The following is a 104,365-nucleotide window of genomic DNA, read 5'->3' on the forward strand; positions in this document are numbered from 1 at the left end:
TTTCACTCATGTCTCTTCAATATGTATATACAAAAAATTACAATAAAACGTAGTGAAATCCCCAAATTCTCAAGCAGGACGTTGAGGCTTCTAATGGTGCTTTAAATCAAGATTAAATCTTTATTGTTTTATGATCATATTAAATTTAAGAGGTGTGAGAGAAGTAAGAGTAAAAAGAGAGAGAATTCTGTACTAGAATTGGGGAAGAGATTGAAATGAAGGATATTTGGATTATGATTATGAGATGGAGGAGTTCAGAGAAAGAATAATATTCCAGTGTTAGTCAGCAAAGGATTAACTGTGATAAAGATAGCAGAGATATTAGAGGAAACATTTGTCAAGACGTACAGCAATGACAATAGCCGGGTTTCCAGCACCCTGCATTTATGAGCATTATGAAGTTTCTCATCGGAAGCAAGTGATGGAAACGGCAAATATCAAAATAAAAATTCTTGAAAACGTTTTTACGTCGCTTGAGGTAGTTTTTCTTCTTTGCGAAAAACAGTTAATGTGAATAATGTGAGAAGGAAACACATTCCACAAATAAATTCTGACTTACCAAACAATAAACCCACGAGGCTAAGTGTCTTTTACCGTTGATAACGTCTTTCTGGTTTCCAGATCTTTTTTATTTACTGTTGGTTACCAAAACCACCGTGATCTGCTCGAGGACCTTGATGGAAACGCACCAATTTCCCATGAGTCTTTCCTCCTGTTATTGCCAACTTTGAAAAGATTCATATCACGTTTGGATGGAAACTTGTCTCGTGTTTCAGAGAATATGAGTAAATAGAGATCAGACAGTGAAGGAGAACATAAACACACATTATATGGTGAAAAGAACCCAACAGACTCAGAAGTGACTTTAGATGAGTTAAAGAAACACTTGCAGGGGTCAAACTTCTCCTGGCGAGGATGATGTTTGTTATCAGATGATTAAACAATTGTCTGATTTATCATAGAGTTTGATTTGAAAACGTTATAACAGAACACAGGAATTATGAAGTTGACCAGTGGATTGGAATCATAGTACAGATTGCTAAACCAGTAAAAGATCATTCTCAGCTCAGTTCTTACACACCTCTTGCATTGACATGTAATATCTGCAAACTAATAGAACGGATGGTAATGAACAGGCTGAATTATGGGATTGAAAGTAGAAACATTATGTCAGCATGTCAGAGCGGATTTAGAAAAGGAAGAAAAACTCAAGTAATTTGCTTTTCAAATAAATAAATAATCTTGTTTTAAATATTAAATTGTATAGAAAAGATTGAGATGATACAAAATCAGGCTTTGCTTATTTGCTGTGAGCATTTCCATCTTTCCCGGTAGTGTCATTACAAGTAAAAGTGGCAGAAAAACGCTTGAAATATGTGGATTCAGCTGAGGATGAGGTACTGGTCTGGTGTAACAGGACATCTAGAAAAACATCCTGTTACCTCATTTCTGAAAGATTGTTGGGAATAGTACAACTGTAAAGAAATATCAAGTTTTGGTTGGACAGTAAGAAAAAAGGTGAGCAGTTTGAGACTGAAAGACCTTGTGATAGTCCCTTCTGTTCCTGCTCCAGTCATTCCTCCTGGATGTTCCCTTTGCCACTGATGGATTAAAAAAGACATGAAATAATAAATAATCAGAAACACTCATACCACCTGAGATATTAGTTCAGCAATATAAGAGTATTATTCTGTATTACAGGTATTTACAGATGGGTCAAAAGAGGCGGAATCTGGTAGAACAGTATACTGCACCTTTAACATGAATAAGTCTCTTTAGAACAAGACAGGTATGAATTGTGCTAAAGTTCCTGTGGGTGTCGGAGGTAACGGGTAACTGTGATAAATGCAGAGACCCTGAAACAGTGCAGAATATTCTTCTGGACTGTATTTCACATGACTGGAGAGGCAATAGATCATCCAAGAATTAAGACGCATAGAAATTAATAACATTTCACTTCAAGTATTATTAAGAAATGGGTCGCGACAGTCAATCATTCATGGAATACTAGTAAAATATATAAAAGACACAGAAATAATGGATCTATCTTTACGCCAAAGATTATAGATGTTTTTGATTATTATTATTTTTATCTTTCCCAGTCAACGGGTCTGTTCTTCATACCTCTCTAATTCAATAACTGGATTTGATTATTGATCATTTCACATGATCTTGGATTGTTTGGTTCTTTGATGCTCATCATGGACTAGTTTTCTCAGCAACAGGTCTGTTAAATTAAACCTGGGAGCAGTCTTACTTCATGTAAACAGGATTAGATCACGGCCCTGACGCAGTCAAGTCATATTTATTCATATAAAAACAAATGTCAAGCAATGTACAGGATTAATAGAAAGAGCATTGCAAATTTAACAACGCAATGTTTTGATTTTAGAATGATATTTATTTTTATTTACTGTGAAAAGTCTTCGGTGAGGACCGAAATAAATTTATGAAAAAATAATTAAAACATAGTTTTTATCTTGCTAAGGAGATATTTGCCAAATTAGTTTGTTGAACCTTCATAAAAGCAAAATACAGTCTGTCCTGATATTTGAAAATTTGTGGTTTTAGACCCCATAGCTTGTAACACTGTTTCTTTATAACAAAAAATATGATTTAAGGGAAATAAAGATTCTTCAGTCATGATCATGTCAATGAGTTTGTGTCTCTATTGATGTCATATACTGCATCATAAGCCTCTACGGCCTCCGGTTATTTCTTGAAAAGAAATGATAATATTTGCAGGTAATATTCATGTAACAGCAGTAATAGTATTAAGCAAGAAGGAATTGAGTCAATAAGGAAGCTGACTGATGAAATCTCTTAGATGGTGTGTGACCTAATGTGCACCTACAGTATCATCAAAATCAGTCAACAATCTTCAGTCACTTTTATGATGATTCTGTGTTTAAAGACACCATTCCTTGACCCAAACCTGTCACACCGCAGCTCTGGTCAGGACGGGATCATGAAATGACCTTTGGGCAACTGAGAGGAATGAAGGATTTCAGTGTATGAAGTCTGAGGGATGAACCTGACATTCATGAGCTACACGACACACATCATCAGACAAGAGAAGAGACCTGTGATGAAGAAGATCTCTAAACTGAGCTTCATGAGATATAACACTTGCTATAGAATTTCTTGACTGTTCTTAAATAAACAAACAACACAAACATGCCCACCTGCATTTTATTTTTAATCTCCATGGATGACAGACAGATATCAGTGTCATCTTTACCTGCAATAAGAGACGTTAGGTCAGTAAACAAGATAGAAATAATTCATAGGATCATGATAGTGTTTAATACCCATTAGTGTTCACTTTATAGGATACTGAGGAACGTGTCTGAAGACGTGTCCATTTCAATCATTTTGACAAATGTCAGATAGAAACTTATAATTTCATGGTGAAATGTGCTTGTGCGTGATTCAATTCTAAAGCTTTTGTAGAATCACAAGACACTCGATTCATTACTGGAAATAACACAAGTTTTAGTTTTCATCCCCTCAGACTAAAGTGAAATCAAACAGTAAATCTGATGGAAAGCAGCCGTTGCAGTTATGTACATCATCAATGAAAGATGACAAGACTCATTCAACTCTTGATAGCAGTACAGACCAAAGCCTAATAAAAAAAAACACTATCCGCACACAGAAATAACACAATCATATCATTTAAAAGAACCAAAAACAGAGCGACTAAATACACAAACAATATCAAATATACAGAAACACAATCTCTCTCACCAATACACAAAAAATATCTTCAGCATCAGTCAGGCAGTGAAAGATCTACATGATATTCTCTACAAAGCTAAAAGAAAAGATGAATTGGATTTGAATTCAAAATAAACATCAAAATAAAATAAGTAGACAATCTGGAAAGGTCAATGAACAATTAAATCTGAAAACTGCGCATCCTGAAACTCTTTATTGATGTTCTGTTGTTTTTCTCCCTGAGATCTGGAATCAGAACCTCATCAGAAGCATTTATAAGAACAGAGATAAATTACACCCTCAGACTCATCATTATTCTTCAAAAAACTTTCCGGATCTGAGGAATAAAAAACAATCACACAGAACCATCAAAACCCCAAAATCTCTTTATTCTCAGTCAAAAAGCTGCAAAATTCGTAGCATCTTGGCGACTCTTGAACGACATTAACATTCAATAAATATAACCACCATTACACATTATAATTTATATTCCAGCTTATTTATATATATGCAGATATTTATTTTTGAGTTCAGTACATTTGTTAAAGTAAATTTGATACATGTTTTCTGTCACAATAAGTTCTATGTTTAGGTTTATTATTTTAATATATTAATTGAGTCAAATGCTAATGGATCAGTCGTTGTAAACTTTATTTCTATAAACAGTAATTTTAATGAACGTTTGTCATGTGAATAAAGAGATCTGACTTTGAATTTGAGACGCTCTACTGCCCCCTGCAGACTGCGTTGAGATCTGCACTTGTGTAGAAGTAACGTGAAGATGTTTTGTCTGTTGTGTTGATGTTTATGAACGTTTCATATTTAAAAGGAGGACAAGGTCCCTTTAACCAGAAAAAACACCATGAAAGTGTGTTTATTGTTTAAAGTCACACAGGAATATATGTGTGCTTTATAAAAGTTTTCTGTTACTAAAATCATTTGATCAGTGTGAGTGTTTTAAGACCTTCGTAAACCCGTTTAATCCCACTCGTCATCTGTGATCAAAGTTTGAGTTGTTTTTAAGAATGTTCATGTATTTTAAAGAATTTTCTACAAAACGAAAGCAAAACCGGCAGCGCAATGGATCACGTGACATTCTCTGAGTTCATTCCTAAGGGCTGATCCCTGTGCCCTGTTCCCTTTGAAGTGTAGTGAGCTCTTGATGTATAAACTCTAGAGAGAATAACGCTGTTGTGTCTCTTGTTGTGTCCGTTTAAAATTCATTTGGACAAATGAGCAATAAAAACAAACTTTATTTGGAGAGACGTTTTGTGTGGTGTCCCGTTCCCGAAGTGCCCTTCAGAGGGCAACAAGTTATATCCTGTTTGGAAGTTGAAACACTGTCGGTATTTTACACCCAACGCACTTCTGTAAAACAGACATCTTTTGTATTGAAGTGACCCGTTATAACGTTTAAAGTTGTTCATGTGGAACTTGATGTTAGTAAACTTTTGAGTATACGGTCATATTTTAATCGAGATAAGTGTCGAGTTAATCGTCTTTTAATGAAAATAAAATAAAATGTTGTTCAGGGTTTGATCTTTTCATCATGAAAGGCTATTTGAGGCTACAGACGACATTTGTTAAATCGTCTTCAGTACAAAATGCCGCATAGAGTTTTTGACTGTATTCAAATTGTGCTTCAATATTTCTTAGTATTTTCAGGTGAAGTTTGACTTAATCGTGATCAGTCAAAAACAACTTATTTCTATTTTTGTCATATTTTAAAATAAAAATGTGGTTTTGACATTGATCAGTCAATTCATCATTTTGTACAAATATGCAGTTTGTCAAATCTGTCAAATCAGCATTTTATGTCTCTTATATCAGGAATGTTTGTGTGCAGCGTTTTGTGAGTTTCCAGTAATTAATACGCAAGTTTTCATATTTAGGGCAATTTTTTATGTTAAAGAAAAAGCAAAACACTTTAAGGGAAATATTTTGTGTAATTACTCACTCAATTAAAACAAACTTCTTTTGGTTCTGTTTTTTGGTCAAAATGGATATAGAAAGATCAGAAGACACACATATTATAGTTCTTCATTTTATGATGTTTTCTCATATTTTTTAAGGAAGCTTTATAACCACATTTCTTCTGTATTGTGCATCTCTGGCGTCAGCTGTCAGCTCACGTGACTCTCGTCTGAAAGAGCTGAACAACACAAATACACTTCATGATTCACAAATGAAGCAGCTCTCTCTGGACCGGAGAATCCTCACTGTACACTAGAGAAACTGAAGTAAGATCTCTTTAAGATTGACATATTTACTGTTGTATGAATAACACTTTAAAATAAATAGTAATATTTTAATTATATTAAGAGTGGCACATTTCCTTAAAAAGATTTTTCATTTTATAATACTGTTCATATTAAAGAATAGGATGTTCATGTAAAGTTTACTGTGGCATGTTTTAAATACAGTATATGTCACAGATATTTTTCTAAATACATACATTTGTGAGTCATATATATCTAAAGAAGACAAAAATAAATCATATTTATCTTCACCATCAAGGTGATCAGTGTGTCACGGTCCTGTCCTTCCTGTCCTGAGTATTCGGGCCTTGTGGACAGAGCCGTGACAATATCATGTCTTGTGTGTGTGTGTGTTTTGTCTTGTGTGGACACATGGCGGTTTGTTTTGACATTTCGCAGCGTGTCTTCCGTGTAGCTCCGCCCCCTCGTCACTCTGTCAGCGTCCCATTAGTGTTTCATCCCTCACCTGTCCTTGACTCTTCCCGCTAGTTGCACTCATTGTTAAGTCTTGTCACCTGCCCGTCCCGTCCCCCTTTGTCACCTCTCCTCATTAGTTTCCCCTTAATTAATGTCCCTCATTCCCTTACAGTTCGTCAGTTCATTGTCTATTATTCATTGTTACTTCGTGTTGCTGTTTCGTATCTGGATTACCTTTTTCCTGTTTCTCTTCGTGTTTGGATTTATTATTAAGATTATCCTGAACTTTGTTTTGCCCCCTCATGTGAAGTATTCTGTTTGTAAGTCTTTAGTTTCTTGTTTGCCCCATCGTGGGTTTATTATTTTGGTGTCTTAATAAATATTGTTCACAACTGCCTGCGTTTGGGTTCTGTCTGACCAACCGTGACACAGTGTTTCTTTAGTTGGGCTGTTGACCCTTGACTTTGACTTGTCTTTCTTTCATCGCTGTGGTGTTTTATAATGTAAAGTACAAGTGTGACTGTCCATTTAACCTGTGACCAGTGTGACCCCCTAAATAACCTGTAGAGCCCTGATCTACATCATCTATAATGTGCATGGAGCACCAGGTTTGGGTCCAAGAGCTGTTTTAGGGTGTTGACTGCACTTCATTTTAAATGCTTGAATGAAAAAAGTCATGTAGAGGAATGTCACCTCTTTAATCCACATCAGATTTCAAGATTTGTTTAATCTAAATGAAGTGTGTGTCCATTCATCTGGATTGAGCATTATATTCTATTTATATTAACATTACAACCAAACAGATGCTATTATTACAATGTTATTTTATTGATACTTAAAGTAAGTAGCTTACATGTGTAGCAGGTTTTATAGCAGACCACACATTTTCGACATGTTGACCCCTGGCTTGGCATGTCTATCAGAGAGAGAGAGGCAGTTGATCACAATTTATAAAAAATATTGACATTTAGATAGTTGAAAAATAAACTTTACCACATGTCCCATGACCGCAAACATTTAGAAAGCAAACTTCTAATGAATTTATGTTATTAATATTTATTATATTAAGAATTTATATAAACTATAATTTACAATAATGTCACACCATAGGACATGACTGGTAGGACATATTTGACAACTACCCATAAAAGAACAGAAGTAATCTGGACACAGAGAAAGGATCCCATAGCATCATCATACAGGGATACACGTCAGTGGTGGGCATGAGCTACCAAAGCTTAAAATCCTAAAATGTAAATGTTAACATTGCTTCTCAAGTCTAATATAAAATAATTCTATTTTTATTTAAAAAGAGCATTAAAGTAAACATCCGTTGTGTTTTTTTATCTGTTTATTCAATACAAAAAATTACTGTATTTGAGTGTATATTAATTGTAATTGAAACTGTGATTCTTTGTGGAGGTCTAAATAATATGAAACCGCCTATATAATAGGCCTACTATTTTATGTATATAAAGCACAATGAGACTGTTATTAGTTGTTTTTATAGTTATATTTAACAGTCCCGTCTCTTCACATGCACAATACCACCATCATTTGTCTTGTAAGGAAACCTGTGGATACGATGAACTGACGGCTGGAGTTTGTGCAACCAGCAAAAACACAATAATTACCATGACGACGATAAATCAAAATACAATAACTAGCTAAAACACACCAACTCACAAGCGCTCCTACTGAATAGCAACATACTCTGTATTGAGTCAAGACAAAGCTCGACTATCTTCTCCCTCTCGTGACGTTAAATGACACGATGTTGAAAAAAGACTGTCAAAGAATATGTCACTTCTTCTACTAACTTTTTGCCCTCATGTTTTGGAAAACATCCGGCATTAACTTGTCATGTGATATTTTTTATACAAGGTTATATATTCATTTTATATAGATACACTTTAAAGGAATAGTTCACCCAAACTTTTGTCATTATTTGCTCACTCTCCAGTTGTTATAAACCTCTTTACATTTCTTTGTTATGCTGAACACAAATGAAGACATTTTAATATGAGTTTGTAACCAAGCCATTTTGGGTCACCATTGACTCCCATAGTAGGAAAAAAGATTACTATGGCAATAAATGGTAGAAGTTAGTTTATATTTTGTAAAAAAAATCCTTAAAGAGCATTTTATAAGTTAACTACTTGTGTGTCACGATCTGTTCTGTGTTCTCCTGTATTTTTTTTCTGGGGAATTAGTTCCCTGAGTGTTTCTTGTTTCCTTGTTTTCCTGGTGTGTTACCCCTTGTGTTTCACTTGTCATTGGTCAATCCTTGTTGGAATTTGTTTTCTTGTTTGGATTATCTGGGTCCCTGCTCTTTGTTCTTGTCGTCATTTGATTTGATTTGATTTGATTGTGACTACAGAAAAAACTGCAAAGGACTACAAAACACATTTCAAACAGGAAGTTCCAAAACAACTTTTATGACCCTGATACCTAACTGTTTACCACAGATATTAAAATAAAAATTCATGTGGGCCTAAACATGTTTGTGTTGTTTTTATTAAAGAAGAATAAAGTAATGATATTCCCAAACTTTATATCTCATGAAGGTCAGTGTAGCTGTCAAAGTGAAGTGTCTGGAGATCATCATCAGCTGCTTCTTTATCAAAGGTCTCTTCTCTTTTATGATGATGTGTCGTGTAGCACATGACTCAGTAACAGTCTCTGTCAGGTTCATCCCTCAGACTTTATACACTGAAATCCTTCCTATCAGATGTCTAAAGGTCATTTCACAACATGATCTTGTTCTACAGTTTTAGAGTCTAAAAAACCTTCAGCCATGAACTAACAAACATTAAACCCTATACATTACTGTTAATAAATAAATGTGAAGTTAGTAATAAAACAGTATTCATATTGATAATGTGCACAGCAAAATGATACAAACAAATAGAAAAGAATTAGACGGAACACTTGCCAAGTGAACCTTGATCACAGGAGTGACTTTTGATTATTTTACAGCTGAGTGAAGTTCAGTTCTTGAAAACAAAAATCTAATCCTAACATTTCAAACAAGAGTGTGTAGCCTACTTGGTGTTAACTTTAACTTACTAGAAACATTTTTAAGGAGGTAAGTGTTCTGCATCGTCGTGTTCACTAAAGATGTTGTAATTATATTTCTATGAAAATAATATTTTATAATGTTTATATTGAAACCGTTTTTATGATTTTCTTTTGATCTTCTATTTGGCTCTGGGTATAATTTGATCTCTTTGTGCAATGTTTTAGTGTTAACGCATGTAAAGTATTTAAAGCTCAATGACAGAGTGAATTTTTTCAGAAGCGGTACAGAGATTGTTTACAGATTTTTGATATACAGACAATTTCTTATCAACCCAGAATGATAATAATGTGTTGATCTGTCAATCAGTTTCATTAGTGGATATCAGACTGATTGTATTTATGGATGATTCACAAACACTCAGAGATGGAATTGTTATAAATGTTTTATGTATAATTAGAGTTTTAAATGTCATTTCATATTGTATAATGATGTTTACTTATATATTATCCTATATTTAAAGTTAAATAAAACATTAATATAAAATGATTTGATCATCAAATGTTTTATTGCACATCAGAACAGAAGAGATCAGACTCATCTGAGATCAGTTGTGTGTCTATGAACAGTGACTGTTCTATGGAGATACCAACGACATTTAAAGATGGAGACACGTCACCTGATCAGAGGTACAACTATTGTCACAATATGCAATAAAAGTAGTTTGAAATTCCTTTAACTGTCTTTTAAACTACCTAAAGGATGATTGTGGGAATTCTAAACTTGTCTTTATATAAATAGGACTAATAAGATTAAACACATGTGCAGCTATGACATGTCAGAGGGGATCTGGCCCTCCCGGCTGAGTCTGGTTTCTCGCAAGGTTTTTTTTTCTCCATTAATCAAACATTGGAGTTTGGGTTCCTCGCCACAGCAGGGCACTGTTGGCTTGCTCACCAGGAGACTGCATTCATTTATTTATTAAATAGATATTATTTATTAGAATGATCTTACTCGTTGTATAATACCATGCACTGTGCTGTGTTTTAACTTTTCTGTTTTTCCTGTTTGCTCCTGTAAAGCTGCTTTGAAACAATACACATTGTGAAAAGCGCTATATAAATAAACTTGAATTGAATTGACACATATGATTGGTTGGGAGTTTGTTGGTAATCACACATCTACTGTTCATCGTTACAGATCAGTTAAGCAGAAGAGATCAGACTCACCTGAGATCAGTTGTGTGTCTATGAAGAGTGATGCGTCCATGATGGAACCACTGACATTTAAAGACACGTCACCTGATCACAGGTACAACAGATGTGTATAGATATGTGCTATAAATTCAATCAAATGCATTAACATTATACAGTGACTGATTGCCTTTATTCTCTGTTAAAGGTCATTAATGTTGTCTGGATCAGACTCATCAGATCAGATCAGAGTTTCTGTGAGTGATCAGACTATAAGTGATCTACAGTCAGATGAAAGAGACTCTCATAGTTCCAGGTAAAATGAAAGTGTTTCTCATTTTTCACTTCATGAGAATACATTTCTTTAGAGTTCTGAACTGAATATATACACTTCAGTCATTATAAACTGAAACTGACTGTATTAATGCATGGATTTATTAAGATCATTATAGATCTACACTTCTTTAATATCCGTGATCATCTGTGTGCAGTTATTGTCGTCATCTTCCTGAAGTCCTCAACACATTCAGATCAAACCTGAGGAAGAAGTTTGAGTGTTTGTGTGAAGGAACATCAGATGAGAGAAACCCAACACTGCTGAATGAGATCTACACAGAGCTCTACATCACAGAGAGTGAAAGTGGAGAGATCAGTAATGAACATGAGGTGAGACAGATTGAGACACAATCCAGGAGAACAGCAACAGAGGACACACCAATCAAATGCAATGACATCTTTAAAGCTTTACCTGCACAAGACAAACCCATCAGAAGTGTGCTGACAAAGGGAGTCGCTGGCATTGGAAAAACAGTCTCTGTGCAGAAGTTCATTCTGGACTGGGCTGAAGGGAAAGAGAATCAGGACGTCCACCTCATATTTCCACTTCCTTTCAGAGAGATCAATCTGATGAAGAACCAAACACTCAGTCTTTTACATCTTCTTCATCTTTTCTTCCCAGAGACAAAAGAAATGGAAATCTCCAGCGGTGAATATAAAGTGTTGTTCATCTTTGATGGTTTGGATGAGTGTCGTGTGTCTCTGGATTTTCACAGCAGTGTGAGGTTGTGTGATGTCAGTGAATCAGCCTCAGTGGACGTGATGCTGACAAACCTCATGAAGGGGAATCTGCTTCCCTCTGCTCTCATCTGGATCACCTCCAGACCAGCAGCAGCTGATCTCATCCCCTCTGAGTGTGTTGATCGAGTCACAGAGGTACGAGGCTTCACTGACAAACAGAAGGAGGAATACTTCAGCAAGAGAATCAGTGATGAGAGTCTGAACAACAGAATCATCTCACACCTGAAGTCATCCAGGAGCCTCTACATCATGTGTCACATCCCAGTGTTCTGCTGGATTTCAGCCACTGTTCTAGAGAGAATGTTGAGTGAAGCAGAGAGTGAAGGAGAGATCCCCAAGACTCTCACTCAAATGTACACACACTTCCTGATCATTCAGACAAACATCAAACATCAGAAGGACTATGAGAAGAAAGTGAAGAATGATGAAGACATGATCTTCAAACTGGCCAAACTGTCTTTTGAGCAGCTTGTGAAAGGGAACCTGATCTTCTATGATGAGGACCTGAGAGAGTGTGGCATTGATGTAGCAGAAGCATCAGTGTACTCAGGATTGTGCACTCAGATCTTCAGAGAGGAGTTTGGCTTGTATCAGGGGAAAGTTTACTGCTTTGTTCATCTGAGCGTTCAGGAACATCTCGCAGCTCTTTATGCTCACATCTCCATCACAAACAACAAGAGAAATGTGTTTAATAAATCTAGAAAATCACCTCAAGTAGAGACGTCAATATTTGAGCTGCATCAGAGAGCTGTAGATGAGTCTCTACGGAGTAAAAATGGATATCTGGATCTTTTTCTTCGTTTTCTTCTGGGTTTGTCTCTGGAGTCTAATCAGAATCTTCTAGGAGGTTTGATGACACAGACAGTAAGAAGCTCTCACAGCAATGAGAAAACAGTCGAGTATATCAAGAAGAAGATCAGCAGCACTCGCTCTCCAGAGAAATCCATCAATCTGATTCACTGTCTGAATGAACTGGATGATGATTCACTGCTGCAGGAGATTCAACATCATGTGAAATCTGAATCAGTCGGACGCTCCAAACTCTCCTCTTCACAGTGGTCAGCTTTAGTTTTTGTGTTGTTGATGTCTGAACAGCATTTGGATGAACTTGATCTGAAGAAATTTATTGGAGGTGAAAATAAAGCAAAGAAAGTTCTTGTGAAACTGAAGCCTGTGATTAAAGAATCCAGAAATCTTCAGTAAGTAACACTAACAACAATCACTTCACTGTTACAGTTTTATTCCTTGTAACCATCACTCACTTTCTAGACCCGAAATCAAATAAAGCTTTCATATTAAACACACAGCCAGTGTATATATAGGCTGTAGATTATCCCTTACTTATTTAATGATATTATTTTAAATTGTAAATTGTATTTTGTTATCCTGACCCAGAGAGTATCAAGGGTTTAATGTCCCAGATGTAGATGTTAAACAGCAGGTGTCGTCAGCATCAGATCTTTTCATCAGAGAGTTGATGTGTATTATTCAGTTTATATGATGTGTGAATTATAATCAGATAAGTGTTAAGATGTCACATCACAGTTTGATGGTGTTGATCTAGTGTTTGTGTTATCAAAGGTTTTGTTTTGTTTGTGTGGAGTTTCTCTAAAGCACTGTGATGTTCTTCAACAAGAACTCAAAACTCTTCAGTGTTCTTCATCAGTCTGATGTTCATGAGCTTCAACATCAAACATCTGCGTTTAACAACAAACACAACAACAATATTACACTTATGACACTCACATGTGTTTATATGAGTAAAGACACAATGAGAAACTGATTTGTCTGTTTTATTATTGTTTAATTTCCTCTTCTTTTATTTCATGTTTAGCTCAATGTTTGTCATTTATCTCTAAAGGTTGAGTCACTGTAAGATCACAGATGAAGGTTGTGTTGCTCTGACTTCAGCTCTGAGATCAAACCCCTCACACCTGAGACATCTGGATCTGTCTGATAATAATGTAGGAGATTCAGGAGTGAAGCTGATCTCTACTGTACTGGAGAATCCTCACTGTAAACTGAAGACACTGACGTAAGATCATCTCTCTGATAGTCACACATGTACTGATTCTTACAGTAGCAGAAAACATCAAGTGTTTTTAAAACAAAGCAGAATTTATGGGACATAAAAGTTATGAAGTGATCTGATCAGACACAAGCTCCTCTTTGCTGATTTTGTGTATGAACAGGTTTTCTCCTCTATTCATTATTAAAAACATTGTGTCAGGTACTCTTGTGTGTTTCAATGTTTATTTAATGATGACATAACTGAGGAACATTTATCAAACCTGACAATCACACTCGGTCACGCAGCAAAAAAACACCTAAATAAAGTGTCTCGTCATTCTTGATCATGAACTCTGGAGCAGTTGACTTGTGATAAAAACACAATCTGACCCAACAGACCAACAAAACAGACTGTGTGAGAGTGTTTGTGTTTATCTTTAAAGATTCTGACCACAACTTTAACATTCAAGCCGATGTATTATTGTACATTAATGTGACAGTAAGAAGTTCATCATACAACACATATGTTCTGAAAAAATCATCTGAACAAGTAATAAATTCTGACACTTTATTCTGACCAAATGAAAATGTAAATCTTAGTGATGTCATTTTATAAAACATTATTTTATATAGTCATTATTTTTATTTAATAATGACATTCTGCTGAAGTGAGAGACTGAAGTGTGTGTTATTGTTCTCTACAGGTTGAGTCAGTGTAATATCACAAATGAAGGTTGTGTTGCTCTGACTTCAGCTCTGAGATCAAACCCCTCACACCTGAGACATCTGGATCTGTCTGGTAATAATGTAGAAGATTCAGGAGTGAAGCTGATCTCTACTGTACTGGAGAATCCTCACTGTAAACTGAAGACACTGAAGTAAGATCATCTCTCTGATAGTCACACATGTACTGATTCTTAGTTCATCATCTTCTATATTCATGTTCATGGGTTGGTTGTGTATTGGAATACAGTATTGGAGTATTAGAGATGCAGGAATGTCATAAAAACACAAACACAAAACCTTACTGTTACGACCCTCCTATGACTCGTACCCGTCTAAGGTTTTTAGGAGGGGAACATATGTAACCACATCCGACACACAACATGTAACACTGAGTGAAGTGAGAAAACAAAAGGGACCACTGAATAAAGTGAATATGAGTTTAATAAATATAATAAAAATATATATCATGCAAAAACCCAATCACAAAGGAAGGATAAAGGGGAAAAGCGGATTGTGCCAAACAAACAAAATTAATATAAGCAAAAAGTTATCTAAAACATTTTACCTCTAATACTAAAATACAGTTGAAAGAAAAAGTATGTGAACCCTTTGGGCTTACTTGGATTTCTTCATAAATTGGTCATAAAATATGTTCTGATCTTCATTCAAGTCACAACAAAAGAGAAACACAGTCTGCTTAAACTAATACCGCACAAACATTATACGTTTTCATGTTTTTATTGAACACAACATGTAAACATTCATAGTGCAGGGTGGAAAAAGTATGTGAAACCCTAGACTAATGACTTCTCCAAGAGCTAATTGGAGCCAGGAGTCAGCCAACCTGGGGTCCAATCAATGTGATGAGATTGGATGTGTTGATTAAAGCTGGCCTGTCCAATAAAAAACACACACCAGTTTTGAGTTTGCTGTTCTGAAGAAGCGTTGTCTGATGTGAACCATGCCTTGCACAAAAGAGCTCTCAGAAGACCTACGATCAAGAATTGTTGACTTACATAAAGCTGGAAAGGGCTACAAAAGTATATCTAAAAGCCTTGATGTCCATGTGTCCACGGTAAGACAGATTGTCTACAAATGGAGAAAGTTCAGCACTGTTGCTACACTCCCTAGGCGTGGTCGTCCTGTAAAGATGACTGCAAGAGCACAGCGCTGAATGCTCAATGAGGTGAAGAAGAATCCTAGAGTGTCAGCTAAACACTTACAGAAATCTCTGGCACATGCTAACATTTTTGTTGACAAATCTACAATAAGGAAAACATTAAACAACAATGGACTTCATGGGAGGACACCACGGAGGAAGCCACTGCTGTCCAAAAAAAACATTGCAGCACGTTTGAAGTTTGCAAAAGAGCACCTGGATGTTCCACAGCACTACTGGCAAAACATTCTGTGGACAGATGAAACCAAAATTGAGTTGTTTGGAAAGAACACACAACGCTATGTGTGGAGAACAAAAGGCACAGCACACCAACATCAAAACCTCATCCCAACTGTGAAATATGGTGGAGGGGGCATCATGGTTTGGGGCTGCTTTGCTGCCTCAGACCCTGGACGGATTACTGTCATCGATGGAAAAATTAATTCCAAAGTTTATCAAGACATTTTGCAGAAAAACTTAAGACCATCTATCCGCCAACTGAAGCTTAACAGTGGATGGACGATGCAACAGGACAACGACCCAAAGCATAGAAGTAAATCAACAACAGAATGGCTTCAACAGAAGAAAATACGCCTTCTGGAGTGGCCCAGTCAGAGTCCTGACCTCAACCGGATTGAGATGCTGTGGCATGACCTCAAGAGAGCGATTCACACCAGACATCCCAAGAAAATTGCTGAACTGAAACACTTTTGTTAAGAGGAATGGTCCAAGATTTCTCCTGACCGTTGTGCAGGTCTGATCTGCAACTATAGGAAACGTTTGGTTGAGGTTATTGCTGCCATAGGAGGGTCAACCAGTTATTAAACCCAAAGGTTCACATACTTTTTCCACCCTGCACTATGAATGTTTACATGTTGTGTTCAATAAAAACATGAAAACGTATAATGTTTGTGCGGTATTAGTTTAAGCAGACTGTGTTTCTCTATTGTTGTGACTTCGATGAAGATCAGAACACATTTTATGACCAATTTATGAAGAAATCCAAGTAAGCCCAAAGGGTTCACATACTTTTTCTTTCAACTGTATTAAAAATATTTATCATACCAAAACCCAACCACAAAGGAAGGAAAAAGGGGAAAAGCGGATTGTGCCAAACAAACAAAATTATTATAAGCAAAAAAGTTATCTAAAACATTTTACCTCTAATACTAAACTAAAAAGAAAAGATCATAGGAAAAGACGTCAACGTCTGTGACGTCGTGACTAAACATTCCCCAACTAATAAACATAATTACAGCGGGTGGCAAATTTCCCTAACTAGTGTTTTAATACAATAAATTTACTACATGTGTACAATGTACGTCACCTGACATCATACCTATCCCCTTCTCCTTTGTGGACCGCAACATTCACAAGTGAAAATGGTTTGGACCCAGCCGAAGCAAGGAACGATAATCACACATGAGAACAACATAATAAAAAATACAAACATTTGTGTCTATTTCTCTCTCTCTCTATATATATATTTATCTATTTTATTTTAATAGATTAAACACAACCAATAAACAAACTTTAAACACCACACAGTTTACTGGGACTTTGTAAAATGCTTAATGTGAAAAGCACTTAACATACCCAAACAACCACCAGAAAAAAACTCAATTTCTGTCAAATCTTACTTGTAATAAACACAAGCTGCTGTCAACAGAAGGAGTTGTTATTCCACAGATAAAGTGAATAATGTCACGTTAAGTGTTTTCTCCTCCATAGAAGTCCATTATAAGGAAACAGTTTAATGTGGGACATTCACACACGCTTAACATGAAACTTTACTTGTTGTGTTTATATTCTGAGCTCATCAGATCATCTGCACATGAAAAACTTTATTTACAGAAGCGCTCGGCTCTGTCAACACTAACTCTCGTCTTCTTTCATTTTATTGGTCACCTCACTTATTTTGACATTGAGGAGCGCTGTTAGACCACTGAGACGTTATCAAATGTTTGAGCATTAAATACACTTCAGCTTTTACACAATTATTACACACATTTGATGACACACTATAGAAACAATGGTGCGTACGGTCCTGTGTAAGAAAACAGATGTGTGGTGTGAGAGCGTGAGAACAGCATTTTAATGATGAGGTGAAGATTTAACATGATGATGAATGTTATTCAGTGTAATATGTGTTTCATTCATGACATTCTGCTGAAGTGAGAGACTGAAGTGTGTGTTATTGTTCTCTACAGGTTGAGTCAGTGTGATATTACAGATGAAGGTTGTGTTGCTCTGACTTCAGCTCTGAGATCAAACCCCTCACACCTGAGACATCTGGATCTGTCTTATAATAATCTAGGAGATTCAGGAGTGAAGCTTCTCTGTGAGCTGAGAGATGATCCACATTATAAACTAGAGACAGTGATGTGAGTAGAGCTCATTTAAATAAATGTTTCAACAGTTAAACAACTATAAAAACTTACTCAAATAAATGTAAATGACTCTGGTGCTGTTATAAGATCAGTGTTTCTGTTTTAAGACATTTCTCATTATTATTTCCTTATCATTTGTTTGTTAAAATCTTTCTACCCATCTCTACCCCTCTGACTAGTTTAAGTTCTGGTCAAAATACAAATATTTCTTAGTTTAATCAAACTCCATGTGAGACTTTAGCCCAACTGAAAACAAAAACTATATTTTTAAAACAGTTTGTGGAGCACATATGAGTTGTGAATAATAAAACACAAGAGTAAATGTGAAGTGTACAGATGAACACACTTGATGTTTTATAAGTGCAGCACAATAAGAATTCAATTCAATGAGTGTGATGAAGAGTCTGTTCACTTCAGGATTTAATACTGTCATCTTACTCTTCTTAAACATATGATTATTATTGATGTGGAGCTTTATTCTTTTATTTCCTGCTGTTTGTTTGATGGATGTTCACCTCAGTGTTTGTGCACACATGGGTAGATGTTTTTATTTGATGCTCTTGATCATTATTATTCATCAAATCATCATCATCATCATCACACGTGTGCAGTGAGTGAAAGTCTTGAGTGCTTCAGACACTGCAGAATACTGACAGACCTTAGAAATAACAACACACAATATATACACAAAACATCTACACAATAAAGTGACAGATGACACATATACTACAGGTTATAAGTTCAACAGAGGAAGATTAAAGTGAGTTTATTATTGTTGATATGTGTAGTAATGATACATTACTTCTGTCTTTGTGTTTCTCTTTTAGGACTGAATGGTGATGTCAGTAATGTGTGTGTTTAAAGGTGTGTGTGTGTAATCTTCATTATCATCTGATGGACAATAAGAAGACGACACTATAGTGACATCACAGACACACAATCAACACAGACTGAAGACACAATAACACCTCACACTGATGACACTGTTTGAAAACAATCATTCACACATTCAGTTTCATAATCCTGTGATAGTCTTGATGAAGTGACTGAAAAACTTCTTCAACAAAAGAAAATGATGTTACACAATATTGTCAGGAAAGTAAACACACACAAATGTTGTGTAAACTCCAGTAGATTTGAATCAAATAGAGCAAATCTAGTGTGTGTGTTCAGAGATGTACAGTAAAGATCATCATGTGTGTGACTCACTTTATCAACCAATAAAACAAATGAATTTAAACGTCACAACATCTGTATAAATATATAAATTGTTTCATGTAAAATCTCTGTGACATCTTTAGTGTGATAAAGTGTTGGCAAAATATACCAAAATCTTTCTTTGAAAAGTCAACATCGCCCTCTGTTGGTCATAATGTGGAACACTTTAACCTCAGAAAAACATTTAGTCATTTAACCACATTGTTCAGGAGTCAGTCGTTTTATTTGAAGCTTTCTAGTTTACAGATGTCATCAATATGATGAATGAGCTCAGATAGATTCTTTCTGATAAATTAATGAACCATTAAATTCATGTTAAAATTCATAAATTCTTAGTGTTCGATAAGCAGCACTTGTCATGTTGTGAACATAAATGTATAAAGCTTGAATATAAGTATTATTATATTAATGATAATAGAAAACTGAAATTTGACGTAATGTGACGTTTTAATGTTATAACTGCATGAACAAAAAGAGGAATTCTAATGAAATACATGCTCAATAGTGAGTAATTTCTCACATGTTATAAACGCCTAAAAAAATTATTTATTCTTCATTAATTTGACTCGAAAGCAGAATTATTGTTATCTTGATTTTGATCAGACTGGACACTTTTGTTGTGTTTCTTATATCTGCTCACTATTTGGCAGGTATTTCGTTAAAATCCCTTTTTAGTCATGTGGTTATAACTGCTTCATAATGCATTTGTAAATTACTTATTAATCATTAATGAAATGATACCAAAATATCTTTAGAAAAGTCATGTGAAAATGGTGCATAAATAATGTAGGGAAACACTTATTATCCTTGTAACAATAATAAATGTCTTTAATTAGAATTAAACAACAGAAACACTGTTGTGTTGTATGTTATTATCACACATGATGTGGATTAGATATTTGGTCTCAAATGTGGTGTTCTCCGAGGAAAATGATCCAATTCACACCAAAATTTGTCGATATGATGCCAAGATACTGATGATAAACTGCAAATGGATTATGAATAACAGTGCTGCCATGGCGATTAATTAAAAATATAAACTAATTTTCTTATATGTTTAAAGTTCATTATCCAAAGACTTCAACACTTTTTAAAACACTGTTTCTCTTACATAGTTTGTCTAAAGGTTTAATAAAACGTGTTGTTATTTGACAAGTGTTTTCAGGGAAAATATCAAAGAACTTGAATTGAATTGAATTTAGTCTAAAATCAAGACATTATAAGAGTTTTAAAGGGTCAATGATTCAGAAAGACCAAAGATCATTTTTTACAATATAATATGTATTATTTTAGTAGCTTTCAGTATCATTGTTTATTTTAGTATTATATCTACACTGTAAAAATTGCTGTTAAAAAACAGCCTAATTCTGACAGTAACATACTGTTTTTTATTAAAACAGTAATATACTGTAGAAAACAATGCATCCTGGGCAATATTTTGCAATTTAAGAAACTACTGTTAAAAATCATCTGTCAACAGTAATCTACTGTTTTTATGCAATACAGTTTTGTACTGTAGTACTGTATGCAATCCATTGTGGTCTGTGTTAACCCCTTCATACCCTGCTTCAATGAGAATGGACATTACAAAACTGCATGTTTCTATCATTTTAATAATACCTCACAGATTGTTAACCAAGTAAATGGTAACCTCATTGTCTTGCCCCTGTTATATTTTATTTGATTATGTTATGTTTTTCAAAAAAATCTGAAGATATTTTAGAGTTGTACAAAACAGGATTTTATTTATTTATCTCTCTTTCTGTCGCCGTCCCGAATACGGGATGCCTGTGTTTACTTCAATATTGTCCATGTTAATTCTAATCAAATCGTGACAAACTATATACCGTCTGAAAGGTCTAAGAGTCTAGATTACAGATATAAGCAGAGTTTGACAAATTAAATTATGAAGAAGGAGTCATTTATTTGTTTATGAAAAAAGGGCACATAAAAACTGTATTTTTATATTTTTGTTTTCATTCACGTTTCAATTTAAATTTGCATCAAAAAGTGAAAACATTTTTAAATATTATATATTTTTTTATATAATATAAAGTTTGGAAAAAGTAAAAAAAAATGTGTATGTGTTTTTGTTTGGTCTGTGGTGTCAGATTTCATGCACGCACAGAATACGAAATAAGTATCACCTTGCTATATAGGTTGTTGAAGTACAATGATTCTGTAAATCTAAATTCAAAAACGGTACTGTCTTTAAGTCTCATAGAAAAAAAATATTAAAATAATTTCACAGCATGGATACCGTAAAATTACAGTAAATTACTGGCGTCTCTGCTGCCAGTATTTTACCGTTATTTTACAGAACAATTGTTTACAGTGTAATAGATTACAAGATTAAGTTAGAAAATACGATATTTAATTTACATTTAGGCATTTGGCAGACGCATTTATCCAAAGCGACTTACATTGCTTTATCCTATACATTTTACATAGGTATTTGCAATCCCCTGGGATCGAACCCAAAACATTGCGTTGTTAACACAATGCTCTTACCACTGAGCTACAGGAATGCTCCAAAATTTACTAAATAATAGTACATACTGTTGCAATACAAGAAAAACAAAACCTTTTGTATTAAAAACCTCCAAATCTGAGGCCATGGTTCTCAGTCGGAAAAGGCTGGCTTGCTCACTTCAGGTGGATGGAGAGATCCTGCCTCAAGTGGAGGAGTTCAAGTATCTGGGGGTCTTGTTCACGAGTGAGGGAAGGATGGAACGGGAGATTGACAGAAGGATCGGGGCAGCTTCTGCAGTAATGCAGTCGCTGTACCGGTCTGTCGTGGTGAAGAAGGAGCTGAGCCGGAAGGCGAAGCTCTCCATTTACCGGTCAATCTACATTCCTACTCTCACCTGTGGTCATGAGCTGTGGGTCATAACCGAAAGGACAAGATCCTGGATACAGGCGGCAGAAATGAGCTTTCTCCGTAGGGTGGCTGGGCGATCCCTTAGAGATAGGGTGAGAAGCTCGGTCACTCGGGAGGAGCTCAGAGTAGATCCGCTGCTCCTCCACATCGAGAGGGGCCAGCTGAGGTGGCTCGGGCATCTTTTCCGGATGCCCCCTGGACGCCTTCCCGGGAAGGTGTTCCGGGCATGTCCCACCGGGAGAAGACCCCGGGGAAGACCTAGTACACGCTGGAGGGACTATGTCTCCCGGCTGGCCTGGGAACGCCTCGGTGTCCCCCCGGAAGAGCTGGAGGAAGTGTCTAGGGAGACGGAAGTCTGTGCATCCCTGCTTAGACTGCTGCCCCCGCGACCCGGCCCCGGATAAGCGGAAGAAGATGGATGGATGGATGGAAACCCAATTACAGCACACACCTCTTATTCCAATCTTATTTAGTTCCATTCATGACCCTTCACTCCACTCTAATGCCTAGAAACTCCTCCGCAGTCTTCATTCTATCACTTTTTCTTTTTTCATAACTTTGCACATTAATAACTTTGCTCATAAAAGCTATAAAACTTTTCTTTTAAACAATCAAGGTATTCTCCTCAACTTTACACTTATGATCACACGGCTGCTGTGGAGATGCTGGTCGTCCTGTCTGAGATCTCCTTGTGTAGGTTACTGCATACCTTGCATTGTCATTCAAACTGTCCAGATATTCTTTTGGTCTATTTTGTTGGTTTTCATAAATATCAATCCCATCCATCCATCCATTTTCTTCCCCTTATCCGGGGCCGGGTCGCGGGAGCAGCAGTCTAAGCAGGGATGCCCAGACTTCCCTCTCCCTAGACACTTCCTCCAGCTCTTCCGGGGTAAGGTGGCAGTTCAAGGAGGGGGAAAAAATATCAATCCCCTGTAATGTATCTCTATGTGTCACCTTATTCATAACTTTGTGTCTTTGTACTTCTTCAGCTTGTTTCTGAACCACACATCCAGCATATGCAGCACATGCTCACCTCCACAATTGCAACATTTTAGTTTCGCATAGTTTTTACATTTGCCATAGTCATGTTCTCCTCCACATGTCGCACATCTTTGTCTCTTGTTAGTCCCATTCTCTGACACTTGAAGCACATTATCTGTTGTGGAATGGATTCAAGTGAGCTTCAGTAGGTCTTCTCTTTTCAAACACTAGCAGTACAGACAGACTATCTTCTTTAAAAAACACATTTATTCATTTGGAGTCTTTTGGCTTCTGTTGCATTCCCACCATGTGTCTCATTCTTTACATCCTTCATGGACATTTTCAGACACACATTTGATACCACTCCTCGTAACTCATTCCTGGTACATGCACTTCAATCTTTCCACCACCAAGGCTTCTCATTTTCAGAATCATCTCCTACTGTGTCTTATTTACTGATGAATTTACAATTCTTCTGTTATTCAGCAATTTAGCATATTAATGTTCCCTGTTTCCTTCTCAATAGCTTTAGTTACCTGAACTGGATGAAAAGGACCTTTATCATTACTAAAGCCTGGCTCAGACTACAGGAGTTTTAAATCCTTACAGATTTTTAATTCTGGTGGCAGCACACACATAAGGGGAATCTTGCCAGATTATCTTCTGTAAAATCTTAAACCTGGCATCACATCTTCATCTGAATCTCTTGTTCAAGTACTACAAAAATAGGTTTGCCCTTGTAAACGTGCATTTATGAAAGTGAAATGTCCAATGTCCAGAGAAGAAGAAGTTGTGTTTATAAATAAGACTAAAGGTAACAAGTGCAAACAACTAATTTAGAAAGTTTACTTGGAAGTATTTCATAATTGTGCACCGAAAGACATTTTAAGACACCCAAACTACAAGATAATATTAAGGTTTTCATACCAGAGGACGTCTCTTAATGACGTCATCTCACCGGGAAACAGAAGTAAACAAAGAGACATCTCAAAGTTGATCTCACGTGATCTCACCTGGCAACGGATGTGTAATAATGGACATCAGGAAGCGGTTGCTGTCGCTATTCTTAGAAAATCAAACATGTTACTGTAGCAAATAGTATCAAGACATTTATATGTTACTGTATCAAAACAGGCATGTAAAGGAAACTGTAGCAAACTGTGTAACATTCAATCCTGTAATGCTGTGTCTCTGTCACTCTATGATTCTCTGTCTGTCTAAAGCCTCGGGAACGTATTTTGGTGCTATAATGCTTTTCTGTTAGTGCTGAAGTTATCATGGTGCTTTGGTCGAGCAGCTTAAGTTTAATGTTAATAAATAACGGAAGAAAAAAAGTGTCCCTGCCGAGAATAAAGATGAATACTAATGTGTTTATAAAATACAGCATAAAAACAATCACATAAACTCATGTTATATGTGTCCCTATATGCAGGGGCACCGGCAGGAATTTTGGGCCCCATGACAAAAAATCAAATTGGGCCCCCTCTGCGCAGCTGTTGTCATTACATCTCTAGGACCAAACAGTCCCATCAAAAGCGTTACATAACTCTAAATAAAGAAATGACACTTGCTTCTTGCTTCTTGTAGTTCAATACTAGTACTAGCACAATATTTACTGCTGGTGGTTTGTACATGCATGCAAGTCTAGTAAGCAGTTCACTATTTGATGAAAGATTAAAACAGACCATAAAAATGTGCCGATGCTGGCTTTTTCAGTCACAATGTATTTGTATTGTAAAATTTGACAAAATGGAAAATCCTCTTAACAAAATTATAATTAATTATTATTATAATTATTAATGAAAGATTTAGAAAAAGAATAACAAACAAACTTAAAAATTGACATCATCCCTCAAAACAATGAAAACAGCAGATTTCTTTACTTAGCTGCACATATATGCCAACAAGAAAATAAAGTGGATAGTAAAATGGAATTTCCAAACCAGGGTTATTATAGTGATAAACATTTCCCTGCACTGATTAAATGGTGATGTAGGCTAACATTAGTCTGTTGCAAGCAAGCTTATTTCACTATCGACATTAAGTCAACAGGTTAATACCACTCACACACTATAGGCCGGTGGTTCTCAACTCTGGCCCGCGAGATCCATTTTCCTACAGAGGTTATCCCAAACTCGGATATAAAACACCTGAACAAGCAAATTAGCGTCTTTACGATAGATGCGTTCAACTTCATGCAGCGCTGCGCAAATCTATCGTCGTATAACGTTAAGTACCGCAAAAGAGATTTAAGTGCAGATTGCGCGGTACGCATTTGAATCGCTCTCACGGTACTTTAATGCGACATACCAAACAATCTGCGCAGACCAACAATAAGTAGAACGCGTCTTTTCTATAAGTCACTGATTGGAGTCTTCAGGTGTTTCATAAGAGTTGGTGCTAAAACTCGGCAGGAAAGTGGATCTCGCGGGCCAGAGTTGAGAACCACATTTATAGGCTACCCTTTCTTGGTGAAAAACTTGGTTACAGTTTGACACCATTTCCCCTCTCTTTTCGCTCTTTCATTCTTTATTCTCGTAACATTTCGACTTTATTTTCGAAATCTTTTTTTTCTTTTTTTTACGTGGCACTAAAACGCCGTCGTAATATATTGCATGCTCATTTATTGTAAAAAAAATAGTTAATGATAAATTAGAACGATGGTAAATTTATCAAATTATATTGGGCTTGTTTTGGGCTTGTTTTTAAAGCTGAGGTTGCTTATTTGTCTCACGAGAGTTGGCAACTATGGAACCACACCTGCTCCAGGCGGGCTTCGAACTGCACGGGAGTCGGGCGCTCTAGCGAGGAAGCTAAAGACCGCAGTCCCTAGCGTCTGTCGCTAGAGAGTCCTTGAGGCAGAGGAGTGAGGTTTACATACTTGCTCAGCACTTCACTGGCTTGACTCTGTTACATATAGACAAATAACAATCTGTTGAACGAAACCACAAGCTGCGTGTTATCAGTTAATTTACACGATACATTTAAAACCGACGCGACTTCTGCAGCTCTTTTCCTCATCTGTGCGGTTGTGGTGTGTTTTTAAGATACATTATAAAGACGATCATGTTGTGGCCACATGTTGTTCCTCCATCCCCGCTGTACATTGTACCCTTGCAGGAGCTTTTGAGGTCGACATTTTTAAAGGTCTGTCAGTAATCTGCGTCAATTTGCAGATGTTTCTCATTGTCTGTAGCGAAAGTTACGTCATCACCCTGATTTAAATCCTAAATATTAAACATGTTTGACATGATCGGGTCGGCTAAGATTTCTCTCTGAGCAGATCGGGAGGTGTAAATTTGGATCTGTGAACGCCTCACATTACGTGATAATCTGGGCTGAACCGATCGAGGTTCTGGACCCGATTTTTTCAAAGATTCTCGGGAGGGGAAATCGTGGTAAACTCTGTCCGAGAATCCTGTAATCTGATTCAGGCTTTAAAGCGCAATAATAACTTTCCACTCTTCCTGTTTGTCATCATCAAACCTGCTGCAGGTTTAGCTCTGATCTTTCTGCTAGTTTGTCTTAGATTACTCTCTCCTCCACTACTCAGATTGTGCTTTTTTCTTGCCTTTTTCATTTGGTTAACCTCCATATCTGAAGGCCGAACTCGAACTCCCCACCTGAGTGTGTCACAGCTGTTGTTAATCTGTTTCATCAAAGCATTACTAAAAATAAACAAATACTTCTTCAGCTTGTTCGTGAACCACACATCCAGCATATGCAGCACTATGCTCAACTGTGCTCAATATTCTGTGAATACCTGACAGACAAATAGAGGAAAAACTCTCTAACCCTTTCTCTCAACAGGTAGTGGTCTAGCTTTTGTTGAAACCTGTAACTTTCTATTGACACCTAATGTATTATGGCTCCTGTTTGACATATCGCTTGTTGCCAACTAACTATTTGTAAGTCGCTTTGGATAAAAACATCTGCTAAATGACTAAATGTAAATGTTAATGTAAATACATGTTGCATGTAACAGAAACCATATTGAGCTGAGCAATGGCCATAATAACCCTGTGGAAGATTTTAGATGTTATACTAAAAGGTAATAAGAATGTGATTTGAGTAAATTTGCAACAAAACATTAGCGTTTCTATAATATAGATAATTGTGGAGAAAAACAAACGCAGCAGTGCAAACAGAGACTCTTCAGAATGTGTTCAGCACTTCAGTCACAATAGAGACGCTTATATGAGGTTTTACAGTTAACAGGTTTAGTCATAAGTCTTTTAATACTTTTATTGGTTAAATATCAGACCTGAGAGATGACTGAGAGTAATTATTTATTATTAAAAACATGATTTATTCACAGCAGCAAAATTAAGTTAATTCAGACTCAAGTGTTGTCTCAATCTGTTGTGAGGATGTTTGTGATCTGATGTCTACAGTGTTTCACCAGCAGAGGGCGACATAGACCGTGTGATGATGAGAGCGTTTGATAAAAGACATTAATCACACAAATAGATTCAGTGAAGTATTAACTATAGGATTTAAATCTGTATCTGATCACAATATATAAGATAAACTTAACACTTCTGTTGTAATAGTTGATAAGTGTGTAAGTTTTCAGTATTATTTTTCAGACCGCTGAACTCGATTGAAAACACCGGAAAGAGCGTTTTGTTAAAGTGAAAGTGAAAACACATTTCCGGATGCGCTTGTTTCATGAACTGTTAAGAGAAGTAAGTATAATAATTCATCATTTATTATCTATAAAGACATGAGCGAAGTTTATATTTCATAAACAAACATCATTTGTGTTGAAAAGAAGAGTTGTGTTTGAAATCTGCGTTCAGAATTGTTTCATAGTTTTGTTATCGGCCACGTGTCGAGATAACGGTCTCATTAGACTGAATGTATTTAGTTTTGGATGTTTAATAATGTATTTAATAATAAATGTATTTAATAATGCATAATGTTTAATCATGCATTTGTTGAATACTTTTTGCGACATTCTAACGAAATTTTTCGTTTAATGTTATAATTCTGTCAGCTTCCGGCCTGAATTTACATTACGCTGCGTTCATTTCTATTCAAGACCACAGGCCTGAAATTACATTAGTATAGATTTTGTAAAGCTGCTTCTGAGTGTTTTTATTTATACTTCACTTTTTTATTACATTGTGTTTTTTCTCTTATTTATTTATTTGTCTATTTTATTGTCGTTTCATTTATCAACTCAATTATTTACTCACTCTCATGTCATTCTAAACGTAGAAGTCTAGTTGTTTAAGCGACACTTTGTGACATGTTTTCTTGTGATACTCTGACGATGACGGTAAAGTTATAAAGAATATTGTTTGAATGGATTATAATTGACTTTTTCTGCCGGGGAGACGATCGAATTCTTGGTCTTGTAAACGTTATTTAAAGGGACGCAAAGCAAACAAACATGTTGATCTTGTGCAGACTGACCTCAAGTTATCCTCATGAAATATTCAAATGTGAAATATGTGCTAAACTACTCACTTATACTCATATTTATTTATTATACATATGTGACTGATTTAATATATCATACAGCTATCACATTCCCTTACACAGTCTGTAAATAGCACATTATAACTTGTACAGTATATATATATCACATGCACACAATATATCATCAGCTGCTCATATTTATTTTGTCTGTTGTGTTGTGTCTTGTCTCTTGTCACTTTCAGCTGTACGTGCACGGATTTTGATGTATGTTCCCTGCGTTATTATGGGAAACTTTATATCAGCTGTTCATTTGCAGTGATTACTTAGTAACGCGTTAGTCTAATTTGACCACATTTTTCAGTAACGAGTAATCTAACGCGTTACTTTTTCCAAAGCATTAATCAGATTAAAGTTATTTATCCAAGTCACTGTGCGTTACTATTTTTGTCATTTTCCTTAGTAAAAATATATATTTTTTGGCGTCTCAGGGAGTGTATTCACGTAGCATTATGCGACAAGTCGCGTTTTCAGCATGATGACAATTCACGTGTAATAGCCCATACCACACAGCGACACAAACGTAAACAATAATGGAGGGAGGAGAGAGATGCGCGTTTCTAGCTGGAAATACAGTCACGAGTTTGTGTCCGCTAGATGACAATATAAAGGTTCGTTGTACTCTAGCACAAAGTGCTATCTAGTGTTGTGAATTTTCTTTGCGTGTTCTGAAGAATTATTCTGTTTGAGTTTTGATACAAAAACCACTTTATTAATGGAGTAGGATTGCAATGTCACTCCTTCTCCCTTTTTGGAGAAGCCCTTATATAGTGTGCTTAACACACACACACATTCTCACACACACATCCTCTGAGACCCCCAATATAATGTAAAACAGATGTGCTTTCCTCCCCCAGCTTACCTAGTGTCCTTTGTGTCAACTAGCATTCGGCCCCCAAGATAAGAAACTCTTAAAATGATTTTATAATAGTAAACAATTGTAGAGATTATTCTTCTATATTTTAGCCAAAAATATCTTCTACATTTTCCCCTTTGGTACGTTATTTACGTACCATTTCCCAGAATACTGTTTCATGATACAAATCACAATGTCTATCTAATGACTAAGTAGTCAGAATTTTCTATTACCAATAACCAATCATGCCACAGCATTCTGGAGTATCAGGAGACCCTAACCCTTCATTTACAGAGTTGTTACTGTGTTTCGCTGAGGACTGAATAGTTAATGATAGGGAAGTATGGTTGTAAGTTATAGGATATGGAGTTGTCATGTTGTCTGTAGCTTGAACTTGTGACAAGCATATGATGATCAGGCATATTGTCAGAATTTTCATTTTTTACTGATTTGTTCATTTGCTTCTGCCACACTTTGCACTTCATTGTTGTCAACCACAGGAATTTCTTGCTCATTGACTTCCGGTATTATTCTTCTTGTTCTTTCTTTAGGAACTCTCGTGCAATGGTTCAGGTCATACCAAGTAGTTTTCCTTCCACTTGGACAGCGGTTGGAGTAGCTGCGGCTACTTTATAAGGTCCTTCCCTTCTCGGTTCGTTCCATTTCCTCCTGAACACCCTTAGATAGACTTCATCCCCTGGGGCTATTGGACAGGTTGTCTCCTTCTCCTTACACGACTCCTTTCTCTTTTCCTGCACACAAATAGCTTTATGGATAGAAGTTAGTTTTTTCATAAAGGCTCTTAATTCCATTTGCAATTGCTCTAATGGGGGTCCTTCGTATGGGCCTCTGCTGCATGGCACCGGCATAGGTCGACCTGTAAGCATTTCATGCGGTGTTAAATGAGTAATTCTGTTAGTCTGCATGAGGTAATGCATCAACCCAATTTAGTTTAGTACTTGCACATATTTTGTTAAGCTTGGACTTGAGAATCCCATTACATTTCTCCACGTTAGATTGGCTTTGTGGATTGTAGATGCAGCCTAATCGTTTTTTTATTCGTAAATGTTGTAATACTGTTTTTAATGTCTTTTGTATAAAAGAAGAGCCATTATCCGACGATAAAATAGACGGAATTCCAAAACGAGGAAAAACTTCTCTTGTCAAAAACTTAATTACTGTTCCTGCCCCTTCATCTGCTGACGGCACTGCTTCTACCCAACGGCTAAACCAATCAACAATCACAAGCATGTATCTTTTTCCCTGCACCCGTTTTATCATATCCACATAGTCCATCACCAAGTGTTTAAAAGGTCTTTCAGGTACAGGTATATGACCTATTGGTGTTGTTATTCCCTTTCTGACATTATACTTAGCACAGATCTCACATGTAGACAAAAATTTCGCTACCATAGCGTACAAGTATAGAGACCAATAACCTTGTAATTTAATTTTCCTTATTACTTCCCCCTTTGCACAATGGTCAAAACTATGTGCATCTACGATAAGGCTGTGAGTAATTCCTAGCAAAGAAGTCCCACACATAACTTTTATGTAATTCTTGTTAATAGAATGATAAATGAATGTATTTATTGTAGCCTCCCATTCGTTTTCTTCTGCTTTTTTCATCATTAGTCTCAAATCTTTTGCTTCCCAATTTTTTCCAATATATAGAGATATATGTGGAATCGAATCATTTACATTGAACCATTTCTTTGTAAATTCATTTTCTGTTATTTTATTTTTAATATTTCAGGAAGCTGTGCCTCAATGGATTTAATCAACTCAACTCAACTTTATTTATATAGCACTTTTTACAATTTTCATTGTTACAAAGCAGCTGTACATGAGACACATTGAATACAAGTATGAATTCTAAAGCAGCCCCCCCCCCCGGCCAGGCAGATAGTGCAAAACAATATGCAAACGGTGGTGAGGAACCCAAAACTCCCATCGAGAAAAAAAACCTCAGGGGAACCCAGGCCCAACCAGGGGATTCCAGTTCCCCTCTGGCAAAAGTTGCTGCCTCTGCACAAGCTCACAGTGCTTGCACGGCAAGGCTTAATAAAAATATAAAAATTAAGGATTTAAGATTATCTTTAACAATCTAATAGCATTTGAAATGTTGTAGGAAAAACAAAGTTGTCGCGTCCTTTATCCAGCTCTATCCTCTTAGCTCTTGTCACGTCACCGCTTCCCATTCTCAGCTCTGCCATCAGGTCTGGGCATGAACTGCATCCTGCGGTAACCTTGGAACAAAGAGACAAGACTGGCTGAGAGTAGAGTACTGTTCTGCACACTTTGATGCAACAAGTACATCATTTGTTGTTGGATGTGTTGCAGGTTCCGGTTGATCTAAATAATGCAGCCTAAATCCTCTGAGGATTAATATTATGGAGGTGTAGTGAATGCAAGATTAAAAAGATGAGTCTTTAGTCTATCTCACGTCCTCCTCTATTTGTCCTATCCAGTATACATTAGCTTTCGGCTCTGATATCATCATTTGAGTACCCTTCTGATCTACATATACTCCATCTAAACAACACCAAATATTAACACCCAATTTACACAATGCATCTCTTCCTAACAGATTAATAGGAGTCTGATCTGATATTAAGACTGGTATTGTCACACTTTTGTTTTTTGTTTGCAAACAAACTGGAGCAGTCATTGGTATTAGTTGTATTTGTCCCGAGAATCCTACTGTCTTTACAAATTTTCCAGACATGGGGAGGTGTGAGGCATAATTTGATTTTACACATGAATAAACTGCTCCTGTTATGAACTCTGTGAGCAGAACCCAAGTGCAGGCAGGCAGATGGCAGACACAGAAGGTTGAGGGGTTAACACTGATTTATTAACAAATAACGAGACTATAAAATGACCAAAACAAAAACCCACGAGGGGGCAAACAGGACAGGAATATATATGTATAAATGAAGACAAGAACAAAGACTGACTAAACTACAAAAGCAAACACTAGGAACAAACACTAAACCTCAACTTACAAGACAAGAGGAACACGAACCAGGAACAAGGAACAAGGAACAAGGAACAAGGAACAAGGAACAAGGAACAAGGAACAAGGAACAAGGAACAAGGAACAAGGAACATCCAGACAGCAAAATGCATACAGGGCAAGGTAAACGTATAGCAAACAGACAAGGTACAGTTTACAATGAACGCGCACAGGACAACGAAACAAGAGGACTCTTTATAGGGAGCAAACTAAGAGGGAACAGGTGCAGGGGATAAACACTCAAGGGAGCCTAATTAACACAAACTAGGAAACAGGAGGGTAGGAACGATGACGTAACTCGGGGAGAGTATGGAAGCCCAAAAGGTAAAAAAACATCTCTCCCCACAAGAAACAAAGGATTCTGTTTCGGTTCCGCCTCAAGACCAGGAATAAAACAACCAAGATAGGCAGAACCGTGACAGCTCCTGTGTCTATCATCATTGGTATGGTTTTCCCCTCTACTTCAATTTGCAAAATCGGTTCTTGTTTTGCATTAGATGTTAAAATTGGTAGTTGACACACCCCCATAGGATTCTCTGGGCATCCCTAGTATCCCTGATTTGTACCTCCCCAATGGTTCACTGGACCTCGAAAAAGTGCTTGCCAACCCATCCCCCTTTCACTCCCAAGGGCCTGAGGCCATGGATTGAATGGACATTTCTGCTTGTTATGTCCGAGCTGACCACATCCCCAGCACATTCCAGGAGGACCATTTCCTCCCCCTCTCCCCCTTTAATCAATATTGGAAGTTGTTCAGCTACTGGCCTAAGCCGTCCGGTATCTTTATCATGTGACCACAGTCTTTCATCAGATAAGGACTTCTCTTGTTCTTCTTAATAATATCTTGGTATCCTCCACAAATCTATCGGCTTCTTCAATCCTTCTATCTATCTCTTCCTCTATTTTCCTTGCTTCATCACTTTCCTCTTCTTTTCTTTCAGTCTGCTCAGATGTTTTCTGTTCACTTGGTATGTTTTGTTCATACTGTGCTTTACCTGTAATATAGCTTCCCTGGCATTCCTGTAACAATCTAAATATGGGCTTTGATGTTTCTATATGGCATGACTTTTGATCTTACCACTGGCTCCATCTGTTTTTCTTCATATACCTTTAAATCTACCTCTACTTGCATTTGCCTATCACCCCTAAAATTCCTTTGACCAATGGAAATTGACCTTCAGAGGTCACATATGGGGGAGGGTTTGCACAAACCCTTCCTGAGACACATAAATCCTCTTTCTTTTCATTTCCTTCCTGGAGTATTTTTCTTGCCTGTTCAAGTAATAATTGTCCTTCTTTCATAAACAATGATAAAACTTCTTGTTCTTTTCTCTCGTTTTTCCTGTCTTTTCTTATGTTTTTTACCCATGTTTTTAATTTTGTGATTTTTTACCAATGTGTCCATTTGTCCTAACAAAGATAAATCAAAGTTGGCCAATTTGTATACATGTTTTTTGTTATTTTTTGCCATTTTTTAGAAAGTTTAATGATCATTTGTTGGCACAAGGGATATTTCAGGCCTATAAGTTCTACAGGCGTTGCAGCCATAATTAGTCAATATAGGCAAAACCTTTTTACTTTGAATCTCTTATCCCTCAGAATATTATCAGCTATACAAAATTCCTTTGTATTACTTTTTCCCAAAGCTTTCAATTACAAACAGATTCTCAAAGTGATGTAAAAAACTTCTGATGATCTAATACCATACAGCAATATCTGCCACTTATTCCTATTTGCCAATGTTACATATTATTATCCAATCACTCCTTTAGATAAAATTGTTCACATCAACAATAGAGATACATTTTATTCAAAATGTAAGACTTTCAATCTCTCTAACCTATACAGGTAAGACTTCAAGCAATTATTATTCAACATTCATAACAGTTCCTTTATTTGTTTTGGGAACATTTATTGTATACATACATCCATGTCCCTTTATCATTCAGGGCTCAAACTTTCATACTGTATTCCTTTTCTATAGGATTAATATTATGCCTTATCCCTTTATTTACAGGGTTATATGTAAATCTCACAAATGAACCAACAACTACGCTCCTTCTATGAGACACAGGAGGAGTACGCAGTCACCGCTCTGAGATTAAAAAATCAATGTCACACTCATACTGCAGTCATGCACGCACAGACAATACACAATTTTACACACCGAACCGGTTAAATACCAAAAACACCCCCTCAAGTTTGCCTAAGTTTCCACTTGGATCAACACTAGGCCTCGCTTGAACTAAATTTTGCACTCGTTTTTACGTCTGGATCAACAAGGCAACCTAAAAATAAATACCATCAATGTCCCTAAGTTTCCACCTGGATCAACAATAGGGCACACTTGAATTGAATACAATTTTGCTCTCGTTTCCACCTGGACCAACAAGGCAACCTTTTTGATGCAAAAGCAGTAAGTGGGGGGAGTTGAAGAAGTTGGTCGGGCAGCAGTGTCATCAGGAGCTAAATTGCAGCGTTAGATTACTCGTTACTGGAAAATGTGGTCAGATTAGAGTAACGCGTTGTAGGGTTGCGGGCGAACATTGCAATGTTGTAAATGTTTGTGTAAATGCAATAAAAACACATACCTGTTCACAAAAGGAGCTCTTTCCCCCTTACCCAGCTAATGCTGCGTTCCTTGCCCTGCCACGGTGCAGCGCGAAGCCGCAGTTAATCCTGGCTATAACCAGCCTTCCCTCGTCTACGGTCTTTCCTAATCGGTCCGCTGACGGTAACGCCCGAAGAGATTCGGCCATTATGTCTGTTTCTGGACGCGTGGAAAGCCATTCCGGGCATTTCTCATTGGCTACTAAATGTGGTAGAACACGGGTACACCCTGCAGTTCAGACGCAGACCTCCCCGCTTCAGCGGTGTGGTTCCGTCGTTTACGTCAGTGCAAAATGCGCCTGTGTTGAGACAGGAAATTTGCAGCCTGCTCGCGAAAGGAGTGATCGAGCGCGTCCCTCCGAACGAGCGAGAAAGCGGGTTTTAGAGCCGGTATTTTGTAGTGCCCAAGAGAGATGGTGGTTTGCGTCCGATTCTGGACTTGAGACCCGTCAACCGAGCCCTTCACTAGAGCGGACGGAGTCCATCTCTTCAGCTCTACATTTGCTCAGGCCGGGTCGGTCTGTTCCCCTGAGTTTCAGAGGCTTTTGGGTCTCATGGCCACCTGGGTCTTCTGCACATGCGACCACTACAGTTTTGGCTGAAGGCTCGGGTTCCATGGAAAGCATGGTCCTCTGGTCGAGTGCGAGTCCAGGTTACACTCAGTTGCCTCAGTGCCCTGAGCCCGTGGCGCGACCCGAGCATGTTCAGTCGGGGAGTTCCCCTGGGGCTGTTTACGAGACGCATAGTCGTTACGACAGATGCGTCGTCCTCCGGATGGGGCGCGGTGTGCGATGGCATGCCGGCATCCGGCTTTTGGACACAATCACTGAGAAAATGGCATATAAATCGTTTGGAGCTGAAGGCGGTGTCTCTAGCTCTCCATACTTTCCAGTCGAGGCTGGAGAAGAAACATGTCCTGATTCGCACCGACAACATGTCCATGGTTTCGTACATAAATCGCCAGGGAGGAGTCCACTCAGGAACTGTTTTCAAACAGGCTGCAAGTCTCCTACTGTGGGCAGATCGACATCTACTCTCTGTTAGGGCAGCGCATATCCCTGGTCGTCTGAACTGCGGAGCGGACATGCTTTCGAGGGAAGGTCTTCCGCACGGGGAATGGAGGCTTCATCCCGACTCAGTGCGGTCTCTTTGGGAGCGCTTTGGGAAGGCGGAAGTGGATCTATTCGCGACGAGCGAGAACGCGCACTGCCCACTGTATTTCTCGCTGACCCACTCCCCCATGGGGAGCGACGCTCTGACGGTGCGTTGGCCAGACGTTTGACTTTAGGCATTTCCTCCGGTGAAGATCTTGCCCCTGGTGCTGTGCAAAATCATAGAGGAGACGGCGACGGTGATCCTCGTCGCTCCATTTTGGCCGAATCAACCGTGGTTTCCGGACCTGAGCGAATTGTTAATGGCACCGCGGTGACGATTTCCCCTCAGGAGAGACCTGTTGTCTCAAGCGAACGGCACGATATTTCACCCCAGCCCGCAGCTGTGGAGCCTTCATGCCTGGCCTCTTCGGGGGTTTTAAATGCACTTCCTCAGCGTGTACTTGACACTATTTCGGAGTGTCGTGCGCCTTCCACCAGGCGTTTATACGCTCTCAAATGGGGGGGGGTTTGTTAAATGGTGCAGTAGTAACAATATCGACCCGATGTCCTGCCCTATGTCAGATATTTAATGCTTCCTGCAGCACAGGCTGGACAACGGCGGACTTCCGTCAACACTGAAGGTTTATGTGGCTGCTATCGTCTTGTTTCGTTCCCCGGTTGATGGGCAATCGATTGGAAGGCACAGGCTGGTGGTCAGATTCCTCAGCGGAGCGAGGAGACTTTTTCCCACGCGATCCCCTTCGGTGCCACCTTGGGACTTAGCGCTGGTGTTGAAGGCTCTCTCTTCTCCCCCATTCGAGCCTTTGGACGCGGCTTCCATAAGAGAGCTCACTCTAAAAACTGTTCTCCTTCTTGCCCTTGCTTCGGCCAAGCGCATAGGGGATCTGCAAGCGCTCTCAGTCGGCGCTGATTTCATTCGTTTTGGAACCGGCGACTGCAACGTCACTCTCCGGCCGAAATCAGGTTATGTGCCAAAGTCTATGTCTACCCCATTTAGAGCACAGGTCATTTCTTTGCCCGCTTTGTTTTCCGAGTCGTCAGACTCGCAGTATGCTAATGCTCAGAGAGGGGACTGCCCGGTAAGGGTTTTACGGGCTTACATTGATCGCACGGCGGGCTTTCGGCAGTCTGAACACCTCTTCGTATGTTTTGATGGGGGAACTAAAGGTCGGGCAGTATCAAAGCAGAGGCTTTCTCACTGGGTGGTGGACGCTATTACCTTAGCGTATGAGAGTCAGGGACAGAACTGCCCCTTCGGTATCAGAGCTCATTCGACTAGGGCTATCGCCTCTTCGTGGGCTTGGTCTGAGGGCACATCTATTCAGGACATATGCTGTGCGGCTGGCTGGTCTTCAAGGAACACTTTCGCCAGGTTCTACAGATTGGACGTGTCCTCTTTGTCGTCTCAAGTCCTCTCGTTGAGTGCTGATCACTCTTTATCTTCTACCTTATTATCGCTTATGTTACACAGTTGTTGCCGCGTTGCTGTTTACGCTGTGCTTGGTGTACTTTTATGATCTCTGTTATATCCGCCCGGGAATCCGTGCTGGCTATTACTGTTGTGGTTTCTGCCCTGTTTCAGCGCAGCCCACTGCATTTGTTGGGTTTGGATATGCAAATTTGGCAGGAGCCCGATCTAGCAGTTCATTGGCCTGTTCAGTCATTTAGCAGTTCATTGGCCTGTTCAGTCATTTAGCAGTTCATTGGCCGATTTAAGCCAATCAGCTGTTGACGCTAAGGGCGACCTCGCGAATGGTTAAAATTGTATGCTTCCCATGCTTGTGTGTTTTAACCCAGTTTTTCTGGCTGATTTTGCTAGCTCTCACGGCGGGATTGTACTACCGTTCCATATGCGGTTCTCCGCAATGTCGAAATGACCGCTCTCGAAAGGGAATGTCTCCGGTTACTTTTGTAACCTCAGTTCCCTGAGAAGCGGGAACGAGACACTGCGTAGATCGCTGTGTTCGCCGCTCATCACCGTGCAGGCGTTCTCTCGTAGATTCTGAGGATTGTCGTCACATGCACTGTATTTATACTGTCTGGATTCGTCAGTATTTGCATACTATTGCATTCTTGCGACAATTGGCCAGTTTTTTACTGGCGTTATCCAATAAGACTTCAGGAAAAGTGTAAACGGGGAGGAGTTTCATATGCGGTTCTCCGCAATGTCTCGTTCCCGCTTCTCAGGGAACCGAGGTTACGAAAGTAACCGGAGACGTTCACCTCCCAAATCTTCGGGTTCGAGTTGTCAGTCTTTTGTCATGTGATGTGACAGCTTTGGACAAAGAAATTAGCTAATTTACAACCTTCCTAACAACGGGTGCATAGCCTAGCCCTAGAGTTTGTTTATTGATAGACAAAGACAGTAAAATGACAAATTAATCAATATTGTATTGTTTTATTTGTTGTAAATTAACACAGAATCTTTATGAAAACCGTAACAAAAAATGACAAAAATGATCATACTATTCTTGTTACACATATTTTGATAATTTTATGATAATTCTTAAATATGATCCAACATTAAAAAAATACAGTTTTACTTTATTGTGTTGTATACCAGCGGTTCCCAATCCTGGTCCTCGCGACCCACCGCTCTGCATATTTTGTGTATCTCTCTTGTTTAACACACCTGATTTAAATCTCTAGCTCATTAGAAGAGAGCTTAATGAATGAACCGCGTTCCGATTGACGTGTTCCCTGAACTGTGTTCATTGCTCACTACTCCCTGCACACATGAAATCGGCTGACATTAATTTAAGAACACGAAGAACAAAACTTACTACGGAAGACTGAAGGGTAATTTAACCGTAATTTTGAGATTTGCGCAACATTATCCACATTTCGAACGGGATTTATGGCAGAATATCTAGTGATGTTTACTTCGCAGGGCTCTTATGGGCGTATTAAACAAACCTCCGAAGCGGTAGGAGAAGCATACAAAATATGCAGAGCAGGGGGTCGCGAGGACCAGGATTTAGAACCGCTGTTGTATACTGATCCGGCAAGTGGTCACGTGACAAAAGAACGAACGACTCGAACCCGAAGACTCGAGAGGTGAACTAATCAATTCTCTTTCCGGCTCTGACTGCATTTGTTAAACGTGCACGAACGAGTCAAATCCGAAGACTTGTCAGATAAGAGGTGAGGTGAGCTAATCATAGACTAAAGACCCAGGTTAAGAATAAATCTTTTCTGTTTATTATAGCATTATAGTTATGTATTGGTTGTAATGTGATCAACGTTTGCATAAGTTGTAGATTTGTTAGGAAAGTGACTCGTAACATTTTAATTAAAATTTGCTAAAATGAAAGGAAGGAACGATATGACTCAAAAAAAGATTCGTTCATTTTACTGAACGAGACTCAAAGGTCCGAGTCAATGAAATGATCCGAACTTCCCATCACTCTTGAGCTCCCTGAACCTTAGTGCAGAGCAAAACGTGATTGGCTGAAATTTGAGCGCGCCCTATTGGACAACGAAAGTTACCTGATTGGCTTGCGTAGATAGTGGGCGGAGTCCACCTATTTGTGAATTGTGCGCATGTCTTGATATTAGAAATATTTGAAAATCCACAAATTCACAGAGAGCCATCCACAAATGTGCAGAAAGCGATCTACAAATAAATGCCATTAAATTAAATTTGTAACTTTTTGTGCACATGTGGATTCAAAAGATGTTTGTGAAACTCTCTATATTTATATGCGGGATGTAGTTTATTTATTCAGAATAATGAAACAATTCTGATCCCACACTTGTAGGTCTGAGTCAGACTTTTCTCATCTTGTGTGAGACTTTGAGCTTTGTAACGTAAAGATTTGTACACATGCACCAACAGCTATATGACACACTGAAGAGAAAGAAAAACATGAAACTCTATCAGATGACCCTTTAAATGTGTTGTTACAGAGAGAAATTTACAATGAAGAGGAGATCAGACACGCCAGAGTTCAGCTGTGTGTCCATGAAGAGTGACACGTCTATGGATCCTACGATAGATTTTAAAGGCGCAGACATGAAACCTCTCTTCAGGTAATCAGTTTCTGTATAAATATATTAATAATGTTACATTCTGTTCTTTATGATATTAATTTATTTATTTCAAGGATTTTTAATGTCCTCCACTTCCTCTCGGGTGGTTCTTTGTCTCGTATTAAAATCACTTGACTAAAAGTGTGGCTTGAATTGCTCTGATGGTGGAAAAGTTCCTTCTTTTGTCACGACCCTCATCAGTCCCTCCAGGGTTTTTCAATTTTGTTGTTTTAGGATCTAACACAAAATCAGGGAAATTCTGCAATATTTGTGGCAGTTTCAGAAATTCTCTCAGTTTTCCACAGAGTTTAATTTTCACTAAGACTTGTTATATGATTTCAAACTCAGATCAGTGATGCTCAAAATGGCAGAACTGATCCGCTTTGAGTGTCTGGAGAGATTGTGTATCTGTGTTGCACACAGAAACACTTTAATACGCTTTCATTGACCCAGTCTGTCAAATCTCATTGAATTTGACTCATTTGATGCCCCTTTTCTCAAAAGAACCCTTTGCAGAAACTATAAGAACTCATCAGTGATGGAAAGAGTCCTGGAAATATAGACTTAAGAACAAATTCTGTTACATGTTCAGTAAAGTATTGGTGTTAAAGTAAAAAGTACTCTGAGAATATCAGGTGATATTTAAAGTGACACTTCACACAAACATTTTTTATTCTGTCATCATTTACTCACGCTGGAGTTGTTACACATCTGTATACATTTCATTGTTCTGATGAACACAGAGAAATATATTTGGAAGAACGCTTATAACCAGACAGATTTTGACCTCCTTTGACTCCCATAGTAGGAAATAAATACTTGATCATTTTTTTGTTCTGTTGAATGTTGGACAGCAAACAGTTCTGGGCCACTTTTGACCATCATTGTCATTTCTCCTACTATGGGAGTCAATGGAGTCCAAGAGCATTCTTCCAAATATCTTTCTCTGTGTTCAGCCAAAAAAAAGACATTTCTACAGGTTTGAAACAACTGGAGAGTGAGTCATTCATGACAGAATCTTCTTATTTGGGTGAACTGTCCCTTTAATGAATGATCAATTATCATGAAATCAATATAAAGATTTATATAGAAAATACTTTCATCAAAACATGTTTTATCTTATGATTTCCCAGAAAGAATATCTTAGATTTGGAAAGAACTTTTTCTTCAACACTGTTAGTCCTCACCCCAATACTTCATATTTTTATTGATTCACTTTATTACGCACTACTATGTATGTTGCTAGGATGACAAGTTGTAAGTTGCATTTTAGGGTGATCTGCTCATCAATGTTAAAAATAATTGAGATGGCCAATCAACAAAATGAAGGCGTGGGGTACTGTCCAATCAAATCAAAGAAGGCGTGAGGTACAGTCCAATCAAATCAAAGAAGGCGTGAGGTACTGTCCAATCAAATCAAAGAAGGCGTGAGGTACTGTCCAATCAAATCAAAGAAGGTGTGAGGTATTGTCCAATCAAATCAAAGAAGGCGTGAGGTACTGTCCAATCAAATCAAAGAAGGCGTGAGCTACTGTCCAATCAAATCAAAGAAGGCGTGAAGTACTGTCCAATCAAATCAAAGAAGGCGGGCTTTACTGTTAACAGAAGAGCTTTTAGGTAACACACAAGTTCCCTTTCTGTCGGTCTCTCGACGTTGTGTCGAGAACGACAGATGGGGGTTCGCCCTTGAGAACCTATCAACTCTGACTACTATAGAAAAGGCCAATGAAACTTGGCGAATTAAATTTGCATGCCGGGCTCCGCCCCCGGATATCCGGTATAAAAGGAAGCCGGCGTGCAGCATTCATTACCTTTTGTTCTTCAGAGCCATCGACTCATGAGAACAAAGCTGAAAGATCTCATCTTCCACAAGCTACAAGCTACAACTACACTGCCGGATCTACGACCTATTCCAGCGGATCGTCCCTCCTGCAGCGACCTTCCCCTGGGTGTCTCGGCGGTTCCAGTGGTGTCAGAGCGATTTCTACAACAGTCCTTTTCAGGACTTACTTCTCTACAGCGCGGCATGTCCCGCTGTTCTCTTGGGTGCGGTACCCTCATCGAGGAGGGGGATGGACACGAGCGCTGTGTTAGGTGTCTGGGCGTCCAGCACGCCGAAGCAGCGTTAGTGGACACATCTTGCCCGCACTGCGGGCAGATTGTCATGCAAAAGTTGCGGTCACGGTTCCTACAGGAACCAGCCGACATTTCGTCTGCTACCCGGGCTGTGACATCTGTGGCTAAGGCCCGGATTTCCGACCCGGTTAGCAACGTTAGTGATCTGGGGATTTCTGCGGACGTAAACCCGCCAGCCAAGCGCTCACGGGCCGCCCGCACCCCAGCACGCTCTTTTGACCATTCCCCGTCCGGCCGTGGCACACCGTCCGGATCCTCCTCTGCGCATTCGGAAACGGAGCGCAAAGCTGATGAGATGTCTATCGCAGCATTGGAGGGAGAGATGCTGACATCCGACTATGAAGACTCGGGGCTTCCCACCCGGGGGGCAGAGCCCAGGAGGAAGCAGAAGTCGAGATGTCGGCCATGCTAACCCGGGCTGCCGCGAGCATTGGGCTGAAATGTACGCCATTGCCCCTCCCCCAACGCTCGCGGTTGGACACGTGGTTCCTGGGGTCGGAACGCGGTGCCAAACCGCGCCCACCTCCGGTTCCATTTTTCCCGGAGGTGCATGAGGAGCTGTGTCGGACCTGGAGCGCCCCTCTCACGGCTCGCTCCTCGCAGACCAGCTCCGCCTCCCTCACCTCCCTCGATGGTGGGGCAGCCAGGGGCTATGTCGAAGTCCCCCAGGTGGAGCGTGCCGTTGCGGTGCACCTATGCCCGCAGACGGCTGCCACCTGGAGGACCCGACCTTGTCTCCCGTCCAAAGCCTGTAAGACTTCTGCTTCCCTAATAGCGATGGCTTACAGTGCTGCAGGCCAGGCTGCCTCCTCTCTCCACGCCATGGCCATCCTGCAGGTCCACCAGGCGAAGGCGTTGAGAGAGCTCCATGAGGGTAGGGCCGACCCGGGTGTCATGCAGGATCTCCGCGCCGCCACTGACCTCGCTCTAAGGGCGACTAAAGTGACGGCGCAGGCCCTGGGTCGGACGATGTCCACTCTGGGGAGAGACACCTCTGGCTGAACCTTGCGAGTATGAGTGACGCCGACAAAGTACGCTTTCTCGACGCACCCATCTCGCAGACTGTTCGGTGACACCGTCGAGAGCTTCGCACTGCAGTTCTCAGCGGTGAAGGAGCAGACGGAGGCGATAAGCCACATTCTTCCGCGCCGTGAATCGACGGCCCCCCGGCCATCGACTTCCCGCGCACCGCCTGCTCCCCGACAGCCCAGGGCCTCTTCGAACCCGACACCGGTTAAGGGGCACCCCCAGGCTGCACCCCGGAAGAGGACTCCGAAGGCAAGGCCCCCTCCTCGCCAGCATTCTTCTAGGAAGCGACCCTGACGAGAAGACGCCGGGGAAAACAACATCTGGCCCGACCGTCACAGTTCCATCTCTGACAGGTCGGTATGGGACGAATCCTGCCTCGTTTCCAAAGCCGGGCCCTTATCAGGGCCTGGCGCCCACTTGCTCAAAAAGAGAGTTGTTTCCCCCGCACGTTCATTCCAGCCGTTCGCACACTCCCCCGGACTGTGCTCGGCGAACCGACCTCACACCCTGGCGAGGTGTGAGGCCGCACACATACGACAGCTGTCACCACTCTCGAACCGACAGTGCGTGCCGTTGTCCCGCCAGGCAGGCAAAAAGGTGACACCCGGTTGGCTCCACCCGCCAACGAACCACCCTCCGTGGGAATAGTGAAACAGGCCGTCCCCTTGGTCCCCCTGTCACAGTCCCTGGGAGCTTGGCTGAAGTTGCCCACACTGTCTCGGTGGCTAATGCGGACGGTCCGCCTCGGTTACTCAATCCATTTCGCCAGGGCCCCTCCCAAGTTTCGGGGCATCATCTCCCCCTCTCTCAGAGGCAGAGACGCCTCCGTGCTTCGGGCAGAGGTCTCCACCCTCCTGGCGAAACAGGCGATCGAGCCCATCCCACAAGCCGAGATGTTCAGCGGGTTCTACAGCCCGGTCTTCATCGTTCCAAAGAATGACGGAGGGTTGTGCCCCATTCTGGACTTACGTACCCTGAACAGGCACCTCCACAAGCTGCCTTTCAAGATGCTAACCCAGAGGCGCATCCTGACATCTATCAGGTGTCAGGATTGATTCGTGGCAATCGACCTGAAGGACGCTTACTTTCATGTCTCGATTCTTCCTCGACACCGACCATTCCTACGCTTCGTTTTCGAGGGTCGGGCATATCAGTACAGTGTCCTCCCCTTCGGCCTGTCCCTGTCTCCACGAGTCTTCACCAAGATCGTGGAGACCGCCCTCTCTACTTTCCGGGAGAGAGGTGTGCGAATACTCAACTATCTTGACGACTGGCTTATCTTGGCACACTCGCGAGATCTGTTGTGTACACAGAGGGACATGGTGCTCCGGCACCTAGATCGATTGGGTCTTCAGGTCAACCGAGAAAAGAGCAAACTCTCCCCAGTGCAGAGAATCCTCTTTCTCGGTATGGAACTCAACTCTGTCACCATGATGGCGCAGCTGTCCGCAGCACGCGCTCAGTCAGTATTGGATTGCCTGGACCATTTCAAGCAGTCTGCGGTCCCCCTGAAACTATTTCAGAGGCTCCTGGGACACATGGCATCTTCCGCGGCTATATCACCCCTCGGATTGATGCACATGAGACCGCTTCAACACTGGCTACAGAGTCGAGTTCCGAGGACGGTGTGGCACACCGGCAGCAGGCGTATGGTGGTAACTCCTGTTTGCCGATGCACCCTAACCCCTTGGTCTTCCAAGACCTTTCTCCGAGCGGGAGTTCCCCTCGGAAAAGCTACGAGGCACGTCGTGGTGACAACGGACGCTTCGCTGCAAGGGTGGGGCGCAGTGCGCAACGGGCACGCAGTAGCGGGGCGCTGGACGGGCCCCCGGCTGCGCTGGCACATCAATTGCCTAGAGTTGTGGACTGTACTGCTTGCACTGAGAAGGCTCCGGCCTCTAGTGCAAGGTCAGCACGTACTGGTTAGCACGTACTGGTTAGGTGGACAGTACCACGGCCGTAGCGTACATCAATCGCCAGGGTGGTGTGCGCTCACGACAACTATCACAACTTGCCCGACGCCTCCTCCTGTGGAGTCAGCAGGTGATCCTTTCCCTGCGGACCACCTACATCCCAGGCATATTGAACGAGACAGCCGACGCGCTCTCTCGCCAGTACACACCCTGCGGAGAGTGGCGACTCCACCCTCGTGCAGTCCAGCTTATTTGGGTGCGGTTCGGACAAGCACAGATAGACCTCTTTGCCTCCCGCGACACCACCCATTGCCCGCTTTGGTACGCCCTGACCGAGGCCCCCCTCGGCATGGATGCCCTGGCGCACAGCTGGCCACGAGACAAGCGGAAGTACGCCTTCCCCCCAGTGAGCCTCCTTGCACAGACTCTGTGCAAGGTCAGGGAAGAGGAGTAACAGGTGTTACTGGGTGCACCCTACTGGCCCAACCGCACTTGGTTCTCGGAGCTGATGCTCTTGACAACAACTCCCCCCTGGCCCATTCCCCTGACAGAGGACCTGCTCTCTCAGGGGATGGGCACGTTCTGGCATCCCAGGCCAGACCTCTGGAACCTCCATGTCTGGTCTCTGGACGGGACGAGGAGATCCTGAGTAGATAAAAAAACCCGGTTTGGCTGAAACCATCATACAGGCCAGGGCGCCATCCACTAGGCGGTTATACGCCTATAAATGGCGCCTCTTCTCATCCTGGTGTCTCTCCCAAGGAGAAGACCCACAGAGATGCTCGGTCGGGATCGTGCTGTCCTTTCTACAACAGAAACTGGAGACCAACATCTCCCCTTCCACACTGAAAGTGTATGTAGCCGCTATTGCCTCTCATCACGACTCAGTGGACGGAAGGTCTCTAGGGCAGCTCGACCTGGTCACTAGGTTTCTAAGGGGCGCGAGAGGACGCAACCCGCCTCGTCTCTGCTCCATACCCTCATGGGACCTGAACGTGGTCCTGACGGGCCTATCCGAGCCCCCCTTTGAGCCCCTGGAAGCTTCCGATCTTCCTCACCTAACGAGTAAGACGGTTCTTCTTATGGCGCTCGCATCCTTCAAGAGGATAGGGGATCTCCATGCATTTTCTGTGTCCCCGGACTGCCTTGACTTCGGCCCTGGCTACTCTCACATTCGCCTGAGACCCAGGCCCGGATACGTGCCCAAAGTTCCCACTACTCCCTTTCGGGACCAAGTGGTGAACTTGCAGGCGCTCCCCACCGGGGAGGAAGACCCAACCCGGTCCGTGTTGTGTCGAGTACGCGCACTGCGCCTCTACTTAGACCGCACACAGAGCTTCCGCAGTTCTGATCAGCTCTTTGTCTGTTTCGGAGGACAGCAGAAGGGGAAGGCTGTCTCCAAACAGAGATTAGCGCACCGGGTCGTGGATGCCGTTACTACGGCATACCGATCTCAGAGTCTGCCATGTCCATTGGCGGTCACGGCTCACTCCACTCGGGGTATAGCCACCTCATGGGCACTGGCCAGAGGCGCGTCTCTTACAATCTTCCCGTAAACCCTGTGTCAGCCCACGTCCTACGTGGTGACATGTAGGATTGGCATCCGGGTGGGCGTATGCCTGCGAAAGCACCTTCCCACCCTCACTGAGGTTGGGTCAGTGTGCTATCTACAGCCTTCCCCCTTAGGCCGGGATACCTTATGACCTATCTCACATAGTTCTAACCGGACCTGTGCTATCAGACGCCGTAACACCCCCACCGAGGGCTGTTCCGTCTGCCATACCCTCATGTCAATGGTTCCCACACATGGTAACCCATGAGCTTCCCCAGGTGGACCTCCACCTCGCGGTTAACTATCCAGTCCGCACGTTCCATGTGTTCTCCTCCAAGGACGAGACCATACTTATTCCCCACCATATTCCTCCCCACGGGTAGGAGGTGGCCTCTGCAGCGCTTCTCTGATTAAGAGTTGCGCTTTCCCGGTGTAAACCGAGCCAGACGGCCTCTCGCCTGTAGAGAGCTAAGTTGAAGTGACTGAGAAAATAAGGGATTCCTTCTGGTGTTCAGATATCACTTGTACACGCAATGTTCCGCACAATTAAAAAGAATTTACAACGTTACAATAATGAACTTCTTCAGTACATATCTGTAGGTAAAGGGGGGAACAATAAGTAAAGTTTGGGTTATAAAGGGGTAAGAGTAAGTTAAATAAAAACAATATTTATGAGGGAACTGAATGCCATATAAACATCCAAATCAAACTGCTCTTGAAATACTTGATTATAGTCTCGAAATATCAACATTGATTTTGCACATTTTACACATAAAAACAAAGTCATAATAAAAACTGATTTGTGACCAACAACCTTAAAATCAATCAAATAAAATGAATCCTTAAGTCACACCTCTGTCAAATTTCCAGTTGACAGTCTGCATGTTTCATTCCAGCTGTTTTGCTTGCGCATCATTTCCCATTATTTCATATTTGCTATGATAATAAAAAAAGAAACCGTACTTAATAAATATCCACAGTAGATTATTTTTGGGTACAATGTGATCACAAAAATGTAGTTTATGTTCATGCTAAGATTGTCGTACAGCATACTGCAGGTCATACACACCATTCCATTTTCTACCGCTTATCCGAACTACCTCGGGTCACAGGGAGCCTGCGCCTATCTCAGGAGTCATCGGGCATCAAGGCAGGATACACCCTGGATGGAGTGCCAACCCATCGCAGGTCACACACACTCACTCATTCACTCATGCACTCACACCCTACGGACAATTTTTTCGAGAGATGCCAATCAACCTACCATGCATGTCTTTGGACCAGGGGAGGAAACCGGAGTACCCGGATGCAAACTCCACACACACAAGTCGGAAGCCGGAATGGAACCCCCAACCCTGGAGGTGTGAGGCGAACGTGCTAACCACTAAGCCACCGTGCCCCCCCGTACACACCATGTTATATTCAGTTATCTAAAGCGTTACCAACAGCTTTTTGTTAATATTGTGTTAGTGTGAGTAATGTAATGTGTGGTCGAGGCGACGCAGATGTTTCATGAGTTTATTGTGTAACACTCAGGTTTCAATCTGAATTATAATGGAAGTTTATTCACTTTGTGTTGAGCTTGTGTTGTGTCTGTGTGTCATTTTCATTCAGTTAATGAGATCAGATTGATCGGATTCACCTTTACAGCTCATCATCACACTAATATTAAATATTTAATAAATATAAATGTTTATTAAAGTGTGCAACGTATCCTTATTTTGTAACCAATGCCTCTGACTTTTGTTGAAGACATTTAATGAGAAGTTTATCAGATTATAATTAAAATAAATATCTAATGTGTTGTGTGTTATAGATCACTTGATCACAAGAGATCAGATCCAGAGTTCAGCTGTGTGTCTATGAAGAGTGATGCGTCTGATGTTATGGAGCCGACATTCAACTTTAGGTGTGAAGAGACACGGCCTGATCTCAGGTATAATATATTAAAAAAACATGATAATATCTTGACATATTTGATGATTTTTTTGGGGGAAATGTTATTTTTATGATTATAAATACATGCTTACACAGAAAAACAATGAGTGCTTTATAATTTACTCAGTGAGACAAATACATCAAAACACAGTCTATTTTTTATATAAACAATATAAATAGATACGATATTGTATATGTGAACTTGTTTAATACAGTAATTCAGTTCATGATTAACAGTAATGTGTTGTGTGTTATAGATCAGTTGATCAGAAGAGATCAGATCCAGAGTTCAGCTGTGTGTCTATGAAGAGTGATGCGTCTATGGGTCGGCCATTCAACTTTAAGAGTGGAGATACAAGACCTGATCTCAGGTATAAACTATAAATTAAAAATGATTATACCTTAACATATTATTAGATGATTTATCTTGTAAATGAGATTGATGAGACCTAATCCTGGGTATAAAAATATCTCTTTAGAAGATTATTTGACATTTTATTTAATTAGAGATTGTTTCTTGTGAGTGTTTGTTTACATTTACATTACATTTAGTCCTTAAGCAGACGCTTTTGTTAAAAGTGTCACACAAAATGAGGAAGAATGAAAGCAATCATGACAGCAACAGAACAAAATGTACAAGTGCATTTAAAAACATGACAAAATTTGCTAAAACACAGTATATTATTTTCTTACATTTTAAAGAATGGACAGAGCAGAAAGTAAGTGCTCATGTTACTGAGTCAGTTGTTGATGAAACAGGAAAGTCTTCAGATATTTCTTGAAAACGGTGGATCTGGATTCAGCTGCTCTTGTAGGGGTGGGCAGGTCGTTCCACCAGCGGGGAAGAGTCCAGAGAAATGAGCATGAGAGGCACCACTAGCTGTTGTTTATTAGCAGAATGTAAACATCTGGATGGCACGTATGTTAAGGTAAACTGGGGCTGTGACTGTAGTTGTTCTGTAGACGAGAGGAAGTTGAGTTTTGAATTGGATGCAGGCTGCGACTGGAAAAAGTGCAGATGGATGAAGAGGGGTTTATGTGTTTCTTCTTCAGTTTGTCTCCAGAAAATGTGGATGTCTGATCACCTTAGTGTAAATGAAAATATCATGATTAAGCCTTAGGTGTATTTTACTTTCACAGCAGTGTAAAAACTGAAGTCAACGAAGTAAACAAATATTTCATTCATTTTCAAGTTTCTGATTCTTGCTTTTCAATTGTGTCATTAAGACGAGTCATAACAGAACCCGTCTGTAAGAGTGGGAAGATTGATCAGTCGAAGAATCAACCACAAAACTTCAATGAAAACATGGATTCTGGTTTCAGGTAAATCATATTAATCATCACTCACCACATTACTTCATGCTAAAAATACATATTCTGTCATTTATTCATCCTCATGCTTTTCCATTCATTTTGAATTAAACTTTATAAAGAAATATCTGTCTCTTCATATGTCCCAACAACGGCATTTAGTTTTACGATAAAAAGAGACTATTGTAATATTTTGAGAATAAAGTCAAAACATTGAGTGCCAATACATGATCTTATTGTTTCTCACAATACATCAATCTGATGAAGAACCAAACACTCAGTCTTTTACATCTTCTTCATCTTTTCTTCCCAGAGACAAAAGAACTTGAAATCTCCAGCGGTGAATATAAAGTGTTGTTCATCTTTGATGGTTTGGATGAGTGTCGTGTGTCTCTGGATTTTCACAGCAGTGTGAGGTTGTGTGATGTCAGTGAATCAGCCTCAGTGGACGTGATGCTGACAAACCTCATGAAGGGGAATCTGCTTCCCTCTGCTCTCATCTGGATCACCTCCAGACCAGCAGCAGCTGATCTCATCCCCTCTGAGTGTGTTGATCGAGTCACAGAGGTACGAGGCTTCACTGACAAACAGAAGGAGGAATACTTCAGCAAGAGAATCAGTGATGAGAGTCTGAACAACAGAATCATTTCACACCTGAAGTCTTCCAGGAGCCTCTACATCATGTGTCACATCCCAGTGTTCTGCTGGATTTCAGCCACTGTTCTAGAGAGAATGTTGAGTGAAGCAGAGCGTGAAGGAGAGATCCCCAAGACTCTCACTCAAATGTACACACACTTCCTGATCATTCAGACAAACATCAAACATCAGAAGGACTATGAGAAGAAAGTGAAGAATGATGAAGACATGATCTTCAAACTGGCCAAACTGTCTTTTGAGCAGCTTGTGAAAGGGAACCTGATCTTCTATGATGAGGACCTGAGAGAGTGTGGCATTGATGTAGCAGAAGCATCAGTGTACTCAGGATTGTGCACTCAGATCTTCAGAGAGGAGTTTGGCTTGTATCAGGGGAAAGTTTACTGCTTCGTTCATCTGAGCATTCAGGAACATCTCGCAGCTCTTTATGCTCACATCTCCATCACAAACAACAAGAGAAATGTGTTTAATAAAGCTAGAAAATCACGTCAAGTAGAGACGTCAATATTTGAGCTGCATCAGAGAGCCGTAGACGAGTCTCTATGGAGTAAAAATGGACATCTGGATCTTTTTCTTCGTTTTCTTCTGGGTTTGTCTCAGGAGTCTAATCAGAATCTTCTAGGAGGTTTGATGACACAGACAGTAAGAAGCTCTCACAGCAATGAGAAAACAGTCGAGTATATCAAAGAGAAGATCAGCAGCACTCGCTCTCCAGAGAAATACATCAATCTGTTTCACTGTCTGAATGAACTGGGTGATGGTTCACTAGTGGAGGAAATCCAACATCATCTGAAATCTGGAACATTAAGTCAAACCAAACTGTCTACATCTCAGTGGTCAGCTGTAGCTTTTGTGTTGTTGACATCAGAACACGAGCTGAAGGAGTTTAAACTGAGTGATTTTGTTAGAGGGGAAAACAAAGCTGAACAACTGAAAGTTCTTAGAAATCTGCTGCCTGTGATTCGTGAATCCAGATCGATTCAGTAAGTGTGAACAGTCTCTTCACTCTTTAAACATTATTCATGAAGTCTCATAAACTTGCAGCAATCTGCACAATCTTGTGAGGGGACAACAAACCGTTTGACATGTGATGTAAACGTATCATCACTGTTCAACTAAAAAAAGGTTAAACTATCAAAGCATGACTGTGTTTATTAACAGTAATAAGGAGTCAGTCCAAATGGAAAAAACATACTTTATCATTTATTATAGTGAACTGTTCTAGAACAGTTTACTAGTGTAAAAACAAAAAATGTACTAGAGTCAGGGCTCTAGTGTTGGACTTTAAAAAAATGTCCTGCATGTCCAAAAATTGGAGAGAGGCGATTTCTAATCAAACTGAGGTTTATTAATCAGATTAACAAAAATACAGTGCGCTGGGTTGCTGGACAACTCTCCTCTGTCCTTCCCAGGAACAACAACCCCCACAGCACATATTCACAGCATTTATTGTTATTTCACGCCGATCTCTCTTCTGCCGGGGGCCAGGATCTTCCTTGTTTCCACCAATCACCAACTTCTGCCTTATCTGGGTTCTGCAAAACACTTCTGAAACAACATTCCAAATACCTCCCCCAACCCCCTAAACAACTGCAGCCGAAGATGCCCCTTCTCCCCCACAAACTCACATTCCTCTGTTGAAAGCACTTCATTATCAGCACATAGCTTGGGAATCAAATGTATGTATTAAAACACTCACAATACTATGACTTCACCTCTATATAAGACAAAACTAATTAAATGATTTAAATTAATTATGTAACTAATTAAATGATTAAATCCTTCAATCCCTCTCTTGACCTCTGAAAGAGGTCACCTTTTAATCTTCATCATCTTCCTCGTCATCACCATCCATCAATTGGCTAGCCAACAGGGGCACACTGTAAGGGGGTGGGATCTTTCTTTTTTATTGCTGCAATTATCAGTCGGTTACACAATGATCTGAAACATGGGATACAGCAACAACCACAAGTTAATAAGATTGCCAAAAACACTGCAATTGAGACTATTATTGACATGACCAGCGCTTTTCATTTGCCTAATGCTTTATCCAGCCAGTCACCTATGGGGTTATTTACACCTGAATTTTCTTTCATTTCTAAGGTAAGTGTTCTCAATCCTTCTAAAGCTTTTGTTACAGTGCCATCGGGGGCATTGTTGTTGGGAATGAAAGTGCAACACAAATCACCAAACATGTGACATACTCCACCCCTCTCTGCTAACAGCATATATAATGCCATTCTGTTCTGCACTGCGATAAGAGATGTTGGGGCTAATTGTTCTGACAGGCCTTCAACTGCGGCCCTAGTCATGTTAGTCAATCTCATCACATTGTAATGGACGTAATTTATTCTATCAACATTTTTGTTTGGGGCTACTGGGAATAACCCTGCTAAAATAGGAATGTTCTCAAAGACTATTGCTATCTGATCAGCCAATTTAAACTCATCTGGGACACCTCTAGGTACTCCAATAGCATCAATATAGGTTGGGCTATTTAATGACAAATCAATGGAAGTTGCTGACCTTTTGCTAATGACATGTCGCCGTCTGCGGCGGGTCAGTGAGCCCGTACCTGTTGTTTGTGGCCCTACTTTTACTTTTTCACCAATCAAAGTCAATGGCGCTCCTAATCTAACCATTGCACATAGGCCCTTTGTATTTTTTGGCACTCTAGTGAACAGCCGTCTATCACCACAATAGTAATATAGTCCTGCTCTTGCCCATGGCCCTATCAATGTTCCATTGTCAGGTATGACGACGTTACACCATTCCTCATTATTTTTGTCCATAATTAATAGTTGGTGATTGTGACGTAAAGTTAAAACAGGTGTAATTATCTTTTCTGGGGGTAAATGGGCCTGTTTTTGATTCATTAGATATTGGGGGAAATATAGATGCTAGAGTAGTACAATTGGTGGAGCCCAGGGTTCTGGTCAGTGACAACATACAGTCATACCCCCATGTATAATTAGGATACAGTGGGGCCGGTTCAATGTGGAGTCTTGGTCTAGCACCTGCACAGGCAACACAGTCATCTAATTTTTGCTCTCTTGCAGTGTTTACTAACCATTTTAACCATAAATTGCTTTCACCATAGCCTGTGGCTTTTTCAATCACATCTTCGGGTTTTAATTTAGTATAATCTATTTCTATTATGTCAACACTCGATTGTTTCACCGGAGGTGATGGCTGTGATTGTGAGTTATTTATCACAACAGGGGGTTGCACTATATTTATCTTAATCAGTCCTATGGGATCCTTACCCGTCACATCCACTCCAGGGGAATATACATTACAGTTTTGTTTCTACTGTATACATTTTTTTGTTAAGTGACCTATGGACAATGTTATGGGATTTTGGGTGATGCTGTAATCACGCTGAATGGAAACCTTTTTCCATCCTTCTTTATCAGCACCATAGAATTTGCTCCAGGGGACCCATGGCCCTGTATACTTTACCACCCAACCCCATGAGGGACAATATTCCATTAGGTTATTTCCTTTCTCACATCCTGTCTTTCTTGTGTACGATCTGTAAAAGGTTTTCTTTTTTACCGTCTGTTCCAGAGACCTGGTGGGTGAATCACATGAAACACAAGAAGACAAATGATACCAGGTGTCGCCTTTTCCTTCTAGGCGGACACAGTGAGATGTTCGTGAGATGACACGCAGTGGTTTGGACCACCTGGGCTCGTGCCACTTTGTGCGAAAGGTCTTCAGGCGCACCCACTCAGTTGGTGATGGGATAGGTTTTGGGGGTTTTTTTCGGTGTGACCTGCTGGGAAAAGTGTTGGATAAGACCAGTTAATTTGTCAAAATAGGTACAATGTGACAGGGGTTTAATGGTGTCCGTCTGCAGAGGTGTTGTTGGTCCAGGAAATGATCGACCTGTAAGCAATTCAAATGGTGTAAAGCCAGAAATCCTGTTAACAGAGGAACGTACAGACATTAATGCAAGAGGCAATATAGATAACCAGGTCAAATTTGTCTGTGCACAGAATATAGCTAATTTCAAAATAAGGGTCAGGGTTATGGTCTCTAGCTTTTAGAGATCATATAATTATTATTGTTGAATAGCCTTGGCCGTTGATAGATGACACTTCCACGGGTATCAACAGAGCCTCTAAACGGTCTCTGCAGCACATGCATGTGTAATAGGTAGACCCGACTCGATAAGGAAATCACACGGCCTGTTTGATGGGGTGGCGCACCAGTTACATATGAGACTACCTATTGAAAATCAGAAAAGATGTTAACTTTGTTTTCCATAAACATTTTAGAGATTCTGTGAAAAGTGCCATGTCTGCTCGCTGAGCTGATTGTCCTTCTACCAATGGACTTACTTTTCACGTGCTGAAATCCCTCTCTTTGTCCAAACCACCCTCTGATCGGAAGCAACACCCATCGATAAAGATTGACATCACCTGGTGAGGACTGGTTAGAGACTTACAGACAGATATGGTGTAATACAAGAAGGACATTCAATAGTATAAGTAAGGCAAGGTACCGCTAAGGGTTTGGCCAATTTGACTTATTTCAAAGAGAAAACGGTAAAAGATGTGTTAGTTAACAAATTGTATAGTTTGACGATTGATGGTAATGATATACAATGTTTTACAATATTGGGAAAAACATTGCTAGCTTGCAGCGAGAAAAATAAATCTTTTCTTAATTAAATGAGCATGAAAGGGGGACAATAATGGGTATGGCAAGCTCCGATTTGCAAAATGCCCTGTTAAGTCCTTTGTCACTGGCCATTTTCCAACCCCCCAGAGAGGGCCATTACTCCCACTGTCATATCACTTCTGTCATTTTTAGTGATTGTGCCTCTTGTGACAGTGGAGTATGTTGCTCCGGTATCCACCAGAGCTGTTAGTGGTCTGTTGTTAACCACTATGTCCATGAGGGGCCAAGCCATTCCCCTCATGTTGGGTCTCTGTGGGCCCCCGCGCCTCCATCCTGGCCCCATGTTGGCTGCATGGGCGCCTGAAAACTTGGTGGAGACGGGTGTTGTTGCCCCGGGTATTGTGAGGTTTGTGGTCCCCTGCCACGACCACTGGGTCGACCTCTACAAGGATCCCATCCCCCTGCAGGTGGTCCTGTAACTTGGCCTTCCCTGGGCTGTAAGGGCAATCTCTTTTCCAATGATCAGGAGCACCACACCCATTGCAAGCACCCCTCCCATGCCCCCCACCCCTTTTTCCTCTTCCCCCATTACCTCTATACCCTCCCCATTGTCTTCTTTGGGCTGCATACCACTGGGGTTGAGATGGATACCTCTGTTTCATACTACTAAAATTACTAGGGGCCACCGGGGCACTTTGTTGGGTCATTCGTTTGGTTTTCATTTGGCCGTCAGACTTTGATAACTGTAATTGTAGTTTTAACAATTTATTTTTAGTTTTCTCTAGTTCCCGCCTTACTTCTTTAATTCACTGGTGGCCTCAGTTAGCCCAACAGCCACGTCTCCTTCACGTCTCCTTCACGTACTTTAACCATATTATGCCTCAAGTTTGAGTCTTTGGGCGTAATTATAGCGAACCGTTTCAATTCCGGATATAATTTGGAGAAAGGGTTTGTGCCTTCCGCTCAGAGGACTCTCTGAGACTTCCTGACTTTTCTGCACTGTCCTTATCTATGTCCCTCCCTGCTGTGCTTGGCCGTACATGTGTCTTTTTAGGTTTTTCCTCACCATTTTCTATACTTATCTGACTCCATTTACTCTCCCACATTTTCCTATCTTTCTTATGATTTTTAGGCTCTGCTTGAGCTATCAACATATCTACTACTCTTCCCCATTGTACCTCAACGGGTAGACATACATATTCATCACATTCCTTCTGAAACTCCGCCATTATATTGTTTTTATATTACTACACTCACAATTTTGAGCTAATTATCACACCTACGTTCAAGATATTTTATTAATAAACACACACGAAACAGATAAACAGAATTTACGGTCATTCAGACCGAGGGCCTCTTACCCAGTAGAATTTACAGTCGTTAAGAGTGAGGGCCTCTAACCCAGTAGAATTTACAGTTGTTAAGACTGAGGGCCTCTAACCCAGTAGAATTTACAGTCGTTAAGACTGAGGGCCTCTAACCCAGTAGAATTTACAGTTGTTAAGACTGAGGGCCTCTAACCCAGTAGAATTTACAGTTGTTAAGACTGAGGGCCTCTAACCCAGTAGAATTTACAGTTGTTAAGACTGAGGGCCTCTAACCCAGTAGAATTTACAGTCGTTAAGACTGAGGGCCTTTAACCCAGTAGAATTTACAGTCGTTAAGACTGAGGGCCTCTAACCCAGTAGAATTTACAGTCGTTAAGACTGAGGGCCTCTAATCCAGTAGAATTTACAGTCGTTAAGACTGAGGGCCTCTAACCCAGTAGAATTTACAGTCATTAAGACTGAGGGCCTCTAACCCAGTAGAATTTACAGTCGTTAAGACTGAGGGCCTCTAACCCAGTAGAATTTACAGTCGTTAAGACTGAGGGCCTCTAACCCAGTAGAATTTACAGTCGTTAAGACTGAGGGCCTCTAACCCAGTAGAATTTACAGTCGTTAAGACTGAGGGCCTCTAACCCAGTAGAATTTACAGTCGTTAAGACTGAGGGCATCTAACCCAGTAGATTTTACAGTTGTTAAGACTGAGGGCCTCTAACCCAGTAGAATTTACAGTCGTTAAGACTGAGGGCCTTTAACCCAGTAGAATTTACAGTTGTTAAGACTGAGGGCCTCTAACCCAGTAGAATTTACAGTCGTTAAGACTGAGGGCCTCTAACCCACTATTTTACGGTTACCTCAACCGAGGGTTTTTAACCCAATGGAATTTACAGTTACCTCAACTGAGGGCCTCCAACCCAATATTTCACGGTTACCACAACCGGGGTTACCTCAACCCACACTTAATCAAATCAAAAAACCTCAGAAATCGTTATTTTACTTACACGAGATGATCATCAAATTCAACACATAAATTTAGTTTTTCCAATTGCAGAATTCGAATAAACAGGATTCTGCTTACCTTTTTTATTTTTTCAGGCGCCTGTTGTGTTAAACATGAATCTGTCTCGTCCGGTCTTTGACTCAAAATGGTCAGAAATATACCCAAAAATCGCCTTTTTCCTCCAAACATGTCGTCGGGGTCACCATTTGTTGGACTTTAAAAAAATGTCCTGCATGTCCAAAAATTGGAGAGAGGCGATTTCTAATCAAACTGAGGTTTATTAATCAGATTAACAAAAATACAGCACGCTGGGTTGCTGGACAACACTCTTCTGTCTTTCCCAGGAACAACAACCCCCACAGCACATATTCACAGCATTTATTGTTATTTCACGCCGATCTCTCTTCTGCCGGGGGCCAGGATCTTCCTTGTTTCCACCAATCCCCAACTTCTGCCTTATCTGGGTTCTGCAAAACACTTCTGAAACAACATTCCAAATACCTCCCCCAACCCCCTAAACAACTGCAGCCGAAGATGCCCCTTCTCCCCCACAAACTCACATTCCTTTGTTGCAAGCACTTCATTATCAGCACATAGCTTGGGTATCAAATGTATGTATTAAAACACTCACAATATTATGACTTCACCTCTATATAAGACAAAACTAATTAAATGATTTAATTTAATTATGTAACTAATTAAATGATTAAATCCTTCACTAGCTTGCGACCTTATTTTTCAATGGTGTGACTATGAATAATCAGAGGTCGCACCGGTGCGACCAGCCGTTCGAGGGAGAAAGAAAGTCTCCGCAACTCTGAAAGTCTTCCTGTGATTCAACAACAGACACGCCTTAGGCCCATATCGTAGTCTAAAACCAATCAGAGATAGTGAAGGGCGGACCCCCCCTTTGATTGGCCGTGGTTCAGATATTTCTTCACGTGTGAGCTATATGGGGAGTCAGAATTTGAGTTTGAACATGTTTGTGGTTGTTGGTGCTCAATTGTTGATTTTTTTATAAAGAAAATTGAATATGTGTGCAGCTAAACTGAAATGGTTTATATATAATATATAATGCAAGTTAACAGGGTCAGAAGAATATTGTAACAACCAGGCAAATGTAAGTCAGAGACCGAACACCACAGGGACAGGTATGAAAGCTTTATTGTGTTAAAACCATAAATACACTTCAGTACGGCACATTACCCCCCTTTAGTCAAGGCTTGCTTCACTCTCCCAGCCACCAACCGATCCCTGAGGACAGGAGACAAAGAGTTCGATCTCACACAGGGTCAGGCAGTAGTCCAGGTGTCAGTGGCCCCAGCACAGGGTATGCAGCAGCATTAGCAGTCACTTAGCTCTAGCACGTAGTCAGGCTATAATCCAGGTTCCAGTGGCACAAGCACAGGGTAGGCAGCAGCATTAGCAGTCACTTAGCTCTAGCACGTAGTCAGGAGTTCTCCTAACCAACAAAGAAGGCCCTCACTAACTAGCTCTATTAACTCCCCCTCTATCTAGCTACCTGTCTTCACCGCCGGAGACACTAGTTATCTCGAGCGGCCGTTTAGCATGTCACCCACACTCGAGCTCCCGAACACCTAGCAGCCTCTTCAACAGTCTTTTTATCAGCCTTCTAATCCGCATCACCTGTACACTTCAATTACCTTAGTCCCCACCCCTCATTAACTCCAAGACACCTCCCCCGTACTCCCTTACATCACATTATCTTACCAGGAAAGGCCATCTTGCATTGACTACAGAGACAAAATGAGAATAAATTATAAAGAAAATAAAAAATGAAAATGAGTAAGAGATATCGAGTGAGCATACACGTGATTAGCTAAGGTTGATCCAGACACAACATTGACCTGGTCGCCAATAAGTATTTATTGTATTGTCTTTGAGTTTAAATAACACACACATATATATATATATATATATATGTTAAGATGTTTAAATTAATTCATAACAATATCAATTAATCGTTAAAAAAATATGCATGTTGGGCCATTTCTTTGTAACAAAAACGATTATTTACCACACCTCTAACTCGCGATAAACAACGAAGTCTTCTGTTAGGTCTGTGCTGTTAGTTCATAATGAACAGCGATCCCCTACTGGAGAAATAAGGAACAACAGGGTCCTAAAACTGCATAGGGCGTAAAACTGCCTGGGGCGTAAAACTGCATGCTCCAGGTCTGCAGACTCCCCCTTCTCCGCGTGAGTCACAGAGGTCGCGTTATAACCATTGACAGATTTTTTTTACCAGTGACGGAAAAAACTGAAGGGCGTCCGTCATTTCTGCGGATTACAATGAGGGCAATTTGTAAATCCCCGTTTCCCTTCAGCGTGATATGCTCGCGAAGCGACCTACGTGTTTTCACCTGTCATTCTCACCGACTGTGATGCGATCTTGGAAATCCCGTCTCATGTCGCGCGGGGACCCGGGCAAGACCAAAGTAAACCACATAACATGAAGAATGAAGGAGTATCAATGACATTTCCCGCCAGTCCTGTGTTAACTATGGCATGCAAAGTTTTTTTATACAATGTTTTCGTGAGATGACAGAGCCGAGAATAATCCCCGGTACGCTGCTCACGCGAGCCGGACCGCTATCGCAAAACATACAAGTGATGATCAAAAGTCCAGACACTATGCACATGATAAACAACTTAAAACTTGATTCACTGCTTATGAGTTGTTGTCCGTAAAGTTTGTTAGTTTAATTGCGAAGTGATAATGGCAGAGCTCTCGTTCTTTAAATGTTCGCTGCACCATTTTCCGTTCTTTCGTTTTATTCAAACGGTTTTGTACAGTATTTTTAAAGATTTTAACACTAGGAAACGTTTTTTTATTAAATTGTTATTAGAGTAAGACTCTTACCACTGTAAAGTGACTTTTGCTTGTGATACTGGACTGTTGTGCTTTTATTTTCATCACTTAACTTTAAACATGTTTTCTCTAAATTCTGTTCTTGAACATCATTGCGGTTCAGTCGACCTCAGCGATAACTTTAGTTACATGCACAAGATATGAGCAAAATAAAAACTGATTTGGAAAGGGCTTAAATATGTGTTGGGTTTTCCCAGATCAAATCACATATTGTGGCGAACAGAACTGTGTGTTTCTGTTGTGTTCTCACTTGCTGTTCAGAGTGGATTTATTAAAGTGGAGCGTCAAGCTGTCTCGACGCATCTTCGTCTCTTGTCTCCTTATTTATTACTCCAAAATTGGTGACCCCGACGCGAGTAGGATACGGCATAATCATGTCACACCAGGACGGTACTGAAAATGCTGCTGCTAGCGGCGGGGCTAATGTCGGCGCTACTTGCGCCACCACCGTCAAACTACCGGACTTTTGGCAGCACAACCCACGGCCGTGGTTTCAGCACATCGAGGCCCAGTTCCAGCTGAGAGGAATAACGCAGGAGGTTACAAAATATTTCCACGTAGTCGCGGCCTTGGATGCCTCGATGACGGCCAGGGCTATGGCGCTGTTAGAAGCTCCTTCGGTTGACGACAAATACAACGCACTCAAAACGTTCTTGTTAAAACTTTTTGAACTGTCGGAGCTGGAGAAAGCAGACCGCCTACTGTCTCTGAACGGCCTTGGCGACGGCAAGCCGTCCGAGTTAATGGAGCGGATGTTAGCTATTCTGGGCGCGGCGGATCCCTCGTTCCTTTACGCGCATGTTTTTCTGCGGCAGCTTCCGGTGCCCGTACGCACCGCACTGGCCAGTTCAACCCTCCCTTCCTCCAGAGACTAAAGGGCGCTGGCTGTGGCAGCGGACAGGATTTTCCTCGCCAACCGACGGCAGTTTGTCCATGCACTGTTGCCTCCCCAGGACAAGTCTGCCCCGCTTGGCTCCCCAGCAGACGACCAGGACACTGCAGCTTCCGTGACGGCCCGCCGACAGCGTGAGGACGGGTGGTGTTATTACCATTCGAGGTTTGGGGCTAAGGCCAAGCAGTGTCGCCAGCCTTGCCATGGGAATGGGAAAAGCCAGGGCCGGCGCTCATTAACCGCTATGGGCGCTGGCCGTGACTGCAAGCTGTTGTTCATCACCGACACCTTGTCCGGCCGTCGGCTGCTGGTTGATTCTGGGGCTCAATGCAGCATCCTGCCTGCGACTGCTGATAACACTATGGCTGGCGGGCTTGGCCCCCCCGATGGACGCTGCCAATGGCACTCCCATTCGTACCTATGGCACGAGGTATGTGGAAGTGTGTTTCGGCGGGTGGCGTTTCAGCTGGGATTTTGTAATGGCCGCTGTATCTACGTCGCTCCTGGCGGCGGATTTCCTCTGCGCTTAAAGACTGCTGGTGGATGTTACGAACTGCCGCCTTATCGATGCCCTGTCTTTTGCTTCGTACCCCTGCACGCTTGCCACCGGGGACTTGTATCAACGCCTGCTTGCTGAGTTCCCTGACATCACCACGCCCATGTTTTAAACGGCGGTGGCTAAGCATGGCGTGGAGCACTACATCACCATGGTTGGCCCCCCAGTCTATGCGCGAGCCTGGCGCCTTGCCAAGCTCGTGATCGCCAGGGAGGAGTTCACTACGATGGAGCACCTCGGCATCGTGCGCCGCTCTAATAGCCAGTGGGCCTCCCCCCTACACATGGTGACCAAGGCTGATGGTAGTTGGCGTCCCTGTGGTGATTTCCGTCGCCTGAACAACGCCACCACCCCGACCGGTACCCAGTGCCGCACATACAGGATTTCTCTGCCCACCTGGCTGGCGCCACCGTCTTTTCAAAGGTGGACCTAGTGCGCGGTTACCACCAGGTGCCTGTCCACCCACGGGATGTCCCCAAGACCACAGTCATCACACCCTTTGGCCTTTTCGAATTTCTGCGGATGCTTTTCGGCCTCAAGGGTGCAGCGCAGACGTTACAGCGCCTTATGGACTCTGTGCTGAAAGACATGCCATTCCTTTTTGTTTACTTGGTCGACATTCTCGTGGCCAGCGCAGACGCCCACCTGACGCATCTCAGGCAGTTATTCGGCCGGCTCAATGAGCATGGTCTCATTCTCATCCCGGCTAAGTGTGAGTTTGGCCGCTCGTCCATTACTTTCCTCGGCCACCACGTCACCCCACAAGGGGCCGTTCCCCACCCTGCCAAGGTGGACACCATCGGCAATTTCCCACGCCCACGGACTGTGAAGTCCTTGCAGGTGTTTCTGGGTATGGTGAATTTCTACAACCGTTTCCTTCCCCATGCGAACCAACTCATGCGACCCTTATACGGCGCCTTGAGGGGTGGGAGGCCGGTGGACGTGTTGGATTGGTCCCCTGAGATGACTGATGCCTTTGATGCTGCCAAAACCGCGCTGGCCAACGCTACTCTGTTGGCGCACCCGTCCCCGATCCGCCCCCGTTGCTCTTACTTCGGACACTTCTGATTACGCAGTGGGGGCTGTGTGTGAACAATGGGTGGGTGGCGCCTGGCAGCCGCTGACCTTTTTCTGCAGGAAGCTTCGTGACAACAGGAGGAAATACAGCGCCTTTGACAGGGAGCTCCTAGGTCTTTTCCTCGCCACCCTTCATTTCTGTTTCTTGTTGGAGGGCCGGCGTTTCACGGCTTTCGTTGACCACAAACCGCTCACGTTTGCAATGGCGAACTCTTCAGAGCCATGGTCTGGTCGACAGCAGCGTCAGCTCTCTGCCATCTCCGAGTTCACTACTGACATTCAGCACGTGGCCGGTAAAGACAATTTCGTCGCAGACTGCCTTTCCCGGGCCATTGCTGGGTCCGTCCACTTAGGCCTCGACTATGCTTCTATGGCTGGGGATATGGCTGGGGACCAGGCCGCGGATGCTGAGCTGCAAGCCTACAGGACAGCCCCTTCGGCGCTGATCATGGAGGATGTGGTTTTTGACACGGCCAACACTACACTCCTCTGCGACGTCTCCACTGGCCAACCGCGCCCAATGGTACCTGCTGACTGGAGGCGTAGAATTTTTGATGCTATCCACGGCCTTTCCCACCCAGGGGTGAAGGCCTCTACCAAGCTGGTGGGGGCGAAGTTCGTCTGGCCAGGCCTGCGGAGGGACGTCAGGGCCTGGGCTGCTGCCTGTGTTGCGTGCCAGCGTGCAAAGGTGACCCGTCATACTAAGGCTCCTCTTGCAATCTTCAAAGTACCAGAGCGACGTTTTGATCATGTGAATGTTGACCTGGTGGGCCCACTTCCTCCCTCCCGTGCTTACACCTACCTCCTCAACATGGTGGACAGGACCACCAGGTGGCCGGAAGTGGTTCCCCTGTCCTCCACTACATCAGCGGAGGTGGCCCGGGCGTTCATTATGGCTTGGGTGGCCCGGTTCGGTACACCGTCCGACCTCTCCTCGGACCGAGGTCCACAGTTCACCTCTGAGCTGTGGACTGCGGTCGCCGAGGTCTGGGGGTTAAGGTCCACCGTACCACAGCCTATAACCCACAGAGCAATGGACTTCATCGTGATATGCGCTAAGGGCCAGCCTTACGAGCTGCGACTGGGCTGACCGCCTCCCATGGGTTATGCTTGGCCTTTCCTCCGCCCCCAAAGAAGATCTTCAGGCCTCATCGGCTGAGTTGATGTACGGCCAGCCTTTGCGCGTTCCGGGGTAGTTTCTTCCAGATGCCACGGCCCAGTGGTCGGTGGACTCGTGCTGTGTCCCGGGACATTGATGATGCTTTTGTTCCCATTCCAACATCTAACCATGGCCTTCCCCAGTCCTACGTGCCTAAGGATTTACCGTCGGCCAAGTACGTTTTCATCCGCCACGATGGCCATCGTACCCGCTGCAGCCCCCCTACGATGGACCCTTCCGCGTCCTGGTGGGGTGGTCTAAGAACTTCATTGTGGGTATGGGCGGCAGGCCTGAGCGGGTGGCGATAGACCGTCTCAAGCCTGCTCATGTAGATATTGGTGAACCACTTCAACTGGCCCAGCCTCCACGACGAGGGCGCCCCCCTGCGGCAGCCTCAGCCCCTGCCCCTGGCTTTTCGTCCTTCTCTTGATAAACAAAGCCTTTATGGCCGCCTGATCCGCCCCCCTGTACGTTGACTTTCCTTACACTGTTAAATCTGTTGGTTTTTTTCAATATTGACTCCTATGTTTAATTACTGGTGAATTCTGGGGGGGCCTGTGTGGCGAACCACAAGTACTGAAGAGACATTCACCAAGGTACTGTACCTTTAAGAGAGGGAGGGGTTTGAGAAGTGTTGTTTTTCCGGTTTCTGTTGCGCGTGTGTTTTTGTTGTGTTCTCACTTGCTGTTCAGAGTGGATTTATTAAAGTGGAGCGTAAAGCTGTCTCGACGCATCTTCGTCTCTTGTCTCGTTATTTATTACTCCACAATATGAACATAAACATTAAAAGATTAAATATATAAATGAATATAAACAACAACGCCTTTATTGGGCATTCGGTTGTATTAAGCTACAACAAATTCCGAGACGCAAATACAGCGTGATGACGTCACGAACATACTTATTACCACCTAACGCCATCTAGCAACATAGTGACGGGTAATAAAATGACCGACAATAAAGAAGTGAAGTTAATAATTTACATGTAAATTTTGCCTATATGGACATTTAAAAAAATGTGAACTGATAAAACCAGTTAAATGCGTTAAATTCGATATTGTCGAAATTGTGGGTGCACCTAACTTTTGTGCTGGTATACCTAAGAAAAAAAATTAGGCGCACCAGTGCAACCAGTGTAAAAGTTAGTCTAGAGCCCTAGAGTCTAGAGACAGTATTATAGAGAAAAATTACATGGATTTCTGACACAGTGCACAGCATCCAATGCAGAACGCATCACTGGTTTTGTTGCATTGCTCGTGTACAGTGTAAACACTTAATACTTTGGCCGAGTAAAGCTCATCCTTTATCATTGTTACAGTATAATTGTAAATGATGTTCATGCAGTCTATAGGTGAACACAACTTCCAGATGAATATAGTGTGAATAAATCTTGTTTATTTCAAAATTATTTTGCAATTAATAATATGTTGAACTCACGTTTAACAGTCTACTTCTCTAGATAACTTGGTGGGGCGACGCCACTGCTCACAAACCTGAAGTACTGCAGATGTCAAACAGATTTTAGTGTTCAGTGGATTCTATGTTAAATCACTAGATGAAGAACATCATGTTACTGTATTTAAGTCTAAATGACTCAAATCCACAATAGTTTTCTTCATTTCTCTACAGGTTGAGCTGGTGTACGATCACAGATGAAGATTGTGTTGCTCTGACTTCAGCTCTGAGATCAAACCCCTCACACCTGAGACATCTGGATCTGTCTCATACTAATGTAGGAGATTCAGGAGTGAAGCTGATCTCTACTGTACTGGAGAATCCTCACTGTAAACTGGAGACACTGAAGTAAGATCATCTCTCTGATAGTCACACATGTACTGATTCTTAGTTCATCATCTTCTATATTCATGTTCATGGGTTGGTTGGGGAGTATTTGAGATGCAGGAATGTCATAAAAACACAAAACGTCTTGGTCACGTATGTAACCTCAGTTCCCTGATGGAGGGAACGAGACGTTGTGTCGAGAACGACAGATGGGGTTCGCCCTTGAGAATACACGAGGATACATGAGGATACATCAGACGGAACAGCCCACGGAGGGGGTGTTACAGACGTCCGGTAGCACTAGGTCCGGTTAGAGCTATCTGTGATAGCTCACATGGTATCCCGGCCTAAGGGGGAAGGCTGCTCTGCCTAGCCAGCCCCCAGGGGGTGCTTGTTTGGTGATGGATGGAATGCCTATTCTTAACCAGTGTTTGGGTAAGAAGGGAGGCTGGTGAGGTACCAGTTTCTTAGCGATGTGTTCGGGTAAGAAGAAAAGGTAAATAGCACACTGACCCAACCTGTTAGAGGGTGGAAAGATGCTTTCGCAGGCGTATGCCCCCCCGGATGCCAGGACGTGGGCTGACACCGGGTTTACGCGAAGGTTGTTAACCCTTGCGAAGGTGTTTGGGCATAGCCCAACCCGCAGCTCTACAGATGTCTGCTAGAGAGGCGCTTCTGCCAGTGTCCAGGAGGTGGCTAAACTCCGTGTGGAGTGAGCCCTCACTGCCAATGGGCATGGGAGATTCTGAGATCGGAATGCCGTCGTAACGGCGTCCACGACCCAGTGCGCCAGCCTCTGTTTGGAGACAGCCTTCCCCTTCTGCTGTCCTCCAACAGACACGGAGCTGGTCAGAGCTTCAGAGCTCTGCGTGCGGTCCAGTACGTACTGGACACAACACTAATCGGGTTGGGTCTTCCTCCCCTATGGGGAGCGCCTGCAAGTTCACCACTTGGCCCCGGAGGGAGTAGTGGGAACTTCTTGGGCACGCATCCGGGCCTGGGTCTCAAGATAACGTGAGAGTTTCCAGGGCCGAGTTTAAGGCAATCCAGGGACACGGAGGATGCTCGGTGGTCCCCTACCCTCTTGAAGGAAGTGAGCGCCGTCAGGAGGGCCGTCTTACTCTATGAGGAAGATCGGAACCTCCGAGGGGCTCTTTGGGGGGCCCTGAGGCTCCCCAGGACCACTTAGGGTCCCAAGAGGGTATGGAGCGGAGATGAGGCGGATTCCGCCCTCTCGCTGCTTAGGAACCTGGTGACCAGGTCGTGTTCCCCTAGAAACTTTCCACCGACTGAGTCGTGATGAATGGCAATAGCGACTACATACACTTTCAGTGTGGAAGGGAGATGTTAGTCTCCAGTCTCGTGAGAAGGGGAACACAATCCTGATCAAGCACCTCAGTGGGTCTTTCTCGTCGAGAAAGACACCAGGACGAGAAGAGGCACCGTCTAGAGGCGTGTAACCGCCTAGTAGATGGGGCCCTAGCCTGGGTGATGGTCTCAGCCGTATAGGGGGAGTAGCCATCTTAGGATCTTCTCGTCCCGTCTAGAGACCAGACATGGGTGTTCCAGAGGTCTGATCTGGGATGCCAGAACGTGTCCTTCCCCTGAGAGAGCAGGTCCTCTGTCAGGGGAATGGTTCAGGGGGAGTCGCTGTCCAGAGCATCGGCTCTGAGGCCAAGTGCGGTTAGACCGGTGTGGTGTAACCAATAACACTTGGTGCTCCTGCTCCCTGACCTTGCACAGAGTCTGTACAAGAAGGCTCCTGGGGGGGGGAAGGTGTGCTTCCGCCCATCCCGCGGCCAGCTGTGCGCAAGGATATCCGTGCCGAGGGCAGGGACTATCAAGCGGGCAAATGGTGGTGTTACGGGAGGTGAACAGGTTTTACCTGGGCTTACCCGAACAGCCTCCAAATGAGCTGGACTGCACGGGGGTGGAGTCGCCACTCTCCACGAGGCATAAACTGGCGAGAAAGCACGTCGGCTGTCTAGTTCAGTTTGCCCGGGGTGTGTGGCCTGCAGGGAACGAGTCACCTGTTGACTCCACCGGAGGAGGCGTCGAGCAAGTTGTGTTTAGCTGCTGTGTGCGAACGCCACCCTGACGATCTGTATTCGCTACAGCTATAGTGCTGTCCTCGGAACAGCACGTGCATGTCTCGCACGAGAGGCCGTAGCCTGCTCAGTGCAAGTAGCATAGCCCACAACTCTTGGCAATTGATATGCCAGCGCAGGCGGGGGTTCGTCCAACACCCCACCTGCGTGCCCGTTGCACACTACACCGCACCCCTGCAGGGAGACTTCAGTCGTCACCACGACCTGCCTCATAACCTGCTCAGAGGGACCTGAGTCCGTCGAAAAAGTCATAAAGACTAGGGGTTATGGTGCGTCGGCAGCAGGGCGGCATCACCATGCGCCTGCTGCCGGTGTGCTACGCTCTCCTCGGAGCTCGACTCTGAAACCAGTGTTGGAGCGGTGTCATGTGCATCAACTCGAGGGGTATTAACCCGCGAGGACGCCATGTGTCCCAGGAGCCTCTGAATTGTTTCAGGGGGACCGCTGTCTGCCTAAAATGTTAACTTCAGACAGTTCAACACTGGTTGGGCACAACTGCGGACAGGTGCGCCGACATGGTGACAGAGTTGAGTTCCATACCGAGAAAGAGGATGCTCTGCACTGGGGAGAGCTTGCCCCTCTCTTGGTTGACCTGGAGTCCCAATCGACCTAGGTGCCGGAGCGCCAGGTCCCTTTGTGTACATAACAGATCTCGCGAGTGTGCCAAGATAGGCCAGTCGCTGAGATAGTTTAGTACCCGCTCGCCTTCCTCCTCTCAGGGAGAAAGGGCGGTCAGGGACAGACCGAAAGGGAGGACTCTGTACTGATATGCCGGCCTCTCGCACGCGAACCGTGGGAACGGCCGGTGTCGAGGAGGATCGAGACATGAAAGTAAGCGTCCTTCAGGTCGATTGCCACGAACCAATCCTGACACCTCATAGATGTCAGGACGCGCCTCTGTGTGAGCACCCTGAATGGCAGCTTGTGAAGGTGCTCTGTTCAGGGTACGCAGCCTTTGGGGGCAACCCGCCGTCTTTCTTGGGAACGATGAAGTGCGGGTGGTGACCCACTGAACATCTTGGTTTTGAGGGACGAACTCGATGCCTGTTTTGCCAGAAGGGTGGTGACCTCTACCCGAAGTACGGAGGCGTCCCTGCCTCTGACAGAGGGAGAGATGATGCCCCGAAACTTGGGTGAGTCTCTGGCGAACTGGATCGAGTAACCAAGACGGACCGCCCTCATTAGCCAGCGAGACAGTGTGGGCAGCTCTCGAGCTCCCAGGGACTGTGACAGGGTGACCAAGGGGACGGTCTGCTTCATCATTCCCACGGGGGGTGGTTCGTCGGCTGGCGGAGCTAACCATGTCGTGGGGAGTCCCCGGAGGGAAGGTTTGCTCCGCCTACTTACCTGCCTGGCGGGACAACGGCACGCACTGTCGGTTTGAGAGTGGTGACGGCTGTCGTATGTGTACGACCTCACGCCTCGCCAGGGTGTGAGGTCGGTTCGCCGAGCACAGTCCAGTGGAGTGTGCGATCGGCTGCAAGTAAACCCGGGGAGAACAGAAAACTCAGTGAGTAAGTGGGCACCAAGCCCTAACAAGGGCCCGGCTTTGGTGACGAGGCAGGAGTCGTCCCGTACCGACCGATCAGAGCCGTGGCTGTGAAGGTTCGGGCCCGATGTTATTCTCCCTGGGGTCTTCCCGTCAGTGTCCCTTCTCGCGAGGAGGTTGCTGACGGGGTGGAGGTTTCCCCTTCGACCTCTGCTTACGGGGTGCCGCCTGTGGAACCGGAAGCCGGTGTCGAAAGGGTCCTGGGTTGCAGGGAAGCAGACGTCACGTGAGATCTCGGAGGCCTGTAGGCGGCCGAGTCGCGGCGTGAAAAAAAAAAATGTGGTTAATTGCCACTGTCTGCTTCGCCGTCAAAAAACTGCTGAGCTCAGTCCTCGACGGTGTTACCAACAACCCACCCTGCGAGATGAGTGCATCAAGAAAGCGGACTTCCTTGCTGTCACTCTTCTGCACAAGGTATAGCCGGGGGTGTCTCTCCTGGACCACTACCGTGGACATCGTCCGACCCAGGGCCCGTGCCGCCGCCTTAGTCGCCCGTAGAGCGCTGTCAGCGGTGGCACGGAGATCCTGCATTATACCCGGGTCGGCCTTACCCTCGTGGAGCCCTCTCAACGCCCTGGCCTGGCGGACCTGCAGGATGGCCAAGGCATAGAGAGAGGAGGCAGCCTGGCCCGCAACATCGCAAGCTTTCGACACCAGTGATGCCGAAGTCTTACGTGCTTTGGACGGTAGGAGTGGTCGATCCCCCCCCAGGTGGTAGCCGTCCGCGGCACAGGTGCACCGCAGGCGGACGTTCCACCCGGGGGATCTCGACGCAGTCCTTGGCTGCCTCACCATCGAGGGAAGTAAGGGAGCCAGAGCTGGTTTCACTGGAACGGTCCGTGAGTGGAGCGTTCCAAGTTTTACACAGCTCCTCATGCACCTCCGGGAAAAACATGGCACCCGGGGTGGGCGCGGTTTGCACCGCGCACCGACCTCGGGAACCACGCATCCCCGGGTTATCACGGATGATATCACTTCTGCTTCCTCCTGAACTCGACCGCTGGGGGTGGAGTTTGGATTCGGCAGAGTCGGATGCCAGTCTCCCTCCGATGCTGCGAGCGACATCTCATCTACGTCACACATCGTTTCCGAGTGTGTGCGTGAGGATCCGGACGGTATGCCACCGCCGGTTGGGGAACGTTCAGAAGAGCGAATCGGGGTGCGATCGGCCCGTGAGCACTTGGCTGGCGGGTTTACGTTCGCAGAGTTCCCCATATCACTAACGCTGCTAACGTGGGTGGTCATCGGGGCCGTAGCCACAGATGTCACAGCCCGGGTAGCAGACGAAATGGTGGCTGGTTCCCGTAGGAAGACAGCCACCCGTGACCGCAACTTCTGAATGACAATCTGCCCGCCGTGCAGGCAGATGTGTCAACGAACGCTGCTTCAGTGTGCTGGACGCCCAGACACCTAATGCAGCGATCGTGTCGCGCTGGAGAATGCTCAGTCAGTCCTGAAAAGGACTTTTAGAAAAAATCTCTAACACCTCCGGAACCGCCGAGACGCCCAGGGGAAGGTCGCTGCAGGAAGGGACGATCCGCTGTAACACGTCGTAGCACCAGCGTGTAGTTGTAGAGGATTGAATCCTGAGTTGTACTCATGAGCGATGGCTCTGAAGAACAAAAGGTAAGTGAATGCTGCACGCCGGCCTCCTTTTATACCGGATTTCCGGGGGCGGAGCCCGGCATGCAAATTGCATTCGCCAAATTTCATTGGCCTTTTCTATAGTAGTCAGAGTCGATTTGTTCTCAAGGGCGAACCCCATCTGTCGTTCTCGACACAACGTCGAGAGACCGACAGAAAGGGAACTTAACATTATAAGTGTATTGTGATTGTCAAACTATTTGATAACTACAATCAACATTATTTTATTACTTTTAATTTTAGGTGAACTGTCCCTTTAAATGTTGAGCACAGATCAGACATGGACTTTTCAAACAATGGTTAAGAGATCTTGTCAAAAAGAATAAATCACTGAAATGAGGTGAAATGATGTATTTAAGTATATATAAGTATATCTTTTTATTTTAATATATTAAACACAACCAATAAAGAAACTTTGAAAGCCTAAAAGTTTACTGGGAGTTTGTAAAATGCTTAATGTGTAAAGCACTGAACGTAACTGTAGTGATAGTGTGATTGTAGATGTTAGTACAGAAACTTACCACTAGGTGTCAGTAGCATTACACTGACCTCTAGGAGTGTTCAGACTTGGAATCAGTGAAGTAAAAGTGTTGATGTTCATGCTTGCAACCTGTGAGATAATAAAAGACAGTTCTGTTATAAAACAGTTTCTTTACTGAGATAAGAAACATTACAGTACCCAAACAACCACCAGAAAAAAAATAATTTCTGTCAAATCTTACTTGTAATAAACACAAGCTGCTGTCAACAGAAGGAGTTTTTATTCCACAGATAAAGTGAATAATGTCACGTTAAGTGTTTTCTCCTCCATAGAAGTCCATTATAAGGAAACGGTTTAATGTGGGACATTCACACACGCTTAACATGAAACTTTACTTGTTGTGTTAATATTCTGATCTCATCAGATCATCTGCACATGAAAAACTTTATTTACAGAAGCGCTCGGCTCTGTCAACACTAACTCTCGTCTTCTTTCATTTGATTGGTCACCTCACTTATTTTGACATTGAGGAGCGCTGTTAGACAACTGAGACGTTATCAAATGTTTGAGCATTAAATACACTTCAGCTTTTACACAATTATTACACACATTTGATAACACACTATAGAAACAATGGTGCGTACGGTCCTGTGTAAGAAAACAGATGTGTGGTGTGAGAGCGTGAGAACAGCATTTTAATGATGAGATGAAGATTTAACATGATGATGAATGTTATTCAGTGTAATATGTGTTTCATTCATGACATTCTGCTGAAGTGAGAGACTGAAGTGTGTGTTATTGTTCTCTACAGGTTGTCTAATTGTAAGATCACAGATGAAGGTTGTGTTGCTCTGACTTCAGCACTGAGATCAAACCCCTCACACCTGAGACATCTGGATCTGTCTGATAATAATGTAGGAGATTCAGGAGTGAAGCTGATCTCTACTGTACTGGAGAATCCTCACTGTAAACTGGAGACACTGCAGTAAGATTTAATTAAACATTTCTTATCTCAGTCCTGAAGGACGTCTAGTTAGTGTTGTCAACTTTCTGACTTTGTTTCTAGATTTTGTGTCTTATTACAAAAGCATGTAGTGATAAATCTGGTGAGTTTGTATAAATGTTAAGCACAAGAGCATGTTTACAAGCCACACACATTGCTTTCTAATAGTGAACGGACAAACGTGTCACAGTGACATTTTATCTACATTCATGTTACCGCAGGTCCCTGGGGTTTAACTTAAAAAATACAGGAACTTACAATGTCTTTATTTGCAGCTTTGACTCGTTCAGTGTGGATGATTTCCATTGAAAACTAAATAAATCCATCGCTCTCTTGTCTCCTGTGAGTCTGGGAACATTGTTCTGTGCAGCAAACAACACAACAGTTCATAAGCTTTGCTACTTTTGTCATCGTGTTTGAACTTCACACATGTGAAAACAACAATGGGCGGAAATATTATAATAAGAACGACTATGTCATGATTCCACTATCATGTCATGTTTATTTCGTGTTATTTGAGTGGAGTCATGGCATAACCTATGGTTTTATGTGAGATGGAATGTTTCTTTCTCGTGTCTCGTCTTTGTTCCCTGCATCACGTTCCTAGTCAGCCTCTCCTTAGTGCTAAACACCAGCACCTGTTGCTCGTTATAATCCTGTGTTTGTTCCCCTATAAAACACCCTCGTGTTCTTTGTCTTGTGCTCGTGCATTGTACTTGTATGCTGTGTGTATACCTGGTCCTCGTCTGAGTTGATCTAAGTGTCCTAAGTGTTCGAAGTAAGTGTCAGTTCAGTTTCTAATCAAGTGTTTGTTTTTGTACCCAGTTTTAGTGAGTCAGTGTTCTTGTTTAAGTTTATTATTTACCCTGTTTTACCCCATCGTGGGTTTTTGTTTTGTGTTTATTGTTTAATAAATATCTTTGTTACCCTTACCCTTACGTCTGTGTCTGCCTGCAATTGGGTTCCCACGCCATGTCCATGAGCGTTCATGACAGACTACTTGCGTCAGTAAGAGCGAGATTTCTGAAGCGCTCGTTTTCTCAAAGGCTTGCAGAGATAGACTCACATAAAAACAGTACATGATTTGTCTTTTTTCACGTTTTCTGAGTTGGCAGGTGCACTAGAGACCCGATTCTAGCATTTAAACATGGAAAAGTCTATTTTTCATGAAATGAGCCCTTTAAAATACAGCTTATGACAGTTGAGAGAGTAGAGAAGAGAAGCACACAGTCATGACTCCTCTATATTGATCTCTTCTTCTTTTGTTAACACACATGAAAAGCACGACTGCCAAAGTGTGATTGATCTTGTGTTTGTTTATAACCTTGTGTTGCAGTCTATGATTCAGTAGGTGTCATCATCATACATGTGCTCCTGAAGTTTATAAGATCCATGTCACACAGTGTGATCTGTCATGATCTTATAAGAGGACTGAAATCACACAGTCTGTATCAGGCTTTAGGATTCAAGAGAAGGATGAAATGAAAAGACACGAGGATGAAGTTTGCTTTAAGTGATGAAGCTTTAAGTGAAATGACACTGATCCTCACTCTGTGTAGAAACTTCATTTTCTATCATCAAATATCAAGTTCATCAAACACTATCAGACATTTTCTCAGACAGAGATTAGATTAAACAAGAGTTAAATAAAGACATTAAAGACGTTTTTACAAACATGTCTTACAAGAAAACAATGACACTGATATATTTATATATTACCCCCCAGAACCCTCTTTACATTAATGATAATCTACTGGACTGTATTACTTACACTACTGTGAGAAACTTGTTTTAGACTGTCTATATTTTTGATTTTTTTACTTAAATTAATCCAAAGTTTGTTTTATAGTTTTTTAGAAAAAAAATGAATCTTAATTTACATTTTTAGTTTTATTCTTTATAATTAAACGCGTTTCTCAACACAAACATCTGTGTGTATGAAGTGAGAGACTGAAGTGTGTGTTATTGTTCTCTACAGGTTGATGAAGTGTAAGATCACAGATGAAGGTTGTGTTGCTCTGACTTCAGCTCTGAGATCAAACCCCTCACACCTGAGACATCTGGATCTATCTGAGAATAATGTAGGAGATTCAGGAGTGAAGCTGATCTCTACTGTACTGGAGAATCCTCACTGTAAACTGGAGACACTGAAGTAAGATCATCTCTCTGATAGTCACACATGTACTGATTCTTAGTTCATCATCTTCTATATTCATGTTCATGGGTTGGTTGGGGAGTATTTGAGATTCAGGAATGTCATAAAAACACAAACACAAAACTTTACATTATAAGTGTATTGTTATTGTCAAACATTTGATAACTAAAATCATATGATGCAATTTCTTGTTTTCCTGTATCTTTGGTATGTTCATGCTTATATTAGACACTTAAAATGGCACAAATGAAAGTCTCAAACCAAAGGAGATGTTTAATTTAAAAGCGGAGGCTCATCTAAACCTTCCTATAACGCCTTGTAGTAGAGTAGAGTAGGCGGGGCGAGACCGTGGTTCGAGTCCGGTGAGTAATTGTGAATTAGCGCCAGCTGTGCGCACACCGGGCTCGAATCACGTAGGAGATAGGGAGCATATAAAATGAACGAGCGACCGGACCGTCGAAGAGAGAGGACCGGGCCCGGACACATGTTAAGTTTATATTTATGTTCTTGTGGTTTGTATTTATGTTTTGTTCGCCGGCGGTCGTCCGTGAGGGGCCACCGGCTGTTATTATTTCTGTTATTAAATGTTTTTATTTTATTTGCCGGTTCCCGCCTCCTTCCTTCCCTTTTATGGAGATTTACACGCCTCTTTTAAACACACCCCCACATGTGTATGTCAGTTTGTGAGAAGCGTTGAAAAAAAACGTCCAAAATGTATACGCACAGAAAGAAGGTGTGTGTTTTCACGCTGTAGTGTTGTTGTTGTTGCTGCGTCATGTGTTTTATTACTAAAGAAAATCTACTTAGTTGGGTCTCTTAAACGAGGACACGATTATAAATTGGTGGTTAAGTTTATTAACAGCACTGTTTCAAAACAACACAAATCCAAAATCTGAGTGTGCAGCACATCAACACCTGGTTGTGCACAGCGACTGTTTCTAAAAAGTGGAGCAAATCCATCTTTGTAAGGACAGTCTGCTGCTTCTCACTCACAGCCCAAATTCCACCGAAGTGTGGGTTGAAGTGAAATCGGATTCTTTGCATCTTAGCATAGGCTTCTCGTAATTCTCGTTCCCCTCCACGGAAGTTTGTTCCTTGATCTGACCAAAATTAGGCAGGCGTTCCTCTTCTTGCAACATACCTTCTGAGAGACATAAGAAAGAGGAGTCAGTACTCATACTGGGAACGAGATCTAAGTGTACAGCCCTTGTTGTGAGGCATTTGAAGAGAATACCCCAGCGTTTCTCTGTTCGTCTTCCGATTTTAACCAGTATTGGTCCGAAGCAATCCACCCCACAGGAATGTAAGGCAGGTTTGTGCAGTTGTAGCCTTGCCATGGGTAGATCAGACATCTTTAGGATAGTCGGCTTGGCTCTCCATCTTTGACACTCCAGACACCTTTGCTGAAACCGCCGAATAGCTTCACGACCTCGTAGAATCCAAGATTGTGTACGTAGATTGTGCGAACAATCGCTCCGAACCAGAGTAGTGCAATTGGTGGTCGTAATGGTGGATGATCAGCCTTGTGACTGGATGATTTGGGTCTAATACCAAAGGATGTATAATGGAGGGGTCCACACCAGCGGCTCTTCTCAAACGTCCTCCAACTCTGTTCAGTCCATATGCGGGGTCGATTTCCGGGGCCAGAGTGAAAAGGCGACTTCCAGACCGTACGGACTTCCCAGCTATTAGCCGTTGGTAATCATCTGGAAAGGATGCCTGCTGTGCTTTCTTAATGATGATGACCTCAGCTTTGTGGTATTCCTCAGCATCTGGGGGAGTGCCTGTAGCAAGGTTGTTGCTAACTTCTAGGGCAATTCTGTTCAATAGCTCTTGCCAGGTTTTGGAATTCCATCCATCAGAGTTGCATGACGAAGGATGTAGGTTAGTGACACCACAAAAGGCTGACTTTCGCAACTCTGCCTTTTCCTCCTTGGTCTCCATGTTGGGAATTTCCGGCCATTCCTGGTAATCCTTAAGTAGGAGAGAAGGTCCATGGGCCCATAGGTTTGGGGCTGTGAGGTAATGAAGTGGTTTCCCTTTTGTAAGGTCATCTGCAGGATTATCCAGTGTGTTGACGTAGCGCCAAGAACCCTTTTCTGTCAGCTCCTGAATTTCAGCGACTCGGTTGCCCACAAAGACTCTGTAGCGACAGGACTCCGAAGTCAACTACATGAGTACCGTAGTAGAATCTGTCCACAGAAACGTAGTCTGAATGGGCAGGGTCAACTCATTTCCAAGGAGTTTGGCTAATTGAGCAGCAACTAGGCTTCCACAGAGTTCAAGTCTCGGTATGGAGTGAGATCGTTTAGGAGTTACTCTGGAACGAGCTAGAATAAAGGAGAGATGATGCTGACCTTTCTGATCGGTTGTCCGGAGGTAAGCTACAGCTCCGTAGGCCTGTTCAGAGGCATCGGAAAAGATGTGTAGCTCATGAGTCGCTGCATCCAACTTAACCTCAGGAGGAACATAAGACCGGGGAAAGGAAATCTGAGGAAGGTTTTGCAATTCATCCTCCCAGGTGTTCCAGGATTGGAGGAGTTCGGGTGGTAGGTTGGAATCATCCCACCCTCTTTGCTTATTCCATAGCTGCTTAATTATAACCTTCGCTCGCGTGGTGTAGGGAAGAAGCCACCCCACGGGGTCGTATTGGGAAGCAAGAATCTTATAAAGATTCCTCAAGGTTGGAGTCTCATAGATCACTGGTTGGTGTTTGTAAGACAAAGTGTCCGCTTGCCAGTTCCAGCTCAGTCCCAATGTTGATTCAGGTACTTCTGACTTCTCCTGTGTTAGCCACAGTTCCACACTAGTTGCTTGGGCCTCATTAGGTAAATGGCTTAGCACAGTCGGATCATTGCACGCCCACTGCCGAATGTCAAAACCAGCTCCAGAGGGGATACTCCGTAGTCGATCAATCAGATGTCGGGCTGCATCCACTGTAGGTAGGCTTTGCAAACAATTATCTCTCTACTGAGAATTGGATTGTTTCGTCGCTCAAAGGGTGTTGTTGTACTAGCCGTAGGAGTGCATAAGTGGCACAACAGGGACTTGAAGTCATACCAAACGGCAGCACCTGCCACTCAAAAATCTTGGGGACCTCAGCCATCTTCAGATCTCGCCATAAGAAATGGAGCAAAGGACGATCTTGAGGAAGAAAACATACCTTATGGAACATTGCCTTTATATCCCCACTTATGGCTATTGGCCGCTCCCTGAAGCGGACAAGGAAACCCAGCAACGAGGCCCCAAGTGTAGGTCCACGCAACAGGTGCTGATTGAGGCTTTGGCCCTGGAACTGATGGAAGCCGTTGAATACAATGCGAAACTTCCTATTATGGCTCACTATGTGGTGGGGAATGTACCAACATTCCTCAGGTTCTGGGGTGTAGCAGCTGACTTCTTGGACTGCTCCAGAATCCAAGAGTTTTCGCATCTCCGCTTTATAAACCTCAGCCTTCACCGGGTCCTTTAGCAAACGCCGCTCTACACTTCGGAGGATAGGTAGAACAGACTCCTTGGGCGCCTTTCGCAGAGGCATCTGACTTCGACGGAGTAAGGGTGTAGCTAGCCGATGGACACCTGCCAGCTTCAGGTTAAGAGTCTTGCGTTCAAGTAGCTGAAGTGCATCTTGATCCTGCTTGGACCTAGTGACCTCTTTGCCAGCCTGCTGGGGAATAGTGTCCAGCTGCCACAATCGTTGTACATTCTGAAAAAGTTCATCCTGAACTGATACAACAGAAGTGAGGAGACATCGTTGTGCAGTGAGGGGCCGCCCCATGAAGGTTGTAGGACCCTTGAGCGTCCATCCTAAATGTGTGTGAACTGCCGCTGGCCCACCTTGGTTTCCCCATCGAACAGGTTCTATTGGGGTGATCAGATGATGATGATCGGATCCGATGAGGAGTAAAGGCTGGATCTCAGTCATGGTCCGAATAGTAAGACCCTGAAGGTGACTTTCGCTGTAACTGTTCTACTGGATAAAACTGACACGACAAGGTAAGTCGGTCGGCCGAAAAGGCATGGTTAATCTGATAAATTGTCTCTGGTTTACAGAGAGGGGAGATCTGAAAGGAGATCGCTGAACCGTGAAGGACTTGAACATCGTCTCGTATAGTTCTCAGTGGAAGATCATCAGGGATACCATGGATGCCTAATGTCTGAACTGCAGGGGGAAGTAGAATAGCCCTCTCTGATCCATCATCAAGGAGAGCAAAGGTGTCAAAGGTGCAACCTCCATAATGCAGATTGACAGGAACCACCTTTAACATAACTCGACCTCCGATTGAGGGTTTATCCAAATAGAATTGACTTGAAGAGGAACTTGTCAGGCAGCTCTTTTCGGCATTTGCTGAAGTCTCAATGGTGGGACTAACATTCACCTCATGAAGGGGGCGAAGGTGAGTTCCCTGACAGAGATTGCATGGCTTCTTCAGGTCACACTGGGCAGCATGATGGGCTCTGGCGCAACGCCAGCAAAGGTTGTTATTACGAATCCATGCCTTGACCTGGTCGGGACTGAGTTGGGCGAAGGAGGCACACTGGCTAAGGTAATGTTCAGTCTTATCACAAAAGGGACAATAACGTCTTCCTTTGGCAGACTTGGCTTGAGAGAGGGAAAATTTCCGAGACACACGAGCATCTTCTACAGGTTCTGCAACTCCATGCAGAATGGTTACCGTTTTCTTTCGGAAATCTGGCTTAGTCGCTGATTTGTCTTGCACACCTGTAAAGGGTGGCTCTGTATCATAACCATGACACCAAGTTTCATAACGCAACCAGTTCGAAAGGTCAACAAGGTTAGGGACAGTTCCAGGCTCTCGGAACATATGCCGGCAAAAGTCAGCTCGCTGCTCAGGGGGAAGCTTGCTCAGTAGGCGAGCAACGATGGATCCACAACTTAGCTCAACTCCACCTTCAAGACCCAGGGTGTTCAACAGACCAACTAACGACTGCACCTGGAGAGCAAATTTCTGGAAGGCGGCATTATCGCCCCTCTTTACATCAGGACTCTCAAGGACCATGGCTATCCTCCTTAAAGCCAGCTGATGCGACTGGCCAAATTTATCATGTAGAGCAGCCATCGTATCCGTAAATGGCCTAGGTGAATTCAAATACGAGTCCGCAATCACTCGAGCTTCCTCCAACTTTAGGTGATCGACTAAGATCTGATATTTGAAGAGTTCCGTACCATCCGGAGGAAGCTGGTTTTCCAGTGCTATCCTCAGTCGCGCAAACTCGCCTGGATCAGGGAGACTGAACCTAGGGATTGTGGGTGTAGGTCCCCTATAAACACTCTCAAACCCAGATGAAGGCCGTATTGGTCGCAGATCTTGCTTTACTTGGGGAACATCGGCTGGAGGAATCGAATAAGGAGGAGTTGGGCGGCGCTGTATAGGAATACCAGCTGTTTGGATTGACGGCCGTGTACCAAATAAGGGTGTGACTACAGGTGTGAACAGCTCTCGAAGCTCTCTAGGCGTAGGCGGGGGAGGAAATTCATATATAACTGGGTCATGGATCCCCACAGAGCATGGTTCCACAGCAGGATAAACTCAAGGATGCTCCCCGGTCTATGACATTACTGGCTGGTGAGTTGTACCACCTCTGCCAGACAGCGTAAGGTTGTCCATGTGAGCAGTCAGGTCGGCATCAGGCCATGGTAGGGATGGTAAATCAGGGAAGATGTCCAGGAAAGATCTTCCGCTAGGGCTGTGGATTTGTGAGGCTTGTCTGGGGCACTGGAACACTGTGATACAAAGGGACGCATTGAGGAATGGTTCTTGATTTGAGTGAGGTCAGCTTTCAAGGAATGAGCAACTTTGATTAACTCTCTGACCTCTGAATGGGCTTCCTTTAGTTCTTTCAGGTCTTCATGATAGGCCTGCTGGTGCATTAAGTGTGCTCGTTCTTTGTGAGAGTACTGTAGTGTACGTGTGTAGCGCTTGGGACGAGCCCCTCTCATAATCTCTTTGTCTGCCATAATGTCAGAAGGAAATACTCATCCGGCTCGAAGGACCATTTGTTGTAGAGGTTAAAGGAATGTTAGGTTCTGATGTCACAAATGGAGTAAACCCTCCTGGGTGCCGGTCAGAGCAAATAAACAAAGAGACAGGTTTGTAGTTTTATGCAGTGTATTGAGGGCAAATGGGATCATCACAGGCAGAGGTATCAGTTTAGTCTAGAAATAAAATACAAGAAAAAATGAATAAACTACTTGGGTCTTAATAAGTCAGTGTCTACATTTACATCAGTTCAGTTGCATTAAATTATACCGCCAAGTGCACAGTTCGATTAACAAAAGTGATCAACAACTTATCTCAGTAATTATATCGCACAGTAGAAATTCACTGACGATATAGTTTCAAATTTATATTGTGATATGCATGGTGTACATAATGAACAGAATACTACCGATTACAACCATCACAGTATTAATCTGTAACATCAAAATAATTTATGCTGAACCTCTTAATAGGTAAATGAATTAACAACGGGTTAAACCGAACAGCACATGTCTGGGCATGTCCACGCGGAACCGAGCATTACAAACACATAATACAAAATACACTTACTTTTTCTTCAATGACTAATTGACCTTAATGATACCATTGCAAACGATTGATTAATCATCAATAAGCATGAAATAGGAACTTTAACTTCTGCCTCAGCCGGCTGCTAGAGTAAAACAGCTCCGCTACAACAACACTGACTACAGGTGATCAGAACTATTGCAACAGCAGCGATTTCAATTAAAAAGTCTGTTTCTGAGGGGGCTTTAGAACACTGAAAGTACATTTTCATTATTAAAGAATTTGCATCTGACTATTCAAATGAAAGCTTTTTGTTGGTCCTAGGATCACAAATGCATATATTGTTTTATATTTACGAGCGTCAAAGTATCGGCCAAATATTCTCCCAATCACAACGCACTGGGTAGCTGGCCAATCAGAGTGCACATCACTTTCACAACGATAAGTTTTGTTAAAAATCGAGTTGTTTCAGAAAGGGGCAAAGAGAAGCAACAGTAATGCACAGCGTGTGTGAAAATAATGTTTTTTTTCATAATAAACCGTGTAAACACACTTTATTCCACCAATTACACAATAATGTTCGTTTTAGTCATCCAATAGAACCACTTTAAATGTTGAGCTCAGATCAGACATGAGTAATCTTGCCATAAATTAAAACACTACAGAAATAAAGAAACAGACAAATAAATAAAAAAGTTTCTCTTATCGATTTTTTGTTAAATGATGTATTTAAGTATTTGTAAATCAGATTTTTATTTTAATACATTAAACACAACCAATAAACACACTTTAAAAGCCACACAGTTTACTGGGACTTTGTAAAATGTTTAATGTGAAAAGCACTTAATGTACCCAAACAACCACCTGAAAGAGAGAGAACGAGAGAGAGAACGAGAGAGAGAGAGAGAGAGAGAGAGAACGAGAGAGAGAACGAGAGAGAGAACGAGAGAGAGAACGAGAGAGAGAACGAGAGAGAGAACGAGAACGAGAACACCAGACCAGATTCTCTTACCCCATCACACATTCATGACATTCTGCTGAAGTGAGAGACTGAAGTGTGTGTTATTTTTCTCTACAGGTTGAGGAGGTGTAATATCACAGATGAAGGTTGTGTTGCTCTGACTTCAGCTCTGAGATCAAACCCCTCACACCTGAGACATCTGGATCTGTCTTATAATAATGTAGGAGATTCAGGAGTGAAGCTTCTCTTTGAGCTGAGAGATGATCCACATTATAAACTAGAGACAGTGTGGTGAGTAGAGCTCATTTAAATAAATGTTTCAACAGCTCAACAACTATAAAAACTTACTCAAATAAATTTAAATGACTCTGGTGCTGTTATAAGATCAGTGTTTCTGTTTTAAGACATTTCTCATTATTATTTCCTTATAATTTGTTTGTTAAAATCTTTCTACCCATCTCTACCCCTCTGACTAGTTTAAGTTTTTGTCAAAATACAAATATTTCTTAGTTTAATCAAACTTCATGTGTTCTTTCTGAGATTTTAGCACAACTGAAAACAAAAACAATATTTTTCAAAACAGTTTGTGGAGCACATATGAGTTGTGAATAATAAAACACAAGAGTAAATGTGAAGTGTACAGATGAACACACTTGATGTTTTATAAGTGCAGCACAATAAGAATTCAATTCAATGAGTGTGATGAAGAGTCTGTTCACTTCAGGATTTAATACTGTCATCTTACTCTTCTTAAACATATGATTATTATTGATGTGGAGCTTTATTCTTTTATTTCCTGCTGTTTGTTTGATGGATGTTCAGCTCAGTGTTTGTGCACACATGGGTAGATGTTTTTATTTGATGCTCTTGATCATTATTATTGATCAAATCATCATCATCATCACACGTGTGCAGTGAGTGAAAGTCTTGAGTGCTTCAGACACTGCAGAATACTGACAGACTGTAGAAATAACAACACACAATATATACACAAAACATCTACACAATAAAGTGACAGATGACACATATAATACAGGTTATAAGTTCAACAGAGGAAGATTAAAGTGAGTTTATTATTGTTGATATGTGTAGTGATGATACATTACTTCTGTCTTTGTGTTTCTCTTTTAGGACTCACAGGTGGTGACAGTAATGTGTGTGTTTAAAGGTGTGTGTGTGTAATCTTCAGTATCATCTGATGGACAATAACAAGACGACACTATAGTGACATCACAGACACACAATCAACACACACTGAAGACACAATAACACCTCACACTGATAACACTGTTTGAAAACAATCATTCACACATTCAGTTTCATAATCCTGTGATAGTCTTGATGAAGTGACTGAAAAACTTCAACAAAAGAAAATGATCATGTTCTGTCATAAATACTCACACTCGGGATATTTAAAACCTGTAAATGTCTTCGTTCTGTTGAACATGAAGATATTTGGAAGAATGTTAACAACTCACCGTTCTTGGGAACCTTTGACTACCATAGTAGGAAAAATTAACATGAACATTTCTTCATTCTGTTGAACACAAAAGAAGATATTTTGAAGAATTTCGGGAAGCAAACAGTTCTGGGACACCTTTGACTATCATTGTCATTTTTCCTACAATAGTAGTCAATGGTGCCCCAGAACTGATAGTTGCTGACATTCTTCCAAATATCTTTCTTTGTGTTCAACAGAAAAAACACATTTATACAGGTTTTGGGGGTGAGTTGATGACAGAATTTGTATTTCTTTGTCAGACTGTCCCTTTATCAGACTTTCTGTTCAAACCATCAAACTGACATTATCAGAGATGGATCATCACTTCAGAACAGAAGTATATTCACAGATCACACAGATGACAGTCTACAGTTAAATTGAACAATTCTGTTCATTGTGTACATTGTGTATGTATAGTCTACTCTATGTGCATCTGTATTTATTATACACTTTTTTTATCATCAGATTATTTTACATACATTTTTCAAAACATGTTGTATGTCATGTATAATGTTATAAGATGTAATAAAACTGTGTCTTTTGTTAATTGAGAGAAATAAGTAAAGTTATGAAGGATAAATATGTTGGAGGGTTTATGGTTAAATATCAATACGTAAGTTAATGATGAATTGTATTGAAAGTATAATGAAGCATTTGAGATCTCACATGAGAGAGAGAGAGAGAGAGAGAGAGAGGGAGAGACAGAGAGAGAGACAGAGAGAGAGAGAGAGGGGGGGGGGGAGGGAGAGAAATGCTGAAGTAGAGGAGCCCAGAGGAGAAGAAGAGCACAGCCAACAGAAAACCCAACGACAAACTCATTCTTCATGTTTGTCTGTGTCTGTGTTTCTCTATATTGTCAGACTGTGATCATTAAATCTGTTTGTGTTGAGGATATGTTTACATTTAGTCATTTAACAGAAGCTTTTATCTAAAGAGACTTACAGAGAGTTCAGTGAGCAATAAAGTCACTTGTCATACAGGAGCAATAATACAATAGGTGATAATAACAAGTTACTAGTTTTCACAAAAGCCAGAACAATATCTGATGAGAGAGAGAGAGAGAGAGAGAGAGAGAGGGCTAGTGATTGTTTTCATTTGTCAAGTATTCACAGAAGAGATGTGCTTCAAGTCAAATAAATACAGCGTCAACAAAAGGAAGTGGAGGTCCAGACTAGATCCAGTCTCAAGTGCGGAGACCTGGTTTCAACTACAAGTACCTGTGAGTACAGTTAGATGATACACTGGACCGGTCCAGACACATGGAAACTGTCTACAAAAAAGGCCAAAGTGTGCTGAACTTTATGAGAAGGTTACGATCATTTAATATTCATCAACCTCTACTGTGCACCTTTGACAAGAGTGTTGTGGTCAGTGTTCTCTCTGTTGATGTGGTGTGTTGTGGTCAGTGCTCTCTCTGTTGATGTGGTGTGTTGTGTTGTGGTCAGTGCTCTCTCTGTTGATGTGGTGTGTTGTGGTCAGTGCTCTCTCTGTTGATGTGTTGTGTTGTGGTCAGTGTTCTCTCTGTTGATGTGGTGTGTTGTGGTCAGTGTTCTCTCTGTTGATGTGGTGTGTTGTGGTCAGTGCTCTCTCTGTTGATGTGGTGTGTTGTAGTCAGTGCTCTCTCTGTTGATGTGGTGTGTTGTGGTCAGTGCTCTCTCTGTTGATGTGGTGTGTTGTAGTCAGTGTTCTCTCTGTTGATGTGTTGTGGTCAGTGCTCTCTCTGTTGATGTGGTGTGTTGTGGTCAGTGCTCTCTCTGTTGATGTGGTGTGTTGCTGTCAGTGTTCTCTCTGTTGATGTGGTGTGTTGTGGTCAGTGCTCTCTCTGTTGATGTGGTGTGTTGTGGTCAGTGCTCTCTCTGTTGATGTGGTGTGTTGTGGTCAGTGTTCTCTCTGTTGATGTGGTGTGTTGTAGTCAGTGCTCTCTCTGTTGATGTGGTGTGTTGAGGTCAGTGCTCTCTCTGTTGATGTGGTGTGTTGTAGTCAGTGCTCTCTCTGTTGATGTGGTGTGTTGAGGTCAGTGTTCTCTCTGTTGATGTGGTGTGTTGTGGTCAGTGTTCTCTCTGTTGATGTGGTGTGTTGAGGTCAGTGTTCTCTCTGTTGATGTGGTGTGTTGTAGTCAGTGCTCTCTCTGTTGATGTGGTGTGTTGTGGTCAGTGCTCTCTCTGTTGATGTGGTGTGTTGAGGTCAGTGTTCTCTCTGTTGATGTGGTGTGTTGAGGTCAGTGTTCTCTCTGTTGATGTGGTGTGTTGTAGTCAGTGCTCTCTCTGTTGATGTGGTGTGTTGTGGTCAGTGCTCTCTCTGTTGATGTGGTGTGTTGTGGTCAGTGTTCTCTCTGTTGATGTGGTGTGTTGTGGTCAGTGTTCTCTCTGTTGATGGGGTGTGTTGAGGTCAGTGCTCTCTCTGTTGATGTGGTGTGTTGTAGTCAGTGCTCTCTCTGTTGATGTGGTGTGTTGTGGTCAGTGCTCTCTCTGTTGATGTGGTGTGTTGTGGTCAGTGCTCTCTCTGTTGATGTGGTGTGTTGTGGTCAGTGCTCTCTCTGTTGATGTGGTGTGTTGTGGTCAGTGCTCTCTCTGTTGATGTGGTGTGTTGTGGTCAGTGCTCTCTCTGTTGATGTGGTGTGTTGTAGTCAGTGCTCTCTCTGTTGATGTGGTGTGTTGAGGTCAGTGCTCTCTCTGTTGATGTGGTGTGTTGTAGTCAGTGCTCTCTCTGTTGATGTGGTGTGTTGTGGTCAGTGCTCTCTCTGTTGATGTGGTGTGTTGTGGTCAGTGCTCTCTCTGTTGATGTGTTGTGGTCAATGCTCTCTCTGTTGATGTGTTGTGTTGTGGTCAGTGTTCTCTCTGTTGATGTGGTGTGTTGTGGTCAGTGCTCTCTCTGTTGATGTGGTGTGTTGTGGTCAGTGCTCTCTCTGTTGATGTGGTGTGTTGTAGTCAGTGCTCTCTCTGTTGATGTGGTGTGTTGAGGTCAGTGTTCTCTCTGTTGATGTGGTGTGTTGTGGTCAGTGCTCTCTCTGTTGATGTGGTGTTTTGTGGTCAGTGCTCTCTCTGTTGATGTGGTGTGTTGTAGTCAGTGCTCTCTCTGTTGATGTGGTGTGTTGTGGTCAGTGCTCTCTCTGTTGATGTGGTGTGTTGTAGTCAGTGCTCTCTCTGTTGATGTGGTGTGTTGAGGTCAATGCTCTCTCTGTTGATGTGGTGTGTTGTGGTCAGTGCTCTCTCTGTTGATGTGGTGTGTTGTGTTCAGTTCTCTCTCTGTTGATGTGGTGTGTTGTGGTCAATGCTCTCTCTGTTGATGTGGTGTGTTGTGGTCAGTGCTCTCTCTGTTGATGTGGTGTGTTGTGGTCAGTGCTCTCTCTGTTGATGTGGTGTGTTGTAGTCAGTGCTCTCTCTGTTGATGTGGTGTGTTGTAGTCAGTGTTCTCTCTGTTGATGTGGTGTGTTGTAGTCAGTGTTCTCTCTGTTGATGTGGTGTGTTGTGGTCAGTGCTCTCTCTGTTGATGTGGTGTGTTGAGGTCAGTGCTCTCTCTGTTGATGTGGTGTGTTGTGGTCAGTGTTCTCTCTGTTGATGTGGTGTGTTGTGGTCAGTGCTCTCTCTGTTGATGTGGTGTGTTGTGGTCAGTGTTCTCTCTGTTGATGTGGTGTGTTGAGGTCAGTGCTCTCTCTGTTGATGTGGTGTGTTGTGGTCAGTGCTCTCTCTGTTGATGTGGTGTGTTGTAGTCAGTGCTCTCTCTGTTGATGTGGTGTGTTGTAGTCAGTGCTCTCTCTGTTGATGTGGTGTGTTGTGGTCAGTGCTCTCTCTGTTGATGTGGTGTGTTGTAGTCAGTGCTCTCTCTGTTGATGTGGTGTGTTGTGGTCAGTGCTCTCTCTGTTGATGTGGTGTGTTGTGGTCAGTGCTCTCTCTGTTGATGTGGTGTGTTGTAGTCAGTGCTCTCTCTGTTGATGTGGTGTGTTGTGGTCAGTGCTCTCTCTGTTGATGTGGTGTGTTGTGGTCAGTGCTCTCTCTGTTGATGTGGTGTGTTGTAGTCAGTGCTCTCTCTGTTGATGTGGTGTGTTGTGGACAGTGTTCTCTCTGTTTATGTGTTGTGTCAGTGCTCTCTCTGTTGATGTGGTGTGTTGTGGTTGATGTGGTGTGTTGTGGTCAGTGCTCTCTCTGTTTATGTGGTGTGTTGTGGTTGATGTGGTGTGTTGTGGTTGATGTGGTGTGTTGTGGTCAGTGCTCTCTCTGTTGATGTGATGTGTTGTGGTCAGTGTTCTCTCTGTTGATGTGGTGTGTTGTGGTCAGTGCTCTCTCTGTTGGTGTGGTGTGTTGTGTCAGTGCTCTCTCTGTTGATGTGGTGTGTTGTGGTTGATGTGGTGTGTTGTGGTCAGTGCTCTCTCTGTTTATGTGGTGTGTTGTGGTTGATGTGGTGTGTTGTGGTTGATGTGGTGTGTTGTGGTCAGTGCTCTCTCTGTTGATGTGATGTGTTGTGTCAGTGCTCTCTCTGTTGATGTGGTGTGTTGTGGTTGATGTGGTGTGTTGTGGTCAGTGTTCTCTCTGTTGATGTGGTGTGTTGTGGTCAGTGCTCTCTCTGTTGGTGTGTTGTGGTCAGTGCTCTCTCTGTTGATGTGGTGTGTTGTGGTTGATGTGGTGTGTTGTGGTCAGTGCTCTCTCTGTTGATGTGATGTGTTGTGGTCAGTGTTCTCTCTGTTGATGTGGTGTGTTGTGGTCAGTGCTCTCTCTGTTGGTGTGGTGTGTTGTGGTCAGTGCTCTCTCTGTTGAGTGGTGTGTTGGTGGTTGATGTGGTGTGTTGTGGTCAGTGCTCTCCTTGTTGATGTGGTGTGTTGTGGTCAGTGTTCTCTCTGTTGATGTGGTGTGTTGTGGTCAGTGCTCTCTCTGTTGATGTGGTGTGTTGTGGTCAGTGTTCTCTCTGTTGATGTGGTGTGTTGTGGTCAGTGCTCTCTCTGTTGGTGTGTTGTGGTGTGGTCAGTGCTCTCTCTGTTGATGTGGTGTGTTGTGGTCAGTGTTCTCTCTGTTGATGTGGTGTGTTGTAGTCAGTGCTCTCTCTGTTGATGTGGTGTGTTGAGGTCAGTGTTCTCTCTGTTTATGTGGTGTGTTGTGGTCAGTGTTCTCTCTGTTTATGTGGTGTGTTGTGGTCAGTGCTCTCTCTGTTGATGTGGTGTGTTGAGGTCAGTGCTCCTCTGTTGATGTGGGTGTGTTGTGGTCAGTGTTCTCTCTGTTGATGTGGTGTGTTGTGTCAGTGTTCTCTCTGTTGATGTGGTGTGTTGTGGTCAGTGCTCTCTCTGTTGATGTGATGTGTTGTGGTCAGTGCTCTCTCTGTTGATGTGGTGTGTTGTGGTCACTGCTCTCTCTGTTGATGTGATGTGTTGTGGTCAGTGCTCTCTCTGTTGATGTGATGTGTTGTGGTCAGTGCTCTCTCTGTTGATGTGATGTGTTGTGGTCAGTGCTCTCTCTGTTGATGTGATGTGTTGTGGTCAGTGCTCTCTCTGTTGATGTGATGTGTTGTGGTCAGTGCTCTCTCTGTTGATGTGATGTGTTGTGGTCAGTGTTCTCTCTGTTGATGTGGTGTGTTGTGGTCAGTGTTCTCTCTGTTGATGTGGTGTGTTGAGGTCAGTGCTCTCTCTGTTGATGTGGTGTGTTGTAGTCAGTGTTCTCTCTGTTGATGTGGTGTGTTGTGGTCAGTGCTCTCTCTGTTGATGTGATGTGTTGTGGTCATTGCTCTCTCTGTTGATGTGGTGTGTTGTGGTCAGTGCTCTCTCTGTTGATGTGTTGTGTTGTGGTCAGTGCTCTCTCTGTTGATGTGTTGTGGTCAGTGCTCTCTCTGTTGATGTGTTGTGTTGTGGTCAGTGCTCTCTCTGTTGATGTGATGTGTTGTGGTCACTGCTCTCTCTGTTGATGTGATGTGTTGTGGTCAGTGCTCTCTCTGTTGATGTGATGTGTTGTGGTCAGTGCTCTCTCTGTTGATGTGATGTGTTGTGGTCAGTGCTCTCTCTGTTGATGTGTTGTGTTGTGGTCAGTGCTCTCTCTGTTGATGGTGTTGTGTTGTGGTCAGTGCTCTCTCTGTTGATGTGGTGTGTTGTGGTCAGTGCTCTATCTGTTGATGTGGTGTGTTGTGGTCAGTGTCTCTCTGTTGATGTGTTGTGGTCAGTGCTCTCTCTGTTGATGTGTTGTGTTGTGGTCAGTGCTCTCTCTGTTGATGTGTTGTGTTGTGGTCAGTGCTCTCTCTGTTGATGTGGTGTGTTGTGGTCAGTGCTCTCTCTGTTGATGTGGTGTGTTGTGGTCAGTGCTCTCTCTGTTGATGTGTTGTGTTGTGGTCAGTGCTCTCTCTGTTGATGTGGTGTGTTGTGGTCAGTGCTCTCTCTGTTGATGTGTTGTGTTGTGGTCAGTGCTCTCTCTGTTGATGTGGTGTGTTGTGGTCAGTGCTCTCTCTCTTGATGTGGTGTGTTGTGGTCAGTGCTCTCTCTGTTGATGTGGTGTGTTGTGTCAGTGTTCTCTCTGTTGATGTGGTGTGTTGTGGTCAGTGTTCTCTCTGTTGATGTGGTGTGTTGTGGTCAGTGCTCTCTCTGTTGATGGGGTGTGTTGTGGTCAGTGCTCTCTCTGTTGATGTGTTGTGTTGTGGTCAGTGCTCTCTCTGTTGATGTGGGTGGTTGTAGTCAGTGCTCTCTCTGTTGATGTGGTGTGTTGTAAGTCAGTGCTCTCTCTGTTAATGTTGTTTGTTGTGGTCAGTGCTCTCTCTGTTGATGTGATTGTGTTGTGGTCAGTGCTCTCTCTGTTGATGTGGTGTGTTGTGGTCAGTGTTCTCTCTGTTGATGTGGTGTGTTGTGGTCAGTGCTTCTCTCTGTTGATGGGTGTGTTGTGTTGTGGTCAGTGCTCTCTCTGATATGTGGTGTTTGTGGTCAGTGTTCTCTCTGTTTATGTGGTTGGTTGTGTGGTCATGCTCTCTCTGTTGATGTGGTGTGTTGAGGTCAGTGCTCTCTCTGATTGATGTGGTGTGTTGTGGTCAGTGCTCTCTCTGTTGATGTGTTGTGTCAGTGCTCTCTCTGTTGATGTGGTGTGCTGTTGGTTCAGTGCTCTCTCTTTGATGTGGTGTGTTGTGGTCAGTGCTCTCTCTGTTGATGTGGTGTGTTGTGGTCAGTGCTCTCTCTGTTGATGTGGTGTGTGAGGTCAGTGCTCTCTCTGTTGATGTGGTGTGTTGTGGTCAGTGCTCTCTCTGTTGATGTGGTGTGTTGTGTCAGTGCTCTCTCTGTTGATGTGGGTGTTGTTAGGCCGTGCTCTCTCTGTTGATGTGGTGTGTTGTAGTCAGTGCTCTCTCTGTTGATGTGGTGTGTTGTGGGTCAGTGTTCTCTCTAGTTGATGTGGTGTGTTGTGGTCAGTGCTCTCTCTGTTGATGTGGTGTGTTGTTGGTCAGTGCTCTCTCTGTTGATGTGGTGTGTTGTGGTCAGTGTTCCTCTCTGTTGATGTGGTGTGTTGTAGTCAGTGCTCTCTCTGTTGATGTGGTGTGTTGAGGTCAGTATTCCTCTCTGTTTATGTGGTGTGTGTGTGTAGTGGTCAGAGTTCTCTCTGTTTATGTGGGTGTGTTGTGGTCAGTGCTCTCTCTGTTGATGGGGTGTGTTGAGGTCAGTGCTATCTCTGTTGATGTGGTGTCTTGTGGTCAGTGTTCGCTCTGTTGATGTGGTGTGTTGTGGTCAGTGTTCTCTCTGTTTGATGTGGTGTGTGTGGTCAGTGTTCTCTTCTGTTGATGTGGTGTGTTGTGGTCAGTGCTCTCTCTGTTGATGTGATGTGTTGTGGTCAGTGCTCTCTCTGTTGATGTGATTGTGTTGTGGTCAGTGCTCTCTCTGTTGCTGTGTTGTGTTGTGGTCAGTGCTCACTCTGTTGATGTGGTGTGTTTGTGGTCAGTGCTCTCTCTGTTGATGTGGTGTGTTGTGGTCAGTGCTCTCTCTGTTGATGTGTTGTGGTCAGTGCTCTCTCTGTTGTTGTGTTGTGTTGTGGTCAAGTGCTCTCTCTGTTGATGTGGTGTGTTGTGGTCAGTGTTCTCTCTGTTTATATGGTGTGTTGTGGTCAGTGCTCTCTCTGTTGTTGTGGTGTTGTTGTAGTCAGTGCTCTCTCTGTTGATGTGGTGTGTTGAGGTCAGTGCTCTCTCTGTTGATGTGGTGTGTTGTGGTCAGTGCTCTCCTCTGTTGATGTGGTGTGCTGTGGTCAGTGCTCTCTCTGTTGATGTGGTGTGTTGTGGTCAGTGTTCTCCTCTGTTTATGTGGTGTGTTGTGGTCAGTGCTCTCTCTGTTGATGGGGTGTGTTGAGGTCAGTGCTCTCTCTGTTGATGTGGTGTGTTGTGGTCAGTGCTCTCTCTGTTGATGTGGTGTGTTGTGGTCAGTGCTCTCTCTGTTGATGTGGTGTGTTGTGGTCAGTGCTCTCTCTGTTGATGTGGTGTGTTGTGGTCAGTGCTCTCTCTGTTGATGTGTTGTGTTGTGGTCAGTGCTCCTCTCTGTTGATGTGGTGTGTTGTGGTCAGTGCTCTCCTCTGTTTATGTGGTGTGTTGTGGTCAGTGTTCTCTCTGTTGATGTGGGTGTGTTGTGGTCAGTGCTCTCTCTGTTGATGGGGTGTGTTGTGGTCAGTGCTCTCTCTGTTGATGTGGTGTGTTGTGGTCAGTGTCTCTCTGTTGATGTGTTGTGTTGTGGTCAGTGCCTCTCTGTTGATGTGTGTGTGTTGTGTCAGTGCTCTCTCTGTTGATGTGGGTGTGTTGTAGTCAGTGCTCTCTCTGTTGATGTTGTTTGTTGTGGTCAGTGCTCTCTCTGTTGATGTGTTGTGTTGTGGTCAATGCTCTCTCGTGTTGATGTAGATGTGTTGTGGTCAGTGCTCTCTCTGTTGATGTGGTGTGTTGTGGGTCAGTGTTCTCTCTGTTGATGTGGGTGTGTTGTGGGTCATCGCTCTCCTGTTGATGTGGTGTGTTGTGTTTGGTCAGTGCTCTCTCTGTTGATGTGGTGTGTTTGTGGTCAGTGTTCTCTCTGTTGATGTGGTTGTGTTGTGGTCAGTGTTCTCTCTGTTGATGTGGTGTGTTGTGGTCAGTGCTCTCTCTGTTGATGTGTGCTGTGTTCGTGGTCAGTGTTCTCTCTGCTTGATGTGGCCTGTGTTGTGGTCAGTGCTCTCTCTGTTGACTGTGGTGTGTTGTGGTCAGTGCTCTCTCTGTTGATGTGTTGTGTAGTGGTCAATGCTCTCTCCTGTTGATGTGATGTGTTGTGGTCAGTTGCTCCTCTCTGTTGATGTGGTGTGTTGTGGGTCAGTGTTCTCTCTGTTGGATGTGGTGTGTTGTGGTCATCGCTCTCTCTGTTGATGTGGTGTGTTGTGTTGTGGTCAGTGCTCTCTCTGTTGATGTGGTGTGTTGTGGTCAGTGTTCTCTCTGTTTATGTGGTGTGTTGTGGTCAGTGCTCTCTCTGTTGATGTGGTGTGTTGCGGTCAGTGCTCTCTCTGTTGATGTGGTGTGTTGTGGTCAGTGTTCTCTCTGTTGATGTGGTGTGTTGTAGTCAGTGCTCTCTCTGTTGATGTGTTGTGTTGTGGTCATTGCTCTCTCTGTTGATGTGGTGTGTTGTAGTCAGTGCTCTCTCTGTTGATGTGATGTGTTGTGGTCATTGCTCTCTCTGTTGATGTGGTGTGTTGTGGTCAGTGCTCTCTCTGTTGATGTGTTGTGTTGTGGTCAGTGCTCTCTCTGTTGATGTGTTGAGGTCAGTGCTCTCTCTGTTGATGTGGTGTGTTGTGGTCAGTGCTCTCTCTGTTGATGTGGTGTGTTGTAGTCAGTGCTCTCTCTGTTGATGTGGTGTGTTGAGGTCAGTGCTCTCTCTGTTGATGTGGTGTGTTGTGGTCAGTGCTCTCTCTGTTGATGTGGTGTGTTGTGGTCAGTGCTCTCTCTGTTGTTGTGTGTGTTGTGGTCAGTGCTCTCTCTGTTGATGTGGTGTGTTGTGGTCAGTGTTCTCTCTGTTTATGTGGTGTGTTGTGGTCAGTGCTCTCTCTGTTGATGTGGTGTGTTGTAGTCAGTGCTCTCTCTGTTGATGTGTGTGTTGTGGTCAGTGCTCTCTCTGTTGATGTGTTGTGTTGTGGTCAGTGTTCTCTCTGTTGATGTGGTGTGTTGTGGTCAGTGCTCTCTCTGTTGATGTGGTGTGTTGTGGTCAGTGCTCTCTCTGTTGATGTGTTGTGTTGTGGTCAGTGATCTCTCTGTTGATGTGGTGTGTTGTGGTCAGTGCTCTCTCTGTTGATGTGGTGTGTTGATGGTCAGTGCTCTCTCTGTTGATGTGGTGTGTTGTGGTCAGTGTTCTCTCTGTTGATGTGGTGTGTTGTAGTCAGTGTTCTCTCTGTTGATGTGCTGTGTTGTGGTCAGTGCTCTCTCTGTTGATGTGGTGTGTTGTGGTCAGTGTTCTCTCTGTTGATGTGTTGTGTTGTGGTCAGTGCTCTCTCGTTGATGATGTGTTGTGTTGTGGTCAATGCTCTCTCTGTTGATGTGTTGTGTTGTGGTCAGTGCTCTCTCTGTTGATGTTGTTTGTTGTGGTCAGTGCTCTCTCTGTTGATGTGGTGTGTTGTGGTCAGTGCTCTCTCTGTTGATGTGGTGTTGTGGTCAGTGCTCTCTCTGTTGATGTGTTGTGTTGTGGTCAGTGCTCTCTCTGTTGATGTGGTGTGTTGTAGTCAGTGCTCTCTCTGTTGATGTGTGTGTTGAGGTCAGTGCTCTCTCTGTTGATGTTTGTGTTGTGGTCAGTGCTCTCTCTGTTGATGTGGTGTGTTGTGGTCAGTGCTCTCTCTGTTGATGTGGTGTGTTGTGGTCAGTGCTCTCTCTGTTGATGTGTTGTGTTGTGGTCAGTGCTCTCTCTGTTGATGTTGTTTGTTGTAGTCAGTGCTCTCTCTGTTGATGTGATGTGTTGTGGTCAGTGCTCTCTCTGTTGATGTGATGTGTTGTGGTCAGTGCTCTCTCTGTTGATGTGGTGTGTTGTGGTCAGTGCTCTCTCTGTTGATGTGTTGTGTCAGTGCTCTCTCTGTTGATGTGGTGTGTTGTGGTCAGTGCTCTCTGTTGATGTGGTGTGTTGTGGTCAGTGCTCTCTCTGTTGATGTGATGTGTTGTGGTCAGTGCTCTCTCTGTTGATGTGTTTTGTGTCAGTGCTCTCTCTGTTGATGTGGTGTTTGTGGTCAGTGCTCTCTCTGTTGATCGTCCTCTTCTGTTGTCAGTGCTCTCTCTGTTGATGTGGTGTGTTGTTGTCAGTGTTCTCTCTGTTGATGTGGTGTGTTGTGTCAGTGTTCTCTCTGTTGATGTGGTGTGTTGTGGTCAGTGCTCTCTCTGTTGATGTGGTGTGTTGTGTCAGTGTCTCTCTCTGTTGATGTGGTGTGTTGTGGTCAGTGCTCTCTCTGTTGATGGGGTGTGTTGTGGTCAGTGCTCTCTCTGTTGATGTGGTGTGTTGGAGTCAGTGTCTCTCTGTTGATGTGGTGTGTTGTGGTCAGTGCTCTCTCTGTTGATGTGGTGTGTTGTGGTCAGTGCTCTCTCTGTTGATGTGGTGTGTTGTGGTCAGTGTCTCTCTCTGTTGATGTGTGTGTTGTGGTCAGTGCTCTCTCTGTTGATGTGGTGTTGTGGTCAGTGCTCTCTCTGTTGATGTGTTGTGTTGTGGTCAGTGCTCTCTCTGTTGATGTGGTGTGTTGTGGTCAGTGCTCTCTCTGTTGATGTGGTGTGTTGTGGTCAGTGCTCTCTCTGTTGATGTGGTGTGTTGTGTCAGTGCTCTCTCTGTTGATGTGTTGTGTTGTGGTCAGTGCTCTCTCTGTTGATGTGGTGTGTTGGTCAGTGCTCTCTCTGTTGATGTGGTGTGTTGTGGTCAGTGCTCTCTCTGTTGATGTGTTGTGTTGTGGTCAGTGCTCTCTCTGTTGATGTGGTGTGTTGTGGTCAGTGTTCTCTCTGTTGATGTGTTGTGGTCAGTGTTCTCTCTGTTGATGTGTTGTGGTCAGTGCTCTCTCTGTTGATGTGTTGTGGTCAGTGTTCTCTCTGTTGATGTGGTGTGTTGTGGTCAGTGCTCTCTCTGTTGATGTGGTGTGTTGTGGTCAGTGCTCTCTCTGTTGATGTGGTGTTGTAGTCAGTGCTCTCTCTGTTGATGTGGTGTGTTGTGGTCAGTGTTCTCTCTGTTGATGTGTTGTGTTGTGGTCAGTGCTCTCTCTGTTGATGTGTTGTGTTGTGGTCAATGCTCTCTCTGTTGATGTGTTGTGTTGTGGTCAGTGCTCTCTCTGTTGATGATGTTTGTTGTGGTCAGTGCTCTCTCTGTTGATGTGTTGTGTCAGTGCTCTCTCTGTTGATGTGGTGTGTTGTGGTCAGTGCTCTCTCTGTTGATGTGGTGTGTGTGGTCAGTGCTCTCTCTGTTGATGTGTTGTGTTGTGGTCAGTGCTCTCTCTGTTGATGTTGTTTGTTGTAGTCAGTGTTCTCTCTGTTGATGTGTTGTGTCAGTGCTCTCTCTGTTGATGTGGTGTGTTGTGGTCAGTGCTCTCTCTGTTGATGTGGTGTGTTGAGGTCAGTGCCTCTCTGTTGATGTGGTGTGTTGTGGTCAGTGCTCTCTCTGTTGATGGGGTGTGTTGAGGTCAGTGCTCTCTCTGTTGATGTGGTGTGTTGTGGTCAGTGCTCTCTCTGTTGATGTGGTGTGTTGTTGTCAGTGTTCTCTCTGTTGATGTGGTGTGTTGTGTCAGTGTTCTCTCTGTTGATGTGGTGTGCTGTGGTCAGTGCTCTCTCTGTTGATGTGGTGTGTTGTGTTCAGTTCTCTCTCTGTTGATGTGGTGTGTTGTGGTCAGTGCTCTCTCTGTTGACTGTGGTGTGTTGTGGTCAGTGCTCTCTCTGTTGATGTGATGTGTTGTGGTCAGTGCTCTCTCTGTTGAATGTGGTGTGTTGTGGTCAGTGCTCTCTCTGTTGATGTGGTGTGTTGTGGTCAGTGCTCTTCTGTTGATGTGGTGTGTTGTGGTCAGTGCTCTCTCAGTGAGTGTTGTGTTGTGGTCAGTGCTCTCTCTGTTGATGTGGTGTGTTGTGGTCAGTGCTCTCTCTGTTGATGTGGTGTTGTTGTGGTCAGTGTTCTCTCTGTTGATGTGGTGTGTTTGTGGTCAGTGCTCTCTCTGTTGATGTGGTGTTGTTGTGGTCAGTGCTCTCTCTGTTGATGTGGATGTGTTGTGGTCAGTGCTCTCTCTGTTGATGTGGTGTGTTGTGGTCAGTGCTCTCTCTGATGATGTGGTGTGTTGTGGTCAGTGCTCTCTCTGTTGATGTGGTGTGTTGTGTCAGTGTTCTCTCTGTTGATGTGGTGTGTTGAGGTCAGTGCTCTCTCTGTTGATGTGGTGTGTTGTGGTCAGTGCTCTCTCTGTTGATGTGGTGTGTTGTTGTCAGTGCTCTCTCTGTTGATGTGGTGTGTTGTGTCAGTGCTCTCTCTGTTGATGTGGTGTGCTTGTGGTCAGTGCTCTCTCTGTTGATGTGGTGTGTTGTGTTCAGTTCTCTCTCTGTTGATGTGGTGTGTTGTGGTCAGTGCTCTCTCTGTGATTGTGTTGTGTTGTGGTCAGTGCTCTCTCTGTTTATGTGGTGTGTTGTGGTCAGTGTTCTCTCTGTTGATGTGGTGTGTTGTGGTCAGTGCTCTCTCTGTGATGTGGTGTGTTGTGTTCAGTTCTCTCTCTGTTGATGTGGTGTGTTGTGGTCAGTGCTCTCTCTGTTGATGTGGTGTGTTGTGGTCAGTGCTCTCTCTGTTGATGTGTTGTGTTGTGGTCAGTGCTCTCTCTGTTGATGTGGTGTGTTGTGGTCAGTGCTCTCTCTGTTGATGTGTTGTGTTGAGGTCAGTGCTCTCTCTGTTGATGTGTTGTGTTGTGGTCATTGCTCTCTCTGTTGATGTGGTGTGTTGTGGTCAGTGCTCTCTCTGTTGATGTGGTGTGTTGTGGTCAGTGCTCTCTCTGTTATTTGGTGTGTTGTGGTCAGTGCTCTCTCTGTTGATGTGTTGTGTTGTGGTCAGTGCTCTCTCTGTTGATGTGGTGTGTTGTGGTCAGTGTTCTCTCTGTTGATGTGTTGTGGTCAGTGTTCTCTCTGTTGATGTGTTGTGGTCAGTGCTCTCTCTGTTGATGTGTTGTGGTCAGTGTTCTCTCTGTTGATGTGGTGTGTTGTGGTCAGTGCTCTCTCTGTTGATGGGGTGTGTTGTGGTCAGTGCTCTCTCTGTTGATGTGGTGTGTTGTGGTCAGTGCTCTCTCTGTTGATGTGGTGTGTTGTGGTCAGTGTTCTCTCTGTTGATGTGGTGTGTTGTGGTCAGTGCTCTCTCTGTTGATGTGGTGTGTTGTGGTCAGTGCTCTCTCTGTTGATGTGGTGTGTTGTGGTCAGTGCTCTCTCTGTTGATGTGGTGTGTTGTGGTCAGTGTTCTCTCTGTTTATGTGGTGTGTTGTGGTCAGTGCTCTCTCTGTTGATGTGGTGTGTTGTGGTCAGTGCTCTCTCTGTTGATGTGGTGTGTTGAGGTCAGTGCTCTCTCTGTTGATGTGGTGTGTTGTGGTCAGTGTTCTCTCTGTTGATGTGATGTGTTGTGGTCAGTGCTCTCTCTGTTGATGGGGTGTGTTGTGGTCAGTGCTCTCTCTGTTGATGTGGTGTGTTGTGTCAGTGCTCTCTCTGTGATGTGGTGTGTTGTGGTCAGTGCTCTCTCTGTTGATGTGGTGAGTTGTGGTCAGTGTTCTCTCTGTTGATGTGTGTGGTCAGTGCTCTCTCTGTTTGATGTGTTGTGTTTGTGGTCAGTGCTCTCTCTGTTGATGTGGTGTGTTGTGGTCAGTGCTCTCTCTGTTGATGTGGTGTGTTGTGGTCAGTGCTCTCTCTGTTGATGTGGTGTGTTGTGGTCAGTGCTCTCTCTGTTGATGTGGTGTGTTGTGGTCAGTGTTCTCTCTGTTGATGTGGTGTGTTGTGGTCAGTGCTCTCTCTGTTGATGTGGTGTGTTGTGGTCAGTGCTCTCTCTGTTGATGTGGTGTGTTGTGGTCAGTGCTCTCTCTGTTGATGTGTTGTGTCAGTGCTCTCTCTGTTGATGTGGTGTGTTGTGGTCAGTGCTCTCTCTGTTGATGTGGTGTGTTGTGGTCAGTGCTCTCTCTGTTGATGTGTTGTGTTGTGGTCAGTGCTCTCTCTGTTGATGTTGTTTGTTGTAGTCAGTGTTCTCTCTGTTGATGTGTTGTGTCAGTGCTCTCTCTGTTGATGTGGTGTGTTGTGGTCAGTGCTCTCTCTGTTGATGTGGTGTGTTGAGGTCAGTGCTCTCTCTGTTGATGTGGTGTGTTGTGGTCAGTGCTCTCTCTGTTGATGGGGTGTGTTGAGGTCAGTGCTCTCTCTGTTGATGTGGTGTGTTGTGGTCAGTGCTCTCTCTGTTGATGTGGTGTGTTGTTGTCAGTGTTCTCTCTGTTGATGTGGTGTGTTGTGTCAGTGTTCTCTCTGTTGATGTGGTGTGTTGTGGTCAGTGCTCTCTCTGTTGATGTGGTGAGTTGTGGTCAGTGTTCTCTCTGTTGATGTGTTGTGGTCAGTGCTCTCTCTGTTGATGTGTTGTGTTGTGGTCAGTGCTCTCTCTGTTGATGTGGTGTGTTGTGGTCAGTGCTCTCTCTGTTGATGTGGTGTGTTGTGGTCAGTGCTCTCTCTGTTGATGTGGTGTGTTGTGGTCAGTGCTCTCTCTGTTGATGTGGTGTGTTGTGGTCAGTGCTCTCTCTGTTGATGTGGTGTGTTGTGGTCAGTGTTCTCTCTGTTGATGTGGTGTGTTGTAGTCAGTGCTCTCTCTGTTGATGTGGTGTGTTGTGGTCAGTGTTCTCTCTGTTGATGTGGTGTGTTGAGGTCAGTGCTCTCTCTGTTGATGTGGTGTGTTGAGGTCAGTGTTCTCTCTGTTGATGTGGTGTGTTGTGGTCAGTGCTCTCTCTGTTGATGTGGTGTGTTGAGGGCTGGAGCTCGTTCATCTGATAGGAAGAGACGGAACAAACTGATGAAGAAGTCAAACTCCATCTATGTCATCTCACAGGACTGGGTCGAGCAGGTTGAGGAAGAAAGAATGTTGAGAAAAATAAATGCTATTATGGACACGAACGCACCTGTTACTGGTCCACATGTGATTTGACTTTTGTATGGATTTGGTTTATTCTGCTGTGAAACTGAAGTCTCTGGAGTTTGACAGACAGCTGTCAGATGATGTGTTTGTGTTTGAAGAGCTTCATGTTGAAGTGTGTTTGAAGAGCTTGAATGAAGGTGTGTGGATATGTTCATGTTGATATATTTCACTCTTGTGTCTTCAGAATTCAGTGTTTAGAGATTCTCTGGGGTGTTTGTCACATTTGGAGTTTAATCTATCAGACCGTGTGAGTCCTCAAACCACATGTGACCACATTGAGCAATAGACATAATAACACTGAGGAAGAGTTTAGATTTTATACTATAAGAGAACAAGAATATGGTTTGAGTACATTAACAACAAAACACAATGGGCCTCATTCATGAAACACAAGCAGAACTGTTTTTGTGTAAATCATTCAAAAGTCGTTTTAGCGTAAATTTTCAGATGCATGAAAATGTTCTTATTTTCATAACGTTAGTTGGTACAAAAGAAATGTACAATTTAACCATATCACATGTAAATAGTGCGTAAAACCACACATAACGTTCTGTATTATTTTAGACAAACTAATGACTGATGCGCTTTATTGCACTATGTATCATAATGATATTTCACAAGTTCTTTTAATATTTTTTTACTTTCATAAACTTCGAGTAGAAACGCAGAGCTCTTCAATGTCCTTTTTTACACAGCCGTCCAATCACAGTGGAAAAGAGGCGTGACAAACACCTTATTTACCAACCATCATACACAACAATGGAGAAGTTAATATTAATGTTTACTGCATTTTCATGTTAAGTAATATTCTTCAAAATAAGAAACTAGTATCAAGTAGATTAACTGTTGATGATATTCTAACTCTCATCAATCAACGTCTCTCCGGAATAAAGCGCAGTTTGGCGCCACCAGCTGGTCGTTTTCAGAAGAGCACCAGATATTATTTACATTTACATTTAGTCATTTGGCAGACGCTTTTATCCAAAGCGACTTACAGTGCACTTATTACAGGGACAATCCCCCTGGAGCAACATGAAGTAAAGTGTCTTGCTCAAGGACACACTGGTGGTGGCTGCTCGGATCGAACCAGCAACCTTTGATTTACCAGTTCAGTGGTTTAACCCACTAGACCACCATCTCCATATTATTATTTTATCTGTCTAAAAACACTTTGGTGGATGAAGTTTAATCGGTGATATTTTTGGTAAATATACAGCCTATTACTATCTTATGTATTTATGTTATATAATGTAGCCAAAGCAGAGAATGAAGTCCAGAGGATTCCAGCGGTTCCTGTATAGATTTACGTCATTTGTGTAGCTGTAATTCATGGGCGGGATTATGATCATTGTGAATGAGCGCATGCGCGACCTGTTTACGAGCGATTGTAATTCATTAACACATTTTACTACGAAATCTGACGTTTACGAAGTATTTGTGAATCCGGAGGAAAGTTCTCGTCAAGGTTTGTTTGACACAGAAATTACTTTGAATTTACTCATTTATTTACGATTATTGTCCACGAGTGCTTCAGATTGTTATATTTACAGGTTTACACAGAGACTGTAAGTGTAATCTTATCACACATGTATTTATTCTTCAAGTTCTCAAATTCAAAATAAAAGCAGTTTTTCTAATCGTCATGTTTTAATGATCATTTACTTACTGACATCTTATTGCCTCTGTGTGATATGTGAGAGAAATATTATTTTATTATGTCTAGTTCACAGCTTTCATCTGCTGTGAGGATGTTTGTGATCTGATGTTTACAGTGTTTCACCAGCAGAGGGCGACATAGACCGTGTGATGATGAGAGCGTTTGATAAAAGACATTAATCACACAAATAGATTCAGTGAAGTATTAACTATAGGATTTAAATCTGTATCTGATCACAATATAAATATAAACTTAACATTTCAGTTTTAATAGTCGAGTATGTAAGTTTTCAGTATTATTATTCAGACCGCTCGACTGTATTTAAAACACATTTTGTTTGTTCCAGGTACATATTCTTTACAGAAAATTTACTGTGAGCCATTAAAGTTGGGTGAAAATGTTAAAAAACGCTGGCGTAGGCTGGCCACATTTTTTTTAAAGAGGCAGGGATGGGCATAAATACATGTAAATGTATTTAAAATACAAATACAAAATACTGTGTGGAAAAGTGTATTTAAATACAAATACAAAATACTGTGTGGAAAAATGTATTTAAATACAAATACAGTATTTTGTATTTTGAAAATACACAAAATACATGTGAAATTGGTGATTCAGTGCAGGTACCCCTATTAGGCTGCAATCTATCTGGGCCTATTCTAAATGCCAAAAGCATGATGTGTTTAACTGCTAAGAAACTTTTGTTTTCATTTTTATTTACCGCTTCCCCTGCCCGGTAGGAAATACACAACTACAAAAAAAGACATTTTATAAAAATATATATTTTATTATGTTTTATCACCATCATAACTTCGAACTCAGTAACAAAAATAGAAAGTTTGTCTAAAATAAAACATAAATAAAATTAGAATTTGGCATTATTCACCCAAAGGTTTTTTTTACTAAAAGCTAAAGATTTTGTGTGGTGTATCATTCATCAGTGTCATCAAAGATGCACACAATCAATACACTAAACTGATGGAGATTATTTTGTTTAATACAATCGTTAATTAAAAGAAAATAATGCATTTAAAAATGTATAAGACAGTATTTTTCAATTTAGTGTGTTTAATGTTATCATATATTGATATGTTTTGTTATAATGTCACAATTTGAAGTTAACTGGGTTTTACTGAGGGTTTAAGAAGTGTACTTGTAAGTGTACCTTTTTCACATAATGACCTAAAAATGACCCAAAACCTACTCAATTTATATGTGAAGAAATCCATTAATCACGAGAGGAGTGTTTCACAAATTATTCGGCAAACAAATGACTTCCTCTCATCGCTCCTTTTTGATGATTTGGAGAAGAATTTATCAGAGTCGCTGCCCGTCGTTTCACAGATTTATACAACGGAGAGCACGTCAAGAATAAAAGCCTCGTCGGTTTAATGAGAAGTGCGCGCAGTAAACAGTTTCGCGGCGTATCTATGTGAATTGTGAAAGTATAAACAAGGCTTTAACTGCACAAAGCAACAGAAAGCGGCAACTGTGCGCTTATTCCAACGCTTACGGCGTCACACGTGACACTCCGTCTCAGATAGCGTGCACAAAAAAACTGCCTGCCAGTGTGCAAAGTGAGAATTTGAATTTCCTTTCGCGGCAGTTATAATAACAAATCACAATTACTCATTCACACTTGTTTCTTTCTCCACTGTCATGATCCAATTATTCCTGCCCACTAAAAGGTGCACATATATATTTACTTACCCCAATAGCTCTATAAACTATTTAAAAAAAGTTATATCAATTTATATAATCGCTACGAATCAACGACATGTTGATGTTGTCATGACATCACCCATACCTAACACGCAGTAACGTTAATATTTTAAACACAAATAAAATTGACCATGAAATCCTCACATTATCAATAGCATCTGGCTGCAGACGAGATGCACTGTCAGACACAATGCTCTGTCAGAAGCGCATGCGCGGCTGAGAGTGCATGTGACGAATGCGCATGCGCTTCTGACAGAGCATGTGCACTCGTCACATGCACGCTCTAACGTATTTCACGAAGTGAACTGTAAGATTCTATTAAATTTTTTTAAAGGTTACTGCTTTTTAATAGTACCGTGAATACTGGTGGTTCGGTTCAAGGCCAGGTATTTATTATAATTATAGCTGAAATACATTAATGAGCATCTACACTAATAATGAAAATACATGACTAAATAAAACCTTTGTTTATATAAAATAATTGTTCTAATATTCATTTGTTTTAAAATTGCAGGTTAGTTTTGTTGTTTGAAATAAAACATAATTTATTATATAAAGAAACGTGAAGCATTTTAGAAATAATACAAGGGAAGTTGTTCATTTTGTAAAAATAAATCTTGAATAAATCGCATCGTGAGCTGAGTGAATCGTTACATCACTGTATTTGATAGATTTCAACGTTATATTAAATAATTTTGAGAAACACATTAAAAAATAAATATTTAGTGCAGGTCACCTACAAACCTTCCTGTGAGTTTTCAAGCAACGCTACAAAATTAATTTAGATAACGTTAGTTCTTCAATAAATTACTGTATGAATAACATGTATCGTTAACCAAGTATCATAGATGCGATATATCTACCATTGATTATAAGGATTAAGTAAGGTTTCGAAAACTTGAATCACTTGGTCGTCACACCAGAAAAAAACAGTTATAACCATCAACACAGTTAGCTACCCAATCAAGGGA

The 104,365-nt window shown here is 42.8% G+C and overlaps 2 protein-coding genes across 5 annotated transcripts; both read left to right on the forward strand.

The window, feature by feature from the left end:
* Positions 1-9,372: 9,372 nt before the first annotated feature.
* Positions 9,373-84,518, forward strand: LOC130428790 (protein NLRC3-like). 2 transcript variants are annotated; one of them, XM_056757037.1, is made up of 9 exons: positions 9,373-9,483; positions 9,995-10,103; positions 10,615-10,725; positions 10,816-10,923; positions 11,099-12,883; positions 13,546-13,719; positions 14,399-14,572; positions 82,563-82,736; positions 83,577-84,518. In XM_056757037.1, the coding sequence occupies exons 2-9, from the start codon at positions 10,036-10,038 to the stop codon at positions 83,590-83,592; spliced, it is 2,610 nt and encodes an 869-aa protein (XP_056613015.1). In that variant the 5' UTR covers positions 9,373-9,483; positions 9,995-10,035; the 3' UTR covers positions 83,593-84,518. The 2 variants fall into 2 exon arrangements, with proteins under 2 accessions (XP_056613015.1, XP_056613016.1); XM_056757038.1 differs by lacking the exons at positions 82,563-82,736; positions 83,577-84,518 and adding exons at positions 17,790-17,963; positions 18,797-19,857.
* On the forward strand, positions 49,130-55,100 carry LOC130428793 (protein NLRC3-like). Of its 3 annotated transcripts, XR_008907495.1 has the most exons (4): positions 49,131-50,059; positions 50,361-51,684; positions 54,272-54,441; positions 54,985-55,100. XR_008907495.1 is itself a non-coding variant. In XM_056757042.1 (3 exons), exons 1-3 carry the CDS (start codon positions 50,035-50,037, stop codon positions 52,340-52,342), a joined length of 1,578 nt encoding a protein of 525 aa, XP_056613020.1. In that variant the 5' UTR covers positions 49,130-50,034; the 3' UTR covers positions 52,343-52,546. The 3 variants fall into 3 exon arrangements, 2 of the variants coding, with proteins under 2 accessions (XP_056613020.1, XP_056613021.1); XM_056757042.1 differs by lacking the exons at positions 54,272-54,441; positions 54,985-55,100 and adding an exon at positions 52,114-52,546 and having other exon boundaries at positions 49,130-50,059; XM_056757043.1 differs by having other exon boundaries at positions 54,272-55,099.
* Positions 84,519-104,365: the final 19,847 nt, after the last annotated feature.

Source organism: Triplophysa dalaica, chromosome 9, assembly GCF_015846415.1.
Source record: "Triplophysa dalaica isolate WHDGS20190420 chromosome 9, ASM1584641v1, whole genome shotgun sequence".
Lineage (NCBI taxonomy): Eukaryota > Metazoa > Chordata > Actinopteri > Cypriniformes > Nemacheilidae > Triplophysa > Triplophysa dalaica.

Excerpts from the sequence above, each read along its gene's own strand:
- LOC130428790 (XM_056757037.1), top strand. The coding sequence starts at position 10,036 with ATGAACAGTGACTGTTCTATGGAGATACCAACGACATTTAAAGATGGA. Across the intron at positions 12,884-13,545 it reads AAAGAATCCAGAAATCTTCA|GTTGAGTCACTGTAAGATCA; the intron begins GTAAGTAACACT and ends TTATCTCTAAAG. Across the intron at positions 14,573-82,562 it reads TGTAAACTGAAGACACTGAA|GTTGAGGAGGTGTAATATCA; the intron begins GTAAGATCATCT and ends TTTTCTCTACAG.
- LOC130428793 (XM_056757042.1), top strand. The coding sequence starts at position 50,035 with ATGAAAACATGGATTCTGGTTTCAG. Across the intron at positions 50,060-50,360 it reads AACATGGATTCTGGTTTCAG|AGACAAAAGAACTTGAAATC; the intron begins GTAAATCATATT and ends TTTTCTTCCCAG. Across the intron at positions 51,685-52,113 it reads CGTGAATCCAGATCGATTCA|GAACAACAACCCCCACAGCA; the intron begins GTAAGTGTGAAC and ends TGTCCTTCCCAG.